At 41.8% G+C, this 132,865-nt stretch overlaps 2 protein-coding genes across 6 annotated transcripts; both read left to right on the top strand.

Annotated features, from left to right (window-relative positions):
* The first annotated feature begins 6,585 nt into the window (after positions 1 to 6,585).
* On the top strand, positions 6,586 to 21,188 carry LOC117249593 (NXPE family member 3-like). 3 transcript variants are annotated; one of them, XM_078165120.1, is made up of 9 exons: positions 6,586 to 7,016; positions 7,302 to 7,358; positions 7,748 to 7,848; positions 9,141 to 9,292; positions 10,460 to 10,900; positions 11,498 to 11,793; positions 17,149 to 17,219; positions 19,165 to 19,368; positions 19,451 to 21,188. In XM_078165120.1, the coding sequence occupies exons 4-9, from the start codon at positions 9,191 to 9,193 to the stop codon at positions 20,005 to 20,007; spliced, it is 1,671 nt and encodes a 556-aa protein (XP_078021246.1). In that variant the 5' UTR covers positions 6,586 to 7,016; positions 7,302 to 7,358; positions 7,748 to 7,848; positions 9,141 to 9,190; the 3' UTR covers positions 20,008 to 21,188. The 3 variants fall into 3 exon arrangements, with proteins under 3 accessions (XP_078021246.1, XP_078021247.1, XP_033471221.2); XM_078165121.1 differs by having other exon boundaries at positions 6,586 to 7,220; XM_033615330.2 differs by lacking the exon at positions 7,302 to 7,358.
* A 16,812-nt stretch (positions 21,189 to 38,000) lies between these two features.
* LOC117249594 (NXPE family member 3-like) lies at positions 38,001 to 124,366 on the top strand. Of its 3 annotated transcripts, XM_033615332.2 has the most exons (8): positions 114,774 to 115,281; positions 118,311 to 118,391; positions 118,791 to 118,940; positions 119,496 to 119,945; positions 120,212 to 120,507; positions 123,124 to 123,194; positions 123,507 to 123,707; positions 123,790 to 124,366. In XM_033615332.2, the coding sequence occupies exons 3-8, from the start codon at positions 118,851 to 118,853 to the stop codon at positions 124,332 to 124,334; spliced, it is 1,653 nt and encodes a 550-aa protein (XP_033471223.2). In that variant the 5' UTR covers positions 114,774 to 115,281; positions 118,311 to 118,391; positions 118,791 to 118,850; the 3' UTR covers positions 124,335 to 124,366. The 3 variants fall into 3 exon arrangements, with proteins under 3 accessions (XP_078021245.1, XP_078021244.1, XP_033471223.2); XM_078165119.1 differs by lacking the exons at positions 114,774 to 115,281; positions 118,311 to 118,391 and adding an exon at positions 38,001 to 38,448; XM_078165118.1 differs by lacking the exons at positions 114,774 to 115,281; positions 118,311 to 118,391; positions 118,791 to 118,940; ... (3 more) ...; positions 123,507 to 123,707; positions 123,790 to 124,366 and adding exons at positions 38,209 to 38,448; positions 46,321 to 46,474; positions 71,701 to 72,162; ... (2 more) ...; positions 91,771 to 91,977; positions 92,059 to 93,300.
* Positions 124,367 to 132,865: the final 8,499 nt, after the last annotated feature.

Genomic DNA, 132,865 nt, shown 5'->3' with positions numbered 1-132,865 from the left:
GTAATACATTTTCCAAAAAATCATATCAAAGTAAAGTTCAGATACTCAAAAACTACACTTAAGTACAATATTTATGTAAATGTATTTCATCACTATCCACAACTGCAAATACAAACTGGAATAACCACATGAAATGGGGAGTATTTTTGTTTAAGGTACGATAACATTCATTTGGAGTTGAACATAATATTAAGTGTACTGCACTTTTAGTCAGTTTTTTTTAAGGGAAATAAAAAACAGTTGACAAAACAGGCTGTGCAAATACAACCATTTAAAATTTGTTATATGCGGGTGTTTTGTACATAATGCATTTTGTAAACTGTTTGTACTACTGCTGCAAAGTCTTGGCAGAATGTGAACTACGTGCAGACTTTGTTGCATTAAATAAATCCAATCCTCAGCAAAGTCACTTGTACAACTAAAATAAAGCCAAATAATAAAGGTTTTCTGTCTTCCATGAACTTCAAGTTTGTTCAAACTTAAGATGTTGATTTATGTAACAACCAGTTGTAAGGATACAAGAATCTTAGGAATGTCTGTAAAATCAGTTATGGACATCCATCATTATTATTTTGAAAGTTTTTGACATTTTTGAAAGGACTACCTCAATGATGACCCCATAGAACCTTGGCACAGACCAAATGTCCACATAATATGCAGCTAAATTTCCATTTTACAAAACTAAAATCAAAAAAAGAAAACAGATATGCATTTTAAAAACAAGATGACATGCTGTTTTGAATGTGATTTAGACTTTTTATCCAGTTTTAACTACAGTTTCAAGTTACACTTTTATTTTTTAGTTTGCACATAAATATTGATACATACATACATACACAAACATACATACAGTACTCATATCTACATACGTTAACAGAAATGTTGAGTATATATTACTAAAACACAATTACAAAATACTCTCTACCTTATCACAGGTCAAAAACCTCTTCAGTAGGACAACAAGGAAAGAAATGAGAAAATATTACTTTCGAGGGGTGTACATGCATGTCTGATTCTCCCTCACAGATCTCTGAAAAGACAAGAGAGATTAAACAGTGACACAATATCAGCTACAGCTTTATTCATAGGAAAGATGATGCATTCATGGACCTTACCACCAGCTTGGCCCTTTCCCTGTTGGCCAGCCTTCCTTTTATTAGGGGTCTGATGGCAGAAAGGCCTGAGACAGGTTATCCCAGCTTTTTAGCTGCTGTCCTGCAGGTGGGTGCTTGTTTCCTGACCTCTTTTTTCAGGGAATGGCCATGCAACTGCATGTTAACAGAATGGATGGACAGGGTGCTGAGACTGGGGTTGCCAACTTTGGGTACTTGGCCAGTGTGAGATTTTGATGTCATTTTGATGCCATGTTTGAACGATTATCTCCCTGCCTTTGAGCACTTTTTTTTAAACATGTTTAAAGCACATCTGTGAATATCTGTTATTTGGACAACATATATGTAGCAGGTGAAGGGCAACAGACCCAGCACTAGGACCCAGGCAAGTGGGCAGAGTCAGAGACAGATAAAGAGGGGAGGGGAACTCACCTGGGTCTTTCTGGAGGTGTAGTGTAAGGGAAAGGAGGTTGTGATAATAACCCATGTAAAAGGATGGAACTAGACATGTTGTTAGGAGTTCAGGGTCAGGATAGGTATAGGGTAATTTGGTGTGGGGATTTTAACGCACACAATCCACTCTGGGGGGGCGGGCACCTAGATGTTAATGGCCAAGCAATAGAGGCTCTTTTAGAGGAAAAAGAGTTGGTGTGTCTGAATGATGGGAGAGGTACTAGGGTAGATGTATGTACAGGACAGGATTCTGCTCCGGACCTGACATTGGTGCCTAATACTTTGGCTAGGAAATGTAGTTGTGAAATATGGGATGAGTCATGTGTTGGAATTGACCACTATCCAATTATGACAGCTGTAGATATTGAGGTGGAAAGATTATCAACACGAGGAGGGGGAAGGTGGGTGTTTGAAAAGGCAGACTGGGAAACGTATGAGATAATTAGTGAAGAAAGAGTGGCAGTAGATGATGAAAATCAGGATATTGATGAGTTAAATGAGAGTTTTTGTTCTAAAATAATTGAGGCAGCCTTAGAGTCAATCCCGAAGAGTAGAGGAAGGATGCTAAGGAAAGCTGTTCCATAGTGGACAGAAAAGTGCAGTAGGGCTATAAAAGAAAGGAACAAAGCATTTAGACTTTTGAAGAAGAGTCATAATTATAATCATTTAGTTGCGTATCAGAAAGCCCAGGCTGTAGTAAAGAGAACGATAAAACAAGCAAAGCAGGGGCGTCGTTTCAAGGTATGGCAATATGACATGACGTCACAGAGCTACTGATGATGGAGTTTAAAAATATGAACTTATATAAAACTTCACTTTGGTCTTTGACCTGTCAGAAGTACATACTATGCTACTGAAAACTGTTTCAAAGGACATGAAGCTGTTTCTCACATTCATAATACCTCATGTCTGCATGTAATGCACGACTTGGTGAGAGCAGTGAAAACATCGGACCTATTTCGGCGCATATTTCAGCACCACGGACAGAGAGCGGACGTTTAATTATCATTAGTCATGTGTTTAACTTCACAGAAAATAAAGAAAATAAATTAATTACAAGCTCATTTCTAGAAGATAACCAAGGGGTCCGGTGTATGAAACAGAGTAAAACAAAGGCCAATTTGGTACAATACTGTATAGGCGACTTTATTGGAGTGTCTCCAGAGACCGAAAATACAAGCTTAACACGCCGACATGAAGAAAAAACCCCACATACAATCAGACAGGCTTCAAGACATCATTTAGACAGGCTGTCTACAGCGTTTAAAAGAACCAGGGCTATTTGCTCAAGGTTTTTTTTTTTTGCACCAACCTGCACCAGGCCATTATTTGGTTACAGTTCCTGTCTAGAATGTTTTTAGTGCACAAATTCTGTATAATGTAGGGGTGAGTTCGTGTACAAAAATCTCTAAACATTTAGAGTGGATAATTTTTTTTTTCGTGTACACGTGTACACGGGTTTCACCGCTGGGTGGTGCTATTGCATTATACCAGTAAAGCCCCAGTTATCCGAATACCAACCGAACGGGCCATTTAACCAACAGTTACAGGCCGCCACACCGAAATATCGCCATCCTGACGGCCCGCCATCCCGAATTCTGGTCCCTGAGTCCTGACAGTAAGCTATGGCGAGCCTGTAGAAGCTGTATTCCCCATGCATGTCAGCGATTTTCACCGGGGAAGCACGTGAGTAATTCAGGCTGACATTACCTGTTTTTCAGCGAACTCTTCTGGTAATTTTGTTAAAAGACATGGCATATAGGTCCACAGTAACTAATTATTATTATTATTATTATTATTATTATTATTGGGTCTTATAAGAGAGGGCTACAATGAGTACCGGGCCATCAAATCACAGCATCCGCAGTGAGAGGACACGGAATTGTGTGCGCTTTTACGCACGCGGGTGTAGGTGATCACGGATATTTGATGAGGGAAAGATGTAGCCAGATGTATTATCTAAAACAGGTAATACATCTGGCTACATCTTTCCCACACCGTCCATTCGTCCATAGCAGGAGTCATGTGCACCACTTCACCACCGACCCCTGCGTAAAAGCGCAAACAGTCCCTCAAGGAGGGACAGCCATGAGGCAATGAATGAGGAAATGATCACCCGGGCGTTTAATCGGACCGGCGTTTAATACGCAAAATGGGGTCAAACCCCTGGCGGCTATTAGGTGCCCGGCGGCTATTTGCCGCTGGGCGACTATTTGGAAATATATGTAACTCACATAACTCTTAACTCACAGAGGAGCGAAGTGGCGAACAATTTGATTCATTAACACTTGTATTCACTAACACTAGTATTCACTGATGAGCATATTATTGACCTATTTAAGTGCAATACAATGAAAACAACCAGCCAGTGCGCCTCGAATGAGGTGACTACAGAACCTCTCTCTTTTTTTTCTCCCGATTCCAAGGTATGGCAGCTGCCATACCTCACCATACCTAAATGATGCCTATGAAGCAAAGAGAGAAAATTGGCAAAGATTTTGCAATAAGATTGGAAGAACAACTCCGGTAGGAAATGTATGGAACATGATCAAGAGAATGGGGGGTAATAGAAAGGAGTGGGAGTATCCAGGTTTAGACTCTGAAGGACAACTAGCAGTTATTTACAGGGATAAATCAGAGATGATGGTCAAAGCATTTTTAGCCGAGTACATGGTTCAGGAAATTTGACAGAAGAGGGAAGAAGAAGAAGAGAAATAACAAAAAGACAACACTTAGATGCATTAGAAAGGAGTATGACTATGGAGGATGAGTCAATTAACTCTCCATTCACTTCAGATGAAATGAAGAGAGCTATTTGTAAATCAGGCGATACTTCTCCAGGAAAAGACCTAGTATGTTATATAATGTTGAGACATCTTAGTAACAGGGCGTTGAGTAAACTTTTGGTTCTCTATAATAAAGTATGGGAAGAAGGAAGGCTACCAAAAGCTTGGAAAGAGGCTGTAATAGTACCTATAAGGAAACCTGGGAAGGATCCTTTGAAGCCCTCTAATTATAGGCCAATAGCCCTCACATCAAATGTATGTAAGATCATGGAAAGAATGGTCACTGAAAGGCTGACATATTTTACAGAAAAGAAAGGAATACTGTTGCATTATCAAAGTGGGTTTAGAAAAGGAAGGGGAACCTTGGATCCTATCATTTGCTTAGAACATGAGATAAGAAAAGCACAAATCAATAAAGAGTCAGTTATAGCAGTATTTTTTGATGTTGAAAAAGCTTATGATATGATATGGAAAGACAGACTTCTGATAAAGTTAAAGTTAATGGGGTTAGGAGGGAGAATATTCAATTGGATAAAGGATTTTATGACATCTAGAACTATCCAGGTAAGGATAGGAAATGAAATATCGAGTCAATGTGAAAATGGTACCCCGCAAGTGAGTGTAATAAGCCCATTAATTTTTTCAATTATGATAAATGATGTTTTCTCTCAGATTCAATCAGACATAGGCAGATCTCTTTTTGATGATGGGGCAGTGTGGAAAAGGGTTAGGAACATCATGCATATTAATGGAAAGGTGCAAGAAGCCATAGATAAAATCGAGCAGTGGGCATATGATTGGGGATTTAAATTTTCAGCAGAGAAAAAAAATACAGTTGTCATCACAAGAAAGAGAGCTCTTCCTGATGTTAGCCTTCAGATGTATGGAAGAATATTGGAGAGGGTGAAAATGTTCAGATTCTTGGGAATTCTTTTTGATTCCAAGTTAACATGGGTAGATCATAAATAAAATAGTTGAGAAATGCCAGAAGGTTTTAAATATCATGATGTGTTTAAATGGGGTGGGATGGGGCGTTAGCTTCTCATCATTAAAAGCCATCTATGTGACAATGATCCGGTCAGTGTTTGATTACAGGAGTGTGGTTTATGGTTCAGCCTCAAAAAGTCTGCTAGAGAGACTGAATTAAATTCAGGCTCAAGCTCTGAGGCAGTGTTGTGGAGCAGTAAGAACAACCCCCATCCCAGCCCTGCAAGTTCTGGGGAAAGAGATGCCATTGGACATTAGGAGAAAGCAGTTAATGAGCAACTACTGGGCTAGCCTCAAGGGGCACCAAGAGCAACACCCCACAAAAGTGGTAATGCAGGAGTGTTGGGAACGAGGCAGAGGACAAAAGGCTAGCTTCGGGTGGGTGGGCAGTCAGTATGCAGAGGACATGGGGATGGAAAATTTCTACGTGAGCCCAACAGTGGTAACTCCAGAAGTGGAACCATGAAAGCTTATTACACCACAAGTAGACTTGTACCTCCTGGACCTCAGGAAGACAGAGAAAGGGAAGATAGACTTGATCAGCTTTCTTAGCTCATGTTAGCCAGCATTACCCTCAGTACACTCAGATATATACAGATGGGTCTAAAGATCCAGAACAGCAAACAACAGAGGGTGCTTTCTCTGTTCCATGCAGAAGGGTTCATGTGGTAAAGCGTTCCTCAGATTATTTGGGAGTTTACACTGTAGAGTTGTGGGCAGTGTTTTTTGCACTGAATTGGATAGAAGAAAACAAACCAGGAAATACCCTAATATGCTCTGATTCTGTTTCAGTGCTGAGCAGCCTGACATCCTTCATATCCAACTGTCAAGATATCCTGTTCCAGATTTTACAAGTACACGCCAGAGTCATACAGCAAGGTATGCGTATCAAATTTATGTGGGTACGGGCACATGCAGGTAAAAAAGGGAATGAGGAGGTGGATAAACTGGCTAAACAAGCCCTACAAAAGGACATCATAAATACACACATTTCGTTAAGTAAATCAGAGATCAAAACAATAATCTGGAATAAGTCAATGGAGGAATGGCAGGGGAGGTGGGACAATGAAACAAGGGGAAGGTTCTTATATAGCTTTATCAGTAATATAAAGTCAACAGACAGGAATATAGGAAGGACAAGGAGGGAGGAGGTAATATGCAATAGGATTAAATTAGATCATTCCAATTTAAACAGTACACTACACAAAATAGGAAAACACCCAACTGGTTTATGTGCACACTGTCAGTCAGAGGAATCAATAACACATGCAATCACAGAATGCAACACTTACAACCAAGAAAGACAGCATATGAAGGGGGAGTTGAGAAAAATTGGAATACATGAAATTAATGTTAAAACTTTGATGAGTCTGCCAAGTGGGCTGAGTACAAGAGTGTTTTTTGAATTCATTAGACGGACAGGTTTACACAATAGAATCTAATCTCTGATTCACACTCCGGAGCAGAAGGTGGCGGTAATGCACCTAATATGCTGGTTGCCAAACGCCGTTAAAAGAGAAGAAGAAGAAGAAGAAGAAGAAGAAGAAGAAGAAGAAGTAGAAGAAGAAGAAGAAGAAGGAGGAGGAGGAGGAGGAGGAGAACAACCTGGGTCTTTTTGCCTGCACTGAGACACACTCCTAAGAGGAGAGCTGAGGCCTGCAATTGTTTGCTCAGTTTGGTAGGCTTTTATTTGATAAAACATATTCTAAAACCGTGATTGTTAAGAGGGAAATAGTTGTTAGTTCATGGAGAAAGATCATTTTAAAACATCTTTTAAAAACTTTTAACTTTAAAAACAACGGATAATAAGGTTTGACTAGGGTCTGTCTGTTTGAAATAAAACCTTGGAGTGGTTGCCAGAGCATGCCAGACAGGAAGTATGGTATGCCAAACAATAAAATTTCTAATAAAACAAATTTTATTTATTTAATTCAAAAGTTAACTCAGTTCTTTGTAAATTTAGAGTCCACTCACCTGCAAGCGTCTGACTGATAGGAACAACTTTCTCCTGTTTTACAAGGTATATCATTTGTTTGAGCAATTTATTTATTAAAATGTTTGTCACGTTTTTTCCTGTTATACTTATTTGCTTTTTTTGTTTTAGTCAAAGCCAACACCTAAGTAGAGGAGCCAACCACTGTTCCCACAATTAGTTGATTTTGTTGCACTTTTAATATATTAATTTAGTGGACCATTTACTTTGTTCTGTTGTGTGAGGCCTTGCCACATCAAGGGGGGAGACTGGCTACAGGCTACAGTCAGGCTAAAAACAGAGTTTAAATGATGTTTTTCCAAACAACTTTTTATGTCGGGGCTTCAGGACACTTGGATCACTACGGATGAGCAGTATGGAGATATTTTGTGGTTTCAATTATGTGTTTTTTGGACGTTTTAATCTGGGGCACCCAGCTTACATTAGGTGGAGTTGTGCTGCTACCCACTCTCCCCTTGGATCTCCGCAAGGGATGTGAGGACTCTGAAACTTCACCTGAGCCTCCCTCGGCATATGGGTGAGTAGATAATGGCTGAACTTTCATTTTTGGGTGCTGTATCCCTTTAAGTACAATATATTATAACTCTTTATACTACAGAATAGAAGTGAGGTGCCCTCTGTGTGTATGCACTGTAAGGCAAAGCATCTCTAAAGCATAGGCCCGTTTTTGTTGTGTGTTTTTGATAAAATTTAAGTATACTTGAAACTCATTATAAATTCAAATAAATGCTACTTTAAAGTTTGTTTTTAACACTTTATTGATTCGAAGTATATTTATTGTATATTATAATAGTTATCTACAAAAATGATCAAAGTATACTTAAAATATTTAGTTGAACACATGATTGTACTAAAAGTGTGCTATTTTCTTATTTTAAATCTGTTTTAAGTAAAATTTATTGAATTTGTTATGCATTTCAAGTGTGCTTAAATTGTACTTAAGAAATTCTTCCAGTAGAAACAAAGGGGGTTAAAGTATATTTTTTAAAAGTACGGAATTACTAGTAACAGATGTGCTTAAGTATATTTAAGTGCAACAACAGAGCCTGTTTTACCTGTTGCTGTAATCACATCCATCGCTGGTGATGTTTTGTTGCCAGGCAACACACCATCAAAAATCCAGCCATGTGACTACGCCTTAAATCTTTTTGAATCTAGCAGATAGACAACATTCTTGTTATATTATACATAATAATAAATGATATGACATGTGTGTATATATAACAACTGTGCCTGTAAAAGGGACTCATGTTACTGAGGTGGCTCTTCTGGCACGTGGGAGTGTTTAATGTTAAAACAAGGTGGGATACTCTTGTCTATTACTGCTGTGAGCGTGCTCCAGTGCTGTCTGAAGTCACCACCCTCACATTCATTACCAGGAAATCGAGCAAACACAATTTTTTCGGCAAATGAGCAGGTAGGTGGGTGTGTCACATCAACTACATTTGTTGTCTTGGCAGAAATACATTTGAACAATTTGCAGAAGGCTATTCTGATCTGTGTCATGACAGGGAAAACGTGTGCAACTTGTTGTGTTGTGGATCAAAGGAGACTGCAGTGTACAGATGAATTCAGATATTTACAGTACATGATGTTGTACATTATGGGGTTGCCTAACTACAAGAGAGGCTGCTGTCTTTGGTTGTGGCTTTCATGGATGGTTGATCAAAGGAATTACCTGTAAGACCGGATCTAGTCGTGATAGCTGAAAGTTGGACATGTCATTCTATTTGTATAGAGAGAATTTCACAATAAGGTTCAAGTTTCAGCATAACAAGGTTTCAGTTACCCTTTTTATGTTTTATTCAGTACCAGAGGAAGTTGTTACAGTGCTACTGCTGCCATAGATCAGGACTGTCATGAAGGCCAGAGCTTGTACAAGAAGGGAGTGGAGCGCCATCTTCCTCGTTCTGGCCGTGGCTGTCTTAATCTTACTGCTACACAACATGGACATTCTGGAGGTGAGAACCTGTTTTTAGTGGGATCACTTGAATGATGGACCCCATTTGAAATGTTTAATGTTGGTCAACTAAACTTCACCATCAGTCACACATGTTTTCTGTTCACACAATAAACCTTCAAATCAAACAAATAAAATGTTTTCTGAAATTCAACTTAAGTGAATAGTTTATCTAAAACGTCATATCGTTGAGTTGACATCTAAACCAATCAGCTGTTGGATCAGGTGAGAGCTAGGCGTTGCAGTCGGTGGAGAGCAACTGCAGCGCCTGGCTCTAAAAATTGCAGCCGCCTCGCTTTTGCGATTTTATCGACATCCACTTTTGTAATACGTCAGAGCAAGTCGGATGAAGTCGGGATGAAGTCGGACACAAAACTAACTGGCATGCATTGTGCGCCGATCGCCGGTGATCGAATCTGCGCAGGCCTGGCTCATCTCAAACAAACCAATTAACTGAGCAGAACAATTTTTCTGTTGCCATAGACTGAGATGAACCAAGGCCTGATGAGATGAGGTTACTGCGAGTGCTGGAGCTTATCCTGTTTACACTCAATCCACTAAATGAGTTGCTGTTACTGATTTTGGAGGTTTTTGGACTTTTTGCATTTTTACTACCAGCCTTGTTCTTCAGAACCCAAGGAGGTCACGAGTAAAGGAGCAATAGGGCAAAGATAGAAAATAATTGACTCATTGTCTTTGATTAATTCCGTTTTGATTGCACTTATTACATCTGATTGATATTACAGTTTCATTGCTGTAAGCTTCTGCATACAGAATCTGTTTAAAGGTTAAAATAAGGTAACTCATTTGTTAAAGTGAAAGTTTCCTTTCTACAACTGATTTAGGGGTTTCTTGAATAATCACGTCGCCTTAGAGATGTAAAATTCCAGATTGTGTGCAGCTAAGTCAGGCCCATAGACAAAGGCTTATCAGTTGGGCTGGACTCAAAAATGAACATTTCCCTAGAGAGCAAAAGTATAACTGTTACATTTTAGAAGGGAGCTGTTGTCAAATAGTGCTCTCATCTAGTATTTTTATGTTCAAGCCACTAAGGATGCTGTTGAGAGGGCAGTGGGGGAGGCTTTAGGAAGAAGACCATCAATAGCTGGATGAATCACCTTTGCACCAGTCCATGTATTGATTAGAAATCTCTTTTAACCCCTGCCAGTTTCAGCAAGAAGTGAACTCCATCATCCTCCTGAGAGTTACCACTCACCCTGACATGAATCACAGCTTCTGCACCTTCCAGCCACTCTCCCCTGAGGACACTCTGGAGGAACGCCTCCTACTAGACTCCATTGCTTGGCCTGAAACTCCACCTTTGCCAGCTCCTCTTTACTCAGTGAATACCAGTGATCCAGCTCACAGCACCTTCACCATTCTCCCAAGGAGGGGAGGAGGACAGTGGCATGTAGGGGATCAGCTGGAGGTTATGATAAAAATGTCTGACTTCCATGGTCGTCCCAAGAAGTCTGGGGGGGACTTCTTACTTGCCCGGCTCCACAACCTGAAGCTTGGTGCAGGTGTAGCTGGGCAAGTGGTGGATCATCTCAATGGGAGCTACTCTGCTGTGTTCTCTTTACTCTGGGAAGGAGACGCGCAGGTTGAGGTAATGCTAAAAACTATCATGGTAAATGTGGTTGTACTGTAGGTGTGTAAATCTATCTTCAGTGGTGGCCCTGAGGGTCAAAACACGGAAAAACACATCATTTTAGAAACAAAATTACAGCATTTCACAAAACAATATTTCCCAAAACACTACAACATTTCAATCAGGAGATACTCATTCTAAAAGAAAATAATATTTATTTACATATGCACATAAGTATGAGAAATGACAAGAGTCTTTGGCAATTAGACCCCATCGTGATGTCATCTATTCCAAGAGGGTGGTAAAGACATAGTGAATTAGGTATCTCCCCCCATGGAGTCTAGATGCTGGTGGTGGTGGTGATGAAATGAGATGAAAAGAGCTGAGGATCTGGATGTTAAGAGGAGTGGGCTTTTGATGAGCTTGTCCTGTCAGAGCATATGATGACAGCAAGCCAAACTGATTTTGTGACAGACAGAATTACAATCATATGAGTGCAGAGACAATGGGTATGAATAACAAGCAAAAAGGCAGCAATGACAGAATAATTGTCTTCATTAATGTGACTTAACATGACTTGGATTTGGTGAAAACTCTGGTTCTCTGTCCAATCAGGTGATGCTGGTTCATCCTGGTGAGGCCATCTCAGTGTTGAAAAGGCTGAACAGAGAACATCCTGACAGGGTTTACTTCAGGAGCCTCTTCCGCACAGGCTCACTCTCTGAAACTACTGTCTGTAACGTCTGCCTACGTCCAATCCAGCAGCCGCTGTGCAACTACACTGACCTCCGGACAGGTGAGCCTTGGTTCTGCTACAAGCCAAAGAACCTGAGCTGTGATGCCAGAATCAGCCACACCATGAAAGGAAAAGGTGGCTTCACCATGGCCTATGAGAGGAAGCTCTTTCGGAGGTGAGGGAAAAGAGAGACAGGACTCACATCTTTTATAACTTAAAATAACATTCATCAAGTGCCAATGGATCTTGCCAATGTCTTGGCAAGAAACAACCACTTTTCGTGCTTAAAGAGCAGCTGGAAACATAGCAGTCACTTGCTACTATTGATGTATAAAGAGACCTGGATATAGCATTGTCAGCAGGGCCCCAGTTATTCATATGAAAATTGCTCAAAAAGTGGTTTAGTTGTCAAATGATCACCCAAATGATAGCCAATGCTTACACATTGTGCGACCCATAGAGCAGGCACACTGGAGACTTCTGCTGGCTGAGCTGGCTACTTCTGGTTAAATGCACTGTTGGCGTGAATTCAGTCGTCCAGCTCTTCTCGACTTTCTCATTGTTATTTGACTGAATGGATTTAATTCCTGTAGTAAAATGAGTCATTTAGCAGGGGTTGTGACAAAAAAATGTCTCCACTAGTTTACAGAGGTCTCTTTCTTGCTGTAATTCAATGAGAAAAAGTCTTTTTGGGCCACGGGGCATCATGTGACAAACCTGGAAGTTGTAATTCTACTGATTGGCCACCATGAAAACTGGCTGGGGTCCTGGTCACTACAGAACACCCACTTTTGGTGCCTACAAAGCCGCTACAAAAACAGACATGACTTCCTGTATCACAACTGGTGTCATTGTTTGTTGGCTTTGAACAGATATCACACCATTCACCATCTCCTCCACCTCCAGAAAACAAAGTCATCTCATATACAAAGTTACTTTTGAAACATTGATATGATAGATATGAAACATGGAAATGTAGCATGTATACAGTGCCAACATTTTTCTTCTGGCCACTGGGCTGTTGTAACTACAGGCAGTAAAGACTGAATCTAAAGATGCCTCAAGTTTTATGACGCAATGATGACACAAATACAACTCAGTGTGCATTAAGAAATGTCGTTCAGTTATTAGACTGTTTGCCCACACAGTTTTTCACAAAATTACCATCCTTGTTTGTGAACAACTAAACCTTTCAAAGATTCCCCTTTCAAACCTGTTAATTATAACATCATCTGTTACCAGTTAACCTGTTGACCTGTGAAATGTTCCAAACAGCTGTTCTTTAGTTGCCCCTGTCCCAACTTTTTTTGGGAAGGTGTTGCTGACATCAAAATCAGAAGTGTATATTTTACAAAACTATAAAATTTAGCAGTTTAAACGTTAAATATCTTATCTTTGTACTGTATTCAGTTGAATGTAGGTTAGAAAGGATTTGCAAATCATTGCACCCTGTTTTTATTCACATTTTACACAGTGCCCCATCATTTTCTGATTTGGGGTTGCATGTTTAATTGTAAATTCATACATTTCAATTCTCTTGAATTTGTCTTCTCAGAAAGTTAAAGATGAATGTTTTTTGCCACTTTTGTGCAACAAGCTAGAAACATAACAGCGATATATTACATTTGTTTTCACTGCATGTCATCGGTCCAGCAGTTGGCCATATTGATCATACTAAACATCAACAAAACAACCAAACCAAACATGTGACTGTACCCAATTTTTGTTGCTTAAAATGATTATTATTATTATTATTATTATTATTATTATATTGTTGGTTTTGGCTTGATTAATCAGTTGGCTCGCAAAAAGCATCTGGATAACCACAGATTGCCAAAAGTTTTTACAAATCATGGAGAAGAGTGCAAAAACTTATCTGAGGAAAGGAGGCGGTTGTGATTGCCTAAACTGTACCACAACTTCCTGGGCAAGAGCCTTGATGACATTTGACTTGCAAGCATATTGATATTTAGCTGCTGTTTCATGCATTCTTGACCGAATATCTGATTCTGATCCAATTTCATAGCCTACTCCTACTAGTACAAGATTTCTATAGTTTTTGTCAAATTTCACTAAAATGTAGATGTTCAAAAGTGTGCTATATTAATATGTATATTATATTAGAAATAAGATTCACAGTGTTGGGATAGAAAATAGGCAGGCTGCATTAGGGTCGTCATCTCAAGATGGACTGAGCCAGCTTGTAGGGATCTTCAACACCTATTAACCGTAGTTCTCAAAACATCACACTCTTTCCTGATGACTAAGTCCTTCTCTTTAAGTTTCAGCAGCTTCCACCTGTTTTTTTTCTGAACCTTATCTTGGTTTAGACATCCTAAAATTGTCTGAAATTACATCCATAATGTATCTCTATAATGGCTGTGCATCCGGGTTACTAACCAAACCACAATGTTGCAAATACTCTATCCCCTTATATACCTTGAAGTAGGAGTGTTAGCAGTGACATAGTAGACATCTAGTAGACATGTGGCAACATTCGCATTTGTTTGGAGTTGTGTTAATGGCAAATGTGAGTGTAATATTGATTCTCCCTTTAGTTCTAGTTTAGTCTCCACCAACTCCAGAGTGAAATATCTGACCTGCTGCAAAACCAAAACAATGAACTGAAAGATGCTATAGTATTTTGCAGAGCTCAGAGAAACTCAGGTGATAATTATTAATGTGTTGGTTCAACACTGCAAGTGAACCTTACAGATAGCTATTGGACCCATTGCTATAGCTATTGGACCCATTGCTTTAGAATAGTAATTAGAATATATATACAGTACAGGCCAAAAGTTTGGACACACCTTCTCATTCAATGCGTTTTCTTTATTTTCATGACTATTTACATTGTAGATTCTCACTGAAGGCATCAAAACTATGAATGAACACATGTGGAGTTATGTACTTAACAAAAAAAGGTGAAATAACTGAAAACATGTTTTATATTCTAGTTTCTTCAAAATAGCCACCCTTTGCTCTGATTACTGCTTTGCACACTCTTGGCATTCTCTCCATGAGCTTCAAGAGGTAGTCACCTGAAATGGTTTTCCAACAGTCTTGAAGGAGTTCCCAGAGGTGTTTAGCACTTGTTGGCCCCTTTGCCTTCACTCTGCGGTCCAGCTCACCCCAAACCATCTCGATTGGGTTCAGGTCCGGTGACTGTGGAGGCCAGGTCATCTGCCGCAGCACTCCATCACTCTCCTTCTTGGTCAAATAGCCCTTACACAGCCTGGAGGTGTGTTTGGGGTCATTGTCCTGTTGAAAAATAAATGATCGTCCAACTAAACGCAAACCGGATGGGATGGCATGTCGCTGCAGGATGCTGTGGTAGCCATGCTGGTTCAGTGTGCCTTCAATTTTGAATAAATCCCCAACAGTGTCACCAGCAAAACACCCCCACACCATCACACCTCCTCCTCCATGCTTCACAGTGGGAACCAGGCATGTGGAATCCATCCGTTCACCTTTTCTGCGTCTCACAAAGACACGGCGGTTGGAACCAAAGATCTCAAATTTGGACTCATCAGACCAAAGCACAGATTTCCACTGGTCTAATGTCCATTCCTTGTGTTTCTTGGCCCAAACAAATCTCTTCTGCTTGTTGCCTCTCCTTAGCAGTGGTTTCCTAGCAGCTATTTGACCATGAAGGCCTGATTCGCGCAGTCTCCTCTTAACAGTTGTTCTAGAGATGGGTCTGCTGCTAGAACTCTGTGTGGCATTCATCTGGTCTCTGATCTGAGCTGCTGTTAACTTGCCATTTCTGAGGCTGGTGACTCGGATGAACTTATCCTCAGAAGCAGAGGTGACTCTTGGTCTTCCTTTCCTGGGTCAGTCCTCATGTGTGCCAGTTTCGTTGTAGCGCTTGATGGTTTTTGCGACTCCACTTGGGGACACATTTAAAGTTTTTGCAATTTTCCGGACTGACTGACCTTCATTTCTTAAAGTAATGATGGTCACTCGTTTTTCTTTAGTTAGCTGATTGGTTCTTGCCATAATATGAATTTTAACAGTTGTCCAATAGGGCTGTCGGCTGTGTATTAACCTGACTTCTGCACAACACAACTGATGGTCCCAACCCCATTGATAAAGCAAGAAATTCCACTAATTAACCCTGATAAGGCACACCTGTGAAGTGGAAACCATTTCAGGTGACTACCTCTTGAAGCTCATGGAGAGAATGCCAAGAGTGTGCAAAGCAGTAATCAGAGCAAAGGGTGGCTATTTTGAAGAAACTAGAATATAAAACATGTTTTCAGTTATTTCACCTTTTTTTGTTAAGTACATAACTCCACATGTGTTCATTCATAGTTTTGATGCCTTCAGTGAGAATCTACAATGTAAATAGTCATGAAAATAAAGAAAACGCATTGAATGAGAAGGTGTGTCCAAACTTTTGGCCTGTACTGTATATATATATATATATATATATATATATATATATATATATATATGTATATGTATATGTATATATATATATATATATATATATATATATATATATATATATATATATATATATATATATTTTTTTTTTTTTAATGCAGGCAAATTAAAAAACAAAAAACATCCACAGATCTTTTTTTTGCTGCAATACTGTGAGTGCACACTGGGAAAATGAGGAAGCAGGGCTATGCTGTGCTCCTGGGGGCCTGGTTTAATGTCTGCTCAGCTAGCAAGAGTTAACAGCAGCAGCTAAGATCCGACACTGAGCCAATAAATGGTCCCAACAAACTCACATTAACACCAAAGCCGCTCAACTTTGGTTTTAAACCCTTGATAACCATTTAGTAATGTAAGCAGTGGGATGCTAAAGGTTAACATAGTGATTGTGTGTACGGGCAGACTCTGTCTGTGGTGTGGAGCTTATATTTCTGCAGCTGTAATCTCCTAGTGGAGGGGGAGGCAGAGGGACCAAAAGGCTCATTATCAACAAAGAGTGAGAGCAGTGCAAGTCATTAGACTAGCATTGCCATAGGCCGGTCCCAGAAGAACATTTTAGCCTATTGACATAAAAAAACATTTTGTTTCCTTGCCTAGAGTTAAAATCAGTAGCCTTTCTCCCTCCCAAATATGATGAGACATCAAACCAAAAAGGGTGAAACTTGTTTTATATTACACGATTACCATAATGTCAGATAACGTTACATAATTCTTGTAACACCACCACACAACCTAAATGAATTCATTACTCAGCCATGAAAGATTCAGCCCTTGACATGACTGAGTCCGTCTCTTAACTCAACCATGAAATACGTAGGTTGTTCAACAAACTGGCAATCACTTGTGCTTTATGCAACAGTAATGTGGTGACATTAGCAGATGGAAGGGACATTTAGTAGCTAATGTAACAACAGCACCTTTTATTAGTGCAATTTTAAATCACAAAATGGATTTTAAAGGCTACATTTTTTCCTACTTGTACCTTCTTGTAATGATTTCAGACTTGTGTCCACCTTTGTTGTAATTATGTTGTTCGTGTTGTAGTGTGCTCAAGAGATATTTTATTGTGTGCGCTTTTTTTCAGGGGTGTCAACTTAAAAGTCTACATTCAGGCCTCAGGACCTGGCAATGTCACTGTGTTGCCAAAAAAGAAAGGTTAAGTATAAATTTTGCCACTGCCACCACTGTCCATAACTCAAACTTAAATTTGCTACAGACAAAGTAAAACAGCCAGCAAAAGCCTGTTTGTACACAGCTTATGACTGTTGTCTTGCTAGCATTCCCCTATAGATGTATTCAGCCAATTTGAGAAGAGCCCTGGGAGCATGAAATACTACGCCAAAATTTGATGAACGTGGCATCAGCTGTTAGCAGTGTATCTAGACTTTTTCACATTATACCAGTTGTTATGCCCCAGTATAAGGAGAGACTGCAACTGCTTGCTTGATTTCAGCTAGAAAGCTAACACTTTTTTCCCAGAACTGTGTGGAGGGAGTGTTAACTATTTGTATGTACTAAGAGTGTACCATTACAGTGCACAACAACTAAACAACTGCCACTTCTCTGCTTTTGGAAATTAGCTTAATTGTGGTTTTAGCCATGATTCTTGTCAGCTAGCAGGTAGCCCAAATGTTTAGCAGTTATAACACATGTTAATGTTATTGTTGCCATCATTGTTTCTTCCATTTTAGTAGACCAATTGTCCACATTTATTCATCTGTTGAGTCAGGAAGCTCTCAGGGATACGGCAAATTTAGACCTTGAGTACCTCGCCCAATATGAAGACACTAGAGAGGGTGTGGCTCAGCACATACAAAGACGTAACATCATATTTGCTGAGCCAATCAACCCAAAAACTGTCTACATATGTAGTAGCAACACTTTCTGAAAGTTTCATTCAAATCAACCACTATGGGGCGTCCCACATAAAAAAAAAAAAAAGAAAAAAAAGGGAACGACATAACAAAGAAAACTCGCAGATTTTTTTCCCCTCTAATCGTTACAAAAATTGCAGGGTGTGTTAAATTCTAATGTTGAACCACTTATGAAGAATTATTGTGAGATCTGTCACTAGGGGGAGCCATCGGTTCCAAACATGTCGATTACATTTTGCAAATTTGGCCATGAATCAGTGAAAGTTTGTTCCAGCATCAGCAAACTTACTGAACTTTTCTAACCAAGCCATTAAAGCATATCCTCAAAATGTTTCTGTAGTCCACAAATAGGATGCAACAATGTTTCCTTTACATGTTTCATGTAGCATGGCCTGGTAGAGACAAAGGTCTTGTCCGAGGTCTTGATCCACCCCAGCTTTTAGGACTTAAAGGTCCATGCTGGGTTGAATGTCGATGGGAATATTCATGTAAATAAAGATTAAATGAAAAATAGACAGTGGCAGAATTTACAGAATTTTACATAAAAGAACAAACAAACTAAAAGCACGGCAGCAAAATGTTTAAAGTAAACGGCTAAAGAAATTCCCCAACAGACTTTAAACAAACAGCCACATTACGTTAAACAATTGAATTAGCAGCATTCAGTAACAAGACATTTGCATCTGGGGGCAAATAGTCTTAACTTTGTAGCTGACACCAAAATAAGGGAACAAAAAAAGCACTTTCACCAATGACAAAGTGGGTTTGAGGAATGACGTACATAAGTTGTCCACATGACTGAAGCTTGCTACTGATAGTTTTTGGAGTCAGTAAAGAACATAAATTAGAAGGTAGTTCATGTAATATGGCATTTATAAAGACAAATGTACCAGTGTTACCTCCTACAGTTGTTTCAAGAAGACAAATCAACTTTCTCATATGAACTGCAATGATGTGTGCAGAAACCTGAATCAGAGACGAATCACAGCACAGCATGGTATACTGAATCCAACATTTTCAAGGAAGATCAATTTGAAATATTACAATAATAAACTGCTGATAAAAGCGTCACGTGAACCATTTGTTTTTTCTAGCACCTAATGAGAAACAGAATTAATTTCTATAATAGAAACCAAACTTAATCCTGAGGGGTTTTTTTGTGGGACACTCTGTATAATGTTTAAAAGACAGATCGTCGAATAACCCCACCTATTACTTCCTCTCAGGTCAACCGGAGGTGAAGAGTAGCAGTGTGACATCTGGACCCTCTGGCTATTACTACCAGGGTGCATGGCGAGCACTAGATGGAACAACAGTTCAACAGTTCAACATCTATAACATCACTAAGTGTCTGAAAGGGAAGAAAGTCCACATGTATGGAGACTCCACCATCAGGCAGTGGAATGAATTCCTCATCCAAAACCTACCAGGTACCTGATCCACAGAATTTCTAGCAACAGTTTGATTTTGTTCACACTGCAGCTTAATCTGTTTCCCTTGTCATACTTTTAGGTCTTAAGGAGTTTGACCTACATGGCCGGTCAAAATTTGAACCTTTCATGGCCATAGACAATGCAAACAATATCATGGTGACGTTCAAGTTCCACGGCCCTCCTTTAGTCAGTCGTGCCACGGTACCACCTACTGCACTACCTTACACTGCCAATGAAATAGACCGCTTAACCGGAGGCACCAATACCATCGTAATTATTGGCATCTGGGCTCACATTACACCTCTCCCCATAGAGCTCTACATACGGCGGCTGCAGGGCATCCGAAGGGCAGTGGTGCGGCTGCTGACCAGGGCTCCAGGGACAGTGGTTATCATCCGGACAGGAAACCCCAGAGCTTTGACATTTGATCTGTCGCGAATCTTCAGTGACTGGTACTCGTTGCAGCGTTATAAAGTGCTCAGAGCCATGTTTAAAGGAATGGATGTTCATCTGATCGATGCCTGGTCGATGGTCCTGGCCCACCACCTGCCACATAATGTCCACCCACGACCTCCCATTATTAAAAACATGATTGATGTTCTTTTGTCCCATGTGTGCCCTCAAAAAGACAGCTAGATGTGTGTTGATGGGGGGAGGGAGTCTAGATTCAAGCATACACCAAGTTTACATGTTGTCTACATGTTGAGAAGTGAAGAGAACGGTGGCGGTGAGTGTGAACCACACAATGATATGGTGATGAGCAGGTGAAACACTGTGCAGCTGATGCAGAGGTCAAACAGCCAATTCAAAGTCTACTATGTGAAAGAGCTGTATAGGAACCTGGTGCCAGGCCAGACCTCATGGGTCCTCACTAAGCAGCAATTTGTGAGGTCTCAAAAAAGGCCACAGTAACATTCACAGGATTTGGCTGGACTGAAAAGAAAAATGTTTGGGGCAAGCAGGAGGGTTTTTTTCATGGTATTTAAGACACAGTCAGATTGTCAAACGTTAGTCTAAACTGAATAGTTTTGGCTTAGCTTATTGTGTCTGTATCAACTGCACCAAGCCATTTGCATCTGATCCTGCTCCATCAAGTGTCCATCGAGTATTTTTTGTGACTCCAGTGCTTTTGACAAAAGGGTTATTAACAAAGAAATGACTGGAGGTCCAGACCACTTTTCTGGCCAAGGTTGGGAACAAATTTGCCACAACAGATGTCTCCACTGAGTTTAATCAGGATTGCTCTTATACAACTTGAGTTATGGCTTTTTTTTTTTTTTTTGCTAAGCCACACCCTCTGCAAAGGCTTTTTGATTCATGGCAACAATGTTGTTTGTCCAATCTTGCTTATCTATGAAACTGAATTGAAACTATGCACATTCGCTAAAAATCAAAGATTTTCAAATATACTTTTTTCAAAATGGTGTATTTAAATATTTGCGCATACAGGGGTCCCTAAACAGTCTTGGAATTACATAAATTTTGTATGACTGGAAAGAGTTGACAGCCATAAAGTCTTAACTTCTTTGTATGAGAAGAGCTATATAAATAAAGTCTGATTGATTTACACTGTTTCAGTTCTGCACACAAGTTAACTAATATTTGATTAAAGCTGCCTTCAAGAATGAATGAATAAATGAAGAAAAAATGATCTGTTCACTCATCACTTGATCGTATGATTTAATACCTTGCACTAATTTCTTCAGTCAGTGTTTACTTTTCTTTAATCATCCATTGGAGGCCACTTCTTTGGGCCAGGACACCATAACCTCCTGTTATTAACTCTGGAGTCCGGGTTGTGTGGGGAGCTTTCCACGGTGCTGAATGGCTCCCGGCGGGTGTATTTCTGCCTTGATGGTCCGCTGCGACCGGTTCCGGGTCAGCTGGGAAAGGCTTGAGGTGAAGCAGGCTCACGGCTTATGTGTTTGCCGCTTTCTTTTTCATTTTAACCCACACCATGATCTTTTCCTGACCCTAACCGAGCGGTTTTTGTGCCTAAACCTAACCAGACCTTAACCACAGGGCATCATGATGATTTCGGAACAACGGGACTTTGGAACAATGGGTTTAATATGGTCAGAACAATGGGATGTCGGACCAACGGTTGTCAGAATAATGGGCTGTCAGACCAATGGGCAGACCCCGCTATCCGTGCTAGAAACCAGGAACAAACGACTATGATGCATTGTCCATTAATCGTCCGATAATTTAAACAAAGAACACATTTTCTTGTGATGGTCTTTCTAAAATGAGCAGTGGTTGAAGTTATTCTCTTACAACTAGGGAGTTGATATGCAGATGCTAGCTAGCACTAAAATAGCTAGCTATAAATGTTAACTACGCCCACTACTGAAGTGATTAGGTATGAAATTAGTACTATTTATGCTCTTGAACTCTATTTGCTAATGTTTAGTGTTTTGCAAGTGTTATTTTAATTGTTAGATTTGCTCATTTGTATTCAGTAAGCAGTAGCCTAAGCCAAACTGTTTTTCCTCAGTGGTCGATACTTGTGTTCTTTTGAGCATAATAAAAAATGATGAGAGTGGATGAAATACTGGACACTGAGTATGAATTAAAGACAAAGAGGCCATACTTCATTCTTAAATCTGTCAATTTAATGCAGTATAATACAAAATCCCCTGTATGCAGAGGTGGAAGAAGTATTCAAATCATTAAGGTAAATAAAAGTGGCAATAAAGAGCGCCAGGAATGAGTCCTAACACCTGGAAATGAGTTAGCACTCCCGGTTCCCTTGTCTCAAAAGTCAGTGGGTTTTTAGAAAAGGTTTTGGTTAGGTTAGATGCCTGAAATAAGATCTTTCAAATTTTGTTCCATGGCATAAGGTTTATTTGTTGTATATTAACATTGGACTGTTTTAATTATTGAAGTATTAAGCAACACAGAGACTTGTGATCAGTGAGATGTGAGGATTCTTAAAATAACATCTGTACAGATATGAAACCCTGACTATATCTGAGTGATCTTTAATGAAAGCTGATGTATTTTATGTCTTTCCTCTGTGTTTGACTGTAAGGCTGATGTTTTTAATTTATTTATGTAGTTTGAGGGGGGCAGGTCTGATATGATGCAGATGTACAAGAGAATTAATATAAAATGGAGGTTGAACCATAAACACAAACTACAGATCGCCTGTAAAGCATTTTAATAGGTTACTCTGTAATAATTAAAATATCTGGAGATTGTAAACAAACTGCATTATGGGTCTGATAACATTTTAACAATTGGACAACAGGATGTGAGTGTTTCTATGATTTCCTGTACACACTGAACGCTGCTGGAAACTTTCCGACTTCACCGTGGCTTTTTGTCACCGCCTCCTGCTGCATCCTCCTACAGTTCATCTCAAATGAGCCCACGGCTTTACAGTCTTGTTATGGTGGTGATGTTAAGTCATGTGACCATAGTGCAATTAGCATGTTAGCTTTTTACATCTTTCGATTGCATTTAGACTTCCATATTCATGAAAATGGCCCTCATTTGTAAAAAATTATCTTGCTGAAGAAAATGCGTCAATATCTGTTTGCCACAGAGCTTATTTTCAGCAATAATCCAAAATCCAACTGAAAAATCCCACAGGCTTTTTGATGACAGAACCAGTGCAATGCTAACATCTGCGTCAGCCAACAGAATAACGTCATCCCTGGAGCACTCTATACCAGAGTGTGAAAATACTGTAAAAGTCTGGATTCAAAATGTTGCAGATACTTTGCAGATGAAAATTTTAATAACCAACATGTCAGGTGGGAAATATGCCAAATAAATGAAGAAATAAATGCATTAATAGTATATACTGTGTAACCTTTAACATGATGCCCAAAGAGCCTAAATATTACTGATGTCATTGAGTGTGGTTACATAATGGCTTCTCATTCGGAATGAAATAAATCTGAATGAAATCATTCGGAATTAAAGTTTTTCCAGGTAGTTTACATGGGAAATATTCATTCCGAATGAGGGTTTATACGGGAGATCAGTTCAATCGCCTTTTAATCACCTATTCGGGTCGTGCAAGGTCTGGGGCAGGGAAGGTTTCTGATTGGATAGGGGGCGGGACGGATGTTATGTGTTCACGTTTACTTGAATAAAACACTGTAGTCCTCGTTCTGGATAACAAGATGCTTGACGATGCTGTTCTTAGTGCCTTTTTCAGCTTTGTTTTGCTTATATTCTTGAAGCAGCAGTGCGACAACAACCTTGTTCTGCTAATGCTTCGTCTGTTGAGGAGAAGAGAGGTAGAAGACTGTGCTTTGGCGAATGGAAACTGGTTAGTGCAACGAGTCGCGCGCGCTATATACGTCATCGCGCCAGGAGGGCAAGGAAACGAGCATGCGCAGAAAGACCGGAATGAACTTAAAGGAAGGAATGAGTGTATACAAGTGCGAGAAATTCTTTCATTCGGAATTGGAAACGGAATATTCCAGCCCCTTACATCGCAATGAATTTTCAATCGCATTGGCCATTTTCATTCCAAATTAGATGTTTACAAGATCACTTTTAATAGGAATGAACTTTCATTCTGAATGAAAAGGGAATTAAACTGTCCACTGTGTTTTATAGTTTGTATTCAAATACATTCCAGGATAATGGGAGGGGTTGTTAAATAGAAATGAGAGAGAGAAAAGGACTTTAATTCAAAACTGACCCTAATTTCTGATTGGCTGATCAGAATTCTTTCGGTGGTATTAATATTGTGGCAAACACTCAGTATCACTGATGGCTGTTGGGATATACGTAGAGCTGCTTAACTTATATTAAACAGAAAATTTTTGTTTTGCTAACATGTATTTTTAGTTGCACTTAAATCTACCAAACCAAAAGGAAGTTGTAAAAATGCCATTTCGTTATTTGTTTTTGGAATTGTTGACTCGATGCAAATCTCAAACACTTGATATAATTGAAAAACAGAATTAAAACTAGTTGTTTAATTCTGATGTAAAAGGTTTTCAGAATAAATGTTATGAATTTTACTTGGGGTGTGTGTCGTATGTTTTTCTGACAGTGAAAATGCATTGTATGCGTACACAACTTTCTAGTTGTGTAAGATGATAGATAGATAGATAGATAGATAGATACCAGTAGGCCCCCAACAAAACGGGCCCAAACAATTATAGATCTATTGAGATGTTTTGATACAAAAAATACTGAATAATAATAAAATTCTCAATTTATAATTGCGCTGCTATAAATACTGTAGGGGAAATAGCTCTTTGAGAATATTTGCACTCGTAAGGCGACTAATCAAATTAATAACTTCGTAAATCACTTATTAATTCGTCAGTACGCTTATCAATAATGAATCAATCTCAATATCTGGGTTATGAATTCTCGATACAGTGATCCGAGCTCTTGTCCAAAAGATATTTACACAGACAACGACTTGGCAATAAATGAAGATTTATTTAAGCTAAATAGGTAACAACTGAATAAATGAATAGCAAATGATGACTATATGACACAACACAAAATTAACAATATATAAATGAAATGAAATGAGAAGTAACACTTGTGAGTTATTTAGTTTGCCGATAGTGGGACAAAGTATGTTAAGCTTTATTATAAATGGGGAATGCAGGAATGCGCAAAACCATTCACATAGGCCTAATGAAACCTAAATTACAATCAGGATAATTAACTAAGCCTCCTGCTCGACCTCACTCTTCACCGCACAGCGGCTCACTCAAGTTAGGGAAGTTCTTTCCTACTTTTAGCAGCGGGGATCAAAGGCGAAGCTCCTCTTGGGGCCCCGGACTGTCACTTTGCAGCTCCTGGTCTTTGCAGCAGAATGGAACAGGCTGTCTCACGGCAGGGTGGGAGAGGTTGAATTTGCGATGTCCTGCGGGTGCCCCAATGGGTTTGTTCATGCTGCAGAAGGCCTTTGGGCTTGGCACGAGGACCACTGTGGTGAGTGGCTGGCAGCTGCTGGTTCCGATGAATCTGGAGCGAAGAGGTTGGTCTGCAGGTGCTGGTCTACTTCGTTCTGGTTACTTGCTTATAATAATGGTGAAAACAATATCGTTGGCCGTTCGATATTGTTGTCAAAGTTATGATTACACACAAAAATTTTAAAAACATTGGAGATAAAAGAGAACTGGATCGACAAAATTTAAAAGTTCAAAATAACTTTGATCATGAGCACAAAAGAGTTAAGAGAGTAATTAAAAACAAATTACGCACGACAAGATGGTAAAAAATGAATAAGCACGGCAGAACTAACAGCAAGAATAACAGGGAATAACTAACAAAAGACTCTAAGGAGAACTAAGAACTGACGAAGACCGGAAAAAGACTAAGAACAGAAGAACTAACTCGAGCCGCGCTAAGCGCACAGGTATTTGACTGGCCAAAAATGGGCAGATTTGATTAGGGAGGCTCCTCTTGTGATGAAAAATAGTCTCACCATGTGATATATCAAAGAAACTTAATGTTTTCCTTATACCAGGTCGTATACTTTGATATGTTACGCGCGAGGGATGCATACTCTTCCCACTATGGTCAACATTGATTCTTAACATACAATTAGACATACAGATTAACATTAAATCAAAATACAATTATAGCTGCTGCGCAGCAATGGTCGGGGCCAGGCAATTTTAGGCAAAATTAGGCAATAAGCAATAATAAACACACTAAAACAAAGCATATCACAACATAGAAGTTACATCATATAATTATGGCATGCCCTTCAAATCGTGGATGAGTGGCTGAAGTGATCAGACTCATAATATACAAAGGAAAGAAAAAACTCAAGAACAAGAAAGTAAGAATAACATTAACTGCTAGCAATTATGAACAAACTGGCCTGATCTAACTTAAAGCTAAACATTATCCATGGTGACAAAGATGAAAACATTTTTTAAAATGTAGAAGTATCTATTGGATAGACTCTGCATATTGACTGATAGCTAAGCCAAATAAACAGGGAAAAGAGACAAGGGATAACAGGGAAAAGTGTTGATAAAGAGTATTTGTCTCTCTGCAAAACTGCCTGGATCATAATTACTTTAACCTTGGTAGTCTCTAATCCACATAGCATGATGCCTGAACATAGGACTTTCACATTAGAACGTCCTTTCTGCCTTAGCTGAGGCTTGAACTCACAACTTCTGAGACCGAGGTCCATTTTCTATCTCACTGAGCTAATTGCTAATTGACTAAGCCAAGCATCAGGGTGCCAGACAGTAGCCATCCATGCCATGGAAAAGCAAATTTCAAAGTGAAAGCTCCAAAGCTGTAGCACATATGGTTGATCTGTTATGAATTTTCAAAGTTTTGAAATTTAGAGGCTTGCTGTAGCACCACCATCAGGACTATTGTCTTGTGTTTCCAGTTGAGGACATCTGGCATGGGACTGGACCTAGGGTTGCCACCTTGGATTTGTGAAAAAAAGGGACACTCGACCAAATGTTTGAGGCGGAGGGCTCAGCCATTATTACCAGTTCAGACTGACCAATGAATATGAAATTCGGACAATGGAGACCAGATTTGCCATCATTTCATGTCCTTTTATGTGCCTGTATTTTATATTAATTTTTATATCAATGAAAAAAACAAATCTGTGTTTCTAAATTCTTACATTTTTACATGTATCTCACCATAGCAAGTTGGAAGTTGACATATTCTGCCATATATGAAGAGGGGAGACTCTCTGGAATCTGGCAATATAAGAACCATGATGCTGGGACATTCTGTCACTTCACAGCTGTCCAAAACATGTGGTTTGTGCCAGGCGGACATAATTGCCTCCAAGATAATATTTGCCAATTGATTGCAGTAAAAAAAAAAAAAAAAGGGCATGGGGGGAGGGGGGGAGGGGGGGAGGGGGGGGGGGGGGGGGCCTCTCATGCATGCATAATTAGGCCTCAGCTGTCTGGATGCGCAAAGGTGAAGTGGCTGGTCTTGTCATACAAAGTTTGATGGAGTGTCAACTGGACAATATGGAGATATTTGCATCTTGAAAGCTGGACTACAAATGTGGATAGACAGGGAGAAACACACGCAAGCCTAAGACGTGGTAAGATACGATATTCCTCACTATATGAAGTGACTGATAACAAGATCGGTATAATGGATTGTAAAGAAATTCGTCAGGATTTCATTTGGTAGACAATTGATCTGGATTTATAGCGTGATGGGATGACAGCACAATGGTGTGTGTGGTATCATTGGAAAGCTCTAGTCCCGCGCTTTCATGTGATATGTGTGGCATTTCTGTGCAACCCTGCATTCGCGAGTAATCCATCCAAGAGTAATGTGTGTGCAAAGCTGTATGAAAGCTCTGTTATACATAATTTTAGTGTAACTTTATAATTTTTTTTCGCTGTGAAAACATTTGGAAGCTACGATTCCGCTGTTTCACGTGATATGCGTGGCTTTTCGCAATGACGCACAGTCGCGGAGAAAAACCATAGAGAAGAACAGGTGTGAATTTGGACGCACTATGCGTCGTTCGGGCGCATAGGGTTAAATATAAATGGAAAAAATACAAATTAAAACATGATTGGATCTGCAAATATACTAAGTGAGCTGTTAGGACTTCCCACAGCTCCTCTTACCTCTTTGTTGTCTCTCTGACACAGATGTTCTTGAGCCTGTTGCATTGATTCTGGATGGACTCCTTGGCCTGCTGCTGCTGCATTTTCCCCAAAAAACAGGACAAATTGTGTCCCGGGAGAGATTTTTTTTTCCCGGGACAGCTGATGAAAAAAGAGAATAATTCTGGAAAAAACAGGATGGGTGGCAACTCTAACTGGACCTTTATGAAAAGTTTGGGTAGATTTCTCATATGGAAATATTGCACAAGCTGAGGTTTGAACTCACAGTCTTCAACACCAAGAATCATCCTCTATCTCAATGAGCTAATTGGCAAACAGAAATGTCACATGTAGCTTCACAAATTGACTAAGCCAGTCACCTCTGTGCAAGACAGCAGCTGTTAGTGTGTAAAGGCAGATTTCAAACGGCCGTCAAAAATTCACTTATTAAGACAAAAATCCGAAAATACACAAATTGCATCTAGACAGCATGGAGATGTTGGTAATTTGATTTTAACAATGATTTATTGGCTCCATAAGTGAAAAACTGATGTTTAAAAATGCCATTTTTGCATTGACTCCAATTGTTCGCATGAGAGCGAAATTCAAAATGCTGTAAAAAATTCCGTTTTTGAGATAAAATTCTGATATTTTCCATACACCATCTACCATGACTCCAAATTTTGTCTTTTTTTTAAATGAACATTGAAAATGTATTTAGCAAGAATTTGCAAGTATATGTTTACAGTACCGTTTACAGTCAAACATTTTGATGCACTGTAGGCTCAATTTTCGATAAATCAAAAATCTGTGTGGATCGTTTGTGTAGGACAGTCTGAAGATGCTCTGTAGCAAGTTTTGTGTCAATTGAGCAAAAATTGTGGGAGGAGATAGGTTTAATAAGTTTTACAGTTTTTGAAAAAAGACAGCAAAATGGAGAAGATCCGTAACTTTGACTGCAAATGCTACAGAAGAAGAAAGGAGAATTCTCTCTTTGGGACACAGTCGTGTAGCCACAAACTTTCTCTAGAGCTTATGTACAACATACAGATGGATTCTTTAGCTGCCGAAAGAGAGTGGCAGGACATGAGAATAATTGGACACCTTGAGACGAACAGACGTACAGTAGTTACTTCTGAGATGACTACATCCACCATGAAGCCCCCGACGAAAAGATAGCACCCCCGAACCACTTATTTCATCGGAGGCAATGAAGTTGGCAGGAATACTTTTCAGTTTCTTATGGGGTGAGTTTTCAATAACGTCCAAGTTATCTACGTTACGTTAGTGTTCATTCGAAGTCACATACAGGGATTACAAACTGTTTTTTCATGTTTTTTCATGGCTATACCTTACATTGTTATTAGCTAGCTCAGTACTGTCGTTTTAAAATTAAAATGATATGCACATCAAAACTAAGCTGTAATGGGAGACTTATATAGGGTAATGTGAGCATTTGCTATTAATTTGAATAACACACCAACCTGATGATGTGCTTGAATAATGTGTGAATCACACACCCGTGGGTGAATAACGGGGTGCCTGTTAGCATGACCCATGATCTGAAACTTCTTTGTTTTCCTTTTTTAGAATTGGCAAAGACACTCTGACTGACATAATCAAACACTTTGATGAGAATGGGGCAAGACCACGGTTAAGGAAGAAGAGCTCACAGCCACGGCCAGCCAGATTCATCAGCCGTGAACAAATCAACAGAGCTGTGGAATTTAGAAAAAACTACGCAGAAGACAATGCCATCATGCTGCCTGGCCGACATCCTGGGCATAGGGATTGGCATGTGAAGTTGCTGCCAACCCATGTGCCTAAGGCCTCAGTGTGGCGTCTCTACGTGAAGTCTGCTAAGGAGCTTGGTATGTGTAAAAATTGATTTCGAATCGAATGCTTCTAATGTGAAGTAATGTGAAGCACTACCTATTAGCAATTAAAGTATAATTAACCAAAAGTAATATCTGTTTTTTCAGGTGAGCGTGCAGTTTGTAAATCAAGCTTCAAAGCACCGTGGAACCAGCTCCTCCCGCACATCAGAAGCTGCAGGCCACATACAGATCTGCTGGCAGTGCCAAAACAATAACGAGCAGCTGGTATGAAGTGCAAACCTCCCAGATGATAGAAAGTCTGAAGCGGTCAAGAAGCAACAAGATCATCTTGCCCTTGTGCAAAAAGAGAGGGCTGTGTACAACGAGATGACTGCTGCCTGCAGAAAGACATGTGCTGACTCTCAGTTGTCTTTTGGACCCTCCCCATCAGCAAGCAAGAAGATCAGGATGCATTACAGTTTTGATTTTGCACAGCAGGTACTATTTATCACACGTTATTTACTTCACTTCACTTTATTAAATGTCCCTTGAAGGGCAATTTGGTTTGCAGCAGACACACACGCCAAGTGTTACTGTACAATATTAAAGTGCATAGAAAATAAGTAGCCTAATAATAAATAGTTACAAGTGCAAATGCAAAGTGGCAATAATAAATAATAATAAATAGTTGCAAGTGCAAATGCAGAATAGCAGCAATATAGCAATCACAGTTATTTTGTTGAATGAAAGTTTTTTTTATTTCTATAATTTTTATAGTGTTTGATTTATTAGACTGTTATGAATAGACACAAACGTCTTTCATTTGATCTAATCCCCTTTCCCTCTCTGTCTTCTTCAGATGCACTTTCCCTCAAACCCTCTTCAGCCTGGGCCAATGTACTTCCTGACTCCATGGAAATGTGGCCTTTTTGGTGTCTCCTGTGAAGGGCTGCAAAAACAGGTGAATTTCCTGATTGATGAAGGCATGTCGTCAAGTAAGGGGAGCAATGAAGTTATCAGCTACATGCATCATTTCTACTTCGGAGTTGGAGAAACAGACGTGGATCTTCATTGTGACAACTGCAGTGGGCAAAACAAAAACAACTTCATGCTCTGGTACGGTGCCTGGCGGGTTGGACACAAGCTTCACTCCACACTTAGCATCCACTTCCTTATTGCTGGCCACACCAAATTTGCCCCTGACTGTGGCTTTGGACTAATCAAGCAAGCATTCATGAGGACCAGAGTCAACCCTTTGGCAGACATCGCCAAGGTTAGTTTATTTTATTTGACTAATGTAAATGTGTAAAACATGCATTTTTAAAAAAAAATCATGAAAAGTAATAGAATATTTCCATTGCAGTCCTTGCTGTCAACGGGTAGTGGAAAACAGCTCTCCTGAGAGTCACCTCAATATCCCACAACTTGTTGGAATGGCAGATGGCAGAGTGATAGTCAAGGCCTTCGACTGGCAGACGCATCTGAGTCCCTGCTTCTGAAGGCTCCCACAGATCAAGAGTTATCAGCACTTCAGGTATTTATATTGAAACTTCCACATTGTATATAAAAAATAATTTCATGGACATGATAGTGTTTTATGAGAAAACAGTGAGCCATGTTTTAAATATCCTGTTATGTGCTTATATTCTGTCACAGCTTTGATGCCAAGAGACCAGGTGTGGTGCTTGCTAGAACTCACAGTGATGCAGAACCTGTCGAATTTCAGCTACTGCGCAATCCAGGAGTTCTGCCCCCTGTTGACAGTCTTCCTGTCCTGGCCCCACCTGGACTGAACATTGCCAGGCAGACCTATCTTTTTGAAAAAATCAGGCCTTTCTGTGCTGATGAGGCAAGAGACATCACATGCCCAGCGCCAAGGGTCACAGCACAGAAGAGTACGCAGAAGAGGATGCGGGTGTGATATCACCAAATATTGGACTCTCCTTCACACCCTCTCCACAATGTGCTAATCAGCCACAGGAGCTCATTCAGCAACAGACTGATCCATCCACACTGCACCACAGAGTGACTTAAATGTATTTTATTTTATGAAATATTAGAAATAAGTGTTTGCTCCTTCTAACTCTTAAGTATATTACCTTTCTTGTTTTTCATTTTTATTCAGGGGCTTTTTGTTTTGTTTTTGTGATCAACTTTATTCAGGGGCTTTTTGTAACAAAAGCATTTCTATTTCAATAAAGTACATTCTGATTCTGATCAGTCCACTAAAGTGCTTAAGGAAAACAACACTACATCAACATTAACTACATTGTTCAAACTACTACAATAGTTTCTGCCCTGCAGGCTAACAGATACCAGATGTCACTGAGAGCTAGACCAGTAGGGGGTAGGGCTTATCTAAATGAGATGCAAATGAGCAGCATTGTGTTACCTGGCACCTGAGAATTCAGAATCGTTCAGGCTGGATTTCTCAGTAAAGTAGTTTGAGGAGTGCCTGCAATTCAAATGGCCACAACTTCTTCAAATATTTTCAGATTTCCATGTGTTACACATCGTTGGAAAGCTTAGAAACTACACTTTCAGAATCTGTAAATAACTCAGAATGCCTCTCGGGAGACTTGTTCCTCGTTTTTCCATGGCTGGTCACATATGGTTGATTTGTTGTGAATTTTCAAAATTTTGAACTTTAGAGGCTTGCTGTAGCGCCACCATCAGGACTATTGGCCTGTTTTTGCAGCTGAGGCAATCCGCCATGGGACTGGACCTTTGTGCAAAGTTTGGTGATGTTTCACGCATGGGAAGTATGATTTCCTTGGAAGAAGAAGAAGAAGAAGAAGAAGAAGAACATGCAGGATAACAATAGGGTCCTGGCAGCTTAGGCTGCCCGGCCCCTAATTATTATGCCGTGGTTTCAGCTAGCCTACGTCAAATACACACACTCTAGATTAACTCAATGACAATATATAATGAAAACAAAATGAAGAAACACGTATTCATGCAAACAAGTTGGTTAATAATCCCCAATTATATCTTTATTCAAAATATATAAAGTTGACTTCCTCGCGGTAACTCTTCTTAACTATTAGAGAGGGGTTAACAGTTGAAACTAAATTAAATTCTGCAACTTATCAATCTTTTGTTTTAACAGGGTTAAAGCAAAGTATCATTCAGATAAAAACATGATTATGCACGTGTACAAGTCAGGACATGGTAAACAACCAACAAAGAGGAACAAAAAGAATAATCTCACTTCCAACATACATTTCAATTTTTTTATCACACAGAAGAATTTGGCCAGAGAGGGGATGGCGTGCCCCCCCCCCCCCCCAGGGTCACAAGAAGTGGCAGGATGCGGTAAGAAAAGGGTGCATTGTCTTCCAAAGCAGGGCTGTTAATCAAGGCATTGCCTCAGGGCGGAGAAGGGGACCCTTATATAGGTTAATGACTTACAAAGTCATTTGGACCATCTTAAATGATCTCCTTTTGGTGCCAGGAAGTCTGCATCTCTCCTGACTGGAGTAAGTTTGGGGGCGGGGTAATAAACATTTGACCCTGCTGAGGGTGGACTTCTCAATATGCCCCTACAATACATACCTCTCACAGCCAACTTTACTGCAGACTGACAAGAGGCTGGAAGTAGCACAATATATCTTACAGTCAGGAGAAGGCCCAGTCACGCAAACAAATACAGTACTCATACTACCAAGAAGGCTAACTTTGAAACAACAGAACAAGTGAACCATTTCGGTAAAGTCACTAGATAACATAATGGAACACATACCACATTTCCACTCATTTTTAATTTTTTTTTTAAATCTGCTACATTCAAGGGAAATTTCGGTTTATTTCAACCCATCTCCTATCATCCTAACTTTTGTTTCAAGTGACTAGTGACATAGAAATAATAGTTAGCATGTTAGCCGTTAGCCTAGATACAGCCGTAGCGTCAGACCTGTTAAAACGTAAGTGAACGGGCATACCTTCAAGTGCAAAGTTAGTCCACTAAACAAGCTTTTTTCCACACAGACCGCCTCATATCGTTAGGATAAATGTCAGAGAACATATAGAAAACGACATGTAAACGTGTTGTCTTACCTTACTCATGTGGTGCCATGTTTGTTTACCATCTAGCTCTGCTTTCCAAAGCGCGGCCGAAATATTACGAGAACAAGCAGCAATCTCATAGTGTGCCTGAACAAGCAGCAACAGCTGGAAGGCAGAACCGGACAGTAGCCTGAAAAGTTCATTCATTTATTTTATGAAAGATTTATAGAATAATGGCTGACTTTTTGCCAGACTTTGACTTTGTGGAGGAGGAATTTGATTTTGCAGAGTTTGATGGCCGCCCTTATTTATTTGAGCCAGAATACACTGATGAAGAGCTTTGTGAAATTGAAGAACGGAGGAGGAGGAGAGAGAGAGGTGCAACAGGTAACATTAGAGGACGAGAGGGGAGGAATGGCTGCTGCAAGGCAGCCTTGCACGGCACGCTATGAGATCGCTGCTTGTTCTCACGATATTTCGGCCGTGCTTTGGAAAGCAGAGCTAGAGGGATAAATAAACATGGCAGCACACCGGTAAGGTAAGACAACACGTTTACATGTCGTTTTCTATATGTTCTCTGACATTAATCCTAATGATATGAGGCAGTCTTTGTGGAAAAAAAGCTTGTTTAGTGGACTAACTTTGCACTTGAAGGGATGCCCGTTCACTTACGTTTTAACAAGTCTGACACTACGGCTGTATCTAGGCTAACGGCTAACATGCTAACTATTATTTCTATGTCACTGGTCACATGAAACAAATTTAGGATGATAGGAGACGAGCTGAAATAAACTGAAATTTCCCTTTCAGAAGAAAGGGGCAGCTCAGTCCATAGGGACTTGGGTTGGGAATTGGAGGGTCGCCTGTTCAAGTCCCCATCTGGACCAAATATGGAGCATGGACTGTAGCTGGAGAGGTGCCAGTTGACTTCCTGGGCACTGGCGAGGTGCCCTTGAGCAAGGCACTGAACACCCCCCCGCCCCGCCCCCACCACCACTCGGGGCACCCATCCATGGGCAGCCCCCTCACTCTGACATCTCTCCACTAAGTGCATGTATAGGTCCTGTTTGTGCATGTGTCTATTTCAGACCTGTGTGTAACTGACAATGGAGTGAACTGAATTTCCCCTCGGGGGATTAATAAAGTGTGTATATATATATATATATATATATATATATATACACATATGTGTGTGTTAAAAAAACACAAAAAACACTGTACCACTACAGATAAATGTCACTGGTTATGTTGCAGATTCAGATTTTTACTCACAAAATACATCAAATAAAATATGATGCATTACTATTTATGAAACGATCCAGCATTATTTAAGAATCAAAAGGCCCATCTTGAAGAAACTTAGGTACATTGTGTTGATAATAGGTCGACCTCTCCTGACTGAGGGAGTTGTTTTACTATAGAAAAAAAAAAGAGTAGGCCCTCTTCTTCTACAGCTTCCAAAATTCAACCAATATTAACAGTTAGATAGAGGGTGAAAATAAAGCAAGTTTGTCCAGGGCCCCAGGCCCCAAAACTACTAAATCCGCCCCTGATAATAATAATGACAACACAGCTAAGACTGAGAGTCTGACTAAAACTAAAACTAAAACGAAGCGCTCTGTACAAGTCTAAAAAAGTCACTTTCCACTGCTGAACATATGACACTTTTTTAAAATTCAGACATGTTGGTGCTTTGCCTGCCTCTCTCACTGCACATCGTGATCATATCAGCGGTTACACAATCATTTTTCTCTGTGTGGAAAAATGGACGTGTGGTGTGCAACATGTGAGAAGTGTCAATTAACGGTCACGCATTGACCGGGAGACCGAGGTGAAATTAGTTTGACATTGGATATTCGACGGATATTCGGATATTCATCTTGTGTTCAACAGTGATTTCCACCTCCCTCTCATAGGCAGAAAACAGGGCTAATATCCCCACCTGCCCGCACACAAACACTCACAAAAATACACTTCCCAGATAGCACACATACATCTGGCCGACGTTGGCCTGAGGACGACACATCGGCCCCGAATAACATCTGACAAGCGTCGGCCACATGGGCGGATATCTTTTAAATACTCTTTTGTCCCAGCTCATCAAACGTCTCTGTTTTGTCGGCTTTGGGTCGGCCCAGGGCCGTAGAATATACCTGCCCACATACGGAAATCGCCACAGAAGGCATAATTTCATCTCCGCGGTCTTTGTTTGGAACTGAGCTCGTAGGACACAGCGTCTCATCGCAGTTGGTTTCAGGTAAGCTAATTGGAATAAATTGGCAGAAAATAGCTCTGTTGTTTATTCTGTGACCGTTAAAAGAAGTTCCTGGTGAGTGGCGAGGCACAACTGGGTGTATCTAGCTTAGCACAGGTCCCCACCAGCTTACGTTATCTTTCGTTAGCTGTTAGCTAGTTTAGCTCATGTTAGCTAACAGACTACAACTGTGGTGTTTTCATTTTATATTCCCTAGTTGACGTTATTTGCTTATCTGGTTATCATGAGCACTCATTTTGGATTAAAGTGGAAGTGCCCGTTGTCCTGGGCAGGGCTCGAGACTTGGAATCGACTCACCTATGGTCCATCCCGGCCGGACCTCCGCGGCCCTGGACGGATGCTCAAATGTGGGTGAGAGGAGCAAAGAGGAGTGTGGAGGTCAGGCCGGGCGGGCCGACACTGTGTATCCCAGAACGGGTGCTCAAGTATGGGTGAGAAGAGCGGAGAGGAGCGCAGAGGTCGGGCCAGGCGGGCCAACACTGTGTATCCCAGAATAGATGCTCAAGTGTGGGTGAGAAGAGCGGAGAGGACTGCGGAGGTCAGGCCGGGGGGGCTGACACTGTGTATCCCAGAATGGATGCTCAAGTGTGGGTGAGAGGAGCGGAGAGGAGCGCGGAGGTCAAATAGTGAAGTTTAAGAATGCCTGCGGTATGCTGTTAATGTGATTTTATGAGCAATTTATCAGTCGAGGTCTCCTCCTCTGCAAAGCAAACTGACCCGGTGGCCTCAGGTAATAGCGCAGTTTTGAAACCACTGTTTTTCCGAGATGAAGGACTGATGGTTGAGCTGCTGTTAACAGTTAACGGAGTTAACGCCGGATCCCGTTATTTAACCGTTTCAACACTAAATTAAGCAGAGTGATGGACCCAAAGCCTTCAATCTGGCTAAAAGACAGCTGAAATGCTAAACAAAAAAAATACAGTGGTGAAGTTAGGATTTGTTTGTTTGATATTGTGTGTGGAAATTTGAAAATAAAGTTTGTCAAATTGACTTTTGTCTCTTCATTGTGCACACTTACACACGAAATAGGGTAACAGTCAGCTATTTTTGAATGTTAGCATTGATTTCTCACATTGAATGGTGAAATATTTGTAGTTTGAAAGGTCTGACCTAAATGAATAAAGGTCGTAGTTAACGAAGCATATGAATATTAATGAAGGAGCGCCCACTGAGCTTCTTTTATTGATCGTTTGAACGTCACGTGGTGGTCATTTTTGATTAAAGGCCGACGTCTCAAATGCTCTCCCTGCTACGTCTAAACGATCTCAACTTGATACATCAGGCCGACGTCGGCCAGATGTATGTGTGCTATCTGAATTTCTATTTAATAAGAATTTCCAAAAAATTAATTTGGTTTGCTATGAAAAAAGTCTATTTTCTTCAGTAGCTTTGACATTACTGGACCCAGACACCCCACAACAATGTAGAATGCTTAGGCCAAGTGGGCCTAATAAGGTCCACCTCTTTATAAATGGGTTTCATGCTCTTTCTGTTTTATATGATTTTTTTTAAACAAACACCATTTAAAAATAAAGGTATAAAATTGAAGCTATTGAAGAAAATAGACCTTTTTCACTGAAAACCTATGACGTTTGTTTAAAAAATTCACTCTATGTTGCTCATTGTTTTCTGCCTGTGAGAGGGAGTTGGAAATCACTGTTGAACCCAAAATGAATATCCGAGTATTTGTCGAATATCCAACGTCAAACTAACTTCACCACGGTGACCGAGCAGGTGCTACAGCAGCGGAAGTTTGCGGCCTGCAGCACAGAGAACAGGCATGATCCCGCACCAACCAGCCAGACATGAAACGCCGTGGAAGCGCATCATACTCAGTTATCGAATAGTCACTGTGGCGTGAGACTTGCCTTGGTTTGTTCAGAGCGTGAGACAAAGGTGACTCAGATATGTGACAGCTGGCAATCCTGATACGTGGCCTCATTGAATAGAGCCTGTTATACCTGTTGCCTCCACCTCCTGAGGTGATCGCTGATGAGATTTTTTTGGCAAACAACACTATTAAAAATCCAGCCCTACGCAGAACAGGCACATAGACAACATTCTTGTTACATTACTCTGTACAATATGTCTTCTGTCTTTTATAAAGGATTTTTTATGATTACATCATCCTCCATTCAACATTAAAATGGGTTTAGTGTTTTATAGTCACAGATGTGCCTTCAAAAGCGACTCACCCCACTGAGACGCCTCATTTGGCACGTAGGAGTGTTTAATGTTAAAACAAGGTGGGATACTCTTGTCTATTACTGCTGTGAGCGTGCTCCAGTGCTGTCTGAAGTCACCACCCTCCCATTCATTACCAGGAAATCGAGCAAATACAACGAACTTTTCGGCAAATGAGCAGGACAGAGTGCAGAACCAGCTAAGATATCATCACTGTGTTCTCTCCACACGATTCTCTGCTGAGGTAAGACACATTATATGCTCAATTAAAATACATTTAGAGTTTCCTTTTATAGACATGTGAAAACTAAATGTTGCCACCAGCCATTCTAATATACATGTGAACTTTTGAGGTACTTTTATTTTACTTTCATACTTAAATTTTATTGAGACTTCTGCTCTACATTTCAGATAGATATTGTTATTTGTTCTCAATTGCATGTCAGAACTATGTATAATATTGTATTACAATATATTAAAACATTATGTGCATATCACTTTAATATTGCAGCTGCTAATGGTGGGGCTAATTTAAATACTTTGTATAATCACCTACAGTGATACATTATAATGTATTTGATAAGTACACCTTGCATCAACCTGAACCTGTGAAGTAAGTAGGAACTATAACTTTGAGATAAATGTAGAGTAAAAACTACAGTTGATTATTAATGAAGACTTTAACTTTTGACACTTAAAGTACAATGTGCTGCTAATACATTTTTTTTTCAAACACTGGTTTGTCAGCAGATAATTCAAATTCCATTTATTTCATTTAGTGACTGGTTCAGAGAAATTGGGCTGTTTCTGAAGCATGATACCTTTATACTGTATACATTCAAGCACAAAGCTGCAGCAAGCTGAACTTCTGAACGTCTGCATTCTTTAGATCAGACTGTCTGATTTCTCTTACATCCACGGCATTTGTTGTCTTAGCAGAAATATGTTTGAACAATTTGCAGAAGGCTATTCTGCTCTGTGTCATGTGAGGGAAAACATGTGTGCAACATATGTGTGAGACTGCAGTGTCAAATGGATGTTCCTTGTGGGTGTAACGAAGAGAGTTACCAGTGACAGTTTTACATTGTAAATATTTCACAGCTGGGCTTGGATACATGCACTTTTTCTGGATAATTTAACAGTGCTTCAATGATTGTACTTTGGACTTTAGTTAATATCTTACTATATAATGACGAAAACTCTGTCTGTTGGTGTGTGTGTGTGTGACTGACTTAGTCAATCCATGTGACATTTGGCACAGTGGTAGAGGGTCATGGGAGGATGCGAATGAATCAATATTACATCAATTGGCCAAAGGGGGGACGCTATAGCAACCGATTGAAATTGCAAACTTTGAATGGGCATATCTCATGCCCCGTGTGTCGTACAGACATGAAACTTTTCACAGAGATGCCTCTCCTCATGAGGAACAAATTTGCCTCAAGAACCCATAACTTCCGGTTATATAGATTTTCCGCCATTTTGAATTTTTTGAAAACACAAGTTTTGACCGATCTGCATGAAACTCGGTGAACATAATCTAGGGACCAATATCTAACGTTCCCTCTTGGCAAATGTTGGAAAACTTACGAAAACTGAGCTTCTATAAGGCAATGAATATTGCGGAGGGCGTGGCTCATCACATAAAGGTGTATAACATCTCAAGGGTTTCAGCGATCACCACGCAACTTTGTAGGCATATGACCACACATAATCTGAGGGGACCCCTCCATTATTGACCCCATCAAACAAAATGGGGGCGTTAGATAGTTAATTTCTTATCTAGGCCTAACGGCCATATCGATTTTTACTAAACTTGGTAGATATGTAGAACAGGATGCCTCAAGGTGACTGGAGAAATTTAACTCTAATTGGCAACTGGGTGGCGCTATAACATCAGAAAAATGCTTAAAAATGGCTAAAATGCGAAGGTAGCCACCGTGACATCACCCATTGTTTGTGGCATAGCACTTACCTGTCTGCTTCAGGGTGTTCGTGTGAAAGAGTTCCCTGCAGGTACGAACACCAATATAAATGTTCCAGAGGGTGGTGTTGGCAATTGGTGTGGATGTTTAAGAATTATTATTATATTTATGTATGTATTTGGTGATGGGGGGTAAGTAGCAGTAGGCAGACGTGCAGCTTGTGAACAGGCAAGGCAGGCAACTGCTTGGGGCCCCCGAGACTCATGGCCGAGGGCTGTTTTTACCGAAATGTCTCAAAAATGTATTAGCCGCAGTGACCGCATCCCTCTCCCCCTTAAACAACAACGGGCGATTTGCAATGACATCTCAGTAGGAAACCTCCCGAAAAGGGCCCCACGTCAATCCCATGATCCCACGTTAACCTGTGTGATGCTAATTGTTCTGCAAGTTGGAAATGCAGCTGAAGGGAAATGAAGAAGAGTTATCCATCAGGTAGTAAGAAGAGGAAGAAAAAAAAGAAGATGAAGAAAAAAGAAAGAAAGACAGTGGTAAGTGGAGCAGATAATGATAAGCATGACATTAACAATAAATGACTGCTGTTATTGATCTGTTACTTTGTCTAACTAACGGGGAGACAGACTTGAATAGCAGCTAACATTAGCGTCAGAATGCTAGCTGACGCTAACGCTAGCTTACGCTAATGCTAGCTTACGCTAATGCTAGCTTACACTAACACTGGCTTACACGAATGTGGCATCCTGGACATTTCATTGGTATCATTAATGTTACTAAGTGGGCCACCCCCTTAATTATTCTGATTATTCTAATTGCTTGTGTAGACACACCTGATTTCAGACTGGACTAGAGTAGTTACTCCGGTAGCGTAACGGTTGCTCTTTGCCCTGTTGTCATGGCGACCGCTGTAGTTCAGTTTAACCGTATACTCGTTATACTACTTTACTAGTGCTTTATCTGTTTGTGTGTTTACAGGTGAGTTAAACATGTTTACACAAGCATCCATATGTTTAGATATTTTCTGTTTACTCATTGATGTTTACACTTGTTAAATGTGAAGATGTGAGAAGTTAGGTAGCGGCGGTCAGCGACTGTTGTTATATGTTGTTGATGTTTGTATTTATTGTGAAGTTTACTTGTTGTACCATGCTTGCTGTACCTGTATGCTGTGTGGACATGAGTGTTTGTTGAAGGTACAAAATGTATTGGAGTGATTTGGATGGAAAAACAGCTTTTTCTGTAACTAATAAAGTTGTGTAAGAGTTCATAGGTAGCATTAAGCTATGAATGCTATGATAGCAATGAATAATGAAAGCTATGCCCAAGAAGAACAATTAAAAATCTGTCTCTTATCTCTCCTCAGGATCATTACTTAAATTTATGACCACAAAACAGACAGATAAAGTGCCCCTACCAAATGCTGAAGATGAAAACCATAAGTCCAGTATTCCACTTTAATTGATAACATATGCCATGCCCTGTAAAGATTCTTTATGACAATATACACCGTTTTGTTTTTTATCACATCAGTTCCAGCAACATCCACCTCCAGTGGGATAGTGGCCATTCCACCTGATGGTTGTCATGAGCAGGAAGAGACACCAAGAGAGGCACATTGAGCGCTCACACCGAGTGATGATACTGATGACTGTGAGTTCAATAAATTTTACTTCAACTGATAACATGTGACATGCCCTGTAAAGATTCCTTATGATAATATATACCCTGTTGTTTTTTTGTCACATCAGTTCCAGCAACATCCACCTCCAGTGGAATAGTGGCCACTCCACCTGGCGGTTGTCATAAGCAGGAAGAGACACCACAGGCTCACCGAGTGCCCACACCACGTGATGATACTGATGACTGTCAGTTCAATAAATCAGTAAATTTTACTTTAATTGATAACATATACCATGCCCTGTAAAGATGCTTCATGACAATATATACCCTGTTATACCCTGGGTTTTTATATACCCTGTTATACCCTGGGTTTTTTTTTTTTTTCAGGGTGTCCGCGGGGTCTTAAAAAGTATTAAAAGTTGATAAATCAAATGTCGGAAAATTAAGGCCCTTAAAAAATATTAAAAAGTCTTGATTGCGATTTTATGAAGTATTAAATTTTCTTGGCATTCAAGCTTTGACAAGAAGTATCCATGAATGTATAATTTATTTTCCTCCTCACGACGAAGCGAAAAAAAAAAGTCCAAAAAAGTTAAAGGGCCAGTGTGTAAAATGGGTTGAAAACAGTGACATCAATGGTCAAATTCTAGATTGCAGGGCTCACTCGCTCACCCCTCCCGTCGGGTAAATGACGGTGGCCTCGTAGGACAAAAAGCCTTGGGCAGACACGAGTTTTTCAGGAGTAGGTCTATCTAGTGACGAGGTGAATGTTTATTTAGAAATCTAAACCATGTTACGATATTGTAATGAATCACTCACGAGCAGGAGACCAGAGGAGCGTTTGGGAAAAAGGCGTGTTTATTTGAGCACTCCAAAAACTCCAGTAACACTCCAGGGGGTAAAAGACCCAAACTCTGACTCTTCTAGTGTAACACACACACACACACACACACACACTTCATACACACATACTCACTTACAGTACCCAGCGGGGCAGCCCTCCCCTCTCTGCTCCACCAATCTCCAGCCCGCACACTGACTGACAGCTTACCACACTCACCACTGGGTTGCTACAATATTGTAGCGACCCTGCAGTAAATGTTCTGTTAATGTCAATGTTCTGTGAGTTAATGGCATGTTTGGGATTGAATGAGTATAGGTAGGGGGGCGGGGTGCGAGTGTGACGGGGACGGGGATGAGGGCTGTGTGAGTGCGCTTGCTGGTGTGTGTATGAGCGAGCTGGAGGAGAGAGCAGCAGTGCACAGTTGGAGTTACAGCTAAGTTGTTGTTTGTTGGTTGTTTTGGCGTGGTTACGGCCAACAGTAACCTGTACTGTTCAGTAATAAACGGTGGTATTAGCTGTACTGAATCCAATTAGCAGGGTACATAGGAGTAACGTTACTGCTATCCTATTGTCTGTTATTGACATAAGACTAAAATTTTCAGTACGTCCTGCGCTGTGATCTGCGGAGGGATACACCGGTGAGCAGGCACAGGCACAGACGTAGCCTGTAAACAAAACTCAGCTGCTTATTTAGCCTAGCAATATCTCCGGACTATAGTGGCTGCAATGGACGACTTTGAACGCGATTTTGAAGAGTTTCTTGTAGCGGACACAGATCCAGAGCCATACTTGTTTGAGCCGGAGTACACAGATGAGGAACTCCATGTGTTTGATGCTGAGCGGGTGAGAAGAGAGGCTGAATCCTCCGCTCCCATTTTGCTGCACAGAATGGGATTCGGTGCTACTATCGTTGGGGAGATATATCATCAGGAGGAAAAGCGCCGCAGAGAGTGCATCACAAGGAGTGAAGTTACGTCTTCTTTTCCTCGCAGATGACGGTTCGGGTTCATTCTATCCTGTTGCGTGGTAAGTGTGGTCCATTCGCAAACTTTATAACTAAAAAAACTTTTCACTACTCTCTATCGATGAACTACTAACACTTTCTGCTGTTTCCTCCTCCTCCTTCCTTCCTTCCTTCCTTCCGCTGTTTTTGTTGGTTTATTTATACACACGAAACGCGTTCTCTGACTGGCTGGATTGCCCGCTCGGGCTGCCGTGAATACATGGCGGTGCAAGATGGCGACCTCTCTAAAGCAAGGCCCTTGCTATATGTGTATGTATATATGTATATATATATATATATATATATATATATATGTATATATATATATATGTGTGTGTATGTATATATATATATATATATATATATATATATATATATATATATATATATATAAAAGCATAATTATAAGGCTATGAAAACCAAACGAATTTTATTTTATAGCGATTATACACTTATATAAACATATTAATGGGTAGAATATTCAGATTCAGATGTGACAAATATTACACACTGGCCCTTTAATAACTTAAAAATCATGGCGAAAAGGTAGTTTCTTGCAACCCTATAATTAAGATAAAAATATTCACAAACGAAAGAACACTTCTGGTTGCTGATAAGTAGTGTTTAACTTTTGATTTTTCACACTAAAAATTAAAACCCCCGGCGTGCAGACAGATGCGCGACTCAGAGCAGCATGTGTCACTGACACCAGACTCAGAGCGCAGCGGACTGGTGGAAAATGTCACCATCAGCATATTATTTTACATCAATTAAATCTATTTTATCATTATTTTGAGTCACACTATTGAAAGAATTTAGTCGTCTGTGTTCAAGCAGGATAATAGGTCTCCATTCATTGCACGTCGGGCATTTCTTTTTTAATTACATGATAGATATTCTCCCTTAACTCACCAATAAAGAATACCTTTGTCCATTTCAAATAACCCGTGGCAATAATAATATCCCCGTTCTCTGATTTACTGTGAAACTTTTTTAGGCAATTCATGCAACAGTCAGACCAGATGACTTCTTTACTCGGCCTAATGGGGCCGGCCTTTATTTGTCAATCAACCAGAAACAATCAATCAATTAAAAACACAAACTGGAACTGGAATATGAAATCTTATATGCCTAACAGACATTGCTTCTTGTTCTTTGAGTTTACATATGGCTGAAGGGGAAAAAACACAACCGTAAACTGACAGCATGATTAGTGTTGCATTCAAGGTTCCCCCAAAAAAACGGGAGAAAAAAAAGGCTGAATATTCGAATTTTTTTTTTTTTTCATAATCGAATCCCGTGCCCGAGCTTGGAATTTTTTGGGTCAGCCCTAAATCCCACATGTAAGGGGCTAGCCATAAGGTTGTTTTCAGCAAGTTGGCCTTGAATAGCTGATGTTGAGCTGTAGAGCTGTGTTACTTGTTATGACCTAAGGTGTATTTTAATAAACCTGCCTTTGGTTTAATTTATTCTTTCAAACTTTATTCCTTCTCATTTTATCTGTGTTCTGTTGTATGTTTGTGCTCCATAGATTTAATTGCAAACTACAACTGTTTAGTAAGTTAAAGATGCATTGCTGCTAACGACAGCTTGAAGTGGCGATGAGGTCTTAAAGTATTTGTGGAAGGTCTTTAAAAAGTCTTAAAAAGGTATTGAAATTAACCTCAGGATTCCTGCATATACCCTGTTTTTTTTTGTCATATAAGTCCCAGCAACGTCCTCCTCCAGCAGGACAGCAACTCCTATCCCTCATTGTGTTGTGTCACCTGCTACTACAACAGGTAGTAGTAGCAGGTGACACAGCAACTCCTCCCCCTCATCGTGCTGTGTCACCTGCTACTACAACAGGCTTGACCACATTGGACGACCCTGCAGAATGGCCAAGTGTTCTAAGCCATACTGAACAGTGTGCATTAGTCACAGAAGAATTTGAACCCGTGCTTAAAAAGTGCTCATAAGCACTAGCCTTATAATGTGGGTTATTTCCAATGTAACAACCTTGTTGTTATTTAGTTATTTTGTTTTTTATTGTTCTTTACATTTATATTTTCACATACTTTATATTTTCAAAATTACAAGGTTTTCATGTTATTTAATTCTAATATGTAAGCTATGGTATGTGAACATTTGGAATAAAAAAAGTTTTGATTTCCTACTTTTTTCGTTGGTGTCAGATTATTTATAACATAATGGTGATGAACACTGGTCAGAAGGGCCCCCTGGGAATTTTTGCTTAGGGCCCCAACAGACTCTAGAATCGCCTCTGGCAGTAGGCATGTCATGGTAAATATTATGTGTTAATTATGTCTAATATTTAGATTCTTTATGTTAAATACAGGGAAGACATAATATATTTGAATACCTGTTCATGGAAGACAGTAGTGACACAGTATTAACGGCGCCAGTTTCCATCAGTCTGTGTTGCTGGTTAGATCGCCACTACCTGTGCATATACCATGCCTGATTCAAATATTTACAGTACGTCATGTACAGTACATGATGTTGTACAATATTGGGTTTCCTAGCTGCTAGAGAGAGAGGCTGCTGTCTTTGGTTGTGGCTTTGATTGATGGTTGATCAAAGGAATTACCTGTAAGACTGGATCTAGTAATGATAACTGAAAGTTGGACATGTCACACTATTTGTATAGAGATTCAGCATAACAAGGTTTCAGTTACCCCTTTGTTCTTTTTTTATGTTTCATTCCAGGACCAGAGGAAGTGGTTACAGTGCTGTATTACGGCCATAGATTGGGAGTGTCATGAAGGCCAGAGCTTGTACAAGAAGGGAGTGGAGCGCCATCCTCCTCGTTCTGGCCGTGGCTGTCTTAATCTTAGTGCTTCGCAACATGGAGTTTCTGGAGGTGAGAACCTGTTTTTAGTGGGATCACTTGAATGCTGGCTCCTATTTGAAATGTTTGTTACCCACGGCAACAACAAGCGTGGCTGAAAGTGAAATTATTATAGTGGTTCCAAAAACATGAGCAGTCATTTGGCGATGATGGCGCTGCTCAGCTGGCGACTTGCTTTCCTGCTCTAGTAATCTGGTGTGTTTCGTGTGTTTTAGTGTGTTTTTATTTCTTGTCTGTTTGTGTACCCCTCAACTGGACTCTAAGCCTCTAAGCATCATGTGGATGTTTTTGCATAAGTGAATTTTATTGTTTATTGGACTGATTGGACTGTGTTTGTTGCGAACGCCTGGCATGTGGGACGCTGTCAGCATGGTGCACCGGTTGAAGTGTCAAAAATCGGTGCCTGGAAGTGGGCCTGTAGGCTCCCGACCTTGAACCTCTTGTCTCTTATCAGGTGTCCTCAGATGTCGATTTGGTACCTTAGGCTCAGCTGGCAAATACTTAAAGAAACACTGGAAACAGGCAAAGTCCGATGCAATCAAGTTTAATGTGTCAACAGGCTTTAACACATACAACTTAGCGAGTCAGACTCCGGAGTGTGACTGAAAACTTGCTCTCAGAACCCTGGCTTATATGCTGGTGGAGATTCAAATGAGTCTCCACCTCTTTTTGCTAATCTTTCCCTCTTACGACCAATTCTATTGGTGGAAAACCTTTCTTTGTGTCCAATTCTGATTGGGCCCATTTTTAATGGTGTAATGCAGCCTGGAATTTCCCAAGTTTTCTTCCCTTAGGTCTGGTTTCGCTTTCACTCTATTTTTAAAAAACATGTGTATTTTGGGGACTTTCTATACAGTCCTCAGTGCTCTCAGTCTTATGCAAGGTGAACCTTTAGAGTGCAATCTGTGAATGTGTGTATGTATTACAGCATTTGAGTATGTGTTTCATCGTTTAACAAGACACAGCGTGTTCTTTCAGTAGGTGCATACAACATGATTACATAGTCTGGTGCTATGGTGCTATGAGTACTTTGACACATACAACAATGTTTTATCATATTTAAATGTAGATCAAAGAGCTTTATAATGCCTTATACATAAAAACATGATTATATGAGTTTCTTAATCAATTTATACATCTTAACCTTACTGTTTGATCTGTTGGCACAAACTTTTACACTACATTCCCCCCTTTGGGGCTACAATAGTCCCATATAATACTTTAATCACAGAGGGAGAGAAAAATATATATTCCCCCCTTTGGGACTTTATAGTCCCATAACTACTGATTAAGATTTATATATTACCATACTGGAATCATCTTCAGTGATTAGTAATAAGATTAACGCATAAATCAGATTTCATCAAGTATCATTTTGTCACACATATCTGTATTAGTGAATAACACACGTCATATATCCCCTTATGAAAGAGCAAGCATAATCATCAATACCTTTAGGTTTCATCATCAGTCATTATTACTTATTATCCAATCATCATGGCATTATCATGCATAAACTCCCTTTTGTCGATTCATCATGTCCATGTCAGTCCTTGTGACTTAAGAAGTGTTGAACCGCCACCCTCCCTCTCAGCAAGGAGACCTCCGCCATGAGGGTGTCTCGGGACTCAGTCATTTCTTTGAGCTGGGCCCGCAGCTTCAGCAGCTCCTTGGCGGTGTGCTGCTGCTGCTGTCGGCTCAACACATGATTCTCACCCTTTCTGATTGCATAGGTGTCACGGCGAATCCTGCGCATTTTTTCACGCAGTACTGGGGGAAGACTGCGCATCAACATGCGATAAGGTCCTTGGCCAACTGCGTGAAACTGGTTACGCAGTACAGCCTCAATTTCACGATCTTGCTTAGTTTTAGCCTTCCCCTCAGGCAATAGCCACAGATTGGCCTCAACGAATTCTGGGACTATGTCATACTCATCCTGTAGCCTGTTGCGCATATAGGTGTGCAGTGGTTGTACTGGCGCAGGACCTAGCAGTCTGCCTCGTGCACTCCTTTGTTGTTTAGCTGGCTCTGGGGGGGGGTCAGGAGTAGTAGGTGAGTAACTTAGTGACTCGGTCTCCTCGTCCGTTACTGATGAGGTGTCATCACACCCACGGTATTGGCAAGGAAGACATCCACTCTGACATGGCATTTGTGGGGAGGTGGGAGTTTGGACCTCTCTAGCGCCTGCTCGTGAGGTGGAAGGCCCTTGGGCCCCCGCGACATTCTGCATGAACTCTAACTGGGAGTATGGCGGGTTTGGGTTCCCTGGAACGGGATCGACTGGGGCCTGGACTCCCCAAGTGGAGGATTCTGCTTCTGGATTGGCACCTTCTTGGGGATTGTCGGCATGACTGGGGACTATTGGTGACATCAGCAGCTGGCGAATGGTACGTGCAGGTGCAGGGTCATCCAAGACTGCAGTGAAGACCTGTTGCGGCGTCATCATGTAGGGGTTGGAACTGCGTCGTCCGCCCGTCTGGACACCTTCACCGGGGTTGCAAAGGGGCACCAGGCGACTGCCCACGGGGTATGGTGGCGGAGGTGGACGAGGAGGTCCCATCACGCCTGGCGCCTGCTGTTGATACTGGAATACGGGCTGGTCCTCTGGGTTCTGCTGGTATGGATGTGGGGTTCTCCAAGGTTCAGCCATGGTTTATGTCTATCTCAAAAGTTTGTAAAGGACATCTTTAATGTGCTATCCCTTCTTTGTTAGTACGGTGTCTGTCCCTACAGCATTTTGATATTGTGTACAAGCCATGCAAGCAAAATTACTGTGTCTAATGGTTAAGTATTAGTGGGGTTGGTGACGGCAAGACTCCTAGGTGTTCTTACATTATCTCTTCGTACTTTCCCTCGACTGACTCCCATTTCTGATCATCAGGGCCTAGTATCTCATCTGACGTCATCATTTCATATTGGTTTCCCTCATTCCATCCTGTGCTCTGGTGGAAATTGCTAAGCTCTTTCCCTTCGGGGCCACCCATGTCTTTATATAATTCTGTGATTGTCTTGGGATGGGAGCCTTGATCTATTACAATAAACTGTCCGGCAACACTTGCCATCGTTCTTCTGATGAGGAGTTGTACCAAGGGAAGAATACAACAGGCTAGTACAAAAAGGGCCAGTACTACAAATCCCAACAACATCCCCATCATGTGTAAAATCTTTTCAGGGGATAACTTTGATATCCAGTCCCAAATTGAGGAGATTTTAGTGTTCCAATTTGAGTGCTGTACGTGTTGGTCTCGCATGGTACGTATGCTATTCAGAGCCTTGGTTAAATTGCCATCCTCCCCGGTGTGCATGGGGATGACGGTGCAACAATGTTCTCCAACTACATCACAGATCCCTTGGTCTTGAGCAAGCATAGTCTCGATGATGAACCTGTTTTGCAGTGTCATCAGGGATGTAGCATGTAACTGCTCGCTCACCCCTTGTAAGGCTTCTATAGTCCAATTCACAAATCTTTGTTGGTTGTACCATAAGTAATTTATCCAACGGCTATTACGAGCTATATATTGGGCATTAGCTATGGCTCCCCAGATCGGCCAGGAGCCTAACACTCTACCTGTCTCTATCCATTCATCTGATATAGCCTGTGTGTCCCTGGGAACCCCTTGTGGCACCTGATCCCATGTGATGTACACACTAGCATCCTCCTCCCAGGAGAGAGTTGGAGAATTGGTAGACCTGCGAGACCGTGAGTGATTATTGTTATTTTGGCTGTTATTCAGACTCATGATTGTGATTTGTCCTGTTAACATTACTGGGGTACAGATTCCTGTCCAATTCTCTGGCAGCACAGTTTTCACCTGAAGATCATTTTCACACATCCAAAATATATCTGCCAGTGGCACTGTACCATTAGTTAAGTTAAGTGTCAAAATCCAGGTGGTATCGTTATAATTTCGTCCCATAACCATTGAATCGTTCCCACCATTGACTACCTGATGGCACTGAATTTTAGCCTCTTGAGTTGTGTTACATACTTTCTGTACCCCCGTGAGCTGTACCCTACCCGCTGATGAAGATACGTTTCCCACAATCTCCTCATACCGACATTGGATCAGTCTCTCTGCCTCCTGGGAAGAGTTAGTGGAAGTAACATTATTTAACCAATGTTCTATATTATCTCCCCGTGCCACACAAAAGGGGAACACAAGATCTGGTGCCAAATGTACTACTGGGGGCACGTGAAACTCTTGCTGGAATTTGTCAGAGGCATTTTTAAGATTTCCCGGACAAATAGCAGTTGTGTTGGTCCACCTGTCTCGTCCTGCCGCCATCCACATGACACATGCAGCAAAACATGTACTATGCTCCCAGCACTTATCTATGTTTGGGAGAGGCTTAACTGTGGGTATGCCCCTCCTTCTATGGCATGCTACGCACGTGATGTTAGTTACCTGCTTTGCGGAGTATTCTAACCACTGGTAGAATATGTTAGACGTCCAAGTAGTTGTTCTAATTATCTCAACCTTTTGCATCACCACGTCTCTCGGCTTTCTTTGGGACCTTGAGTTCAATCTTAGCCATTTACGGGCCACTTTCACAGATAAGGTAAGCCCTGTTTCTATATTGGTACAACCTCTCATGTTACACCAAACTCTTGCCGTCATCATTCCCTCTGCAGTACAGTGTGGACTTATGGACTGACCATGCAACCTGATGTTTCCTGGACCCTCCACCAAGATGTCATCATAAGCATGTGATTTATAGTAGGTTAGTTGTATCATTTCCCTGTGTGGTATCTGTCCCTGTTTTGCAGCCATAGTTCCTAATGCCACTAAGCAGTCACTTGTCTGCATCTGATGTCGATTGCCCAGTTCTACTCCTGCACTCTGCCTCACTTTCAGAATAAGTAAGAGGGTTAGTAGCACTGCACCTATCACTCCCAAATTAGCTCCTCCTTGCCTGATCTTCAGACCCTCCTGCTTGCCGGGGGGCTGTTCCTTCTTCAGGGTCTGATTCTCTTGTGTCTGTGTCTCTCGAGTCTGAGTCTGAGCCTGAGTCTGAACCTGTGCCCGTGTCTGGTGCTGGGCCTGTGTCTGAGCCTGATGCTGGGCCTGTGCCTGAGCCTGACGCTGGGCCTGTGCCTGAGTCTGATGCTGAGCTCTCTTCTCCTTCTTCTCCCTCCGTCTCTGTTCCCTCTCTCTCCTGTCCTTCTGCCTCTGCAGCCACCTCTCTCTCTGCACTTGTCCTCTCATGATCTTCCCTATCTCTAGCAGATGATGACTCATGAGATTGAGATTGGCTGCCAGTCCTGGAGGCTGAGGAGCTCCTCTCTGATGAGCTCCCTGCCACTGTTGATACCCTCTCTGGTAGCGACCCGCTGCTCTCACTCTGGGTTGAACTGCTGCCATCGCCCTGGGTTGCCTCTGCCCTGCGTCTCTGTGCAACGCGTGCTGACCTTCTTGTCCCCTGTTCCTGTGGGGAGGCGTCGCCATCCCCTTCTGGTTGATCTCTCTCTGCCCTTGGGGCGGCCTCGCCGTCCCCTTGTGGATCTGGGGGAACTGCTCTCTGCCTGCGTCTGGGCCGGGGTATGGGTGGTCTCTCTGGGACTTGTGGGTTAGCTCTGCAGCAGTGGTTAAGGTGGAACCAAACGTCCTTACCTTCAACTTTCAAGGCAGTTGGTGTGGCAAGTATCACCTTGTATGGACCTTCCCTTCGTGGCTGGTCCCACTTTCTTTTGAACACCTTGACGTACACCAGCTCTCCTGGACGTATTCTTTGGAGGTCTCTTGGGATGTCGACCCCTCTGTTCTCAGTGGCACCCTTCACCTGCTGGAACACAGCCCTGTGGATACGAGTTAGACTTCGTAAGTATTCAAACATTTCGCCTTGTAGTTGTTCCAGGGACGGTCCCTCATGGGGACCTCTTAAGTATGGTAGCGGCATGGGCCGGCCCGTAAGCATTTCATGCGGTGTTAGATGCGTGACTCGGCTGGCTTGTGAACGCATAGACATTAGTGCAAGCGGTAAAGCATCCACCCAGTTAAGCTTATTTCCACTGTCTGCTACTATTTTAGCTATTTTGGTTTTCAAAATACCATTCGCCCTTTCTACAGCTCCCTGTGATTGGGGATGGTATACGCAGCCAAATTTTTGTTTGATCCCTAATTGTTTCAGTGTCTCCTGTATGACGTTAGACACAAAATGGCTACCGTTGTCGGATGATATGGTATCTGGCATTCCAAATCTTGGGAATACTTCTTGACACAAAAATTTTGCAACTGTTCTGTGGTCTGATTTTGCTGTAGCTTTTGCCTCCACCCATCTACTGAATCTACATATGACCACCAAAACGTATCTCATTCCCCTAGCTCTTGACTGTGGTCCCATGTCTATGTAGTCTAACATGATGTGTCTAAAGGGACCGTCTGGGGGTGGTATGTGTGCCAATGGGGCTGAAAAAACTTTCCTGATATTGTGTTGTGCACAGATGTCACATTCATTTAGTACCCTATCCACTGTAGCTGCCATAAATGGTGACCACCATACTGCTTGTAGTTTCCTTAGTATCTCCCCCCTTGCGCAATGGTCACTACCATGCGCCCAAATTATGGCATGTCTCAATAGTAAGGTTGGTAGTACAAAGCGGCCATGGGCATCTAGCCAAACTCCGTGCAATGGCCCTGGTCTCATGTTTTTTACAGCACCCCTTTTTATCCATAAACGTTTTTCAGCCTCCTCCACTCTATCCTGAGCGGCTTTAAGCGAGGGCAAGGAAGTGAGGGATTCACAATCTTGTATGGTAAGTATAGGTGCCATTACTGCACCTATTGCTGCCTGTTTAGCTGCCTCATCTGCCAGATTATTACCTTTTGCTATCAATGTATCAGTTTTTTGGTGTGCTGGACATTTAATTACAGCTAGAGCTTTGGGAAGTAACATGGCTTCTAAAAGGTCAAGAATGGCAGCTCCATGGGTTACAGGAGTGCCGTCCGCTCTACGAAACCCTCTTTGTTTCCAGATGTTAGCATGAACATGGCACACGCCATAGGCATATGCTGAGTCCGTGTAAACATTCAATGATTTCCCCTTTGCCAATTGACATGCCGCTGTTAAGGCTTTTATTTCTGCGAGTTGGGCCGAGCAAGGTTGAGCAAGGCTACAGGCTTGCAGTGTGACAAAACTTTGATCAGTGTTATTGAGCTGAACAATACCATATCCTGCGTGGCTGCCAGTGCCATCTCGAAAACAAGAACCGTCAACAAACAGTGTGAGATCTGCAGGAATTGGTTGGTTATGTAAGTCTTCCCTGGCGCGCATGAAATTGTCTGTCTCATGAATGCAATTATGTGGTGCACCTTCTGTTGGCAACATCAGCTTTGTGGCGGGATTAACGATGGTGCAACGCTGTATGTTAAGTTCAGGGGCTGACAAAACAACTTCATAGCCCGTACGCCTGGCTTGCGTCAGAACGAAACGTGGACTTGTTAGCAACGCATGGATTTGATGAGAAGTGTACAGTGTCACAGGATGTCCCATGGTCAGCGATGATGCTTTCTGAAAGGCAAAGGCAGCTGCCGCCAATCCCTGGTAGCAGGGTGGCAAACCAGCCTCTATGTTATCAAGTTTGGTGCTGTAATAAGCTAGTGGTTGTTTACCTGTAGGTGTGTCTTGCATCAGGACAGCACATGCAAAACCAGATTTCTCTGCAACATAAAGGTGAAAAGGTTTAGCATAATTAGGAGTCCCCAACGCAGGGGCAGATTGCATGTCATTCTTTAAGGCTTGGAACGCTCCCTCCGCCTCATCTGTCCACTGCAACTGTGCTGCGTTGTTTGTTTGTCCTGCTGCCCTAATCAGAGCCCTGAGGGGAGCAGTTTTTATGGCATAGTCACAAATCCAAGGTCTGCTGTAACCTGTCATACCCAGAAAAGACAGCATCTGACCAACCGTTTGCGGTTGAGGGGCCTTGATTACTGCTTCCAATTGCGAGGGTGCAATAAACCTTTTATCTCCACACAATTGTCTCCCCAAATACTCTACTGACTGCTGGCAGAATTGCAGTTTGTTTTTACTGACTTTATGTCCTCCTTCTGCCAAGGCTGTAAGCACAGCAATGGAGTCTTTCTCACACTGTTCTTTGGTTGCACTACAGATAAGCAAATCATCCACATACTGTAACACAGTGCTTGGCACATTCAAACTTGCCAAGTCCTGTGTCAGCGCACGGTTGAAGAGCGAAGGTGACTCGGATAGGCCCTGCGGGAGGCGCTTATATGTAAATTGCCGACCTTCATACGTGAAGGCAAACAAATACTGAGAATCTGGGTGTAGTGGTACACTGAAAAAAGCTGAACACAGATCAATGACTGTGTACCACTGGGTGTCTGGTGGAATATTTGAGAGCAACGTATGTGGGTCTGGAACGTGTGGTATTTCCCCGTCTATTACTGCGTTTACAGCTCGTAAGTCGTGGACCAAACGGTAGTCTGTTGAATTTGGCTTTCTTATGGGGAAGATAGGTGTGTTACAGGGGCTTCTAGTCTCAACCAATACTCCTGCCTCTACCAACCCCTTAATTGTTGGTCTGATACCATCAATGGCATGTTGCTTGAGAGGATACTGTTTTTGATATGGTAAGTTAACGTGTGGTTTTAGCTTAATGTGAACTGGCTGAGCTGATTTAATTAAACCCACGTCTGTTTTGTGAGCTGTCCACAGTTGTGATGGGACTTGATTTAACATCTCCTCATGTTCTGTTGCAATTGCCATTTGGGTGGATGTGGCTACATCTACCACCACCTTGTCTGCTAGTGCCTCATCACCTACTTTAAGTGAGATTCTAATGAACTGTTTGTCTTTAGAAATATGGATGTATTTGCTTTGTGTAGGTATCCACTCTTGCACCTGCATGGCACGCTTGACCATGGGACCAAGATGATGAGACTCATAATGTTCTGCCACCAACAATGTGACATGTGGCGTGGAGTTAGGTACCTGAAACCACCCTGATAATTCATCTGGAAGGCGAACTGCAGCTGCTACACCCTCTGCTCCCAGAAATATGTCTTCACTTGTGATCAAACATGGTTTTTTGTTAACTATTGCATCCCAGCATTCTTGGTAATCTACATGAGTCTGATCTTTGTCATACATGAGTGTGCAATGCAGTGGGAGAGTGGGGGTGTGTGCTGTGTCGTAGTGCATGCGAATCCACGCCCCCCATTCAGCCCATTTCTGTTGAAGATGTGACTCCTCAGGTGTCAACTGAAGCCAATAAACCAGAGCCTGCTGTTTGTCTGGTGTGGTTTGGGGAAGCTGGGACATCATGCCTTGTGGGGGATCATCAGGGAAATCCAAATACAACCCATCTTGGGTACACATGATTTTAGCCTTCAAGGGACATAAAATGTCTCTTCCTAACAAATTTACTGGGGTGTAGGCTGAATATAGCAAAGGAGCACAAATGACTCTTCCTGCAATGAGCATTGGAACGGGCTCAGTCAATGGTATGACTTGTGATTTCCCAGAGAAGCCTATTGTTTTTATTGATGATGTAGAGAGGGGGAGCCTTGAGCCTTCTTTTCCAATGCATGAATATGTGGCTCCTGTGTCTACCATGAAAGGATACTCTCGGTCCTGGATGACAACAGGTATGATGGGTTCGTCATGTGACTGGAGTGATATAGCTGGTAACATTGTTTCCCCCTCAGGCTCCTCTGGGCACCCCTACCAGGGGCGTGGCTGTTCTGTACAGGGCCAATTCTGTGCTGGACCTTCCCAAGGATTGCTAGGGCACTGAGCTCGTATGTGACCTGGCTGTCCACACCCCCAACAGAGGTTATCAGGTGGAGCCTGATTGGTTCCTGGTTGTTGATTGAACTGCTCCTGATAGCCCTGCTGGTTGCTTGGTGTGTAATTTCTGCCTCCTCTCCATCCCCGGTTTCCTCCTCGGCCCCTCCCTCTGGGGGGTCGTTGGCCGCCACCACCTCTTGGTGTTTGTGACTGATAATAATGATGGTGATGTGTGGCATTGACTGCAGTGTCTTTGCTTGCTGCGTTGGAATCAGCAAGGGCTGGCTGTGGAGGAACTTGGGGTTGGCCGCCCTGTGGAACTGCTTGGGTGGCCATTACCATGGGGGCTTGAACCTTGGCTTTCTCTTTCTCTTTTTTCACCTGTTTGCTCAACTCACCCAGCTGTAGCTGAGTCAGCTTGCTGGCCAATTGTTTATCATCTTCCTCCTTTTTCTTTTTGTCCTTCTTATAGAGTTCTACATGATGAACGATGTGCTCTGTAAACAGTGGCCATTCCATCTTCATCAATCCTACCACACCCTCTAGGCGTCGCTGTACCTCCTCAGGCATGGCCTTTTTTACCATCATCTTAAAGAGGCTCTGGGTGGTTTTGTTTGCGTTCCATGCCTCTCCCGTTTCTTCCTTCCATCTTTTCTGGAAATTGTGCAGGAATTTTGAGGGACACTCATCCTCCCCCATGGTTTCTCCTTCTAGTTTGGATGGGTCTCTTTTTGCTGGGTAATGTTTTCTTAGCTGTTCCCACACACGAGCGCGATGGCGCCCAAATTCCGCTCCGTCATTAATATTGGTCCCAAATGCTGCATTCAGTCCAGCGTCTGTAAATATCTCCTTGGTGGTCTGCTTTCCTGCCACATACATGAGGATGGCTTTGATGTCTCCTATCGCCAACCGTATGCCAGCTGTGGTCTCTTCTAGGGCTAGTATCCACTTATCAGCGCCATCTGTGAGTGTTGGTAGACGTTCTGCCAGGCCTATCATGTCCATGAATGGCCAAGGTTCGTACTGCAATCTTCCACTGGTTTTTGTTATAATAGGGCACATGTGGGATTCCTCGCCATCCTCACTCTCTTCTTTCGCCATTTTGAGTACTTTTAGGACTCTCCCATTTCTTAGTGTCATACCTGCTGGACTCAGACCGCTGCTGTGTGCTGCGCCGTTGTATGACGTCAACTCGTTGTCTGTATCCTGTATGTCCTCTGTTCGTGCCTTGTCAGTTTCCAGAGTGCCCTGAAGTCGTATAGTGACATGCTCTTTAGTGGATTTGGTGCTAGGTTCTTTGTGTCCTTGCCTGGGGCCTTGGGGTTGTCTAATTCCTTCCTCTAAGGCCTCTATTTCTTTGGACATGTGGTCCAGTTTTTCGTTAGTTTTGTCAATTAATCCTTGCATTTGTTGAACCATATCCCCATAGCCACTCTCCACATTGGGACTCTGGCTGCTCCTGTTGGCCTGCATGGTACTCACCCCGTTATTTAGGTCGGGTGGTGGGCTAAAGGCAGCCTGTCGCCTGCGCCACTCCTCTTCGAGGCGTGCCACCTCTTGTTCCATTAATATTTCTATTTCTGGGGTGCTCTGGTGTCTCAGCATCCGCTCCTGCTTTACTTTTTGTGGGTGTCTAATCTCTCCAGTAGGGAGATCATAGCAGCTTGAGTGGTGGGGCTTGGTGTCTCTCACCTTTGGTTGTCTGCGTCTCTGCTCTTCATGTCGTCTCATAGGTGGGACTTGTTCTTCACTGGGAGGAGCCTCCCCTTGGCTGACAAGTCCTGTCAGTTCCATATCTGTGGTCCAGGCGCCATCACTGTTTCTCCTGTTGTGAGGTGCTTGTCGGCGCAGATCTGTCTCTGGGATCCCAGCCTCTTCGTCCTCTTCATCAGCTATTGACCCATCAGTACTTTCTGTATCTGAGAGGAGAGCTTTCTCCATTGGTAGCCGTTTTCTCGGAGCTAATGGTTTTCTCCGTTTGGGTTCTTTCTTAGCGTTCTTGGTTAAAGTTACTGTAAAAGTCCCTTCCATTTGACCTCCCAGTTCTGTGGTTTCTAACAATGCATACTGTCCTATTGTTGGTTGCGTCGGCTCTTGTGGGTATGGGGGTGGTGGTGGTGTGGGTAGGGGCGGGGCTGTAGGCATTGTAGGGGTTGTGGGCGTCACCTGTTCTTTCGTCTGCTCTTTGTCTTTTTCTTCCAATTGCACCATCATTCTTGACCCTGTTTGTTTGAACCATCCCAAAACCTCTCTCTCCTTTGCACGTTTGTTTTTTAGTGTGTAACTTGCCTTAATGTCGCGAGCCTCAACGTGTCTTAATTCTGACTCCACCTCATCACAGCATGCCAGGTTGAAGGTACCCTCCATAGGCCAACGATGCCTACCTGATGTTCTTTTGTGCCATTTGGCTACACACCGTCGGATTCTTTTAGCTCGAGTTGGATGTTGCCTTATTACTACCTCTATGGGGGTTAAAGCCCCTTTCTCCATTTTATCCTGTCTGGCTCCCATGAAGCCTTGTTTGGCTTCACTGTTTCTGGAGATCTCTGGTTGTTCGTCTGTTTCTGTAGTGCGTATCAGCACCACTATCTTGCCTACTGTTATAGCCGGTTTGTATCGTGTTCCCCCAACTGGGTTATATTCTAATTTATTCGACCCGTCCCCCTGTGGAACTTGTACTATGCACCCAAATTTTCCTGTCTCCCACTCAACTTTTCTGGGTACTACAGTAATCTGCAGCCGTGGATGATATATCTCTCCAGTTCTACTCTGTATTCTTATCTGTTGCAGAGGCAATGAGGCTACTGGTGCACCTTCATAATTTTCACACAAGTATTGCAATAGTGTGTGTAATGAAAAAGGATTCCACAATTTGCGCAAAATCGCTTCCCACGGGGCACCTGGAAACAGTTCTTTTACTCTTTTCAAATTTACAAATTTAGTGATTTGCCAAAGCTTCTGCTTAATTTCTTGCTCGTCTTGCCAGTGCTCGACCCCCTCGCTGTCGTAGTATGATCTCTCTATCCAAAAATGTGTTCGTATTCCCCTATATTCTATCGGGCCCTCGTTTAAACAGTGTTCTTCTCCCCAAATCTCGTCTTCAACAATTTCTCCCCCATCCATCTATTTTTAGCTGCTTACTGTTCTGTCCTTCAGAGCTCACCTCCCTACTGCAACAGGTTGATTTATCAGTTTAATTTCTTTTCTGTTGGCTCTACTCCATCCAGCTTTCAACAGCTTGATTTCAACCTCTCTTTTCTCTATTTACTTTATTTTGTCATAAACTAAGACTCTTTATCATCTATAATGTACAATTTTCTTTTTTAAACTATACTTGTCACTTATTTTTGTTTTTCTCACAATAACAAATATCTTTTTCCTAATCTCCCCTTAACAGCCGACCAGTTTGTATGGAATTCACCCGAGCAACTGGTCCAATCAGTGAAACACGTGGACTTTTGTTGGCACCATTAGGTTACCCTTATTTGATTTTGTTTCACTGAGACACTGTTAATAACTACCTCATGTAACAAAGCTTTGATGAAACAAATCACATAAAACAAACACACATATACCCAAAATGTCTATTTTCCTTTGTGATGGCTTTTTAGCCCAATAGAGGTCAGAATCAAAATATCAATTTTAACAAAACTCTATTTGCGTAAGCCCTTTTTTGTTGGCTACGTTCCTTACTCTATCCTGGCTGTATTTCTCATCCCCTCCTTTTGTGCTCTCTGTTCAGTCAGTCTCCCAATGATTTGCCAGTCTTTTTCCTTTTTTTCCGCTACATTTATTTAACACTCTACTGTATTTACAACACTTTATACAATGCTTCATGCATTACCTTGAATAGGTTTTATTGTGTTTACTCTAACTTACTGCTAAATATATGTACAGCAACTTTATAGCTTACAGTTAGATTTTTACAGTTTTTACACTTTTGATCGATCTGTTAACTGTTTTGACTTGTTTTTTTGTCTTTTTTCCTTTTCCTTTATCTCTTTGGTTGCAACTTTTTAAGCGTTCTGCCCGTGTCAGACCTGTTCTGTCTACGGTGACTCCCCTCCTTCTTGGCCGGGAGGTCACTTTCCTCAAAACAGCGGTATCCACAGAAGCTTCTTACTTTAGGCCTTTCCTTAATCTCTATTTTCTAAGCTCCCCGTCTAAGCAGTCCCAGCGGTTGACTCACACACACCTGCCCCTACAGGCTTAAAGGTGTACGTGGCAAGTCGCTAGCGGTATCCACGGGTTCGCTTTTGAGTACCTCTGACTCTCTTATTTTTGCATTCCGTCCGAGCAGCCTATTGGTTGGCTCAACGCCCCTGCCTTTACAGATTTAAAGGGTACGTTGGTCAAGTCAATAGCGGTAACCACGGATATGCTTTTACATCTCTTTACTCTTTTACCGGTTTTACTTCTTATTTTCTCAATACTTTAAATACTTTAACTATCTTTTCTACTTTTGTTACCTCTCACATTCGCACACACATGCACTCTTCCCGCACCAAGATCACATATATTGCATCAAACTTAGCCGTCTCCCAGTGATGTTAGTTGTGACTCAGTAGTGTTCTTGATAATTCAACCAATTCAGTGACACTTTTAGCAATTCAATTAATTAAATCGTTATAACTAGGTTCTTTAGAGGAGGAACAATGCCAAATACCTTCGACCTGGGCGGCTCCAGCACTGCACCCCAGACACACCCGGTTTAGGCAGAAAAAGACTCTGCTTACCTTTGTTTGGTGGCCACCTGTGTGTCTGGCGTACAGCCCAGTGCTCCTGGTCTCCGGCCCCGACACGTCCTTCTCTCCTGGCTGGCAAATCGCCACTTGAAGTGTCAAAAATCGGTGCCTGGAAGTGGGCCTGTAGGCTCCCGACCTTGAATCTCTTGTCTCTTATCAGGTGTCCTCAGATGTCGATTTGGTACCTTAGGCTCAGCTGGCAAATACTTAAAGAAACACTGGAAACAGGCAAAGTCCGATGCAATCAAGTTTAATGTGTCAACAGGCTTTAACACATACAACTTAGCGAGTCAGACTCCGGAGTGTGACTGAAAACTTGCTCTCAGAACCCTGGCTTATATGCTGGTGGAGATTCAAATGAGTCTCCACCTCTTTTTGCTAATCTTTCCCTCTTACGACCAATTCTATTGGTGGAAAACCTTTCTTTGTGTCCAATTCTGATTGGGCCCATTTTTAATGGTGTAATGCAGCCTGGAATTTCCCAAGTTTTCTTCCCTTAGGTCTGGTTTCGCTTTCACTCTATTTTTAAAAAACATGTGTATTTTGGGGACTTTCTATACAGTCCTCAGTGCTCTCAGTCTTATGCAAGGTGAACCTTTAGAGTGCAATCTGTGAATGTGTGTATGTATTACAGCATTTGAGTATGTGTTTCATCGTTTAACAAGACACAGCGTGTTCTTTCAGTAGGTGCATACAACATGATTACATAGTCTGGTGCTATGGTGCTATGAGTACTTTGACACATACAACAATGTTTTATCATATTTAAATGTAGATCAAAGAGCTTTATAATGCCTTATACATAAAAACATGATTATATGAGTTTCTTAATCAATTTATACATCTTAACCTTACTGTTTGATCTGTTGGCACAAACTTTTACACTACACGGTGTAATGTGGAAAAGCCAGTGACTTATACTCGGAATAAACTCATGTCTCTCCGGACTGCAACGGCCCTGGCAGGCCGAGTGATACCCGGTCCCGGACTACTTGACAACATACCGGATGATCTGAAACGACTGGCAGGACGGAGAGGTGAGAGGTGGACCAGGTTGACAGCTCACGGCTGCAGCAACCCCTGCAGACTACAGCCTGGAGGAGGAAGCGAGGCAGACGGGGAGGCATCAGGAGGAGACCCCAATCACGGGGTTCCAGACTGGCACTACCTGCTATAATCCTGGCTAACGTGCGTTCTATTCAGAATGGATGAGATAAGGGCATATACGAGGTACGCTTTTATATTCCGAGAGGGTGCACTCCTCTGCTTCACTGAAACTTGGCTGCAGGCGGATGCCCCAGACTCACTTTTTGACATTAACGGCTTCTCACTCATATGAGCAGACAGGAACAAAAGCTCGGGGAAGAGCCGAGGGGGCGGAGTTTGTGTATACGTAAATGAGAGGTGGTGCTGTCAATATTCTGTCAAGCTGTCAAGTTGTAATAGTGACTTTGAACTGCTGGCCATTGGATTGAGACCATTCTACCTCCCTCGGGAATTTGGCTGCATCCTGCTGTTTGTTGTTTATGTTCCACCCAGTGGTAAAGCGCATCGCGCTGCTGCCTCAATAGCAGACAGTGGGTCTCATTCATGAAACATGAGCAGAAGGAATTTTTGTGTAGCCTGTTCGCAGACGGAAATTTATGTGCGTGTCCGCATTCATCAATATTTTAATAGCTCCGATCTTTTCGTAGCTACTAACAAAATCTACTCCTGCTCCTGACCACTCGTAGTGCTTGTGTAAATTTAGTAAAGCACATAAATATTGCTTGTCACTATTGGAAATTACAATTTTAATTCGTATTGCGCTCTGTTATGTACACAATACACAGATGCCTTTGAAACACGTAATCTAAACATGACAAAATATTAAAAATATAACACATTTAGTTAAAGTAGTTGGCAATTAGCAGGTTTAAGAATCCAGATTCATGATTGTGAATTATCTATGTAAATCAACTCAATAGATTACACGTTCTTTCTACATGTTGAATGATGATAATAAAAATATCCATAAGGACAGCCGGATCACAGCCTCTTCAGCCTCGGTGCCTGGGTTCAGCAGGGGCAGCAGGAGCAGCAGGTGGTGGAGCCACGAAGGAGCACGCGCCAGCTGAAAGAATTATTTGAGACAACACGTTTTTTTTTTTTTTTTTGTGGCTTTTTGATCATTTGAATGAATAAATCTGATTTGAAAAATGTTTAATTTACGTTGTATAAAACAGAGCTTTAGGCTATTAGGATTCAAATAATTTGAAGACAATGCATACAAAACTGCTGTAGGCTATATGTTATCCGTATCATTTGTTAAAATAAATGTTAATTAGCTCAACATTCCGACAGCCATCACTGATTTAGAGTTTATCCATTACGCACAAAACATCTCTGGTTTCCCGTTCCCACTTCATTCAAAACCCCACAAATGAATCTTCTGTTTGTTTGGTGACCGCTGTATTTTTTGTGTGTGCTTATGCGTTTCTTTGCCTCCAGTTTCATATAAAACCATTTACGCTTCACCTCTGACATGGTTTTTTGTACCACCGAGACAACATTTACAGCATCTGTTACCTCCCTCCAGGCCTTCGCTTTGCCTGTCCCTGTCACACCACTACTAACTGAAGAAAATAAAATGTTTTTTCTTAAGTCCACTTCACCCAAAATTATTTCGATCTCCGCTTCGGAAAAATTATTTTTTCTTTCTCTCTCTGTCTTTCTTTGCACCATGACTGACAGGTCGACTGGATGCATCTACACCTCCTTATATGGTGGTCATTGGCTATTCATTGGCGGGGATTTATGCTAATTGCTGATTACCGGGAGCGCGCTGTCACTTTATGATGGATTTGCATTCATGATCATACACACGTGTTTACGATCAAATCTGAGTTTCCCGCAGCGTTCCTGAATCCAGTGTAGGTTTTTAGTAGCGTAGGCTTTTCAAATCTACACACAGATTTACTCACTTTTCATGAATGAGACCCAGTGTGTGTAACCTACAACAACAATTCCGTGACGCCCCCACAATAGTTCTGGGCGATCTTAATACATGCAACCTGGAGAAGACCTTACCAGGTTTTCAACAGGTTGTAAAATGTGGAACAAGGAAGAATAATATACTGGACAAATGTTACATAAACATCAGTAATGCCTACCAATCCAGAAACAAACCACCTATCTCAAACTCTGACCACAATGTGGCGCATCTCATCCCCACCTACCGGACCAAATTAAAAAGCAGTAAACCTCTGAATAAGGTGGTAAGGCACTGGACACAGGACAACAAAGAGGCGCTGGGAGCCTGCTTTGACTGCACTGACTGCAAGGAGCTGAGGGAGAGCACATTGGACTCAGCATGCTCAGTCACAACCGACCACATCAACTTCTGTGTTGAGTCTATCATCCCAACAAAAACAATCAAAGTGTACCCCAACAACAAATCTTACATAACCAAAGACATTAAACAAGAAATGAATCAGAGGAAAATAGCCTTCAAAAATAAGGGCAAATCTGAGCTGCTAAAGAGGGGCAAGGAGGTGAGAGACAAAATCAGAAGGGCAAAGGTCACTCACAGGAGACACCTAGAGGAGTCTTTTAAGGCAGACAACCCCAGGGAAATGTGGGAAACTATGAAAACCATGGCAGGTATGCCCATCAAACAACACAAGCTGATGGCAACAACCAATGAGTCGGCCTCTACTGTAGAGCTGAACACTAAAGCAGGACACAATAAAATTTATTGTGTCCTGCTTGTGGATGGATGACAGATTGTGAGCTGGAGAAGCAAGACAATTTTCTGTGCAAACAGACAATAAAGTATTATCTTATCTTATCTTATCTTATCTCTTAGCTTCAGTAGTGTGGAATAAACTGTGGCATTGTTAGACCTGGGTGTCCTGAATGTTTTATGAACTTTACCGGACTTCTTTAGGGACTTACTGCTCAGAGGGAACTCCCCTCTGGCAGCAGTACAGCATCTCTCCCTCTCCTCTCTGGCCATGGCGTCAAGTGATTTTTTCATAAACTTTTGGTAATGTAAACCTACGTGACGCTCGTGGCTCAACAAAAAAACTACACAGGTGAATGTGTAATAGTTATGTTAGCATAACAGCCTGTCACAGGTTACAGCATGATGATAAGAGGAGAAATGGCAGAGCATAAAGGTCCAGGTGGGAAAAAAACAACTCAGTCATTTAAGATTTTGCTAAAGGAGAAGGAAAATTGCCTGTTAATATTGTATTCGTATTGTATACAGAATCTGAATCCCACCCTGAGTTACTGTTGTTGTTTACAAACTAAAATATACATTTTCTCCGTGGATCAATAACCAACAACAGAGTAAGGGCCACAGGGTAAGTTGGGAAAGGCAGAAGTTCCTGCAGCTAACAGATCAACAGTTCTTATTAACTCCTAGTTGTTTGTAGGCTTATCTCTACGACTGTGTTGAGTATTCTGTCTGTGTTCTTCCTCATTTCATGTTCATTCATGTTTAAAGCTATAGTGCGTAACTTCTACAGGTCTGTAAATGTCCGTTTCACCGAAGCCACTACTAGAGGAGTTGACACAATGCTGATTAAGCTGATCAGCTCCTCTAACATCTCGCGGTATTTTTCAATATATATCATTTTTAGTTTGCGTGTCGACCGGCGACATTCCCGCGCTGGCGCACAGGAAATACTTCCTCACAACAAGAAGGGAGGGGGAGAAAGAGCGGAGAGTGTCATAGCAAGAGGTAGAGCGCAGGTAGAAAGAGAAAGCAACATGGTGGAGAAGCGGCCGAGACACGGTTCAGAAGTGGATCCTACCACAAAGAAAAAACCTGGACGTTCGGCTGAAGGTCTATTAGCAAAGAAGGAAAGTGACCGACGGAGAAGGAAAACAAGGATTTGTATTGGCGTCGCTTTTCCTCGGTGGAGAGCCCTGAAGGAAGAAATTGGGCTGAGAACAGACACGGATGTTGCCTTGCTGCTGTTGGATAAGTAAGTGACTTGGTTTATAATTATGAGTAGTATGTGTTGCTGTTACATGTACTGGACCTAGTACTTTATTATTTTCTTGGAAATGGTGCTATGAATGTAATGTAATGTTAGCAGCCTGGTGTTCGCCACGTTGTGTAGCATTGTGTACACGGTGTGAAGCAAGTGTTACTCTGTTTACACGGTGTGTGGTGACTGGGGAGTGTTACTCTGTGTACGGTGTGTGGCGAGTGTTACTCTGTGTACATGGAAGTGCCGCCGGCTTATTAGTTGTAATCATAATCAGAATCAGAAATACTTTATTGATCCCCGAGGGGAAATTATTTATGTTACAGGTGCTCCTTGCAAGAGAGGAAAGATACGTGAAAATATAAGAGACTTAAACAATAGTATTTACAAATATATAGTTAAATAAACAGGAATTACTAACAAACATAAACGTAAATAAATATATATATATATATATATATATATATATATATATATACATATAGTAAATCGAACAAGATTATTTACACAAACAGAATATATATAGTCAGGGTGAAATGGGGTTATTGCACAAGTTACATTGGATTATTGCAGTGTGTGTGTGAAAAAGTCTCAGGGCCATTCAGAGGGAGGAGTTGTACAGTTTGATGGCCACAGGCAGGAATGATTTCCTGTGGCGCTCAGTGGTACATCTTGGTGGTATGAGTCTCCCACTGAAAGTACTCTTGTGCCTGACCAGCACATGGTGGAGTGGGTGTGAGACATTGTCCAAGATGGTTTGTAGCTTAGACAGCATCCTCCTCTCTGACACCACCATCAGAGAGTCACACTCCGTTCCCACAACTCACTGGCCTTGCGGATCAGTTTGTGTTGAGTCTGTTGGCGTCTGCCACCCTCAGCTTGCTGCCCCAGCACACAACAGCATAGAGGATAGCACTGGCCACCACAGACTCAGAGAAAATCCTGAGCATAGTCCGGCAGATGTTGAAGGACCTCAATCGCCTCAGAAAATAGAGACGGCTCTGGCCCTTACTGTAGAGAGCGTTAGTGTTCTAAGCCCAGTCCAGTTTATTGTCAATGTGTACCCCCAGGTACTTATAGTCCTCCATAATGTCCACACTGACCCCTTGGATGGAAACAGGGGTCACCGGTGTCTTGGTCCTCCTCAGATCCACAGCCAGTTCCTTTGTCTTTGCCACGTTGAGCTGCAGATGGTTCTGCTCACACCATGTGACAAAGTTATCCACAACAGCCCTGTACCCATCCTCATCACCCTTGGTGATACATCCAACTATAGCAGAGTCATCAGAAAACTTCTGAAGATGGCAGGTCTCAGTGCAATAGCTGAAGTCCGTGGTGTAGAGGGTGAAGAGGAAGGGGAGAGGACAGTCCCCTGCGGGGCCCCGGTATTGCTGACCACTCTGTCTGACACACAGCGTTGCAAGCGCACATACTGTGGTCTGCCAGTCAAATAGTCTACAATCCAGGACACCAGGGGGGCATCCACCTGCATTGCTGTCAGCTTGTCACCCAGTAGAGCTGGACGGATGGTGTTGAACACACTAGAGAAGTCAAAAAACATGACCCTCACAGTGCTCGCTGGCTTATCCAAATGGGTGTAGACATGGTTGAGCAGGTAGATGATGGCGTTCTCAACTCCAAGTCGGGGCTGATAGGCGAACTGGAGGGGGTCCAAAAGTGGCTTGACCATGGGCCGGAGCTGCTCCAAAACGAGTCTCTCCAGGGTCTTCATGATGTGGGAGGTCAATGCCATGGGTCTGTAGTCCTTGGAGCCACTGGGATGCGACGTCTTTGGCACAGGAACGAGGCAGGATGTCTTCCACAGCAAGGAGACCCTCTGGAGACTCAGGTGGTAGTGTCAAATCTGTTCATTGGCCTTGTCCATGCTGCCTTCAATTACTCTGTGGTTGTTGGTCCTGAAGCCAGTGATGGTCCTCATTCCACTCCAGACCCCTCTCATGTTGTTCTGCTGGAGTTTCCTCTTCAGCTTCCTCCTGTACCTCTCCTTAGCCTCCCTTATCTTCATCTTGAGCTCCCCCTGTATTGTTCTCACCTCTTCCCTGTTACCAGCTCTGAAGGCCCTCTTCTTTGAGTTGAGGATGGCTTCGATGCACCTTTGTTACCCACAGTTTGTCATTTGGATAACAATGGACAGTCCTGGCTGGGACAGTGGAGTCCACACAGAAGCTGATGTAGTCCGTGATGCATTCTGTGAGCCCGTCGATGTCCTCGCCATGTGGCTCACAGAGTGCCTGCCAGTCTGTCACACTAAAACAGCCCTGCAGCGTCTCACAAGCCTCCTCTGACCATCTCCTCACTGTCCTCATGGTTGCAGGCTGGCTCTTGACTAGTGGTACATAGCAGGGGTTGAGGTGCACCAGGTTGTGGTCTAACCTACCCAGAGGGGGGAGGGGGAGCAGCTGTATGCATCTTTGGCGTTTGCATACAGCAAGTCCAGTGTTCTCTCCTTTCTGGTAGGACAGCTCACATACTGTGTAAATGTGGGCAATGTTGTTGCCATGGTGACGTGGTTGAAGTCACCCGAGATAGCTATGAAGGCACTCGGGTGTTTAGTCTGCAGGCGGACTATGGCGGAGTGAATGACGTCACATGCCAATGTTGGGTTGGCAGAGGGGGGGTATGTAAACAGTTATAATAATGGAATGCGAAAACTCCCTGGGCAAATAATACGGCCTGAGTTCAACAGCAAACAGTTCAATGTCCGGGCAACAGATACATTCCTTAATAGAAATATGGTCAGGACTGCACCAGTGGTTATTTATTAGAACAGCAAGCCCCCCTTACCGCTCTCGGTGCAGTCCCGGTCGGCCCAAACAGTCTGAAAGCCGCTGATGGAGACGTTGTTGTCAGTAATGTCCTGGTGAAGCCATGTCTCAGTGAAGCACATAAGACTACATACCCGGTACTCCTTCTGACTCCTGGCGACTGCTGTCAGCTCGTCCATCTTATTTGCCAGCGACCTCACGTTGTCCATGACGAGAGAGGGGAGACACGGCTTATATCTTCTCTTCTCCATAAGCCTTCGTTGTCTCAACCCTGCTTTTTTTCTGTCGCTGTTTACTTCCTCCAGTAATATTTGTAATAATGTAATATATAATAACGCATTAGATTCACTCCTCATGTGTCATGTCTGGTTTTTCTTCCTGTTTTTGTGTGTTTTCTGCCTTTGTCTTCGTCAGTGACAAATTACTTTCACTCACCTGTTCTTACTTCCCCAATCAGTGCCTTTCCCTCATTTACCCAATTACACACCTGCCCTGTGTAAGCCTCATTTGTCCTTGCCTGCTCCTGAGTTTTTTCCCAGCCAATCAGCTCTCTGCCTGTTCTTCCTTCCTGCCTCATCACCTTATTCCCCTCACCTGAGCTCCTCCGCCCTTTTCCTCCACCTGCACCTCATCCATGATAATAATTTATTTGAGGAATTTCAGTCAGGATTTAGAGTGCATCATAGCACTGAGACAGCACTAGTTAAAAATACAAATGACCTTCTGATTGCTTCAGACAAAGGACTTGTCTCTGTACTTGTTTTATTAGATCCTAGTGTGGCGTTTGACACAATTGACCATCAAATTCTACTGCAGAGACTGGATCACTTAATTGGCCTAAAAGGTTCTGCGCTAAGCTGGTTTAAATCTTATTTATCTGATCGTTTTCAGTTTGTTGACGTTCATAATGAATCATCCTTACGTACCAAAGTTTGTTTTGGAGTTCCGCAAGGTTCTGTGCTCAGACCAATCCTATTTACTCTATATATGCTTCCTTTAGGTAACATCATTAGAAATCACTCTATAAATTTCCATTGTTATGCGGATGATACTCAGTTGTATTTATCGATGAAGCCAGAAGAAAGTAATCAATTAACTAAACTCCATAACTGCCTTAAAGACATAAAAACTTGGATGAGCACCAATTTCCTGATGTTAAATTCAGACAAAACTGAAGTTATTGTTCTTGGCCCCAAACAACTCAGAGACTCTTTATCTGATGACGTAGTTTCTCTAGATGGCATTGCTCTGGCCTCTAGCACTACCGTAAGAAACCTCGGAGTAATATTTGATCAAGATTTGTCTTTTAATTCTCATTTAAAACAAACCTCACGGACTGCATTTTTTCATCTGTGTAATATTGCGAAAATTAGGCCTATCCTGACCCGAAAAGATGCAGAAAAATTGGTCCACGCTTTTGTTACCTCTAGGCTGGATTACTGTAACTCTCTATTATCAGGTAGCTCTAGTAAGTCCTTAAAAACTCTCCAGCTAATTCAGAATGCAGCAGCACGTGTACTAACAGGAACTAAGAAACGAGATCATATTTCTCCTGTTTTAGCTTCTCTGCACTGGCTCCCTGTAAAATCTAGAATTGAATTTAAAATCCTACTGTTAACTTATAAAACTCTAAATGGTCAAGCTCCGTCATATCTTAGAGAGCTCATAGTGCCATATTATCCCACCAGAACACTGCGCTCTGAGATCGCAGGGTTACTCGTGGTCCCTAAAGTCTCCAAAAGTAGATCAGGAGCCAGAGCCTTCAGCTATCAGGCTCCTCTCCTGTGGAATCATCTTCCTGTTATGGTCCGGGAGGCAGACACCGTCTCCACATGTAAGACTAGACTTAAGACTTTCCTCTTTGATAAAGCTTATAGTTAGGGCTGGCTCAGGCTTGCCCTGTACCAGCCCCTAGTTAGGCTGACTTAGGCCTAGTCTGCCGGAGGACCCCCCTATAATACACTGGGCACCTTCTCTCCTTCTCTCTCTCTCTCTCTCTCTCTCTCTCGTATTCTATTACTGCACCTTGCTAACTCGGCCATTCTGGATGTCACTAACTCAGCTTCTTCTCCGGAGCCTTTGTGCTCCACTGTCTCTCAGATTAACTCATATCGCAGCGGTGCCTGGACAGCGTGACGTGTGTGGTTGTGCTGCTGCCATGGTCCTGCCAGATGCCTCCTGCTGCTGCTGCCATCATTAGTCATTAGTCATACGTCTACTGTTATTATACACATATGACTATTGTCACACATGTATACTGCCAGATATTAATACATACTTTCAACATATTGTACCACAGTAGCCACAACTATAACTATAATATTATTACTTTCAATAATGTTGTTGTAAGCTACTGTCATTACCTGCATCTCTCTCTCTCTCTCTCTCTCTCTCTCTCTCTCTCATTGTGTCATACGGATTACTGTTAATTTATTATGTTGATCTGTTTGGTACGACATCTATTGCACGTCTGTCCGTCCTGGAAGAGGGATCCCTCCTCAGTTGCTCTTCCTGAGGTTTCTACTGTTTTTTTCCCCCCGTTAAAGGGTTTTTTTGGGGTAGTTTTTCCTTATCCGCTGCGAGGGTCATAAGGACAGAGGGATGTCGTATGCTGTAAAGCCCTGTGAGGCAAATTGTGATTTGTGATATTGGGCTTTATAAATAAAATTGAATTGAAAATTGAATTGAATCCCCTCATCAGACTAGTTTGTACAGTATTTAAGTCCAGGATTACAGTTCAGTCTTTATTGGGTCCTTGATTTGGTTGTGTGATGTTCAGCTGCAGTTTCCCTGGAATAAAGTGATCTCATTAAGCTCCTGTGGCTGGCCATCACCTGTGTTTGGGTTCACCTGCTCCATGAAAATTATATTTCAGTCATTTTGAGCTATGGCATTCTTGACCCTTTTCCCTTTTTAGTAAATTTGTTTTCCGTGTACTTATTTCATGCATATTTGTCACTATTTCTCTCTTTACCCAGTTTTGGCAAAACTGCGAGTTTCAGCAAAAAGTGAACTCCACCGTCATCGTCCAGAGAGTTACCACTCACCCTGACATGCGTCACGACTCCTGCATCTTCCAGCCACTGTCCCCCAATGACTCTTTGGAGGAACACCTCTTACTAGACTCCATAACTTGGCCTGAAACTCCACTTTTGCCAGCTCCTCTTTCCCCAGAGAACTCCAGTGATCCAGCTCACAGCACCTTCACCATTCTCCCAAGGAGGGGAGGAGGACAGTGGCAAGTAGGGGATCAGCTGGAGGTTATGATAAAAATGTTTGACTTCCATGGTCGTCCCAAGAAGTATGGGGGCGACTTCTTACTTGCCCGGCTCCACAACCTGGAGCTTGGTGCAGGTGTAGCTGGGCAAGTGTTGGATCATCTCAATGGGAGCTACTCTGCTGTATTCTCTCTACTCTGGGAAGGAGATGCGCAGATTGAGGTAATACTAAAAACTATCATGTTGAATGTTGTTTGTACAACAGGCGTGTAATCTATCTTCTACGGTGGCCTTGAGGGTCAAAATGCAACAACATTTCAGAAAACCATTACAGCATTTTCACAAAACAAAACAAATTTTAAGAAAACAAAACAACATTGCTGAATACACTTCAACACTACAGAAAACAAGACAACACTTCAGAAAACACTACAACATTTGGCGAGACTGAGACTGGAAAAGGTAGGTACTATTTGAGAATGACTCCTTGACCCTGATTGGATACACCCTCTGTCAGTCTGTTTTATTTCCAGTGGACTGGATGCCTTGCAGAACATTGCTGCCTGTCACAGGTCGGGACAGGGGCGTAGCCATCATTTCAGAAGTGAGGGGGGACATACTGTTCAGAGGTCTATTGAGTGATGTATCATCCTCTTGCATTCAATTGCACCTCTCCTTAGTGGCTAAAGAAGTTCTTTAAAATTATATACTATCAATATCTAAAGTTTTAGATGAGTTGACACAGAATGACCCTCGAGCATCTACAGGGTAAGTAGCCAGATAATTAAGTGCCAAATACCTGCCTGATTTCTCCCTGTCCCTCTTTATCTATTGCAATAATATAGATAATAAATGTGCAAAGTGGGCCGTCGGTGCCTTAGTGGCAGAGCAGGCGCCCCATGTACAAGGCTGTTGCCGCAGCGGCCCGGGTTCGAATCTAGCCTGTGGCCCTTTGCTGCATGTCATCCCCCTCCCTCAAACCTCAACCTCAAAGTCACTTTTATGCTATAGATATTTTCTTTCAGCCAGTTATATTCTCTTTTCACCTGTGAAGACCCTGCATGATCATCCTTGCTGGCCTCTGGTCCACTGTCTCCACCCTGAGCCTGCTCTTTATATTGTGGCAGTAAAGACTAAAAAAATATGTGCAAAGCAATAGTGAGCACAAGTTCTGCGCAGAAATTAAGGAGGAGTGGGTTTATCACTAGCATTAAACTAGCTAGCAAGCGATTTAACATAGGTAACAATAACATTAGTATTCTTGTTAACTAGCTTAACTTAATTTATTGGCATCTATTAATTAGTCATCATTTAGCAAACATTATCTACATGCAACAGCATCACTCAACTTACACAGTTTGTTTGGAAGAAACTGCAAGGTTTTTTTGCGTCTTGCTGGCTGGTTTGCTTAACATAGTTAACACAGTTAACACACAGCAGCACTGCCCAGCAGCACACGTCTCGTCTGTGTGTTTGATTCAGATCACAACACGACAGCATATGTATGCTGCCTGGCGCCATCTACTCGTGGTGCGTTTAAAGACCGCTCAGAAAAACATGTTAGTACATGTTAAAAATGAATTGGTTAACGGTTGTAAAAAGTGCGGGGGACAGAGGACACAGATACGGGAAGTGTGGGGGACATGTCCCACGTGTACCCACGTCCGCTACGCCCATGGGTCGGGAGTAAGATAAACATTAATCTTATTTATTTCTAACAGGAAATTGTCGTCTAGAAGTCTGCAGTCTGCATAGCTGATACCCACGGTATCTCTCTGCCAGACTCCCGGTCTGTTAGACTGCTATTGCTGTGAAAAGAGTTGATGGCACCTGAGGGTCCATCTCCAAAGCTGCTGTTTGCTCTCCTTCCAGCTAAGTAGTCTCATGGGCGGGAGTGAGGTGGAGGGACCACAGGGTGCAGTATGCTCCATCCAGAATATGACTAACATCACAGTGGCTTGATAAACAGCAATATGGAGCACTGAATTTGATGAATTTACAAATTATTATGGATGTCACTACTTCATGTCCCACCCTATGATATTCCATAAAAAAACAGACAAAAGTCCACACCCCCATGTCCAGAAGTATGCGGATGCTACATGTGAAAGGAGGGAGGAAATGGTGGTGGGACAAAATGTTATTAATTATACTCCGACAGAAATGAAACCATTTTAGATCTTTGGTGAATTAAATTCAGCAAAGCATTTGAATGGCATAGGAGCTGTGACATTTAGTGTTTCTGTCAAAGGAGTTTGGCGACTCTGGACGGGGGCAGCAGCAAACTGTATTTTAGCCACATATAGCCATATTTAGAATATTTTCCCCGCTTCACCTTGCTGTCAGACAGCCCTTTACAATGAGAAACTGATATTGTTATGTTCTGCACTTGTCAAAGCCACCAGACTTTATTGGCAGATATAGTAATTGTGTTATTGTGTGACTTTGGAAACTGACCCAACTGTACCCATTCTCTTGACTGCCTGTCCGAACTGGGAGCGTAAGATCGATACCATATACTTTTTCTGCACTGTTCTAGTCCTGCTCTGTGAAGAACTTTGGGCTGCATAATTGTATTAAAGGTGCTATATAAATAACATTTGATTTGATTTGATTTGATTTTTATTATGTTGCTGAATTTGTTGCTAGTTGCTTTTTAGAAATGAAGTCACTAAATTTAGCCAAAAAGTCGCCAAGTTGGCAAAACTGTTTAGGATTACATAAAATATAATTTTATCTTATGCTCCCGACCTACAAGGCCTCAATTACACTGCAAGCAATGTGTTCGGGAAACAGTCGCGAAGCAGCAGCACACGTGTATTCACACCAAAACAGAACAGATGCATAGCGCATCGGCCACTGCTGTCCCGTCAAAATACAAACCACACCTGAACAGTTGGTGGCAGTAGTGCACCGTGTTTGCAAATCTCCAATAAACCCCAAAGAAGAAGAAGGGAGTTCGTACCCAAAGCCTAGGTTGGACAGGTTTGCTCTACAACATGAAACATGTGGCTGTCAGGTCTCGTTTGGTCAAGGGGGAGATGTCTACGGTGGCCAAGAGAGGTCACAACACACGCAAATGAGGTTGCTGTTTACGAGAGAGGTCACAACACATGCAGACTCATGTTTGCATGTGTTGTGACCGCTCTCATTTGATTTGATTTGATTTTGCTGAAGGCCTAAGAGACGCAAACTCATGTTTGCGTGTGTTATGACCTTTCTCGTAAACGGCAACCATTTGCAAGCGCTACTCAAACGCATCACTTGTGGTGTAAATGAGGCCTAAATGCCCTGACACACCAAGCCGACGGATGGCCTTCGGTCAAACTCGGGCGGTCGATGAGCATCTGTCACCCTAGGTTTTGCAGTGTGTCCCACACCATCGGCACTTCGGCGTGGGCCGCTTTTCGGCCGATTGAGCATGCTGAATCAGTGGCGGAGCTTGTCGGTGAGAGAGATCACTCTGATTGGCTGTTCAGGTTTTATTTTCTCGCCCCTGTAGCGAGTGAATCTGCCTGTAGTGAAACCGGGGCTAACCGGTGCTTCCTCCTCAGGCTCCACTTCACTCAGTTGCCCGACAGACCTGCTGCTTCTTCCCACTTTAACCTGAATAACAAACCAGGGCTAGCTGTGAGGCTAGCAGAGCGTTAGCCGCAGCATGACCGGAGGGAAGCACAGTCAGTTAGCCTCTGCTAGCTTCCCAGCTAGCACCAGCTCTCCGTTTGGATCCAACCGGAGCATCGAGCCCCGGTTTGTTATTCTTGTTAAAGTGAGAAGAAGCAGCGGGTTCAGAATCAGAATCAGAATCAGAAATACTTTATTGATCCCCGAGGGGAAATTATTTATGTTACAGGTGCTCCTTGCAAGAGAGGAAAGATACATGAAAATATAAGAAATTTAAACAATAGTATTAACAAATATATAGTTAAATAAACAGGAATTATTAACAAACATAAACGTAAATAAATAAATATATACATACATATATATATATATATATTGTAAACAAAATTTACACAAACAGAATATATACAGTCAGGGTGAATGGGGTTATTGCACAAGTTAAATTAAATTATTACAGTGTGTGAAAGTCTCAGGGCCACTCAGAGGGAGGAGTTGTACAGTTTGATGGCCACAGGCAGGAATGATTTCCTGTGGCGCTCAGTGGTACATCTTGGTGGTATGAGTCTCCCACTGAAAGTACTCTTGTGCCTGACCAGCACATGGTGGAGTGGGTGTGAGACATTGTCCAAGACAGTTCGTAGCTTAGACAGCATCCTCCTCTCTGACACCACCAATCAGAGAGTCACACTCCGTTCCCACAACATCACTGGCCTTGCGGATCAGTTTGTTGAGTCTGTTGGCGTCCGCCACCCTCAGCTTGCTGCCCCAGCACACAACAGCATAGAGGATAGCACTGGCCACCACAGACTCATAGAAAATCCTGAGCATAGTCCGGCAGATGTTGAAGGACCTCAGTCGCCTCAGAAAATAGAGACGGCTCTGGCCCTTCCTGTAGAGAGCGTTAGTGTTCTTAACCCAGTCCAGTTTACTGTCAATGTGTACCCCCAGGTACTTATAGTCCTCTACAATGTCCACACTGACCCCTTGGATGGAAACAGGGGTCACCGATGTCTTGGTCCTCCTCAGATCCACAGCCAGTTCCTTTGTCTTTGCCACGTTGAGCTGCAGATGGTTCTGCTCACACCATGTGACAAAGTTATCCACAACAGCCCTGTACTCATCCTCATCACCCTTGGTGATACATCCAACTATAGCAGAGTCATCAGAAAACTTCTGAAGATGGCAGGTCTCAGTGCAATAGCTGAAGTCCGTGGTGTAGAGGGTGAAGAGGAAGGGAGAGAGGACAGTCCCCTGCGGGGCCCCGGTATTGCTGACCACTCTGTCTGACACACAGCGTTGCAAGCGCACATACTGTGGTCTGCCAGTCAAGTAGTCTACAATCCAGGACACCAGGGGGGCATCCACCTGCATTGCTGTCAGCTTGTCACCCAGTAGAGCTGGACGGATGGTGTTGAATGCACTAGAGAAGTCAAAAAACATGACCCTCACAGTGCTCGCCGGCTTATCCAAATGGGCGTAGACGCGGTTGAGCAGGTAGATGATGGCGTTCTCAACTCCAAGTCAGGGCTGATAGGCGAACTGGAGGGGGTCCAAAAGTGGCTTGACCATGGGCCGGAGCTGCTCCAAGACGAGTCTCTCCAGGGTCTTCATGATGTGGGAGGTCAATGCCACAGGTCTGTAGTCCTTGGAGCCACTGGGACGTGGCACAGGAACGAGGCAGGATGTCTTCCACAGCAAGGGGACCCTCTGGAGACTCAGGCTCATGTTGAAGACATGCTGAAGTACTCCACATAGCTGGGGGGCACAGGCTTTGAGCACCCTGGGGCTGACACCATCAGGGCCTGCAGCCTTATTTGAGTGGAGTCTCATCAGCTGTCTTCTCACATGGTCAGCAGTGAAGCACATTGTGGAGGTGACGACACGTGGGGGAGGGGTTTAGTCCTCATGATGGAGAGAGCAGTCAGTCTGACCATGGGGGGATGAGGTGTGAGGAGGAGGAGGAGGAGGGGGGGTCAAGCAGGAGGGTGTTGAGGTGTGAGAGGGAGGAGTGGGGGAGGAGGGCAGAGTGGGAGATGGTTGACCAAGACAGACAGCAGAAGAGTCAGGGGGGGGGATGGGCAGGGCCAGCAGTGTCAAATCTTTTAAAAAACAGATTCAGTTCATTGGCCCTGTCCATGCTGCCTTCAACTCCTCTGTGGTTGTTGGTCCTGAAGCCAGTGATGGTCCTCATTCCACTCCAGACCTCTCTCACGTAGTTCTGCTGGAGTTTCCTCTCCAGCTTCCTCCTGTACCTCTCCTTAGCCTCCCTGATCTTCATCTTCAGCTCCCCCTGTATTGTTCTCACCTCTTCCCTGTTACCAGCTCTGAAGGCCCTCTTCTTTGCATTGAGGATGGCTTTGATGTCCTTTGTTACCCACGGTTTGTTATTTGGATAACAATGGACAGTCCTGGCTGGGACAGTGGAGTCCACACAGAAACTGATGTAGTCCGTGATGCATTCTGTGAGCCCGTCGATGTCCTCCCCATGTGGCTCACAGAGTGCCTGCCAGTCTGTCACCCCAAAACAGCCCTGCAGTGTCTCATAAGTCTCCTCCGACCATCTCCTCACTGTCCTCATGGTCGCAGGCTGGCTCTTGACTAGTGGTACATAGCAGGGGTTGAGGTGCACCAGGTTGTGGTCTGACCTACCCAGAGGGGGGAGGGGGGAGCAGCTGTATGCATCTTTGGCGTTTGCATACAGCAAGTACAGTGTTCTCTCCTCTCTGGTAGGGCAGCTCACATACTGTGTGAATGTGGGCAATGTTGTTGCCATGGTGACATGGTTAAAGGGTTCGACGGGCAGCTGAGTGAATTGGAGCCTGCGGAGGAAACCATCTGGATGTAATAGTCCGTGGAAGTGCTCCGGTGCTCGGCTGCACAGATAGGAAACCCCTCAGCTGATGTACCACTCTCTCTCACTCCGCTACTTTGTTTATCTCATGCATTCCTCAGACTTCCGGCTTCCCTTTTTGCATTTTTTCCTCTTACGCAGGTGCAGAACATACCTGCTACTTGGCCGTTGGATGTAGTCTTTGTAGTGTGTTCAAATGCAACTGACACAAGGCGACCTGAGGCGATGTAGATGACACAACAGTTGGCTTTCGTCGCCGCTAGTTCTTTGATGTTGGTTTGGTGTGTCAGCACCTCAAGAGACAACAATGTGCTGCAAGGCATCCAGTCCACTGGAAATCATACAGAAGAAGAAGTACTTATATTTGTCACAGACTAACAGACAGTGTATCCAATCAGCCTCAAGGAATCCTTGTCCAATAACTACCTTTTCGGTTTGAGTCTCACCAAATGTTTCGTTTTCCTAATTACTGTATTGTTTTCTGAATTGTTGTACTGTTTTGTAAAATGTTGTTGTGTTTTCCAAAATGTCTTGTTGTCTTAAATTTTGTCCTGTTTTGTGAAAATGTTGTTTTGTACTGAGAAATGTAGTTGTGTTTTGACCCTCAGGGCCATTGTCATGTTCTATTTGATTGTTTACTAAACTCCGTCCCCTGAAGTTACTGTTGCTCTGCCTGTCAACTTTTGATGGCAGATTCAGCCCTCACATTTTAACATTTTAGAAACAATGGGACTTTTTCATTTTATACAAAAGCTGGACCTAAGCTGATTGTAAATCTTCTCAGCTTAAAATTTTCCCTAGCAAAAAAAAAAAAAAAAAAAAAAAAATCAGCTGTAAAACAAGTTTTAAACATGCACTTGATAGCTACATATATGATATTGGGATAAAACAGTGAGGCATCCTCACCACTTGATGAGCAATAGCAAAGACATGGAAATAAAGTAACAGGTTTGTTCTTGTATTGCAGTCCTAGTCTTAGGGGTATGATAGGGAAATATAAGATCGGAGTGTATCATACTAACATAACCCTGTTTGGGTAATGTGTATGGTGTACGTGTTGTCTGAATAACTAGATAAAATCCAATTGAACAGAACAGGACAGGGCTTCTAACATCACTAACTAAAAATAGCAATTATATCAGAGCAGGCAACCACTTAATTATAATAATTAATTTCTTACACTTTTCCCTATTATGGTTTTAGACAAGACGACCTTCTCTAAACGCTTTAAATGCAGAGTATTTCTCTTACTATTCACACCACTTCAAGTATGGAGAAATGCAAAGCTTGACAGATCTGAAATTCCTAGTTACAGTTGCCAGGTTATGATTGGACAGTCACTATTTGGGGGAGTGGTTTAGTGAATTTAGACAGTTTTTGAGAGATTGTCATTTTTGAATGGTTTTGATTTTATTTGTCTTTATTAATATGACTCAACATGACTTGGACTTGGTGAAAACTCTGGTTTTTTATCCAATCAGGTGACGCTGGTTCATCCTGGTGAGGCTATCCCAGTGCTGAAAAGGCTGAACAAAGAACATCCTGACAGAATTTACTTCCACAGCCTGTTCCGCTCAGGCTCACTCTCTGAAACTGCTGTCTGTAACGTCTGCCTACGTCCAACCCACCAGCTGCTGTGCAACTACACTGACCCCCGTTCAGGCGAGCCTTGGTTCTGCTACAAGCCAAAGAACCTGAGCTGTGATGCCAGGATTGACCATGCTGGGAGACAAAAAGGTGGATTCATCACAGCCAATGAGGGGAAGCTATTTCGAAGGTAAGGGAACAGAGACAGGACTGGCATTTTGTATACCTTCTATTAACATTCATCCAGTGCTACCTTTGTAACCAACCCAACTGCCAGAAAAAAATGTTGGTTTTGTGTTCCCGCTAACCACTGATACACCATATTTTGTTGAAGCAAAAAAGTCAAGGTCCCGAGCCGTGCCAGAAAGCTCGCGACCTCGCTCTTCTCTTCTCAAACGGACTTTCTTTGTCTTCCATTAGATATCAAAAACTCAAATACTCAGAGGTCAAAAAAATCACTGGAGACACGTAGAATCAGATGCAACTGAGTTTAATGTGCTCGCAGGCAACAAACACATCACAACTCAATGAGTCAAGCACCGGAGCAAGACTGAAATTTCTTTGTTTGCACATTCGTATTTATTGTGAAGATTTTCTGCAGAGTCATCTCTTTCATAATCCTTCCCACTTGGCTCTGATTGTAACGATATCCCACTTCTGCTGAGTTTACACTTTTTTTCCTTTCATCCTACCACCATAACGGTGTCATATTTCTGCTGAGCCTTCACTTTTTCTCCTTTCATCCTAAACCCCACCTCTTTACTCGTACTCGCAATGTTTTTCCTAGACAATCTAAGACTGCCTCCTCTTACTAGGGTCATTCTCAGGACAAGCTGTAATTCCCCTAACTTTCCACCAGTGTTTCTGAGCCCATCCTCATGCTATTTTTAGAAATGATGCCTAGGTACTTCTCCACCACAATGCTTAAATGCTCAGTGAGTGTGTGTCATAGGAATACATGAAATAATAAACCAGTGTGTGATTTGTCAGTGCACAGAGTAAATTGCTTCAACACATATCTTTTAAAAGTCAACTAAAAGGTACAGTATATGTCTTCAGTAAATCAGTACATTACACTACAATTTGCATGTTATCATGTAGCAAATATGTCAAAGACCACGTTTTGGCTTAAAATACCTGGTTTGTGGGGCACTATCCAGGCAAGAAAACTGTGATTTCTTGGCAAGAAACAATCACTTTTCGTGTTTAAAGAACCGCTGGAAACAGCAATGGGTCGCCACCATGGATGTATAAAGAGACCTTGATACAGCATTGGCAGCAAGGCCCCAGTTATTCATATGAATATTGCTCAGAAAATGGTTCATCTGCCACGTATAAAATTACCTGGATGACAGGCACTGCTTCTCCCTTGTGTGATCCATGGCGCAGACACAGTAGACATCTCCACTGGCTGAGCTGGCTACTCCAGGTTTTGTACTCTGTTAACTTGAACGGGGATAAAATAATTCAAAAGTCTCTTCTAGACTTTCTAATTGTTATTTAATGTTAGTGAAATGAGTCATTTGTGACATTCAAAAAAATGTGTCCACTGATTTACAGAGATCTTTTTCTCATTGTAAGTCAATGAGAAAAAGTATTTTTGGGTCAAAGGGCATCATGTGACAGACCTAGAAGTTGAAGTTCCACTGATTGGCCACCACGAAAATTGGCTAGGTGCCCGCTCACTGCAGAACACCCAACTTTGGTGCCAAAAAAGTTGGGACTCTGTGTAAAATGTATATAAAATCAGAATGCAATGATTTCCAAATCCTTTTTGACATAAATTTAATTGAATACACCCTAAAGGTATACAGATATTTCTACAGTCTACAAAATATTAAACGTTCAAACTCATAAACTTTTTAATAAAAACATAAATACTCATTCTGAATTTGATGCCTACAACACATTCCAAAAACCTTGGGACAGAGGCATGTTTATCACTATGTTACATCCCCTTTATTTAACAACACTTTGTAAGTGTTAGGGAACTGAGGACACTAAAGGCCAAAACACACTGGTCGCCGCTCCTGGACGCACTACCCAGCGGCACTTCACGCCACTGTCCTATTTCCAGCCTTGTTGCCTCAGGAATTAAACACATTTTTCTCCCACACGCTCTCTGCTTGTACATACCAGCTCCTGTAGCAGCCCTGTTACTCTGTTCCTGTAGCAGCTCGACTCTTCTCCTTACCATTGATGCAAAGATAACTCTGTCATAGCTCAGGACATTGGCTCTTCAGATGAAAAATAAAGTTTCTTAATGGGCTGTCCACACATGATTTTTAAGCTAATGCAGAGGTGGAGGAATTATAGATCTTTCCATAAAAGTAGTAAAACCTTTGCATGGTCATCTGTTGACAAGCTGCAAGCAATTCCAGTGTGTGCTAGGCAGAGGTTGCGCTAGACTTTTTGGTTGCCGGTCATTTTGACCGACAGGGTCGTAAAAATCCGGTCATAATCTATTTTTACCAGTCATTTTAATTTCGTTTTTAAATGATAATAAAGATATTCAAAGACATTTAGTTTTCATTCGTTTGTTTTTAATAAATCCAACAAGCAAGTTATAAAGTGTGCATTAATAAGGACATGAACGAAAAGATGAACAGACATCCACACACCGCAGTGCTTCAGTTCGGCGTCTGGTCTACATGCGAGCCGCAAGCGCTTCTGTCAAGCTGGATAGAGCGGATCGTACCAAACAGGAAGTCGAACACAGAAAAGACGAGAGAATCTGGCCAATTTTCAAAATAAAATAACAACAGCATGCACTGAGGAACGTGAGGGAATACCATGTTTATAATTTAAAATAACACAACAGTGCATAATCGAACACATTTTCCAATACCATAATCACTTCATTACAATTTTAATTTTGTGTCACTGAGCCTGCAGACTACATAAATAAAATGGTCAGAACAATATGCCCTATTCATTCAGTGTTTATCCAACACGCTCAGTACATGGATATGCAATGACAAATTGTCATTAACTTATTACATTATAAAAAACAATTAAAATATGGACTTACCCATGTTTAAAATGACCTGTTGAAGTGAAGAAACGAGTACTGACGGGAACAGACGAGTGGAGTCGATGTTTAACCGGCGTGGAGAGCGCAGGAGAAATGCGCTGCCTGTGTGGACAGTCAAGCGCCTGCGAGTATACTCGCAGGACTTCTGCGGCACTACGCGTCCGGTGTGTCCAGGCCGTTATGTTAACAACGCTACATGAAGCAGATGAATGACTTTTTCTCTGCAGTGTGAAAACGGCAGCCACTGGCTGTGCACTCCGCCGCCAAGTGGGCAGGGGTGGTAATTGCAACCAGTCAAATGACCGACGGCCTTCAGATTTTTCGGTCATTGTTGTAAAATGACCGAGAATATCCGGTTAACGCGACCCCTGGTGCTAGGGGCGGCATTTCCCATAAGGGCTTTCCCATTCTTGCTTTATATGTGATTTCAGTGGCTCAACAGCCCAGGGTCTCCATTGTCTCGTTTTGTGCTTCATAATGCGCCACACATGCTTGATGGGAGATAGGTCTGGAATGCAGGCAGGCCAGTTTAGTACCTGCAGTCGTTTACGACAAAGCCACACTGTTGTAACGTGTAGAATGTGGCTCAGCATTGTTTTGTTGGAATAAGCAGGGATGTCCCTGAAAAAGATGTTGTCTGGATGGCAGCATACAGTGGCATGCAAAAGTGTGGGTCCCCCTGATCGAAATTTTGTTTAATGTGGATAGTCAAGTATGTAGAAGATGAACTGATCTTCAAAAGGCAAGATAAGGAAGTTAAGGATGAAACATGCTCTTCAATATTTCAAGCAAGATTAGTGTATTACGTTTTGTACAGTTTTAGAGTGAAAAAAGAAACGAGCACCATGCAAAAATTTGGGCACCACAAGACATTTGAGCTTTCAGACAACTTTTACCAGGGTTTTGGACCATGACTAGCTTGTTAGGGCTATGGCTTGTTCACAGTCATCATTAGGAAAGGCCAGGTGATGCAAATGGTGATGCAAATGTTAAAGCTTTATAAATACTCTGACTCCTTAAACCTTGTCCTGCCAATCAACAGCCATGGGCTCCTCCAAACAGCTGCCTAGCACTCTTAAAACTAAAATTACTTACACAAAGCAGGAGAACACTATAAGAAGATAGCAAAGTGGTCTCAGGTAGCTGTTTCCTCAGTTAGTAATGTAATTAAGAAATGGCAGTTAACAGCAAGTGTGGAGGTCAAGTTGAGGTCTGGATGACCAGGAAAACTTTCTGAGAGAGCTGCTCATAGGATTGCTAGGAAGGCAAATCAAACCCCCCTTCAGATTTATCAGACTCTGTGGTGGTGGTGCACTGTTCTACTGTGCAGTGCCACCTGTACACCTGTGCTTTTTGGAAACAGGTCCTTTGGACTGATGAAGTTAAAATAGAACTTTGTGGACGCAGTGAGCAAAGGTATGTTTGGGGAAAAAAAGGATGCAGAATTTCATAAAAAGAACACTTGTTAACTGTTACACATGGGGGTGGTTCGATCATGCTTTGGGCTTGTGTTGCAGCCAATTTTGATTACATTTCCTATTTACATCTAGTAGACATTTGGCAACAACAGCATTCTTTTAGAATGCTGTTAATGGCAAATGTGAGTGTAATATTGATTCTCTCTTTGGTTCTAGTTTAGTCTCCACCAACTCCAGAGTGAAATATCTGACTTAGCTGCTAAATGCTCTGCTGTGTTCACCAATTAATTGCTAACTTTGTCTGTCTGCTGTTCAGTAGTAAGTAGTGCATAACTGGATAATTTGGGGTTCTTTGATGAAAACAGCTGACTGCTGCATCTGATAAAATATGTTGATGAGAACTGTGAAAATCTATGAGCTGCAAAACTGAACAAATGAGCTAAAAGATGCTACAGTGCTCTGTAGAGCTCAGAGAAAAAAACATCCACAGAACTTTTATAGAAAGGTGCAAAATAAAAGCCTCCATGGAACAAAAATTCATAATACCATAATTGTCCTTGATTGCAGCTCAAGGTGTCCTGTTAACAGTTTAATAGATGTCTCTTTTACAGTGATGTTCTTGGGAGAAATGCTCTTGGGACTGCAGGGAATTTGTTTTGCTGCAATGCTTTAAGTGCCCACTAGGAAAACTTGTAAGTAGGACTAAGCTGTGTTCCCAGAGGCCTGGTTTAACGTCTGCCTAGTTAGCAAGAGCTAACACAACAGCAGCGGCTAACATCTGACACTGAGCCGTTAAATGGTCCCAACGAACTCACACCAACACTAAAGCTGCTCAACTTTGTTGCTAAACCCATAATAACCATTAAGTAATGTTAGTGTGATGCTAACAGTTAGCCCTGTATTTATGTTCAGGGATGTACACAGACTTTTTGTGGGGCATATACTACTGCATGAACATAGACCTCAGGAGCACATGTGCAGATGTTTCTTTTTTCTTTTTAATGTATGCTTAAGATCTATACTATTTGCACCTAGCAATTAGTAAAAATAGCACCATTCACTACACATCATTTACACATCATTTGTCTTAGGTAACAACAAAGAAAATAGTGCTGCACTGTGCACCCTTTAGTGGTCTATGCAATAAATAATCATTTTAAATAATAATACTGCTCTCTGAATACATAAAATAATAAACCAACCATCTTCCTTCAAAACTACAAAGTAGGCCCATGTTCAGTTGCAACTATCACTCTTTTCCTTTGTTCTCCTCCTTTCAATTTGTTTCCTTATCCCCTCATTTTCTTCCCCTTCTCTTTCTTTTTTAAATAGTCATCCCCTAATTGTCATAATTATTTTCAAAATAAGTGTTAATTTGCGTGTTAACTGTAGTGGAGGTTGAAGACAGAGGGGCAGGGCTAACCCAAACAGTTGTCAGGCATACAACACACTTTTAACTGAGAATTGGTGCCATGGGCCAAATGAGAAAAAAGAAAAAAACAACAACTTAGAATTATTAGAATAAATAAAAAAACATGTCTTGCAAAAGGGCGCTTATCCAGTCAGAGGCTTAAAGGGTAGGTGCTTGAGCATTACCTGGAGTCTATCTGTGTACATGCGTGATTGTGTGTGCAGGTAGACTCTCCCCCCACTATGGAGCTTACATTTCTGCAGCCATAGTCTTCTAGAGGAGGGAGAGGCAGAAGGACAACAGGTTTTATTTTTAAAAAGAGAATGAGAGCAGTGCAAGTCATGAGAATAACATTACTATAGGTCGGTCCCAGAAATTAGAGATGAAAAAAGAAAAAGGTTTTAGCCTATTGATATAAAAAGCATTTACTTTCCTTGTCTGGAGTTCAAATCAGTTGCCTTTCTCCCTCTCAAATATGATGACATGTTGAACCAAAAAGGGTGAAACTTTATTTTTTGCCATGGCACTTGTTACCTAGCCATATCATACTATTACCGTAATGCTAGATTATATTACATAATTCTTGTAACACCACCACACAACCTAAATCTGTAGCTTATGTGTAGCTGTACATTCTATAAAATTAATTCATTACTCAGCCATGAAAGATTCAGCCCTTGACATGACTGAGTCTGTCTGTCAACTCGACCATGAAATATGCAGGCTGTGGAACAAACTGGCAATTACTTGTGCTTCAGGCAACAGCAATGTGTTGACAGTAGTGGATGGAAGGGGGAGTGTACATCTAGTGGCACCTTTTAATAAGTGCAATTTTAATTCACAAATTTTTAGAGGTTAAGTTAAGGAGGTGTTTCCTATTTTAGTGCTTAATTTTTCTAACTTTATGAAATGATTCTAAATTTGTGTCCACCATTGTTGTATTCATGTTGTTCATGTGTGTGTGCTTTTCTTTAGTGGTGTCAACTTAAAAGTCTACATTCAAGCTTCAGGACCTGCCAATGTCACTGTGTTGCCAAAAAAGACAGGTAATGCTCAATTTTTACTACTGTCACCATGGTCTGTAACTCAAAACTAAATTTGGTACAGACAATGTAAAACAGCCAGCAAAAGCCTGTTTGTACACAACTTACGATTGTTGTCTAGCTAGCATTCCCCTGTAGGAGATGTATTCAGCCAATTTGACAATGCTGAGAGCATGGAAAACTACACTGAAATTTGATGAACCTCCACAGGGAACATAAATTCAGGGCGTCACCAAGGGGACACCATTAAAGTTGTAAATTGGCTATCGGAAATAATTAATAATTATTAATAATAATTAATAATTATGTTAAATAATGTGACTTAATTAACATTAAATCACCTCATGGGGCACCATTCCCGTAAAGGGAAAATGATAACCAGTTAAAGATAACAGTCTCATAAAATACGCTAAACTATTAATTTGGAGTTTTGATTAATAATTAAATTAATGACAACAACCAAAATTAACAGTAAAGCCTGAAGGATTTTGGAGTTCTTGACGCAGCAGAGGTTGACTATTCATTTACTCTTGTGCAACATTAAACAGACAGCAGGTATGATTCCAGAGAATTATATTTATTCACAAAGTAAGCAAAGCAAAACCAAAACACACAAATTCTGACTAACTATACAAGCTTGGCGTGTGTGTGTGTGTTTGTGTGTGTGTGTGTGTGTGTGTGTGTGTGTGTGTGTGTGTGTGTGCGCACGGGTGTGTGTGTGTTTGTGTGTGTGTGTGTGTGTGTGTGTGCGTGTGTGTGCGTGCGTGTGTGACAAAATGGCTGACAAGAGAACTACAAGATGGCCGAATCAAAGCTGGCTTCAGATCGGGTGAGGTGTTTGTCTGACCGTGTGGTCAGGACAAAGATAAAGGAAAAGAAGCGGGAACTTTGAGATGCCTCTTTGGGTGTAGCTCTGTTGAAAGCCTATTTGTTCATGAGTCGATGTGGATGTGATTTGTGTTGCAAACAGTCTGGATTAGTGCAGAGATCAGGGCCGGCCCAAGCCTCCGTGGGACCCTAAGCAAAATTTGATTTTGGGGCCCTCTATTACTGCCAATAATACTGATTATTGATCATTCACACACCTACTATAACTTATTTCATGTCCTACTCTGTCATTACAGATGCACTTGTAAAACTAAAAGTGAGAACTTTTTGTTGCAGTTAGATTGTAATCCACAGTGATTAAGGCCATGGAAGCAGACAACAGATTTGCAAATTTGCTGAAAAATCTTTCAATTAATATTTGGCAAAGTCAGCAACTCCCCCTACCGGCCACACAGAGAATCAATACATAAAACCTCAAAGAGCCTGGCAAGTTTTACCCATTTATGGTTTTTAATCTGAAATGGTAGCAAATTCAGCTACAAGAGCAGCCGGGGGTTGATTTACACTTAATATTCAAAGTAATATAGTACTAAGTGGGATACCAAATGTCATCTAGGCCAACTAAAAGTAACAAAATAAACCAATCATTTACTGTAAACACAATCTGCTTTATTATTTTTTGTTTTAAATAAACTGCAACACAGAGGGAACAGTGGGCACAGTAGATGGAGCAAAGAATGGAGATGGACCTAAGATGAAAAACAACAAAAGTAGGGTAGGGGTGACCCCAAATAGTCGATGATTCAGTGATTCGATTCGGAGAAGTCTGATTCGACTGCCAGTCTAGCCGTCAAATCGTCGCAAAATGTGGTTATGAAACAAGACTGTACCATTCTGACTATATGGGGGTGCTCACTGCTGCTGAACATCTTGATTTGACATAGAATGTATTTGTTTGATATATAGCCTATTTTGATACAAACATCAGCCTAATTACTGTTAATGAAAAATTTAAAATGATGCGTGCGTTTAATCAGTAGGCATAATCATTACTGTACATGAATAAATCACCCAGTTGCTTGATCCAAATAAGCTGAGGTGAGTGAGTGCACTGCAGGACCATCAGAGCAGCATCGAAGCCTACGGTGATTTACGGTGGCGGAGCACATAAACAAACACTTTGGAGGAGGTATGTGCTCTCAAATCAAACTTTTTTGAAGGATTATTCGTTTACCTGAAGTGTCTTGAAACGAATTTCACCGCTGATTGTTTTCTTGATAGACTCTGATTTTTTTATTTGGCTACTTTTTGTTTGACGTGGCCAAACAATTGAGAGCGGTGAGGCACGGTCCGTGTGGATGAACTTGTATGAACCTGAGTTGATTAATGAAATATCTTAAAGTCAGAAAGAAGGAAAACTGTTTCTAAGCCTTTTGATGATGTTTTTGGATGTTTATTTGTGAATGAAATGGCAAGTTCTGACGAGTCAGAAACGACTTCTGTTAAAAACATGGATGAGGCTGCAGCGTGTCTGCGCTCATCTAGAGCATCATACCTTGATGAAGTGAAAGGAATAAAGATAAAGATAAAATGATAACCCTTTTACTTTTATTATTATTATCTTATTATGGCAACTGAAGAAATAAATTTGTTTATTTGGGTGTTTTCGCTCTTTCCTCTGGAGTGGAAACTGACGCAAATGAGCTCATTAATCAATGAGGGGGAAAACAATATAATAAGTCGGCTAAAGGAAAAATCTGTCAAATCAGATTTGACTATGAAAATTCTTAGTTGGGGACACCCCTAAACAAAAGCTAGTCACGTTAGATGTCATATTATACTTAAAAATTATGCTGGTTGTGTTCTAAGTAAAATAGTACAGCTATAGCTTGTAATAAGAAAACAATGTTAGTGGAACAACTGAAAATTGCTTGAAAAGTTTTGAAATAATATGCATTTGTCTAAAAACATGTCCCTTTTCATACGATTATATCTTATATTAAAAATGATTCATCTCAGATTCATCTTATGTTCTGCAGTACACTGAGCAATTACAAAGGCTGTTTTGTTGATAACTTACCAGGTAGAGCTGCGGTTGCAGCAGACACAGAGGAGACATTGGGCACAGCGGATGGGGCAGAGGATGGAGATGGACCTAAGATGAAAAACATGTCCCTTTTTTCCTCACCTGATTCATTAGCCTTGGCTGAGCCTTTAAGCTGTTACCTTCTGCTGCTCCCAGCTGTGACTGCTGCCAGCTGCTATTACAACAGCAATTTTCCAAATCTATTCGTGCTCCCCACCAGAGGTGGGGGACTCGATTCATATGACTCAGCTCCAACTTGAGTCACAAACTTGAGGAATTAAGACTTGCATGACTTACAGTAACGAAAGACTGGACTTGACTTTGACTTGATGCATACTAGCAGTAGTAGTAGCACTAGTATTAATAGAAGAAGTAGCTGCAGACAGGATTCAGAAAGACGACCATCAGTTCCCCAATATACTCATTGACCTTACATTGAAAAGTTTTTTGAAAAAAACTTAATATTTAAAAAAATTATATAAATGCTGGACAAAGGCTGAATAAAGGCACAATGTCATTGAAGAGCTGAACATTTTGACATTTGAATGTTTTTCATAGCTCAAAGCATCCAGGTGAAGAACTGTATAAAAACAGAATGATAATAAGAATTTGGATAACATGCATTCAGGCTAATAAACTAGAAAATGCATTGCTTGCAGAAAATGCAGTGTGAATGCTGACAGCTAAAATGCATCGCTGTAAATACTTCACTGTGAAGTGAACTGCTTGAAAAATCCTGTAGCCTGACTGCACTGCATTGCAGCAGTCTGGAGTTGAACCACTGATCTTGCAAGATGTGTGATCACTGAGCAGCACAGCTCTCCGTTCGTTTGGCTGTGCAGTAACAACTGCTGCAATTATATAACTTTTGTTTTTCTTGGTGAAATACCAGGATCCGGTAAAAGACTCTTGGTTTACTAAGCATGGACTTATCTTAATTTAAGGTACTAGTCCATACCCATTGGTAGCTTTGTCACCTTCTATCTATGGCAATCCTCAATGCCTATGTGCAGTTTCACATACATTGACCCGTCAGTGAGTAGAAAAACGTGGGACAGACAGAATGACTGACTGACAGAATGACACACTGACAGTTTCCATGATTATGTACAGCATACCGTACCATGACTTAGTCATACCAAAAATTTGAGGGAAAAAAAAAAACATTCAGCCACAGGGGGAGCCACAGCAATCAGTCGGTGAAACCCTTGAGATGTTACACACCTTTATGTGAAGAGCCACGCCCTCCGCAATATTCTTTGCCTTATAGAAGCTCAGTTTTAGTAAGTTTTCCAACTTTTGCCAAGAGGGAACTTTAGATATTGGTCCCTAGATTATGTTCACAGAGTTTCATGCAGATCGGTCAAACTTCCTAGGAAGATATTGATTTGAAGTGTTTTTCAAAAACTTCAAAATGGCGGAAAATCTTTATAACCGGAAGTTATGGATTCTTGAGGCAAATTTGTTCCTCATGAGGAGAGGCACCTCTGTGCAAAGTTTCATGTCTCTACAACATACAGGACATGAGATATGCCCATTCAAAGTTTGCAATTTCAGTCGGTTGCAATAGCACCCCCCTTTGGCCAATTGATGTAATATTGCTTCATTCACATCCTCCCATGACCCTCTACCACTGTGCCAAATTTCACATGGATTGACCAAGTCAGTGAGGAGAAAAACGTGGAACAGAGACACACACCCACAGACAGAGTTTTCGTCATTATATACTAAGATAACAACATCAAACACAGTTTAAATTGACAGAAAAAATAATAATAATTAAAATAGTAAGAGCACAAAAAGAGAAACACAATCTGTTTCTACAACAGAAACCCAACCAAAGCCTTTTTTTTTTTTTTTTTTGTAAGACACTGTATGATGTCTTCAGATTGATCAGTTCAAATTGTCTTGACCCCTAAGAATAACCCCACCTATTACTTCCTCTCAGGTCAACCAGAGGTGAAGAGTAGCAGTGTGACATCTGGACCCTCTGGCTATTACTACCAGGGTGCATGGCGAGCGCTAGATGGAACCACAGTTCACCAGTTCAACACCTCCTCCGCCATCACAAAGTGTCTGAAAGGCAAGATGATCCACCTGTATGGAGACTCCACTGTCAGACAGTGGTTTGAATTCCTCAACGAAAAACTACCAGGTACCTGATTGGCGGAGATTTTGACAACAGTTTGATTTTGTTCACACTACAGCTTAATCTGTTCCCATTGTATACTTTCAGATCTTAAGGAGTTTAACCTGCACAGCGCGAGGAAATTTGGACCTTTCATGGCCATAGACAATGCAAACAACATCATGGTGACATTCCACTGCCACGGTCCTCCTATAGTCAGTTTTACCACGACCCCAACTACCAAGCTTCATTACATTGCAAATGAAATAGATGCCTTAACAGGAGGCACTGACACCATCGTAGTTTTTGGCATCTGGGCTCACTTCACCCCCTTCCCCATGGAGGTGTACATCCGGCGGCTGCGGGGCATCCGCAGGGCAGTAGTGCGGCTGCTGACCAGGGCTCCAGGGACAGTGGTTATCATCCGGACAGGAAACCCCAGAGCTTTGACATTTGATCTTTCGCTAATGTTCAGTGACTGGTACTCGTTGCAGCGTTATAAGGTGCTCAGAGCCATGTTTAAAGGAATGGATGTTCATCTGATCGATGCCTGGTCGATGGTCCTGGCCCACCACCTGCCACACAACATCCACCCACCACCTCCCATTATTAAAAACATGGTTGATATTCTGTTGTCCCATGTGTGTCCTTAAAAGGGCAGCTATGTGTGTGTTTGCTTGGGGGAAGGAGTGTAGATTTACACATACACTGAGTTTACATATTGTCTCTGTTTTTACTAAATGCTACAGTCCATGCACAAACTAGACTAACTACACTGTTGGTATGTTATGTTATAATAACAATGTTTAAAAATGTATTTATGACAACAGTCTTGATGATACACGATATCTACCTATAATGCAACAGTCACATATTAATTAATTTTTCCCTCAAGACATATGAATTTGTATTACAGCTTTAAAAAACTAAAACAGTATTTTAATCATAACAGTAAAACAAAAACAACAAGTAGCAGTCCCGGGTCTGCTCCGTTTCACAGCCAACAGAAGAAGGAGGCTCACTTGCCCAATATCAAAGCAGCATGCAACAGCAAGTGGTTTTCAAGCTTCACAAAGCTGACCATAGTCACTTTAGCTGGGTGAATGTTGTCTAAAGGAGTTTGACCAACCACACATGTTTGATCATTACATCACATGCAGCATTTCAGTAAATGCACATTCAGAGTGCAGATGTGAACAAAACTCAGTGGATACATGCAGGGCACAATGCAGGATGTGTTGAGGATTGTTGTGGAGCTGATTAAAGTTAGAGAGAGGACTACGATGTTCAATTGCTATAAACATCAAGTTCTGTGTGGATCAAATGTTTAATAAATCTATGTGTGAGTTATATCTGTAATTGTGTGAATTGAAACTATCAGTAAAAAGCAAAAGAAGAATGGTCCAGGGATATTAGAGGATCAAGTCTTCAGTCTCTTAAGAAAAAAAAGAGTCAGCCCTGCCAGAGTGAGAGGTGGAAAAGAAGGAGACGACTGGACCCAAAGGGGCTGTATAGCAATGCGTATAGCTGTAAGCCACTAAAAGTCTACCATAGTGAGGAGATGATGAGAGGCGAAGGGAAGGGGGATGGTGAGTGTGAACTACTGATATGGTGATGTGCAGGTGAAACACTGTGCAGCTGATGCATTGACGTAAAGACATAAAGTTAATGTTGACATTTCATTTAACTTTATGTCTTAGCCAAACAAAACACTTAAAATCAACACTATTTTACTACATTTTGTAATTTGTAGATCAGTGGTTCTCAAATGGGGGTACGCGTACCCCTGGGGGTACGTGGAGGTACTCCAGGGGGTACGTGAGATTTAAAAAAATATATATTTAAAAAAAGCAGTAGGCCTAATAATAAGTCTTGAGAAATAATTATATTATAAAAAGTTCAATAAAATACAAATGCATGTTTATACACTGAATTTTATATTCAGTATTCAATTTTAATATCCTTAAAAAAACGGACTCTCCCCAAACCAAGTTGGTTTGACCCATTGACCTAAAATGCATCACTTGTCAATGACCTGCCGCCACCTGAAGACGCACTGTAATGATGGAGTTGTGGCTGAAGCACAGCAGCAATGCTGCAGAAAACACAGAGAAACAAGTGAATAAGAAGGCGAAACCAGAGCCGACGAAATACCGACAGTACATGGAAGATTACGTTTTAATGGGATTTACGTCCACGAGTTGCAACCCGCCCAAGGCACTATGTTTTTTTTGCGGGGAGAAATTAGCCAACGCTAGCATGAAGCCAGCACATCTACAGCGGCATCTCACCACAAAACATGGATGTCATGTTGGTAAGCCACCAGACTTCTTTAAGAGGAAACTTTCTGACTTCAAGTCATCCAAAGACAACATGCGAAAAGCCTCCACTACATCAGCCAAAGCCCTGGAGGCCTCTCAGGGCTCAACAATAAGGATTGCCCGATTGCCCGGGGCAAGTAAAACTCAAGGTCGGGCATGTAAACTAACAACTCACTTGCCCGATCGGGCAAGTTGCTAAAAATAGTAAAAGTTAATAACTAATTGATAAAATAAATGTATTTTAAAACGTGCTCCTTCTGCTCTGATGCAGCGGTCTCTCTGCCTGAAGTCACAGGCACAGCTGTGTAACAATGTCCTGCCCACAGCCCCCATTGATATTATTTTGCGCGACGGACGCTTCATATAATAACATAACAACATACTATTTATGGTGTTATGTCATCGTGTCATTTCTGTCTCTACATGGTCACGCGTTAACAATTCTCCTCTGCTCTCTGTATCGCGCACGGCGGAGTTCCGCCACACACACACAGGTGAGCACGCTAGAGCGGCTCGGGACGCATTTTCCTGACCAAACCTGACCCCGAGCCCGGTGCAGTTTGTCAGCTGACAAAGTTATTGTTATGGACAGTGTGTAAATAACCAACAGACTGCTGTTACGTACAGACAAACACTGCTCGCACAGCAGCTCAGCACGACACTCATGCTGAGCTTGTGTTGCGTTCAGGCGTTGTCACGTAAATAACAACTTCCAACACTTAAATAGGTCATAGCACAAAACAGCAGCATGTCAAGTGACTTTTTACTTTTATTATATTCAATACAATTGTATGTAAATCTTGAGACACCTCATATGTAAGCTAGACATTTCACCTGCTCATACTGTGCACACATGTACTGTATGTACTTAGTCCTAAAGAGCCCTTCTGGTGCCAGTAGATACATAGAAACATCCCAGCAGGCTGTGCTTTGCAAGCATACAAAAAAGTTTCACGCATATGAAAATTATTTTTCATGCGTGTGCTTCACCTCTGGTGCTACAACTCCTGCACCGATGCGGCTGCATCAATGACAGGCAGTGGGAAAGGGCTCATAGCGCGGATTAAAAAAGAAAACCCCGACATTAAGTGGACTTCACTGTGTGAAGCATTGGCGTCCAAGAAAATGAGCCCTGTGTTGCATGATGTTTTGAACGACAGCAGTAAAGTGATAAACTTCATCAAGTCAAGGCCACTTAATGCACGTTTGTTCCGCCGCCTCTGTGAAAATATGGGAGCTGAACACACACAACTGCTCCTGCATACAGAAGTGTGCTGGCTCTCGAGAGGGAGAATACTCAACAGGCTGTTGGAATTACGATCTGAAGTGCACACCTTTCTGACAGAGGACGGATCTCCCCATGCCACCTTGTTTGAGGACACGGACTGGCTTGCAAAGCTATTATATCTGGCAGATATATTCAGCAAACTGAATGAACTTAATGTGTCTCTGCAGGGCAAGGACACCAGCATCCTGAACCTGTATGACAAGCTGGGTGGTTTCCTGAAGAAAGCAGAGCTGTGGAAAAGGGCATGTGCTCAGGAGGATTTCACCTGCTTTCCTCAGGTGGATGCTTTTCTCTCCAATGAGGATGTGGAGACAGCTCTGGTGAAGTTAGTCATAGTGGGACATTTGGCTAACTTGATAAATGGTTTTCATTCCTACTTTCCTGACATGGAGGAGAAATCTGCACAGCTGGATTGGGTGAGAAACCCATTTCTCTTATCTGAAGCAAGCTCCCTGTCACTTATCAGGAAAAACTGATGGAAGTGGCATCTGACCGTGGCCTGCAGATGAAGTTTGGCACATCCACTCTCACGCAGTTTTGGGTGTGTGTGAAGCAGGAGCACCCTGAGCTGGGACAGAAAGCTTTGGAGCAGCTGCTACCCTTTGCCTCCATATATTTATGTGAGGCCTCCTTCTCTGCAGTGACGCTGATCAAAACAAAGCAAAGAAACAGACTGTGTCTGGAGAAGAGCTTGATCACAGCAGTTGCCTTCCTGCCACCAAGAATGACAGAAGACTGAGAAGATCCTCAGTGAGGTACAAGCCCATTTTTCTCACTAAAATGTACCGTAAGTGCAAAAGACTCAGTTCAATGCAACAATGCTATTCTAAGTGATGAAAACTTGCAATTTTCATTTTTTGATCCCAAAAGAGGGCACTTTAAGTTGATGATTTTTTTTTGTGAGCAAATCTTTATTTATTATTAAGTTATCAATTTCCTTTTGTAAACAAAATATTATTTATTTATAATTAAGTTAATGATTTATTTTTTGTGAACAAATCTTTATTATAATTAAGTTAATTATTTGTCTTTTTGTGAACACATTTTCAGTTATTTATATATATTTTTATTTCCTACCATTACAAAAGAGACCAATATAAATTAGCAGGGTTTTGCATATTTGAGTTTTGACTGGTTTTATGCCTTCCTATTGGTCACTGTTTTCTGTTTGTTTCTTTTTTGTTTCTACATGCAATGTTTGCAATGTTTGCAATTTAAAAGTATTTGTCAGGTACATTGGTACAAGTTTGTTTAACTTTAATAAATCAGACACTGATGGGACAGCACTGTACCTCTTTCTTTTCCACAAAAAATGTTTTGCGCTGGTCAGGGGGTACTTGGCTGAAAAAATATTTCAAAGGGGGTACATCACTGAAAAAAGTTTGAGAACCACTGTTGTAGACTACTTAAGTAGCCAAACATACCCCATATGTCACATCAATATGGAAGCCCATTTCCGCCACTTGATGTAAAAAAATAAGATTTAATAACTCAAAATGAGATACTATCTCAAAGTAATGAGATACTACGTTGAAATAATGAGATACTATATTTCTCAAAATAATGACTTACTAAGTCAAAATAATGAGGTGAATGAGTACAGTTACAGCCTTCAACAATCCATACTCTTCATCTATCAGTCACGATGGATAACATCATTGAGGGATACTAACTCAAAACAATGAGGTCATAACTCATGTACATCAGATTTGCGACACACTACACTTTAATGTGATGTATGGGGTATGTTTGGCTACTTAAGTAGTCTACAAATTACAAAATGTAGTAAAATAGTGTTGATTTTAAGTGTTCTGTTTGGCTAAGTATGGATTCATTGTGACTGAGAGATGAAGAGTATGGATTGTCGAAGGCTGTAACTGTACTCATTCACCTCATTATTGGACTGAGTATCTCATTATTTTTGACTTAGTATCTCATTATTTTGAGATAGTATCTCATTATTTTTGACTTGGTATCATTATTTTTGAGATAGTATCTCATTATTATGACTTAGTGTCTTATAATTTTGAGATATAGTATCTCATTATTTCGACTTAGTATCTCATTATTTTGAGATAGTATCTCATTATTTTTGACTTAGTATCTCATTATTTTGACTTAGTATCTCATTTTAAGATAGTATCTCATTATTTTGACTTAGTATCTCATTTTGAGATAGTATCTCATTATTTTTGACTTGGTATCATTATTTTTGAGATAGTATCTCATTATTATGACTTAGTATCTTATAATTTTGAGATATAGTATCTCAGTATTTCGACTCAGTATCTCATCATTTTTGATTTAGTATCTCAATATTTTTGACTTAGTATCTTATAATTTTGAGATATAGTATCTCATTATTTCGACTTAGTATTTCATTATTTTTGATTTAGTATCTCAATATTTTTGACTTAGTATCTCATTATTTTTGAGATAGTATCTCATTATTTTTGACTTAGTATCTCATTATTTTTGAGATAGTATCTCATTTTTTTCAACTTAGTATCTCAGTATTTTGAGATAGTATATCATTATTTTGAGATATAGTATCTCATTATTTCCACTTAGTATCTTATTATTTTTGACTTAGTATCTCATTATTTTGAGTTATTAGATCTTTTTTTTTTCCATCAAGTAGCAGAAATGGGCTTCCATAGATGTTGGTATTTGCTTGCATAACGACAATGTTATAGAATGGCTTAAAAACGTACACGGACGGTCAGGGTACGACCAAGGTACCTTTTAACCGTTTGTTTTCTGGGAATAACTGACACAATCAGAAACCAGAAACAAGTCGTTTTTTTTGTTTTTGGCAAAAAAATGAAAAAACAAAATTCAGCTCAATTTCTTGTTTTCTGATCCTATTGCAAAAAACAAATTTACCACTCCATATTTCGTTCATTGGTGGGCGGGCTCTCAGCGATCCTTTGCTTCTGATTGGCTAATGTGCTCTGTCACTTACATTTGGGCTGTGCCTTTCGTTATTAGAGCGTAGTTTATTTTATAGTTCTTGTTTAGTTGAATGAAGTTATAATTGTGAATTTGTTTTGTTTTGACCATTTCTTTTTAGGGTCCGGGCAGTTAAGCTGCCAGGACACTATTATAATCCTAGGTATTCTTCTTCTTCTTCTTCTTCTTCTTTCTTCTGAGGAAATCATACTTCCCATGGGTGAAAACTCACCAAACTTTGCACAAAGGTCCAGTCCCATGCCAGATATCCTCAGCTGTAAACTCAAGCCAATAGTCCTGATGGTGGCGCTACAGCAAGCGTCTAAAGTTCAAAAATTTGAAAATTCATAACAAATCAACCATACGTGCTACAACTTCACAACTTTCATCAAACTGTAGCCCCAATACGGAAGAAACTTTGGTACATTTAAACCTATTAAAAATTTTGAAGTTCATCACTTTGTTTTTTTCAAAAACTGTAAAACTTCTTAAACCTATTTCCTCCCACAATTTTTGCTCAATTGACACCAAACTTGCTACAGAGCATCTTCAGACTGTCCTACACAAACGATCCACACAGATTTTTTATTTATCAAAAATTGAGCCTACAGTGCATCAAAATGTTTGACTGTAAATGATACTTTAAACATATACTTGCAAATTCTTCTGCAAATTCTGTCATACACAAACTATTTTTCTCAGATTTTTGATTTTGGCCTACAGTGCATCAAAATGTTTGACTGTAAACATATACATGCAATGTTCATGAAAAAAAAATTACAAAATTCTAGAGTGATGGTAGATGATGTGTGGCAAAAACTGAATTTTTGAAAGCATTTTGAATTTTGCTCTAATGTGAACAATTGGAGTCAATGTAAAAATGGCAGTTTTAAACATCAGTTTTTCACTTATGGAGCAAATCAATCATTGTTATAAACAAATTACCAACATCTCCATGCTGTCTAGATGCAATATGTGTATTTTCAGATTTTTGTCTTAAAAACTGAATTTTTTACAGTGGTTTCAAATCTGCCTTTCCATGCACGGATGGCTGCTTTCCTACACAACAGTGAATGGCTTACTCAGTTTGTGAAGCCACTGTTGAGTTGCTACTTGCCAATTAGCTCAGAGCGGTAGATGACCGTCTTAGGTTCGAGCCTCAACTGGTGCATAATCCACATTGTAATGTAATCATCTTCTTGTGCTCCAGCTTATTGCTTAAAATTGCCTGAGCGTGACTGATCACTGTGCAGCATCTTCAAGTCTTTTTTCTGCTAGAAAATCTGCTTTCTCATGCTTAAATAAACCAAACTTTGCACAAAGATCGAGTGTCAATACTTCAGTGTGAAACCATCTGAGGCTTCTCACTTTGCACATAGCTCAACTAGTTAAACATCAGTTTTTCACTTATGAAGCAAATCAAACATTGTTAAAATAAATTACCAACATCTCCATGCTGTCTAGATGCAATATGTGTATTTTCAGTTTTTTGTTTCGATAACTGAATTTTTTACAGTGGTTTGAAATCTGCTTTTCCATGCATGGATGGCTGCTAAACCTGCACGTCTGGCTTAGTCAGTTTGTGAAGCTACACATGAATTGTCCCTGACTAATTAGCTCAGTGAGATAGAAATTGATTCTGAGTCTCAGAGGTTGTGAGTTCAAGCCTCAGCTGATGAAAAAGGCAGATTGTGTTGCTAAATTGCCCATCGCTATAATTTTTTTTTTTTTTTGAAAACAGTTCATCTGCTTTAATCTAAATGTAATTTTGTGCTCCTTTTGTTCTCGTGTTCTTCCAGCTGTTTGCGTTGATGCCTTTATATTAGCGTCATTATTAGGGGTGGGGGAAAAAAATCGATTCACATGAAAAATCGCGGTTCTTTTCTTTGACAATTCCGAATCGATTCATTAATCCAAAGAATCGATTTTTTTTTTTGATTTTTTTTTTTTTAAAAAAAGCACTAGGATCAGGAATGAATATTAAAACACAACCTTTGAGGGAATCCCTATACGTCCTTCACGGTAACAATATGCATGACAATTTCCCTTATTAGTCTCTGAACAACAAAGTAATGGCTGAACAAGTTTTACTGTAGCCATAAAATTTGCTATCATAACATTTTATTTCTATTTTTATGAATAAAAAGTTCCTCACAGCAATGGCAGGCAGCTTTTCAAAATGCGCAAAACATCAGGTGTAAGTGGAAATAAAACATACATGGGAAAGTTTTATAGGATATTTATAAGTTTTACAGGCAATCTTATCTTCCTGTCTTTTATTTTGAAGTTAATTCCGCCTCTGATGTCACCGCCGTTCTAAAAAAAAACGGCCCTTTTTTAGTTTCTTCGTTTTAAACCAAAAATGAAAAAAACAGGAAAACCATGGTATTTCCGTTTTTCTGTTTTTGGTTTAATAAGAAAAAACTAACTGCCTGAAGGTACCCTGACTGTCCGGGTACCTTTTTAGCCATTCTAAAACATTAAAGAGGCAACAGATAGGATTCGGGTTTTGTTAGCTTGGCGCCACCTAGCGTCAGCAGTGTTGCTCGCACTGTCGCAAAGACCAAATTGACTGTGGGGATCAGAGATAATCAATAAACTATAGGCTGTAAAACCACCAGTATACCTCTATGTATATGTAGAATGAGAAGGTGTGTGGACACTCTACTAAATAAATGAGTAAAAGAGACCGAGCAACAATTATCAGATTTATCTGAAGAAAAAAACAAATAGTAATGCAAATAATTATACCAGAATGCACAGTACCAGCACAACTCACAGTAAATTATACCAATATGTACAGTATCAGTACAAACAACAGTAGACACATAAGGGATAATGTATAGTGAGCCGGTGACTGTTGAAAAATAACTCTCGACAGGGGAATGGAACCCATACGCACAGGGAGTTATTTTTCAACAGTCTCACTATACATTATCCTGCTTAGAACATGGCTTACTACTAAAACATTCAAATGTTACAACTGGCATCAATATTATTAAACTGCTGGCAGAGTGTGTTGACAGAAGAGAGGTGTTCACCAGACAAACGGGAGCGGAGGAGAGGATTTTACTCCACTTTTCCTGGTCGGAGATGCTAGGAATGAACTAGCAGCCAGTACAGTACAGTCCTCTCTCGTCTAGCTAACATTTAGCCGTGCTTCTTACCGATCCATTAGAAAGAAAGCTAGCTGGACTTGGTTTTGAAGCCTCTTTGGTCACGGAGCTCCCTCCATCTCTTGAACGCCTGACTGAGGTTTACTCTTGTTTTTTCTCTACTTTTATCATTCTCCTTTTTGTGCATCCTCGCTTCCTCAGACAGAGGAGCTCGTTTTCTTTTGGGAGGCTGTTTTTCACTTATCTCCAAACTTTGTCCGTCTGCCATTGTGCTCCTGACTCAACTATCTCATGCCCAACTCCTCATAAGGACCAGCTGCAGTCCCTGATTGGCTGACCGACCAATTTCACAATACATGACGAATCTCCTACCGTAAAGCAGATTTTTTCTGTGAAATTTTGGCACTGGTGGCAGAAGCTTATTGCAAAGATTGCAAAGCCATTAAGTAACCTATGTAAACGCTGATAGTCTGATTTTACTGTGGCCACTACCCTGTGCAACCCACATTATTTTCATAATGATATATATAGGCAAAAATGCTGTCTGTTGCTTCTTTAACGTTATGCGAGCACATACCAGGGTAACTTCTGAGGAAAAACACATTAATATAAATTAATCAATCAGACAAATGGATAAGTAGATAAATACACCAAAAAATGGGCCGATGGAAACAGGGATTGATTACATGTAGATGAATATTGTGATTCATCTACACATATGAGGAAAGTATTAGATTAATGATTTGCATTTTTTGGTACAATACAGTTGGCAATATAGTTTAACCAACAATTACCAGCAATTACTGTGTGTGTAGAGTTGTTACTGTTAGCAGTGGTATTTAACTGGGTTTCCACCGTAACGCGCTGTTGCCTGAGAAAAATACAGGCAATTTTACTGCTTATTATTTAGTGTGTGTTTGCTCTGCTGGGGAAGCAGGAGAGAATGTATGATTCAGCTGGATTTTAGTAAAAACTTCCATTTTCATCCCCTAACTCTGGAATGCATGACTAATATCATCAAATTCATGTTTCTAAGTTGCCATGAGGATGTGATGAACAAATACGGAATTTATGGTTTTTCATTTAGCTATGTTTCACATAGGGATTTGACATTGTGTATTTTGAGTCCATGTACACACACACACACAAACTAATATTGCAGTATTTTTATACAGACCACACTGTCACATCCTTATGTGCACAGCAAGACCATTTTTTGATCTACTCTGCATTTGCCCACCCAGTTAGGGGCCTATAGTGCTTCAAGTGCCAAACCAGGAATTGTATTGAAAAGACAGCAGGGCCCCAAAAATGGAAATTGGCCCCATCTGTTTTTTTGTTGTTTTTTTTTTTTAACATTCTTGGGTCTCTCTAACCAATCTGACTGCCAGAGATAGAAAAAAATCACGTTTTTTATGTAAATTGAAGGGGAATCAAAAAATGTCGTTTTAATGGGTTTCATTGGGGACGGTTTTCGTCCAAGAGGGCGAGGTGTAGTAAAAAGTTGCCATTTGTGTATTTTAGGCCTGATTTAGGAGTGGCTTTAAAATTTCAAAATATCACCAAAAAAAGGTTTCTGACCAAATGTCATGCTATATGTATGAACACACCCAAAGTTATCAAAAAATAAAAACTGAAAAATGACTGAAAAGGACGTTTTCCGTCCGAGTGGGACCGGACGGTAAAAGGTGACCAGGTTTAAGTGATGAAATTATGTAATTAGTGGGAGGTCTGTGGGGGCTCCCCTAGATAAAAAAAAAAAAAAAAAAAACGTAATTTAGAATAAATTTTCTGCATTAGATGAGTTAGATTGAGGGTGTTGAGAACAGCACAATTACTGGCTGAACCCTGTATGAGAAAACAATAAAAATTATAGCTGCTGCGCAGCAATGGTCGGGGCCAGGCAATTTTAGGCAAAATTAGGCAATTCTGAGCAACACACACACTAAAACAAAGTATATCACAACATAGAAGTTACATCATATAATTATGGCATGCCCTTCAAATTGTGGATGAGTGGCTGAAGTGATCAGACTCATAATATACAAGGGAAAGAAAAAACTTAAGAATAAGAAAGTAAGAATAACATTAACTGCTAGCAATTATGAACAAACTGGCCTGATCTGACTTAAAGCTAAACATTATCCATGGTGACCAAGATGAAAACATTTTTTAAAATGTAGAAGTATCTATTGGATAGACTCTGCATATTGACTGATAGCTAAGCCAAATAAACAGGGAAAAGAGACAAGGGATAACAGGGAAAAGTGTTGATAAAGAGTATTTGTCTCTCTGCGAAACTGCCTGGATCATAATTACTTTAACCTTGGTAGTCTCTAATCCACATAGCATGATGCCTGAACATAGGACTTTCACATTAGAACATCCTTTCTGCCTTAGCTGAGGCTTGAACTCACAACTTCTGAGACTGAGGTCCATCTTCTATCTCACTGAGCTAATTGGCAAGTGACAGTTCATGTGTGGCTTCACAAATTGACTAAGCCAAGCATCAGGGTGCCAGACAGTAGCCATCCATGCCATGGAAAAACACATTTTAAAGTGAAAGTTCCAAAGCTGTAGCACATATGGTTGATCTGTTATGAATTTTCAAAGTTTTGAAATTTAGAGGCTTGCTGTAGCGCCACCATCAGGACTATTGTCTTGTGTTTCCAGATGAGGATATCTGGCATGGGACTGGACCTTTGCGCAAAGTTTGGTGATTTTTCGCACATGGGAAGTATGATTTCCTCGAAATGAGGAAGAAGAAGAAGAACATGCAGCAAAACAATAGGGTCCTGGCAGCTTAGGCTGCCCGGCCCCTAATAACCAGGGGTGGACTTTACCATTAGGCCCCAAATTAAAAGGGCTCAAACAGTTTTAGATCTACTATGATATTAAGATATCAAAAATACTGTATAATGTTACTATTCTAACTCATTGCACCCTAAAATAAGTTACAAAAGGCCCACAGGTTGTTTTTTTTTTTTAAAGCAACAGTATACTTCAGAAGAAAACATTGTACTTCTACATTTACCTGACAGGTAAATGTACTGTTGCAGATTCTAAAATATGATGCATTATGATTTAATTTTATTTGTTTAACCTCTATTTAGCCAGGACGTTCCACTGAGATTGAAAATCTCTTTTACAAGAGAGACCTGGCCAAGGTAGCAGCCAATCGAAACACATTTAGAATGCAACAAATACAACATAAAATCTACAATAAAACAACAGCTATTCAAACATATTGATCTCTCAAGAAAAACAAGTACATGTCCCTATCACCACATTCTATATGATGCTCTTAAATTCTTCAGTGAATATAGATGTTTCTAATTTTAGATCTTTTTGAAGTTTGTTCCATGTCCAGGTGCATTGTAGGAAAATGCAGCTTTCGGGGTACATTAAAAAGTAGCCATTTATGAAACTATTCAGCATTATTTAGGAATTAAAAGGCCCATCTTGAACAATCTTTAAGTAAATTTAGGTACATTGTGCTGATAATAGGCTGACCTCTCCTAAATGCAGGAGTGCTTTGCCTGCCTCCCTCACTGCACATCGCAATCATATCAGTGGTTACACATATTGATTTTTCTCTGTGTGAATAAATGGACATGTGGTGTCCAACATGTGAAAATTGTCAATTACATAGGTCTCCCAGTCAATGCGTGACCATTGGCAGCCTGTGCAGGTGCTACAGCAGCTGAAGTTTGCTGCAGTTGTCCAATAGACTCTTGTAGTGCCAACATCACAATGACATCATTTTATTAGCTGGGAGCAAAACATGACTTGCCACCACAGGGCTGTAGGCTACATAGGAGTCTTAAAATGTCATCTTGTTGTGTTATTGGGTGCCAGGAAAAAAGGCATCATGGCTCAAAACTAAACTTTAATGGCTTACCAACTGGACAGAGTGCACACTTCATGTCAGGTTAGGGAGAAAGTATTTACCATTGTAGGGATGAATAACGTTATGTGTATTAAAGGTTATCATTTCCACATATTAAGAGGAATATTGGATTTCTCCATAATGCTAACTTTTAGCACATTAGCTGCTTCAATAGCAAAACAAAATGGAGGAAACTCAGGGCTGACCCAAGCCTCCATGGGACCCTAAGCAAAATTTGATTTTGGGGCCCTCTATTACTGCCAGTAATACTGATTATTCACACACCTACTATAACTTATTTCATGTTCTACTCTGTCATTACGGATACACTTGTAAAACTATAAGTGAGAACTTTTTGTTGCAGTTAGATTGTAATCCACAGTGATTAAGGCCATGGAAGCAGACAACAGATTTGCAAATTTGCTGAAAAATCTTTCAATTAATATTTGGCAAAGTCAGCAACTCCCCCTACTGGCCACACAGAGAATCAATACATAAAACCTCAAAGAGCCTGGCATGTTTTACTCATTAATGGTTTTTAATTTGAAATGGTAGCAAATTCAGCTACAAGAGCAGCCTGGGGTTGATTTACACTTAATATTCAAAGTGATATAGTACTAAGTGGGATACCAAATGTCATCTAGGCCAACTAAAAGTAACAAAATAAACCAATCATTTACTGTAAACACAATCTGCTTTATTATTTTTTGTTTTAAATAAACTGCAACACAGAGGGGACAGTGGGCACAGTGGATGGAGCAAAAGATGGAGATGGACCTAAGATGAAAAACAACAAAAGCTAGTCATGTTAGATGTCATATTACACTTGAAAATTATGCTGCTTATGTTCTAAGTAAAATAGTACAGCTATAGCTTGTAATAAGAAAACAGTCTACTAGTAGAACAACTGAAAATTGCTTGAGAAGTTTTGAAATAATATGCATTTGTCTAAAAACATGTCCCTTTTCATATGATTATATCTTATATTAAAAATGATTCATCTCAGAATGTTCTGCAGGACACCGAGCAATTACAAAGGCTGTTTTGTTGATAACTTACCAGGTAGAGGGTGCAGCAGACACAGAGGAGACAGTGGGCACAGCGGATGGAGCAGAGAATGGAGATGGACCTAAGATGAAAAACATGTCCTTTGTCATATGATTATATCTTATATTAGTATATCTTAATAAGATAATTTGACTAGAAATTAAATATACAGGGTGACAGTTTTTCCCTCACCTTCATTAGCCTTGGCTGAGCCTGAGGAAGTGGACAGCCCCTGGGCTGAGTCAGTGCCTCCTCCAAAATACTTTAACAGTGCTCCTGGGGAAGTTTCATATAACTTATGAGCATAATAGGGAGTTGATAAAAAAGGAATTAATTACTAGCTTATTTACTCACACAAGTTACTATGCTCTGCAGCAAACAATTGCAAACAACATATCTCAAACTACAAGTTAACTAAGTTAATTCATTAATGTGAAAACAGATTGCTAGCAAACGTCACCGCATTTGTAATTAATGTTAGTTGTTATTAAGCATGCACTATCAAACGTTATCAAAAATGTTGTTTTGATGCCAAAAAGCAACCCAGATATATATATACACTGAGAATCAACTCATTCAAAGTATTACACAAACACAAAAAACGTTAGCTTGAATAGTAAGCTATCTAACCTGCCAGTTAAAAGAGAAATTTCTCTAGTTTTGAACTAATGTTAGCTAGCTAATTTGCTATTATAGGCTAACGTAGTTGGAACAAAATATCAACAATAATTAAGGACTTTCCTAATTTGAGGAAACTTTCCAAAATCTCCTTGACACCAAATGTTACATTACCAAGACATGCAAACATACCTTTATCTTGCCTTTTTTTTTCTCCTCTTCCTCTTTCTTCCCTTTTCTTGACATTATTAGGCCTTCCACCTGCTCCTAGCTCCTTGGATGCGCAGTGCGCACTGCACAGCTGGATGCACACCTTATTAGCGGAGCAGCATTTAGAGCAGGGGGCAGTAGGAAACTACACTCTGTTAACATGATATTGTCTTTTTGTACAACAACGTACATTTGATAATATATGAATCATCATCACTCACACATGGAAAAAAATAATTCTTTTTTTTTTCTTTTTTTAAGTTAATTGCTCTTGGGGGGCCCCCTAGTGGTCACGGGGCCCTAAGCAGGTGCTTAGCTCGCTTATGCCTTGGGCCGGCTCTGCGCCGAGACGCCACCTCCCTATGGAGGAAGATTTGTTGGCTGCAGGTGAACAGGTAGGTCGTGATAAACTATGCTTTGCATCGAGGATGAATAAAGCGGTGGTTGTGTTCCTTAAAGACGAGCCTCTCGCTCATCAGCTGATACAGAGCAGAGTGTTTATCAGAGATTTGTTTGTGCTGGTCTCCCCGCTGTCAGCTCCCTCCACGCGGATCACTGTGCTGGGTGCCAGGGGGTTTAAAACTGTGAGTTTGGGACATAGGGATGCTAAACTGAAACATGTGCAGTCTCTGAGGCAGAGGGTGTTTATGTTCCTAGACTCGCCTACACAAACTCTGGAGGTGAAACACGGTGATGGGTCTTACATGGTGTATGCCAGCTCAGGATAGATGAAGTGTTTTCAGTGTGGAGATCTGGGACATAAACTCGAGTGCCCACACAAGCAACAGACGGCAGCTCATTCCACTGATGCGGTGGATGGCACTGTTCGGGCCGAGTTGGTGGTTGCAGTCCGGCCCTGCGGTCCCGGCACAGTGCCCGATGGGTAAGTGGCTGGAGGTGCGGCAGCGGATTAAAATGTTGGCGCTGACGGCGTTATTACTGCACAGTCTGAGAATAATGTATTAGATGTAGAGGAGGAGAGCCAGCCTGAGAGGCCGCAGGTTTCTGTGGCTGCAGACAGCCTCAGCAACTCTGTGTGTGCGGGCTCTGAGGCACCAGTAAAAACTTCTGAGGAAGCAGCCTCTGCAAGTGCTGCAGATAGAAATCACAGTGGGATGACGATGAAGGACAGAGTGTGTTCAGTAGCCAGGTATCAGTGGAAGGAGATGACATGGATTGTGACTCTGAGTCAGATCAAAGTATCGATTGGTGAAACTCCCTCAAAGAGCACAGATCTCTATCCCTTAGAGGACATTAATCATTTTTTGGATGAAACTTTTAAAAAATCTGTAAAAGTGAGTGACTATTTCAGTGACACTGATAAATTCATCAGATCTGTTGGTGTCCTGAAAAGGTTGGTTGGTTTCGATCTTTTGGACGAAAAGAAGCGCTTTCACCTCAAAAAACACATTACAACTTTGAGGAAAGCAACAAAAGGTAAAACTGTTAGAAGGACCAGAAAGTAAAATGATCATGTATCACATGGTGTTCTCCTCTTTTCACTCTTCTACACTTGTCTTTTCTGTTCTTTTTCTTTCCTCTGACCTCTTTACGCGTAGTCTTAAAACAGGGTCTCTAAACATTAATGGGAGGAGAGACAGGCTTAAGAGGGCTTTAGTCTCAGAAATCTCTACATTGAAAAATACTGATGTGTTTTGATTTTGAAAGAGACTCACTCTAATCCAGCAGATAAAACAGATTGGGGCTAATGGTGGGAGGGTCCATGCATCCTTAGCCATGGCACTAACTTTAGTGCAGGAGAAGCTGTCCTGTTCAAAACAACAGCAAATGGCAGTATTTTATCTTCTGTAGAAGTGGTGAAGGGGCGTCTGCTTATTGTAATGGTAGAAATAGATAGTACAGTGTTTTGTTTTGTTTTGCTAATGTATATGCCCCAAATCAAGGTACAGATAGAGTCATTTTTTTCACTCTGTTAAAAGCCCAGTGTGTAAAATGGGTTGAAAACAGTGACATCAGTGGTCAAATTCTAGATTGCAGGGCTCACTCGCTCACCCCTGCCGTCGGGTAAATGACGTCGGCCTCGTAGGGTCAAAAAGCCTTGCGCACGACTTTTTCAGGAATAGGTCTATCTAGCGACGAGGTGAATGTTTATTTAGAAATCTAAACCATGTTACGATATTGTAATGAATCCCTCACGAGCAGGAGACCAGAGGAGCGTTCGGGAAAAAGGCCCGTTTATTTGAGCACTCCAGAAACTCCGGTAACACTCCAGGGGGTAAAAGACTCCGTCCCAAACTCTGACTCTTCTAGCGTAACAGACACACTCCATAACTTTACACACATACTCGTTTACCATTCTGAGTGGGGACCCCCCCTCCCCTCTCTGCTCCGCCAACCTCCAGCCCACACACTGACTGACAGCTTAGCCAGTAACAGAGCTCAGCTTTTTATTTAGCCTAGCAATATCTCCGGACTATAGTAGCTGCAATGGACGACTTTGAATGCGATTTTGCAGAGTTTCTTGTAGCGGACACAGACCCAGAGCCATACCTGTTTGAGCCGGAGCATACAGATGAGGAACTCCATGTGTTTGATGCTGAGCGGGTGAGAAGAGAGGCTGAATGCACAGAATGGGATTCGGTGCTACTGCTGCCATTGTTGGGGAGATATATCACCAGGAGGAAAAGCGCCGCAGAGAGTGCATCACAAGGAGTGAAGTTGCGTCTTCTTTTCCTTGCAGATGGCGGTTCGGGTTCATTTTCTCCTGTTGCGTGGTAAGTGTGGTCCATTCGCAAACTTTATAACTAAAAAAACTTTTCACTACTCTCTATCGAGGAACTTCTAACACTCTCTGCTGTTTCCTCCTCCTCCTTCTTCCTTCCTTCCGCTGTCTTCGTTGGTTCATTTATACATGTGAAATGCGTTCTCTGGCTGGCTGGATTGTCTGCTCGGGCTGCCGTACATACATGGCGGCGCAAGATGGCGACCTCTCTAAAGCAAGGCCCTTGCTATATATACATATAAAAGCATAATTATAAGGCTACGAAATTTTATTTTATAGCGATCATACACTTGTATAAACATATTAATGGGTAGAATATTCAGATTCAGATTCAGATTGACAATAAACCATGCCAAATATTACACACTGGCCCTTTAAAAAATGAGCTGAGAAATTACCAGCAAGATCAGCTCATTATTGGTGGAGATTTTAACTGTACCACAGATTTCACGGTAGACAGGACAAGTGAGGAACCCCACCCTCAGTCAGCTCAGATCCTTCATAACATCATCACACACCTTGATCTTTTAGACGCTTGGAGGGTCAAACATCCATGCATTCACAGTAACATATACCCAGTTGGTTTTGCTGACCATCATTTTGTTAGTGCAGACTTGAACATCTCGCCAAGTGACAGGGTCAAGTCTTACTGGTCCTTTAATAACAAACTGCTGCAGGAATGTATGTTTTGCAAGAGTTTCAAGTAGGGATGTCCCAATCACATTTTTTTGCCCCCGAGTCCGAGTCCGAGTCATTTGATTTTGAGTATCTGCCGATACCGAGTCCCGATCCGATACTTTGGCAATGCAGTAAAATTTTTTACTGTAGATTAACTGTATCATCCCACTATTTTTCTGTTCTTTGTGCTCTACTAGGGATGTAACAATATCACAATCTCACAATATTACAATACTGTACCCCAATAACAAGCCCATGACATTTATTGCAGTATTGTAAGACATGTCATGATATCAAAACCTCACTGTATGATAATAGTACAGTAGCTCCACGGTATAATATTAATTCCATTATCCATGGAACATTGAGGAGGGGCTACGGAGGGACTCTGATCCCATTACTGGTGACCTACTACAGGAGAAGAAGCAGGAGTTACGTTCTTTCTTGAATGAGAGAGTGAAGGGAGCTCTCATCAGGGCTCGCTTCGTCCATCTTAAGGACATGGATGCTCCGACTTCTTTCTATTTCAACCTGGAGAGGTCGGTGGCACAGAGGAAGCAAATGACTTGCCTTAAGCTTCAAGGAAGCAGAGTAACTACCAGCCCGTGCGAGATGAGGCGCCATGCGATGGATTTTTATGCTGATCTCTTTGGGGCAGAGCCATGCAGCATAGAGTGCCATGAGGAGCTCTTGGACAATGTTCCCCAACTCAGCTTGGATGAGAAAGCGGCTCTGGACTCTGATCTGACTCTGGAGGGGCTGACAGACGCAGTTAATCAGATGTCATCAGGACAGGCACCAGGGATCGATGGCCTCTACGCTGACTTCTTTAAGCGTTTCGGGAATACTCTTGGTTCTGATTTTCATTCTGTTCTGATGGAGTCTTTCAAACAGGGAACACTTCCTGTCTCCTGTCAACGGGCAGTGCTTTCTCTGCTGCCCAAGAAAGGAGATCTGGCCTTACTCAAGAACTGGAGGCCAGTTGCTCTGCTTTGTACAGATTATAAGGTGCTTTCTAGAGCCTTATCCAATAGGCTTAAAGGCGTCTTGGATATCATTGTGCATGCGGATCAGACCTACTGTGTACAGGACAGGACTATCATGGACAACATCTTTCTCATGCGCGATGTTATTGATTTGTGCAGTTTATTCAAAGATGCCTTATCATTTTAATATATTTAAAATTTATATGTATGGATAGAAGATTCAGTTATATTACAAAATAATATCTCTCAAAGACAGAAATTCAGATAGGCCCCAATAGGGACACATACATACACACACTACAGTGTGGTGATCTGAGCCCAATGGTACCCGACAGGTCGGGCCGGGTTTGGTCAAAAATGTAGCTATAAATTGTATTCGGGCTCTGGTCGGATTCGGTCAGCTTTCAGTGAAAGTGTAGTGTAAAAATAAATAAAAACCTATTGTCTGTCCTGTTTATTGCTTGGGCACTGTTATTTACATGACAACACCTGAACATAACACACACACACACATTGGCTGTTTGTTTCTACCGCTCCCCTCGCTGGAAGTCTCGGACCTCCAGCCGCCTGCCTCCGCCTTGATTAAACGCTGAAAATAAAATAAAAGAGGGAGACAGGTTTTTCCTATTTTATCTTATTTTGTTTTATTTCTCCCTCTCCTCTCGCTAGAAGCGTCAGACCTCCCGCCTCCCGCTCCCGTCTCAAACACGGAGGTCTCCCTCTCCGCTGAGCAGGCCCGGCCTGTTAAATAGCCTGTAACCGTAACAACTGTGTGACACAAACTCAGTGCTTTGGTCATTAAATAATGTCGGGCTCAGTTCGGGTTCGGACAGAAATATGCTGCCCGTGCTGCACTCTAACACACACACACAAACACACAGAAAACCGGACATTATCATCAGTTTATAAAAACCCCCCGGACCCCCCAGACCCCCCGGACGGGACGTGAAAAGTGGACATGTCCGGGCAAAAGAGGACGTTTGGTCAGCCTATGCAGGACTCATAGTAATGTTAATTTTGGTATTGTGTCTCTAGTTCAGGAGAAAGCCTTTGATCGAGTGGACCACTCTTTTTTGTTTTCTGCACTTAGGGCTTTTGGTTTTGGTGATGTTTTTTTGAGTTGGATTGGTTTATTGTATAATGGTGCACAATGTATGGTTAAGATGGGGGCCGGGCTGAGTCGACCAATCCCTGTGCAGCGAGGGCTCAGACAAGGCTGTCCGATTTCAGGACAATTATATAGCTTAGCCATCGAGCCCTTGCTGTGCAGGTTGAGAGGTCGGCTCAGTGGTCTCTCCCTGCCTGGGTCCATAAACCCTGATTGTCCTCCTATTGTCTCTGCCTATGCTGACGATGTCAAAGGGAGTATTTTTGGGCACTGAGGGTTCCCAAGCAAAGAACTGGGAGGGAGTGAGGGAAAAGGTCTGCGCTCGGTTGTCTAAATGGAAATGGTTGCTGCCCCAGTTGTCGTATAGGGGAAGAATTTTGGTTGCTAATAACTTGGTCGCCTCGACTCTTTGGCACAGACTCATTGCTCTGACACCACCAGCAGGCCTGATAGAGGATATTCAAAAAGCCATCTTGGACGACTTCTGGTCCGGTAAACACTGGGTCCGGGCAGCAGCCCTCTACCTGCCTGTGGCTGAAGGGGGGCAGGGGCTTATTAACATCCAGGCCAAAATCGCTGCCTTTAGACTACAGACTACACAGAGGCTACTTTACAACTGTGGCTCCACCTTGCTCGATACAGCTTGTCTGCTGCTGAGGAAACCTGGGTGTTTGGGGTATGATAAACAGCTTTTCCTGCTACAGCCTAAAGGTATGGATACTGCTGGGCTTATACCTTTTACAGTTCTGTGCTGCAGGTATGGCAGATTACACGGTGCAATAGCTACGAACAGATACAGAGCGCACCTTGATCCGGAGCTGGGGGAGGGCTGTCCCTTCTGTAATCTTACAGAGACTTTGGCACATTTATTTGTGGAGTGTTCACGGTTGTCAGCTGTTTGACCTTTTGAGAGGGTGGTTTCGGGGTTTTGGGGAGGTCTTTTCTTTTGCTCTGCGTCCACTCATTTCCTTCCTTTCCTCTCCTCAATTTCAATTTCAATCAATCAATCAATCAATTTTATTTATAAAGCCCAATATCACAAATCACAATTTGCCTCACAGGGCTTTACAGCATACGACATCCCTCTGTCCTTTGGGTCCTCACGGCGAATGAGGAAAAACTCCCCCAAAAAAACCCTTTGTTCTCCTTCTCTCCTCTTTCTCTTCTCCTCTTTTTTTTTTTTTTTAGTCACGCAATTCTTAAAATGATCTTCTGAATAAAATGTTAATGTTCTTAAAGAGTCCCAGAGAACAGACCTGTGATGGGGGAAATAAACATTATTTCATATTGAGTTTTTGATTTAAAAAGACATGTGGAAGCGGGAAGGTAGTTCAGCGTCTGTCTCCACTCGCACCAGGCAGCTGGTGAACCTGAATCAGCCAGAGAGTTGGAGGGAGATGGTGTAATTTTACACCAGACTAGCTTACTTGTTGTGAAATGTAATGTTGGGTTATTGCCTAAGTTAGTCTGGCTGTATTGAGATGTTTTAAAAGTGGTTTAATTTCACAACAGTGACAAACAGTGCTGAGGCTCAAGGCAAACACTATCATTACCTGGCTGCCTATGAAGGCAGGTAAGGGAAACATGACGCTGCTCTGCAGGTGCAGGTGTGAAAAAAGCCTGTACACTTGACCAGTAATATTGAACTAAAGTCAGTATGTAACCACGTTATTCTGTTCAGCTGTACTCTAGACCAGGGCTATTCCTTTACAAAACAAAACTTTCACTCCGGCAGCGAGCAGCCTATAGATTTTTTTGTAGTTATATGGTGACAATTTTAAACAAATGCAAATTAACGTAGAGAAAGTAGCAATGTTTTGAAATTATTTTGAAATTTTAAAAATATTCTTTGTCACATATCTGACCGAGGAACATCACATAATGCAGAAACAGAATAAAAATGAGCTATCAATGCACAGAAGCATAGCAAGTGGCATAAACAGTAAGGAATAACAGACTAGCTTACATAATGTTGGGTTATTGCCTAAGTTAGTCTGGCTGTAGCTTTAAATCTGCCCCTGTTGCAGCATGTTTTATTTTCTAAAAATGAGTCTGCTTCACTTCTCACCCTCAGCCCTGCCTGTCATACCTGCTGCTTCTTCACTTTTTTGCCATACAATTGTCCATCACCTCTCTGCTCATATGTTCAATATGTTTTTTTGTGTTATAACAAAGACCATTGCAGGAGATTTTTATTCTCTGTGTTTTACATAAGGCGTTGCAGCAACAGATTCATCCTCACACAACCAGTTTTACCATCATTATCTACCTGCTGCGTCTTTTTATGTACCACCCATTTACCAGTGAGAGCAAAGTCTTCACTGCTGCGCCTCTAAGACACCGTACAGCTGAAATTGGACTCCACACCCGAGCAGGTAGGCCACTGAACATTATATATTTAGTGAGGCTATTCACACAACACCTTAACACTGAGACATGTTCTTGAGAGCTTTGAAAAAGATGACATTATGTGTGTGATAAACAACTGACTTGCATGCTCTTCTCTTTTTTATTCCAAAATCTGTCTGAACGCTGCTTAACCAAATAATGACACAACAGAACTGAGAAGTACATTTCAGGATTCATTTTTAGTAGGGGTATACAGTTCATAAAATTCACACTTCAACACAGTCATGTCATGTTAAGGGTTTTGATACAGCAAAAAAGTAGAAATGCTATGCTAAGAATTTTCTTGATTTTCACATTTAAAGATGTCATTTTAATTTATTTATTTGTAAAAACAAATGTTATAAAGCATAATCTGTTTTTGACTTTGAACAATAATGGGGCTATATACCTGAGTGACCCATCTTCTGGGTGTCCTCTTAGCAGCATATGAAACAAAAACAGCTCCTTATGAAATACAAAATGTAGCGTTGTAGTGACAGACATTAAAAACAAAACAATCAGTTCTGTTTCATTCATTCATTCATTTTCCCTAACCGCTTATCCTGGTCAAGGGGAGGCTGGAGCCTATCCCAGCTGACACTGGGTGAGAGGCGGGGTACATCCTGGACAGGTTGCCAGACTATCAAAGTCAAAGTCAAAGTCCATTTATTTGTCTCCCTTGGGAGAAATTTGGATTGGAGACAGGGTACTGCTGCTTTAAACAACACAAAACATACAACTGGTAACCAGATAGGGACCAATGTGCAGATATTTGCTCATCTGAGCTGTGCAATTTGCCATGCCTTCACATTGAGTTAAGGTGCTGGTACACATTAGAGTGCTGGTACATATTAAAATGCTGGTACATATTAAGGTCCTGGTACATATTAAAGTGCTGGTTCACAACAAGGTGCTAGTACACATAAGGGTGCTAATACACCATACACAGAAATTGGTACACATAAAGGTGCTAAATACACCATACACAGAAAAAAAAAAAAAGAAAAAGAAAAAAGAAAAAGTACACATTAAGGTGCTAATACACCGTATGCAGTACACAGTACACAATACCTGCTTACATTTGCTCATTAATGAGCTTGACTGACAACGGGACAAAGGAATGTTTGTACCGGTTGTGTTTACATAAGGGAACCCTGTACCTTCTCCCTGAGTGCATTAGTGAGTATTCTTTAAACAGAACATGAGAACTGTCATTTAAAATATTTTTTGCCTGAGTGATGATGGCCTGATTGAACAGTTCCTGAGGGTTAAGGGGGGGGTGACCCATAATCTTACCCGCTACTCTGACCAGGTTGAGAATCTGAGTTTTTGATTTGACATTTAGGTTCCCAAACCAGCTGGTGATACCGTACTGTACAATGGACTCTATTGTTGCTCTATAGAAGATTAGCACTATGTTTTTGCAGACACCAAACAACCGTAGTCTACGCAGAAAAGCAACCGCAGTCTACGCAGAAAAGTTTTTTTTTCATACAAAGCAGGAATCAGTCTGGCTAAAATGGGCTCAGGAATGAATATTGTAAATGGGGCTCCATTCCATGACAGAGTAGGCCCTCTTTTATCTGCGGCTCAGAATGACATTATAGATATCTGTAATTCAGTTTTGACTAGTCAGAATGACATTATAGATATCTGTAATTCAGTTTTGACTAGTCAGAATGACGTCACAGATATCTGTCATTTAGTTTTGACTAGTCAGAATGACATTATAGATATCTGTCATTCAGTTTTGACTAGTCAGAATGACGTTACAGATATCTTAAATTAAAATTCATACTAGTCAAAATGACGTTATATATATCTATAATGGTAATTCCGGATAGTCGGACTTAGTGATTAAATGTTAAAACGGCTTGCCATATGCTTCGAGCGGGCAGAACTCCACCGCGAGCAAGCACAGGGGAGAGAGAGAGCGAGAGCAGGAGCGAGCCAGCGCGCGCAAAGCAGCTGCACAGTGTTCTTGTGTGTGTCACTGCTGTTTTTTACTCGCACGCACCTGCCTCTGCTTCACTCTGTTGCTGAATATGTGCGCGAAGATCAAACAAGTGCGCGCGGGAGTTCAAATCTGCGCGCGTGACACGAAATAATTTACACGAGAGAGAGATCTGCGCGCGTGCAGATGTGTTATCCACTCGCGCGACATATGACACAAATATAACGCCATAAAAAATACACACTTACTTATTGACAACAAACATAAGAAACACTCTTTGGTAGAGCTGTGCACAACTGCACAAATGCACAACTGTAAACAATATTGCAGTACACATTGGAACATACAACATACACAGTATCATTCATGCACATCCAGACATTCCTGTTTGTCTGGCCACATACACTTCCGCTTCCTCCCCGCATCCTCACCCCTGTTCCACGACATTGACTTTCCATTTCTGTGTCACAGTATTGTAGAAATGGTACACACTATGTCCTGCTCGGTTCATATATGTTTGCCAAGTGAAGGTTCATGGGATTCAGCTTTGAGTGACTGTGGAGAAGTGGCTTATCACTGGTTACAACTAATACTTCACACACTCCTCCTCATCAGTGAAAGCTGGGGTTCGTCTGAGAGAAATTGTTCAATTTAGGAGACATTCTCAGGAAAAAAATATAAAGAAATGTATAAAATTTGCATGACAGAGTTTGAAAATTAGTTCAACATTTTTGCATGTAATGACTCAAGCAATGAAATGAGGACTATTAGTTTTATAGGGAATGACTATTCAGCATTCATAAGTATAGTTCATTTTGACTGACATGACATAAGCAAATGATAATGTTATAAAACAGCAGAGAATTGTATGAAAGCAATTGATGCATGTCCAAAAGCATTTGCAATTTGTTGGAAAGAATGAGAAACTGCTATCATGATGTGCACAAATGACTAAATGTTGTGGAGGTTGAACTAACAGTTATGAAAATTTAAATTCTGATCAGAGAAATGCACTAAAGCAACTGAGAAAAACTGTAATCACCCTCTTTCCCTTTTTGACAGGTGCTGTGGGTGCAGGGCAGGAGTCCAGTCCCCTGGTGGTGTTTCTTACAATTCCTTTTTCATTGGTGTGCAGTGTCTCAGGTGGTTAGTTTGTGAACCCCTCCCCCCTTTTTGATTCCCTGCTGTCGTGGTTAGCCCCAGCCCTGTCCTCACTCTCCTGCCTGAGTGCTAGTTATTATTAGTTTATCACTGATTAGCTCTTTATTTAATCCTGGTGTTCATGACACTATAGCTTGAAGTTGCATATTGGTTCATTTTTATTAAATAAATTCCATCTTTTTATGGCAACATGTCTCTGACCCAGTGGATTCATTCAAACCTGTTTGTCCTCATTACCTTAAAGCATTCTCAATAATTACCTTGGGTGTAATTCCCAAGGGAGCATTGCTGCAACAACCTTTACTGTCCTCCTCATGCCACACAAGAGACATTATTTACTGTAGGTGTCAGTTAACCCTTTCTTTTTTGTTTTTAATCCAGTACCAGAGAAAGTGGTTACAGTGCTATGCTGCAGCCAGAGATAAAGACTGATCACCGACCATGAAGGCCAGCACTTCTAATAGGACAAGCATCATCATCTTCGTCTTACTGGTTGTCTTTGTCTTAGTCTTTGTGCTACTAAACATGCAGGTAAGAATATGATTGTTGGACTGCTTGAAGGGTAGATGCTGATTACAGTAATGTTCCTTACTGCACATGAATATCATTTGAGTTAAAAGGTATTTTCCCTCTGAATCCTGCAACTATATTCCCAGCCCCAAAATCTACCCCTATGTCCCTGATGTTCTGTATCTTTAGCGCGGTTATATTCAATCTGTATGCAGTACAGTTCAATGTGTCTCACAGCTGTGAAAAGCTTCCTCTGTCATGTCAAACCACCAGGTGTCAAACAGCCTCTCTAGTGCTTCTGGTCCAGTGACATATACATTTTAGTAAACAGGGCCTTGCAGCATCCATAAAGAAACCTTTGAATTTGAATTTAAAAAATCAGGTTCTTGACTTGTGCAAAACAGATTCAGTATCTTTAACTTCTCCCATGAGCAGATGTTAACAGCAGCTATCAATCCCCCCAAAATACTCATACAGTCTTATCTCTTGGCCCTTACTTTGTTAATTTCCTTTCAGCACATTTGTTTGATGCACCTAATAGTCACCATCTGTCTTTTGATCCCCTGCCACTTTCAGCATAAAGTCCACCATCCTAAACAATCCACCATCAATGAATCAACAGTTTCCACTGACCCCGACAAGCGTCACAGCTTCTGCACCTTCCAGCCACACTCCCATGAGGACACCGTGGAGGAACGCCTCCTACTAGACTCCATTGCTTGGCCTGAAACTCCACTTTTGCCATCTCCTGTTTCCCTGGAGAATACCAGTGATCCAGCTCACAGCACCTTCCACATTCTCCCAAGGAGGGGAGGAGGACAGTGGCATGTAGGGGATCAGCTGGAGGTCATGATAACAATGTCTGACTTTCAGGACCGTTCCAAGAAGTATGGGGGGGACTTCTTACTCGCCTGGCTCCACAACCTGAAGCTTGGTGCAGGTGTAGCTGGGCAAGTGGTGGATCATCTCAATGGGAGCTACTCTGCTGTGTTCTCTTTACTCTGGGAAGGAGACGCGCAGGTTGAGGTGATGCCAAAAACTATTAAATGTGTTAATGTTGTTAAATGTGACTGTTAAAGCTAAGCCTGTCTTCCTTTGTTACTGTTGCTACACCTGTAAACCGTGGGCACAACACACGTGCAGTTAGTAATAACAATGGCAGATTTATCACTCAAAATTTTTAGTCATCTTAGAAATAATGGTACTTTTCCATTTCATACAAAGCCAAGGTCTCATTTCCAGCAACTGACTCTAGATTTTTAGTCAAAAACTCTGGTTCTCTATCCTACCAGGTGACGCTGGTTCACTCTAGTGAGGCTATCACAGTGCTGAGCAGGGTGACCAGAGAACATCCTGACAGGGTTACCTTCAGCAGCCTCTTCCGCTCAGGCTCACGCTCTGAAACTACCCTCTGTAACGTCTGCCTACGTCCAACCCAGAAACCTCTTTGCAACTACACTGACCTCCGTACAGGTGAGCCTTGGTTCTGCTACAAGCCAAAGAAGCTGAGCTGTGATGCCAGAATCAGCCACTCCAGGGAAATATACAGACCAAACCTCAAGGAAGACGAGAGGAAGCTCTTTCAAAGGTGAGGGAGAAGAGACACAGGACTGGCATTTTTCATGACTTCTCTTGAAGTCTTATCTTCTTCCTACTTAATAAAATCTGTTAATGAGAGCTGTCAAACCCAACAGCAGAGATCTGATCCCAGACCTCACCCTAGCGGATCAGTTAACTCTCCAGCTTTGTAGTCTGAGTGGCGGGGAATGAGGTGGAGGGAACGTGGGGTGGGCTAGCTAGCTGGTCGCAGTCTCTTTCAGTGGTGCTGGATAGCAGTAGGCTGTCCACCAATCATTGGCTCTGGCAACCCATTTTTGTCATGCGGAAGTGGGTGTGGTTTCATGTAAGGTGGGTTGGAAAAACCACAGGTCAGCCTGCCAATCCACTGTGACCTCTGGCAGTGGGGTTTGTACCGGCTGAATTTGACTTGCTTCAGCTGCTGACTGAAGATCCCTCTCCGGAGCTACTGTCTGCTCTTCTCCTGGCAAGGTAGTCTCTGAAAGTAGTTTTCTGAAAGTTAGATACACCGCCTTTCACTCAAAATGGATTTTAGAGGCTGACTTTTGTGAAATATGGCATGAGCTTTCAAGCAGTTGTTTTCCATTTAGGTTGTCACGGCCTGGCTCTGAAGTCATGACAAAAAATGAGACACAGGCTGAAAGCAAAATGATACATTTATTTACATAAAGAGAATTTCCCCTCAGGGGGATTAATAAAGTATATACAATTAATTAAATTAAATTAAATTAAATAATGGTAAACCCCAGAAACCCAAAACAAAGGCAATGATGAGATGTGTTTATCAGTTGAGTCAGTAGACAAGGTGTGTGTCTGCAGTAGTGCTGCGTGTAGTGTGAGATGTTGGATGGGTGAAAGCAAACAATGCACCAAATCAAATCAAATCAAACTTTATTTATATAGCACTTTTCATACATTAAAAATGCAACACAAAGTGCTTCACAAAATAAAAACAATGAAAAACCCGTCCCTTCCACCCCCCACATATAACACACACACGCTCGCAGGCATGCCACAGCACTCGCACAAAGCACTCACTAACTGTCAGTATAGTAACATAGCAGGAACTGAGGCACCAGGTGAGGAAAAAAACACTTATGGGGAGCCATCCACACCGAGAGGCGCCACAGCCGACGGCCACAGGGAGTGCCGCCACAGAGACCACCCCAATCTAGATAGACCAGGGTGTACTCCACACATGGTGTAGAGCCCCCCAGTCCTCCAGGCCTGAGGGATCTCCAGGACGACGTCCGCGTGGGCAGCCCGGACACGCCTCCCAGTGTGGAGACCCCCCATGAGGAAACACTGGAGCTAAAAACTAAAAGACTAAAAGACAATAGGGTATGATAAAAACAAGCAGGGAAAAGAGAGTCTCAACCAAATTATCAATCAGGATGATGTTTACTTGCATTACAACTAATAGATCAGGCTGCTGGTATTTATCACAGATAATATTTCATCACTAGAATTCATTTTAATTTAATTTGCACAGAAACTAAAGTTAATTTTACATATCCTTCATTTTTGGACAGTGTCAGTGTACGTAAACACAGTGCTTCAGTATAAAGTTAAAATCTGCCGTGTCCAGTTTAAAGGTAAAGAGCTGTGTGGTAAAATAAATGTGTTAACTTGTGGATTCACACAATAAGTCATTTTCTGCAAGCATTCCTCTCACACCTTTATTGGAGCAGCAGTGCTGTTTTTTAATGTAATACTTTCTTTAATATTGTTTAAAGGCAGAAATAGGTGGCAGGGATTGATCATTTTTAAAAGTCAAACGACGCACTGAACAAGGGATTTGACTCATTTCATAGGAACGCATAAAGAGCCTCAAGAAGAATGCCTGTGTTAACAGAGCAAGTTGATAACAACCTTGGTGGTACTGGTTTTCTCTGACTGAGGCTTTAGGGTAGTGATGTGCGAGTCATGAACGAATCATTCGAAACTCAAGATTCTTTTTACTGACCCAGAAGTTCCAAGTCATCGTCTCCATTACTACCATAAGCTAACTGCAAAGAGGAGACTAGGCAACATGCCACTCAACTGTTATTCTAACTGCATTTGTGTAAATATATCAAGCTAATGCGTTAATTTGTATTAGCCCAGTGGGAGAAGCAACAGCTCTGGTCCTTATTTCAACTCAACTCTTCTGTCTCCTCCCTGCCCTGAGATGAGCTGTATCACAGGCTGAGGCTACAGAAAACAAACAATTCACTCACTCACTCAGTATCCCCAGCTCACCGGCAGCACAAAGGTCACTTGCTCTCTCTCCCTGCTCAGAGAGCCCCTCCCTTACCTGACTAGTGTGCTCACTCTGGGTGACTGACTCAAACGAAAACCTGATTCACTTTGGTGAGGGACTCATACAAACTCGAGTTAGTAAAAGGAATTAAGTATCTCATCACTGCTTTAGGGTTTGTTGAGCCAGCTCAGGCTCTGTTGAACTGGTTTCGTGGTACAGCCCTCTGCTGCATTAAAGAGACAAAACATAGAATACATAAACATGTCAAGTGACAAGTGCTTGAGTTATCTAAATTAAACTTCATAAAATGATTCAAAGTGTTTGTCCTGCTTTCTTTTGTTAATGTGTGAGTGAGGGTTTTTTATTATGTGTGCTCCTTTTCAGTGGTGTCAACATGAAAGTCCTCATTCAGGCTTCCGGACCTGACAGTGTCAGCATATTGCCAAAAGAGGAAGGTAAAGCATGATTTAATGCCACCGCTACCTATAATGACAATTCAAAACTGAATGTGACGGACAATGAAAGTAAAACAGGCAGGAAAAAAATATTCTACTTACTTCTGGGTCGTGTTCTTTCCAGGAGCGTGAAGCACTGGGTTAAAAGTTCATAACAGGGTACCAGCTGTTAGCAGCGTATCTAGTCTCTCAGACATAAAGATAGTACATAAAGGTCACACTTTCTACCTTGGATCTGGTATTTTCAAGGGATTTGTTGGCAATAACAAAGGCATGAAATAACCCCACCCTTATCCTTTAACTTCCTCTCAGGTCAGCCAGAGGTTATGAGAAGCAATGTGACATCTGGACCCTCTGGCTATTACTACCATGGTATGTGGCGAGCACTGGGAGGCCCCACAGTTCATCAATTCAACACCTCTGCCATCAGTCAGTGTCTGAAAGGCAAGGTGGTCCACATGTATGGAGACTCCACCATCAGGCAGTGGTTTGAATACCTCAGAGCTCTACCAGGTAGCTGATCCACAGGATTTCTGGCAACAGTTTGATTTTGTTCATACTGTTCACACTAATCTGTTCCCTCTCATACTTTTAGATCTTAAGGAGTTCAACCTGCACAGCCCGAGGCAAGTTGGACCTTTCATGGCCTTACACTATGCAAACAACTTCTTGGTGACATTCCGCTGCCACGGTCCTCCTATCCGTTTTAACATGGTCCACACCAGCGAGCTTCGTTACATTGCTAATGAACTAGATGGTGTAAATGGAGGCATCAATACTATTGTAGTTTTTGGCATCTGGTCTCACTTCAGCACTTTCCCTGTGGAGGTGTACATCCAGCGGATCCGGAGAATCCGCAGGGCGGTTGTGAGGCTGCTGGACAGGGCTCCAGGCACGCTGGTCGTTATCCGGACAGGAAACCCCAAAGTTTTAAAGGGACTTTATGAAACATTAACCAACAGTGACTGGTACACTCTGCAGCATGATAAGGTGCTCAGACTCATGTTCAAAGGACTGAATGTTCATCTGATTGATGCCTGGGAGATGGTCGTGGCCCACCACCTGCCACACAGCCTCCACCCACAACCTCCCATTATTAAGAATATGATTGACCTTGTCTTGTCTTACATATGTCCTTAGAGGGACAGTTATTAAAGCACATGCTGAGTTTACATGTTATGTCTGTTTCTTCCTCAGACTGTGTTTAAAGATAGTGACTGGCTGCAGTATAGGTCATAAACCCCGGCCCCTCCATGATGGGACGTAGGCCTAAGAGGTTATCTACTGTTTCTTCTTCATACCCTTTCTGTACTTAGTTAGATTGGGGGTGTGATCTATACAATGGAGTTTCCACTCTTTTTACATTATTACTCAGTAATTCACACATAAACAAAAAGGTATGTGCTGTTCTTTCATTATTACTTCATACATAAACAATAAGGCACGTGGGGTGAAATTTATTATTTACCTTTTTACCCAGACTGAAATCTAGAAAGGTTTTGAGTCTAGCCCTCACCAATACACCCTTCCTACCCAAGGGGTGGCACTAACTGAGGCATATGAAATGCCGCGGCACGCAATTGGATAGCACGATAGCCAATCGGAGCAAAAAACAAGGTGACATATTCATTGCACTAAGCCCCATTGGTTTGCCGACCAGTGGGGCTAACTGATATATTATGCTTCTGCCGTATCCCAAAACAGCAAACACGTCCTTCGTGGAAGCGAAGCCTTCTAGGGCAGTCTTCTGTTCCTCTGTCAAGGAAAAAGATAGGTGTAGTTGGCTTAGCGTTTCTTCCAAAGCTTAATTGAATGGACGCAGTCCTTCAGCAGCTGCCATCTTGGCTGTTTATTTTTAGACTCGTACGGAGCAGTGCTGTCGTCATCATGTTACGCCTGCCCAGAGCCCACCTCTGTCAGATAGACTGATCTGATTGGTCCGATGGCGATTCAATGGACTCTGCTCGTCAAGGCCAGATCCCCGTGCAGAGCAAATTTGAATTTGCTAGGGGCGGGGCATCTGGATTTCCAGTTTAGTAAATTGCTGCTACATTAGGGAAACCCATCAGTTAGCATATAGGCAACACTGGGAGATAGCTTACCAATAAAGTCTACTTAAAAGTGATTTAGTTGACACACATAAAACATGGCTTAACCATAGTCCACAGTGACGTATTGTTAGAAGGCCATTATCTTTGCAATGGATTGATGTGGACTGTTTTGAGATACAACCCCCCATAGCAGGTACAATAAATGCTGTGGTCAGACCACCAACAAACAAACACTTATAACTCACCTCTGAAACCTCATCATAATCCACAGATTGATGATATTCTGACAAAAACAGTCCAGACACAGTCCAAACACATTATTATATCCATCAATATCCATGGACAACATTTCAAATGTTTTAATTAATAATAATAATCAATATAATTAATATAAATAATTAATAATTTTTGCAGGTATTGTCGATAATGTTTCCAGATTGCATGTAAATACAGCTGATAGCTGGGTATCAAAATGTTGGCTGACCTTTGACTTTTTCATTGACACCTCAATGGAGCTAATAGAAGTTTCATGTCCTCTCTACAACCTACAATAGTCAACGAGAGCCTGTGTTGAAAGGGAGAACCTATCTATCTTCTCAGTCTGTAGAGCCAGCCAGTAGCAAGCGGTTTGTCCAATGACTGGAGCCTCTTAGCCAATGACACTCCTGACCATGAGTGGTGCTCTTTGGTCCTTCATTGTGAACATAGACTGTTATAAATGTTCATAAATGATAACCAGATGGTTCCTCTATTTTTTATAAGGAAAAAATCAAGTATTTTTCTTTATATTTATTGAGGTTCACTATAAGGGTTTTTATAAATAGAGATTTCTGTCTTGTTGATTTGTTTTCCCACTGTCAACACATTCAGTACAGTGTTTCACCGTCTTTTTTCACCTCTCTCCTTTTTTTGAAAGTCGCCAAGAAAACCATTAAAGTGTGAAATGTTTATTTTTTACAATATTGTCATCTACTTTGAATGTGGACTAGATTAGGCTTCATGCTGTGGTCCCATTGTGTTTTTCACTAAGTCCAAGTTCTAGTCACCTGCAGGTATTTGTTCTTAAGAAAATACTCATCCAGAAATTAAAAGGAAAAAAAACTTTACTCCATGAGCCAGACTCCCAAAATTTGGAGGAATTGAGTCTCAAGTATGTGCACAGATAGACCCCAGACTCTCAGTTAAATGCATGTGCTATACCTGACAACTGCATTTGAGTTTTAATTCTTCAAGACTACAAGAGCCTCTGCCCCTCCCTCTTCGACTTCCCTCGTTATCATGGCCAAGTTAAGTAAGTAAGTACACGCAATTTGAGCACCCTTGCAGAGCAGCATTACGTCTCCCGACCTGCCTTTATGGACAGCCAGGTAGCGACAGTGTTTGCCCTAGCCTTGACACTGTTTGTCACTGTTGTTACATTACATAACTATAAAAACATCTCAATACAGCCTCACTAATTTTGGCAATAACCCACCAGTAAGCCAAACTACAAGTAAGCTAGTCTGGCGTAAAATTACATAATTTCCCTCCAACTCTCTGGCTGAGTCCAGTTCACCAACTGCCCGATGTCAGCGTAAATAGATGCCAAATTACTTTCCCACTTCTATTTGTTTTTAAAAACCAGCCTTAACTTGAAATAAGGTTTAAGTCTCCCACGCTGTGCTTCCGATAATTCATTCAAATCTGACATGTGTTTTATTAGTCAAAAACTTGAACAAATCCAGCTGTTTAAAGGAGAAATTTACTGATGTTTTCAGCAGCATAAAATAGACATTAGAGAGGGAATTATTATGGACCATACATAATAAAAAGGCTTTTTGCTTATTTTCCTAAAGATGTTTTTCATGTGAAAGAAGGTTATGTTAAAGGTTGTTTCATAAATGTGTATTATTGAATCTGTGCTCATTCAAAGGCAGTGTAATGAAGGACTGAATGACTTTAAAACTTACTAGGACTATCAAAGCTGTAGTTGCAAAAGCGGAACAGGATACATTATAGACATTGTAGGTACATGTATATGAATATAAATGCATTAAATATGCTAACACACAGCACAGCACAACACAGCTGGGAAAACTAAATTTCATGACACTTGCCTATATATAAAAGCCTTTATGGTCTTGTACCTCCTCCACTAAGCACCTTCATAATACAGAGAACTTAAAATTACAGGTTCACCTCATCTACAACCAGAGGAGACACTGTGGTCTCAAGGAGAAAAAGCTCATTAGCTTTTACAGTAAGAGTTTCATGGCTCATACTTCCAGTGCACATAAGATGTAGTACCACATTCCTCTGAACACAATCTGGCTAATAAGCAACCAGGTGTGTAATCATGCAAAGCTTGCACATGTCTTCACTGTCTGTCGTCATCTGTCTAACTATTTGTGTGTGTCTGGATTATGTAGTCTTTTCTCTAATACCTGTCTTTACTTTGCACTGCATGGATTCATTGCTGATTGTGCAATATCTGCGAATGCTTCTGTCTTGTTTGTCTAAAACCGCCTTGTTTGTTAATGTCTTGTGCATAACTGTTTCTCATCTGTTAGTTTTTTTGCTGTCTTGTTGTACATAAGTGTTCGGTGGCGGCCCTAGCACATTTGGTGCACCAGGCAGAGTGTGGATGAATGAAAAGCAAGAACCATAAATACTTAATTTCAGGTGATAATGTTTTAAGTGTCATTGTATATGTAATAATATTACCAGGAATCCTGTTGGTATCAGGTTATATTACTACATTACCTCTAACAAGTAATTTATTACTGTAACACGTCCTGTAACACATTACCTCCAACACTATTGCCAGCTTTGTGATACCCAGCTTGCCAATGGACGCCATTGAGTACAGTAACCTGTCAGTTGTGCAAGTTGGCCAGGATTTCACAGCCTGTTAGATGCCACCATCCACTTCAGTCAAGGCCTTCACATACAGCAGGCCTATTCAGTTGGTGGCCAAGAGGCAACTTCTGAGTGGCCCAGGCAGGGAGTGGTACAGAGACCAGGTATTAAATGGCCCGGGGCAATAATAAGCTCCGACATTATCAGCTCTTTTATCGTTACTTTTTAAAGTTTTGGTTTCATGTATTATCTGGCTGCTGCCTCCCTCCTGCTCTCTGCATGTCAGGGCAGACCTCCTCCTCACAGCACACACACACACACACACGCACACACACACACACACAGACACATGCACACGCACGCACACACACACACACACACACACACACACACGAACACAACAGTCAGACAGCAGAGTGGCCATAGTGCAGATGAAGGGAATATAAATTCAAGATTACCCCAGTGGACGACAACTACGCTTGTTACTGTGAGTAAGTGCAAAAAATCCTCTGCCAGTAAAAAGCCAATATTTTATCAATACATGTGATCAGCATGTAGAAAGCCATATTTCAATCTGCTCTGTCCACAGCCTCTCATTTACCACTATTATGATTTACAATCGCAGTTCACATAAGCACATCATGCTAGCGGAGCTAATTAAAATGAAAACTGTCTGTATATAGTCTAACACTTTATCTGAAGATGTACAGCTGACCTGCAGACAGTGAGTGTCCTCAGTAGAGGGGGGACAGAGAGCAGGATGAATGACTGATACTGATGCTTGTGTGCTTCATGCTTAGATAACGTGCTTTCTTCACTATATCAGGAGGAATATTTATTGTATTGACATGTTAGATTTGTGTCCAGTGAGATATTATTGTGCTTATATAGTGACTTTGTTGTTGTAAACATGACTGTTGCTGCCATGGACTGTATAAAACTATGTCCTGTGTATCTGACCTATAAGGAAAACGTAAGGAGGTGAGGTGTGCATGTGTGTGTGTGTGTGTGGGGAGGAGAGAATAGAGATAACTTTATCATCCCTGAGAGGAAATTCAGCCTCCAGCAGTTCATAAAAGACAAAAAACAATCACATTTACCCTCATCAGCAACAACACAGTGGTATTAAAATAGGCATAAAATAAAATATGCTAAAATAAGAGCACAAATAGAAATTAAATTGAAATAAAATTGTCCAGTCCAGTTGTGACAATGTGATGTGTGTAAGTGTGTGTGTGACTGGATTCAGGTGTTAAACAGTCCTATTGCCGTTGGAACGAAGGATCTTCTGAAACGCAGTGACATGAGCTGACTGCTGCAGCTGCTCCTCTGTTGCTCCAGGAGGCTGTGGAGAGGGTGTCTGCTATTGTCCATTTGTCCATTATAGCTTTCAGTTTGTTCAATGTGGCCCTCTCCACCACAGTTCTTAGTGGGTCCAGTCTTCTGCCGAGCACTGAGCCAGCTTTTTTAACCAGCTTGTACAATCACTTGGTGTTTTTGTCCATCAAGCTGCTTCCCCAACACACTGCAGCGTAGAAAAGTTTGCCCATCTCCACACACACATATCAAAGGACCACACTGTCTGCAGGAAGAACAGGCGGCTCTGCCCCCTCCTGTAGAGGGCATCAGTATTAGAGGACCAGTCCAGTTTATCATCCAAGAGGACCCCCAGAAATTTGTAGGTGTGGACCACCTCAGTGTCCTCCCCCTGTATGTGGAGGGAGAGATGCCTCTTATTATGCTTCTGTGCATTGATAGCTCTTTTTTATTTTGTTTCTGCATTATGATAAATTTTAATAATAATACATTTTATTTGTAACGCACTTTACATAAAAAACAAATCTCAAAGTGCTACAGAAGGCAGTGCAAATATGCTATGCTAAGAGTTAAAAACAGACAACATGATAAAATATATTAAAAGGCTTTAGTAAAAAGGTAAGTCTTCCAGTTGCATTTAAAAGCATCCACAGTCTGCAGTGCTCTCAGGTGGTCAGGGAGAGCATTCCACAGTCTGGGAGCGGCCAAGCAGAAGGCCTGGTCTCCCATGGTGCAGAGTCTGGTCCTGGGGTGGGTTGAGGAGGTTGGCAGTGCGGCGGGTGCGTGAGGAAGTCTGAGGAGTGAGGAGCTCTTTAAGATAGAGTGGAGCATGTCCATGAATGCACTGATGTGTGAGGAGGGAGACCTTGTATTGAATTCTGAGTTCAACGGGCAGCTAGTGGAGTGATTTGAGGATGGGTGTGATATGGTCATGCTTGCGCGCCCTCATCAGGATCCTAGCAGCGCTGTTCTGGATGTATTGAAGCCTGTGGATGCTTTTACTAGGGATCCCAATGAGGAGTGCATTACGTGGTCCAGCCTGGAGGAGACAAAGGCATGGACGTGGCAGGAGTGCAGAGGGGGTGGGATCTGTCCGCAGGTAGAGTTGTGTGTTGTCAGCATAACAATGGAATGATATACCTTGCCTGCTGATAACACTGCCAAGGGGGAGCATATAGGGAGTGAAGAGGGTAGGACCCAGCACTGAGCCTTGGGGGACACCACAGGTGACATAGTGAACTTGTGATTTTGCCTCTCCCTATGCAACATACTCAGTTCACCCAGTGAGGTAGGATGTGAACGGTATCAGTGAGGCCGATGGCGGAATGCAGACGGTGAAGGAGGCTGTTGTGATCCACAGTGTCAAATGCAGCTGTAAGATCCAGAAGTATGAGGAGGGATGGGGAGCCGGTGTCCGCTGTCATCAGAAGGTCATTTGTGAACCTGACCAGAGCCGTTTCAGTGCTGTGGCCAGGATGGAAACCAGACTGAAATTTTTCATACAGATCATTTTGCTTAAGATGGTCCTGAAGTTGTGCAGCAACTGCTTTTTCCAATACCTTGGATATAAATGGAAGGTTGGAGATGGGTCTGTGTTTGGAGAAAACATCAGGGTCAAGGGTGGGTTTTTTAAGGTCTAATGACAGCAGTTTTCAGGGCAGATGGAACGTGACCAGCCGGAAGAGAGTGATTTATTTTACCTTGGTGACATGGGGGGTGATAGCGGAGAGGCTGGCTTTCACCAGGGCTGTGGGGAGGGGGTCTAGGGCACAGGTGGATGGTTTCATTGGCTTAATGATGTTCTCAACTTCCTGCTGTGTGGTGTCTGAGAAACAGCAGAGAGATTGGGCAGTCCCAGGCTGTGTGTGGGCCGTCTGGGCAGGCGGTTCAGTAGAGCTGGAGAGAAGAGATGGAATCAACTTTTTTCCTGAAAAAAGTGACGAAGCTGTTGCACTGCTCCTCTGAGGCTTCAAAAAGGGGGAGTGCTTGTGGTTTGAGGAGATGGTTTATGGTGAAGAACAATTTCTTGGAGTTACCAGGGCTACTGTTGATGATGTTTGAGTAGAACTGTGACCTTGCATCCCTGAGAGATTTAGCATAGGCCTTTTGGTGTTCTATATAGGCTTGTTTATGCACCGTCAGTCCTGATGCTATGAAGCGCCTCTCCAGAACATGCCCCTTCTTCATCTCCTGCAGCTCACTGGTGTACCATGGGGCTGAGCGCAAGAAGGATACTGTTCTGGTCTTTAGAGGTGCATGGAGATCCAGCAGGGTGTTTAGTGACTGGTTGTAGTAATCAACTGCCTCCGTGACTGAGGAGAGGTCCGCAGGGTTGGAGGAGAGATGTTGAAGGTCAGAGGCCAGGGCATCTGTGCTGATGCTTTTCATGTTCCTGAAATGGATCTCCTGCTTGGGCATGGTGTATGAGGAGGGGAAAGACAGCTCTAGTGAGATGGTCTTGTGGTCTGATACACCCAGATCATACACCTGCAAGTTGCTGATGGTAGCAGAGTTTGTGATGATAAGGTCTAGAGTGTGTCTCTTGGAGTGTGTGGGGACATCGATGTGCTGTTGGAGGTTGAGACGGTCCAATAGTTGAAGGAAATCAGCTGCAGACCGGAGGGAGGGGGTGTCTACATGAATATTAAAATCCCCTAAAATTAAAATACTGGCAGAGGTGTGCAGAGTATGGTGAGGAGGTTGTGCATCTCAGGGATGAAGGCTGGGTTGGGTTCAGGGGGCCGGTAGATGAGGAGTATGGTAATGGAGAAGGGGGGCTTGCATTTGAATGCAAGGCATTCAGCCGAGGACAGTGTAGGCAGAGGGAGGGAGGACAGCTCTAATTCCTGCCGGTGTGTGACAGCCAGGCCGCCACCTCGACCAGAGCTGCAAGTTTTCTCTAAGAAGTTATATCCGGGAGGGCAGGCTTCATTTAGAGAGAAGTACACCTCTGGCTGGTGCCAGGTCTCTGTAAGGCACATCAAGTGTAGCCCCTTATCCATGATGTGATCTTGAATGAAATATGTTTTATTGTTTATGGACTGTACATTTAGAAGTTCCAGTTTAACCATACGTGGGGAGGTGAATCTCTGTACAGGTCGTAATAGGGAGAAATCCACTCCTCGCACTCTGTAATCTGGTCTGTGTCTTCTGGCCTGCTGGGTATGTGGAGATCTTGCGGTGTTTCCTATGCTGAGGTGCGGAGATCTCGCGGTGTTCCGTGTGCGTATTTTTTTCTTTTTCAATCAACTTTATTGAAGGTAACAACCTTACAAACGCAACATATGCATCAGACTTGTTTCAATCAATCAATCAATCAATCAATCAATTTTATTTATAAAGCCCAATATCACAAATCACAATTTGCCTCACAGGGCTTTACAGCATACAACATCCCTCTGTCCTTATGACCCTCGCAGCGGATAAGGAAAAACTCCCCAAAAAAAACCCTTTAACAGGGAAAAA

This window comes from Epinephelus lanceolatus, chromosome 23 (assembly GCF_041903045.1).
Source record: "Epinephelus lanceolatus isolate andai-2023 chromosome 23, ASM4190304v1, whole genome shotgun sequence".
In the NCBI taxonomy this organism is placed as follows: Eukaryota; Metazoa; Chordata; class Actinopteri; order Perciformes; family Serranidae; genus Epinephelus; species Epinephelus lanceolatus.
Note: the sequence above shows the minus strand (reverse complement) of the source record. Positions and strands in the feature narration are given on the sequence as shown.

Bases quoted from the DNA above. Each gene is read 5' to 3' on its own strand.
- LOC117249594 (XM_078165118.1), top strand. From the start codon at position 46,373: ATGAAGGCCAGAGCTTGTACAAGAAGGGAGTGGAGCGCCATCCTCCTC. The intron at 46,475-71,700 runs GTGAGAACCTGT...CTCTTTACCCAG, and splicing joins GCAACATGGAGTTTCTGGAG to TTTTGGCAAAACTGCGAGTT. The intron at 72,163-79,896 runs GTAATACTAAAA...TTATCCAATCAG, and splicing joins AAGGAGATGCGCAGATTGAG to GTGACGCTGGTTCATCCTGG.
- LOC117249593 (XM_033615330.2), top strand. From the start codon at position 9,191: ATGAAGGCCAGAGCTTGTACAAGAAGGGAGTGGAGCGCCATCTTCCTC. The intron at 11,794-17,148 runs GTGAGGGAAAAG...GCTTTTTTTCAG, and splicing joins GAGAGGAAGCTCTTTCGGAG to GGGTGTCAACTTAAAAGTCT. The intron at 19,369-19,450 runs GTACCTGATCCA...TCATACTTTTAG, and splicing joins CCTCATCCAAAACCTACCAG to GTCTTAAGGAGTTTGACCTA.